Below are 144,179 nucleotides of genomic sequence, written 5' to 3'. Positions count from 1 at the left end.
CATCAGGTCAGAGACAGAGAACTCAGGGGGCTAATACCTTCAACATATTGTCTAGCTATTACCATTGTTAACAGCTAACCCGAGAATGCAACTTTTTAAAAAACGGCTTTTGTGATTTACACATAGAATACAGTGATAGTTTCACTTCTTTCAACAGCTGAAAGGCTTAACAGACAATCAATTCTTCAGTGTATAATTTCAGTTACATCACACTGCAAATTTTTGCTATAAATTCTGTGTTACGATCGAGCCCTCCACAAACACCTGATGAAGGAGCATCGCTCCGAAAGCTAGTGTGCTTCCAATTAAAACTGTTGGACGATAACCTGGTGTTGTGTGATTTTTGACTTGGTACACCCCAGTCCAACACCGGCATCTCCAAATCACAACTTATTCCCAACAACTTGCAAGTGTTCCCTTAGAAACTGCAGCTTTTTGGAAACGTATTACTGGGACAAAGTCATTGCTCAATGTGATGGGATACACTGTCAATCCCTAATTACTCGAGAGATTGAGATTTTGAGTTACTCCGCAGAACCCTGGATGTCCTCAGTAGCGGGGTACAGGCATGATGCCATGAGGCAAGGATTTAGAAGTAGTGACATTGAAGGAACAGCGATATATTTTCAACTGGGAAACGCGAGAACCTTGGAGGGGTAATTGCGGTGATAGCTTTCGCTTGTATTTGCTGCCATTGTTCTTCCAGACAGATGCTGATCGATCTCTGAATTGTTTTGGCAGGATCCGTGTGCGTGTTCTGTGTGCAACCAGGATTTAGTTTTCATTCGGATAATTCACAAGAAGAGAATTAAATCGTCATTTCCTGAATTGGGAATCGTCATTTCCTGTTCTGGGCAATGCAAGCTCAGACTTGTATGGAGGGATGTCCATTGATACTGCAGTTGCCTTTGGGACCTGTCCAAACTCTAGTGTCTGCTCTTCACGTCATAATCGTCTTCGTCAGCAGTGTTTCTCTCTCCAAGTTCCCAAGTCGGTTCATATTATCACCCTTGGTTTCAATGTGAAGAAGTCAATGCTGTGATAATCTGATGTTGTTCAGCAGATATACTGCAGCAAGTTAAGTAAAGACTGATGCGCTGATGCGCTGAGTTTTGAGCTGTGCTGATGTGTTGGCAGCAAGAAAGGCACCGTTCAACTCGCCTCATTCCGGATGACGGGCTCGAAATGACCAGTGGTTTCTCGCTGAATTACTTCAGGCTCTGGAATGTAAAAAACTTCAAGTATGAAAGTACAGTGAAAGGAAATGTTTCACAGAGTGGGGAATTCCAACTGAAACAGTGACGGTGATTATGTTTGCTGATTTTTCACCTTGTGAATACTGTTTCCCTGATGTGGACGTTTACATTACCTATAGACAAACTGTCACATCCAAACCTGGTCTTTGGGTCAGTGACGGAATTCGTAACACGCCTGATGTCGAATTAGAGGATTGTCGGTTCACTTTTAAAGTCACGAGGATTCAGCGTGCTAGTCCATTCCTGTTGTCTGTCAGGAACGGAAGGGTTTGGGTTTTCGAATTTACTGTTTCTTTCGTCCAATTCAAATTCTAGCTCAGATTAACATCTCTCATTGTCTGTAGAACTGGCTTTGGTTTAACCAAAAGCTGCCTTTTGGAGGTTGAACTGACATGTTGGAGTGGACATCTGAAGTGAAGCACAAGGTGCTGGTCAAATCCTGAGAACGCTGCCATTCTCGGGGAATGTGTCTGTGTGTCTCTTTCTGTGGGAGACACGACGTGGGTAATAACACAATGTGACTATGTCAAACTTCAATCCCATTGTTGTGTCATCTAAGATCATAGCGAGAACCTCACTGCTATTTGCACTGGAAACATCAGAACACATAAGGTTATGGACCAAAGCTGGAAACTGGGAATAGAATAGATGAATGTCTTTAAACCAGATTGCACCATGAGCCAAATGGGATTTTCCATTCTGCAAAACTTGAAGAATCCATTTCATTGAGAATAAGTGCAAGAGCGTCTGTCTTCATTCCATGTAATCTCTTAGTTAGGATTTGGAACTCTGACCGCAATAGTGTTGGTTCTATTCTCGGACAGGGAATGCATGTTTTATGGTGCAAATATATCGTGGCACCAGTATTTCTTACCACTGGTCCGAACCTGGTAATGCTTGGTTTTGTGCCAGGTTATCAAAAACTAAAAGATACAGGTTTTGGAAATATGAACTAAAAACGAGAATTGATAGAGAAACCTGCTACACCTGGCAACATCTGTGGAGAGAAACAGGTTGTTTTGCTTAAGGTGCACAGGAAACAGGTTAGTTATAGATTTCTAGATTATACTGTTGGGAAAATGATAATCTTACCTGTCGAACCAGGATATTTATCAAAATCACTCTTGAGCTTACAAACATCGAATCTACAATCTTAAAAGGACTTAATCAGCTGTCATGCTACTTTCATTTTCCTGAGCCGGTGGAAGGCTATGTTTTAATGGCTACATTTCCTTTCAGTTTCCGTTATTTAGCAGTCACACCGAATGGAGAATTGTTTCTTTCAGTGTCTGCCTCAATATGTGTCTCTGTATCCTCCTGGGCCTTTTTCACATTCTCCGACTCTCTGGCTGTCCATCTCCCTCAATTCCCATTTGTGCTCTGGAAAAAGCCTGACATTCAGAGACAGTTTGAGATTTGAACTGCTGTGAGGCTTTCTGACGCCTAGCTGGAGTCGGTCGAAGTAGTCTCACATTCTCTGTATAATGCGTCTGTCACTTCGATCTGAGGCAAGGAGACATTTCTTCCTCAAAATCTAAAGACCCTTTGGAAGTTAAAGTTGATTTCCTTATCCAACAGAAAAAGAAAGTAATTACATGATAGCTGAAGAAGAACAACCATGCATTTACTGTTGCTGTACAACGAATGAATGGTGACAGCAGAGAATGAGGGTGATCATGTCCTGGTGTCAGTGCCATTACCACAACATTCCCCGGGAATGCTGCAGTATCTCCTGCCTCACCACTTAATTTCCACAAAACTGGGAATGAAGGAATGAGAATAAGTGGATGAGGAGCAGAAGTGCTTGTGGAACTGCGGGAAGAATCTCCAGGTTAAAATAGTCGTTGAAAAGAGCAACCTACACTACTGGATTTAAACCAGAAAAATGAAGCCAGAACGCGAAATCAGAATGTACAGCAATTCAAACAGGAAACTTGAGAGAAATAATGATCTTTCAATACAATTAGCAGGCACCAGTGTGGTTGGGAGCTGCTTTCACCATGGCGCCACGTTCAAAGCCAGATTTCTCGTCCATATGTGCAATGCCTGAACCACTTGATCACAGGAATTCGAAAACGCGTTTTCTGTATTAATGTTGCTCAGTATGAATGGCAAGAAAACTCTGCTTGCGCAAAAACAGACATTTCAATGCTGAGCATGCCCCACTAAAAAGGCACAGAAAAAGACAGTATCCTCTTGCTTTGGCATCCAACAGATATTTTCGTCTGTTTAAACTGACAGAATAAAGAGGATGTGCTCATCTCCTCTCAGGTCCCATTAACCACGTTAATACACACGCAGGGATTTTCAAACCAAGATGAACAGGCTCATTGTTGTGAATTGACAGCATTGCGAACAGTGAGCAATAAATGCTCAACCAATAGCACTGACACTGAGCCTTGCACCATCAGCTCTACACTCACATCTTGTGTTATGTCTCCGAGGCATCAGTGCATTTTACTTTAATTATTCTACCCTGCACCTCTCCTCAAGTTATTCCCGACCGCTTGCAGTGTCGAATTAGAACATGCAATTATTAGAAATGCATTTCTGGGACACAGTTTTCTTTCAATGAGATAAGATTCACTGCCCATCCCTAATTATCCCAAAGATGTAGGGGACGAGTTTCTTTTGTTAACTCCTCAAATCCTTAGTATGGAGGTACTGACAAGAAACCGCTAGAGATGGAGTTCCTGGATTGCGGAGAGCAGATGGACCCCACTCTGTCAATGTAACTCAACCAGGGGACAGAAGTCTGACATCACACGATCAATGTAACTCATCGAGGAAATTATGGTCTGACCGCACTCTGTTAATGTAACTCACCCAGGGAAGAGTAGACTGATGCCACTCTGTCAATGTTAGTCAACCAGGGAAGAGCAGACTGACCCAACACTTTATATGTAACTCACCCAGCAAATGGCAGACTGATACCACTCAGTCAGAAAAATTTACCCAAGAAAGAGCAGACTGATTCCACTCTGTCAACGTAACTCACTCAGAGAAGAGCAGGCTGTACCCATTCTGTCTCTGTCACTCATCCAGTAAAGAGCCGGCCGATCTGATTCTGTCAATGAAACACAAGCAGGGAGACGAGCCTGACCCCACTCTGTCAAATAACTCACTCAGAGAAGAGAAGACTTATTTCATTCTGTCTATGTGAATCATCCAGCGAAGACAGTAATGAAACCATACTTGCTGTTAAACTCAGACAGAGAAGAGCAGACTGTCACGACTCTGAGAAAGTAACACGCCCTTGGAGGAGCAGACTGACACCACTCTCTTAATGTAGCTCACCCAGGGAAGAACAGACTGAGTGCAATCTGTGATATTCCTCACTCAGAAAGGAGCAGACTGACCACATTCTGTTAATATGACTCTCCCAGGGAAGAGCAGATGAAGCCCAATCTGTCAATGAGACTCAATCAGGGAAGAGCACTCTGACCTCATGCAATCATTTTAACACAATTAGGAAATTGCAGACTGACCCCATTCTGTCAATGCAACTACCCAAGAAAGAGCAGACTGACGCCACTCTTTTAATGCAACTCACCCAGGGAAGATCAGACTGATCCCACACTGTCCAAATAACTCACTCCGTGAAAAGCAGACTGACGCCACTCTGTCAATGTAACTCGCACAGGAAAGACTAGACTGATGCCACTCTGTCAATGTAACTCAGTGAGGGAAGAGAAAACTGACGCCACTCAGTCAGTGTTACTCATCGAGGGAAGGGCAGACTGACCCCACACTCTCAGTGTAACTCAGCAGACTGATCCCATACAGTGAATATAAGTCATTCACTGAAGATTAGTCTGACCCCACTCAATAAATGTAACTCACTCAGGGAAGAGCAGACTGATCCCATTCTGTCTATGGCACTCACCCAATGAATGAACGCTAACCCCACTCTACCAATGTAACTCGCCAGAGAAGAGCAGACGGAAGCCAGACTATCAACATAAATTATCGAGGGAAGAGAATACTGACCCCGCTCTTTCTGTTTCACTCAGGCAGGGAAGAGCAGACTGTCACCACTCTGTGAAAGAAATTCGCCCAGCGAAGGGCAGACTGACCCTACTGTATCTGCGTGACTGACACAGGTAAGAGCAACTAACCCAACTCTCTCAATGTATCTCCCTCAGGGAAGAATACCCTGACCCATCTCTGTCCATGTAGCTTACCCAGGAAACAGCAGACTAACCCCATTCTGTCTATTTAAGCTCACAAAAATCCTCTGAATTATGTCCTATCCAGACACTCTCCACATCACTGTCTCTGTAACCATGTGCGTTCAATGGCGAATCCAAATAACCTGCAAATGTTTAGAATGTGGCAGCAAACCAGAGCTACCACACTGAAATTGGGCGAATGTGCAAACTGCCATCAGGCAGTCACCTAAGCCTGGAATGGAAACCAATTCCGACAGCAGTCGTGATTATAAAATGGCAGAACAGAAACCCAGCAAAAAGAATTGCGTCCTTGTGTGTTGCAACGATTCTGAGTATCAAGCCCCCCCCTCACTGTAGTTAATTTCCATTTTCATCACTGCCAACCTTCTTCAAAGCAAAACACATACTTCCTTTTTTCAGATTTCTGATCATCCCGCTTTCATCCCGCTTGTTACCTAATCATATTTCTCACTTTACAAACTACGTCATCACAGGTTGACAACTGCAGAATGAGCTTTGTTCCGTTCTCCACTGATGTTGAGAGTCGTAATACGGCATATTCGAATGGGACTTGTTGCGCTTGCGGGTGGTGTATTCGCGGCATTATGGCTTTTCTTTTCGTTTTCGGTCTACGATTTCGAGTTCATTGCGCAGACTTCTGAAGAAGAGTTTTTGGAGTCGAAATGGTAACTGTGTTTTTTTCTCGGAAGACAGACGTAGCTTTATTTCTGTTCTCTTATAAATTGATCTTCTTCTGATCTTTGCAAGTGAAATAGGGAGCATTTCTATTGCTCGGTTTTAATTTCAAGATCAAGAGAAACATGAAGAAGACAATATCAAAGAACACAAAGTTCTGAGTTGTTAAGATTTTTTTTGCAGCAACGGTGGACATGAAGGTCAAATCAAGATAACGGTTCAAGAACATTTAGTCTGGAAATGGTATGTGACTTTTGTTCCAAATATATGTTTCCGTTCATCCAATACATCTTTTTGACTCCCAGAAAACATTGATTGTTTTCTGTATTCACTTTGTTTCACGATATCTGTCTTCTGGTCGACCAGGGACAACTTGAATTTGCGTCTGCATTGAATAAGATTTCGTTCTTTCTTTCGAGAAGCAAACCTATGCATTATGTAACATTTATCATGCTGATGGCTAAGAAATTCAAAATGAATTACGGTTTATGGATCGTGAGCAAGAATGAAGTGATCCACTTGTGAACCCATGTCACCACGCCCTATTCCTAGATCGGGCCTGAAGGTCCATTGGCAGAGTCTGCAGAAAGGAAATGTCTAAGTGAACTAGACCCTTGTTCAGTTTGATTTGATACCAATGGTAGTGCGGTTTTGGTGCAGAAATGTGTCAACATCTCTGACATGAGAGTCAAAATTTAAGTCACATCTACTCCATGGAGTGTCTTCTCATATCGGAACATGCTGGCATGAAAACATCTAGCTCTGATAGCAAAGGTTTTTTTCCTTAAACTGGGAGTTCGTGTAACGAAGCAATTCAGACAGCCAAGATGAATAATTGGCACTTGGTTCTTCGAGCTGAGCTCTCCACACCAACTGCTCCAACGGAGGTCGTGGATAAGATCCCCATCGATTATTTTGGTCAATTTTAGTCTCAGCAACAACCTATTGTTCTGAACAATGCTACCCCACAAGCAGAGGGCTAAGTCTGTTTTTCATCGTTAATTTTCAATTTCAGTTCTTAATGCACAGTTTCTTACGAATGTGGATAGCAGAAGACCGTTAACATTCCATTTCTAATATTTCCAGAAAATTCTACTCCGCTGATATCGCCTTGTCTTATCACACCTCAAGCCAGGAACCTGGACTAGGCGAGTTCCTTTCCACACATGGAGTTGCTTTTTCTAATTCATTGACTGCTGATATAATAGATTATTGGCCTTGAGAGTCAGCTGTAAATTAGGTTGAACTTTTTCAGCTTGACTTTCAACTGATCCTAAAAACAAATTCATCACCTGCAGGTAAATGTATTGCATTGCTTCTTGTTTTGCTTAATTCCACCAAACCCCCCCCCCACACCCCCCCCCCCCCCCCCCGTCACTCCCGAACATCCAAATTTCACGATAGTTCGATAAATGTTTGGAAACTGATTCGTGTTGGAAGTTGGTGGCTTTTTGTGTCTCGACATATAATTTATTCAATTAGACGTCTTGAAATTACTTCGGATTCTTCACAGATGAAAATTTACTTTCGATTGAATGCAAAGCTCAAGCTCCATGAAATCCAAATTCTGCAAATGAATTAATGACTTTTAAAAGAGTCAACGCTGTGAGTAGGATTCGAACCTGTGCAGCGAGAACCCATGGGATTTAATATCCAACGCCTTAACCTCTCAGCCATCACAGCGACACCCACAGTGCCCATTTCCATAGTAAAAGAACTGAATTCATAAAATACGTAATTTGTTTGAATAACAAATTATCAAGAACCAAAGACTTCGCCAAATCCTTTGCAGAGACCCAGACGAACGTTACCTTAGCAGATTGACAGGCTTTCACCGCAAACTCGATCCTGACACAGCTGAAGTTGAGGGAATAATTCTTCGTTGAATTATAGAGTCACGGTTGTACACCACACGAACGAGGATCATTGTCTCGCTGCGTCCGATCGATTTTGACTCAATTGCTCATCATCTGGTGCCAATGTAGATATGCTGTTGTGTTTTAATATTCATCAAAATATGGTATTAGAAATATTGATGCTAAGTCCATAAAAAGTAGCTACATTCGTAAAAATAAAATCGGAATTAGAAAGAATGCAGAACCAATTTACAGAAATGGATCCAGCAACTAATCCGTAAGTTCTGACATCAGGTAATGAACTGGTGAGCACAAGAGAGGAAGATTGACTGAAGATTTGGAACTTGAAATCGTCTTGACGGAATTATTTGCAAAGTTTTTGTGGTTGTTCTAGATTCATCCTTGAACAATACAACATGGAAAGTGGCCCTTCTTTCCAACTTGACCATGGTGGACAGTTATCCTAAATTAATAGGTCCCATTTGCCAACATTTGGCCCACATCCCTCTAAACCTTGTTACTCATATATCCATCCAGATGCCATTAAATGTTACAGTTGTACCAGTCTCCAACAATTTCTCTGGCAGCTCATTCTGGACACGACTGAAAAAGTTGCCCCTGACGTCCCTTTTAAATCCTTACCCACTAATTTTAAAACAATGTTTTCTAAATTTTGACTTCCTCACCAGCAGGAAAACACCTTGATGAGTCAACCTATCCATGTCACTCATGATTTAATAAATAGCAACGATTTGACTTTATCACACTTGTCAGGATGGAAATGTGTGGAGATTATTTATCGAAGGTTTGAAGTAGAAAGTCTGATGTACAGATTTTTAGAATTGCATCTTGGAGAAGTTTTTAATAAGTCATTGAAGTCTAGTAGCAGTTGTAGATGTCTGTTGTGAAAGCTGCAGAAGGATTTCAGGGCACGAGAACGAAGCATTATTTCCAATGTATTGTGGCTCATTTCCACCGCACTTGGACTACAGTATGAGGAATTATAATCCTCAATTTAGGAAAGATACTAATGCCATATGAGGAATACCACGAATGGTGATTAGTCTTGATATCATGGATGAACGTTAGTCCTGTGAATTGAAATTGGGCAAATCCGGTCTTTTTTTTAACAGTTTCAAAACAAGAGAGGTAATCTCATTTAGAGTTGCAAAATATTTGAAGAGATAAATAGGGTGGTGCAATTAAATTTTGTTCCCTCATTGGTGAACCTAGAAGCAGGAGAGGACAATTTTCAAATAAAGCATTGTGAATTATGACCAGGAAGAGAACAATTGATTTTTGTCTTAGCCTTGAGAAGTCTCGCTATTCAGCACTACAGTGAGCTTTGGATATTTGGTCTAAGAATGCATCGCTATCAGCCTGACCTGCCGACACTTCCTGCATCACTATAGACCTGACCCCTCACACTTACCGCCTTAATATCAGCGTGAACCCTCAAACTTACTGCATCACTATCCATCTGGCGTCCTCACATTTACTGCGCCACTTTCACTTCGAGACCCTCATTTTGACTGCGTCACTATCAGCCTGACTGCCAAACACTTACTTTGTCACTATCAGTCACGCCCTTACACTTCCTATGTTACTATTACCCTTATACCTTACACTTACTGTTTCACTATCAGCCTGACTCCATCACATTTATTATGTAAGTACCAGACTGACGCCTCACACTTATCACGTCACAACAACACTGCTTCCTCAAACTTACTATGTCACTATCACCTTGACCCTCTCACATTTACTGCGCCACAATCACACTGACCACCTCACACCACCTGCTTCACTATGAGCTTCAACACTCACACTGACAGCGTCACTCACAGCCTGACCCCCTCATGCTTACTGCGTTGGTATCTCTCTAATCCCCTCAGAATTACTGCATCACAATCACTCTGACCCCCTCATACTTAATGCGTCACTATCCCTCTGGCACCCTCATAATTCCTGCATCACTCACACCCTGGCACATGCGCACCTACTGCATCCCTATCAGCCAAACCCCACTCACTAACGGCGTCACTCTCTCTCCAACCTGCTCACACTTAATGTATCACCATCACCTTGACATTCTCTCACTTAGTGCATCAATATCAGCCTGACCCCTCACACGTACTGCATCACTACCAGCCTGATCCCTTCAAGTGTACTGTGTCACTATCAGACTGACCCACCCATACCTACAGCATCACTATCACCTTGACCCTCCAAACTTAGTGCGTCCAGATCACACTAAACCTTTCACTCTTCTTTCGTCACTTCAGCCAGACCTTGCACACTATCACTCTGACCTCCTCAAACTTGCTGCATCACTATAACTCTATCCCACTCACACCGTTTGTGTCACTATCACCTTGACAACTCATGCTCACTGCACCACTATTATCCTGACTCCGTCACAATTAGTATATCATTATCAGCCTGACATCTTACACTTACAGTGTCACTCTCAACCTGTCCCCTCACATTTCCTGTGTCACTCTCAATCTGACACCCTCAAAGTGTCTGCATCACTGTCACCCCGAACACGTAACACTTACTGCATGGGTGTCTACCTGAAACCTCACGCTTATTGCGTCATTATCATCCTGATGGCTCACACTTACTGCGTCACTAGCACACCAACACTCTTACCATTACTGCGTCACTATCGGCCTGACACCTCACACGTACTGCATCACTGTTAGCCTGACCCGCTCACACGTTTTGCGTTACCACTACCCTGACCCCCCTCAATATTGCTGTGTCGAGATTAGCCTGAGCTCCTCTCTATCACGCTGATCAAGCTCACAATTACAGCATCGCTATCAACCTGACCCCCTCCCAATTTGTCTGTCGTTATCATCCTGACCCTTACACATCATGCATCACTGTCACACTTTCTGCGTTCTTATCAGCCGGACCCGCCGGCACACAGCGTCACTATCAACCTGGCCCCTCACACTTACATGCCTCAATATCAGCGTGAACCCCTCACACTTACTGCATCCCTGTCCATCTGCCATCCTCACACTAACTGCACCAGTTTCACCTTGACATCCTCATTTTTACTGTGTCACTATCAGCCTGACAGCCACACCCATATTGCGTCACTATCAGTGACGTCCTCGCACCTCCTATGTTAATATCACCCTCACTTCTAAAACCTACTGCGTCACTATCAGCCTGGGTCCATCACACCTTTTGTGTCAGTACCAGACTGACGCCTCACACTTACCATATTACTAAAACGCTGCCCCATCACACTGACTGCGTCACTATCAGCCTGACCCCTCAGACGTATGGCGTCAATATCACCCTGACCTACTCACACTTTTTGTATCAGTTTCAGTCTGACGACTCGCACTTACTATATCACTAAAACTCTCCCCCTCACACTGACTGTGTCATTCTCAGACTGACCCCTTCATACTTACTGCGTCAATATCAGTCTGACCCCTCAGACTTACGGTGTCACTCTCACTCTGATCCTCTCTCATTTACTGCGTCACTCTCACCCTGACCGCCTCACATTTATTGCGTCACTATCACCCTGACCCACTCACACAGTCTTTGCCATTTTATTGCGGCCCCATCAGCCTAACTGCCACACACTTATTGCATCACTTTCAATCACGCCCTCACGCTTCACATGTTACTGTCACCCTGAATCCTTACACTTATTGTGTCATTATCAGGCTGACCACTCACACTTACTGTGTCACTATCAGCCTGACTCCATCACATTTATTGTGTCAGTATCAGACTGACGCCTCACACTTATCTTGTCACTAAAACACTGCCCCGTCACATTGACTGTGTTACTATCAGCCTGACCCCTCACACTTACCGCTTCACTATCGCAATGCCCCTCTCTCACTTACGACGTCATTTACACCCTGACAAATCCACACTTGCTGTGGCACTATCACACTGAGGGCAGTACACTTAGTGTCACTGTCATCCTGACCCCTTACACTTACTGCGTCACGATCAAACTGGTATCTCACACCCACTGTGTCACTATCATCCTGAGCCACTTATACCTATTGCGTCACTCTCACTTTGACTCCATCACACTAACAGCATCAATATCAGCCTGACCATTTCACACATACTGCGCCAGTACCAGGCTGACTCCCTCACATATACTGCATCACTCTCAGGCTGGCCCACTCATGCTTACTGTGTCACTATCACCCTGACTCCCCACTCTTACTGCGTCAAGAGCATTGTGCTCCCATACACTTACAGCGTAACTATCATCCTGACAACGTCACACTTACTGCGCCAAGATCAGCCTGATGCCCTCAAACTTAATGTGTTACTATCAGCTTCAACACTCACATTTACGGCGTCACTTCTAGCACTGCCCCTGCACACTTAATACATCCCTAACTGCCTTACCCCCTCGCATTTACTTCATCACTATCAGCCTGAGACACTCACACTTACAGCTTTACTACAACCTGGCCCTATGAGTGCATCTACATCACTGTCACCCTGACCCCTTGCCTATACTGCATCACTATAAGCCTGGCCACTCAAATGTTCTGCGTCACTATCACACTGACATCTCACACTCACTGCGTCAGTATCACCCTGACCCCTCACAATTACTGCATCACTACAACCTGACCCCCTGAAAGCATCTGCGTCACTGTCACCCTGACCCCATCACATTACCATGTCACCATCACAATGACAGTCTGCTTCACTCTCATCCTGACACCTCACACTGACTGGACCACTACCATCCTCCCCCTCATAGTGACCTGTCACTATCATCCAGAGCCGCTCACACTTATTGCGTTCCTATCACTCTGCTCCCAACACACTTACTGCGTCACTATCAGCCTGACACTCGCACACTTCCCGCATCACTATCAGCCTGACCCCTCACAATTTCACCGTGTCTATCAGTCTGACTCCTCACATTTCCTGCATCACTATCACCCAGTCACTGAACACTTACTGGCCAGTATTAGCCTGACGCCCTCAACATACTGCATCAATATCAGCCTGAACACTCACACTTATTCTGTCACCATCACGCTGACCCCCTCACACTCACTGCGTCACTATCACCCTGTCCCCTCTCACTTCCTGCATTAGGATCACTCTGACTCACTGACACTTACTGCATCACTATCAGCCTGACCCCTCACACATATGGTGACACGATCAGCCTGACCCCACCACACTTGCTGTGTCCCTATCAGCCTGACCCACTCACACTTACTGCTTCACTATCAGACTGACCCCTCACACTTACTGCATCACTAACAGCCTGACACCTCACACTTACTGCGTCACGAAACCCCAACACCTCACTTTTATTGGCCACTATCTGCCTGACGCTCTCAACTTACTGTGTCACTACCAGCCTGAACGCACACACTTACTCGCTCACTATCACCCTGACTGTCTCACACTCACTGCGTCAGTCTCTGCCTGACCCCATCACACTTACTACGTCACTTTCACCCTGTCCCCTCCCACTTTATGCGTCAGGATCAGCCTGACACAGTAACACTTCCTGCATCACGATCAGCCTGACCACTCACTCTTACTGCGTCACTGTCACACTGACCCCTCACACGAAGTGCTTCACTATCACCCTGACCACCTCACACTTACTGCGTCACTATTGGTCTGATCCCTCAGACTTACTGCATCACCATCACTCTGACCACCCTCACTGCGTAACTATCGGCCTGATCCACTCACACAGTCTGCGTCACTACCACGCTGACACCTCACCGTCATTGTGTCACTATCATCCTCACTCCATCAGTCACTGTCAGCCTGATCCCCTGTAATGGAAAATTATCATTTTTTGTGAAATATGTGAAAGCATGGTTGAAACAAAGAAGTATGGACCTAACTTGCAAAAAGACAGAAACAATGTAAAGTTCAATCTAATTTACAGCGGATTCTCAAGGCCAATAATCTATTATATCAGCAGTCAATGAATTAGAAAATGCAACTCCAAAATAAACATTTTCTTTGCTCTTGGTGGCATTTGCGTCGAGTCGATTGAAATTCCACGGCAGTAAACTCGGGGATCGTCTGGGACCCTGCGACTGGGTAAGATTTTGAAGATTCCCAGGAGGTGTACGCGCCACTGCCTTGAAGGTCTTTCACTTCATCTCGAGCGCTGAATTGGCCCCTTTGAGTGAGAGGACTGTGGATAAGTGGATCGCCCCAGAGTCGCGTTCCGAATCGAATCAGGTCAGGGTCAGAGTTGTGGCTAAAGTAATCCGACATAGAGACTTGTTCAAAGAGACTATATGAACGAAGAAGAGGGACCAGTGAACTCTCATGCGCTATTCGAGTAAAACTCAAGGGAAAGGATTGCCGTTTCGAGAGAGTTTAAGTGACAGCAAGATTAACTTTGGTTTGAGATTTCGAGCCACCATGGGCAGCATTGAAGTCGCCAAAGCTGTACCGGTTACGTGGGTTCTTGGTTTGTGACAACCAAGGCAATGAGGCGGTCGTGCCCAATGAGAAGGGACCACCGGAGGTAAAAGCAAGTTATATTGGCAAAGAGAAGATTATGGTATCCTGAGAGAGAGAGAGAGATAGACAGATAGACAGACAGAGAGACAGACAGAGAGAGATGAACACTTTTCCAATATCCATGAAAATCGGCTTCAGCAAGAGCGAACAAAAAGAGGGTTGACAGACAACTCGGAATGGTCAAAAAAATACAATATATGCTAATTAATTTTGGCCCAGTTTCTGTAAAGCAGTTAAATATGTAAATCAAGGAATGTCTTTTTCTGGAGGAAGGAAGTTTTAGTAATATTCAGTTGCAAATGCTGAGGTCACCGTTGGAGGAGAGAGAGGAGAAACGGAAGGGTCTAATAGAACCTGTGATTTGGAGAGCTTATCACATGTTGAAGGCTGAGCCTGATTTCAGGGAAAGAAGTTCTCGAAATAAAGATAGATCAAGTACACGTCCAAGCACCAGCGCCAATGCACACACACATGGAAAACAACTTAATGAAGCTGGACAGTGTCTTAAGACTGGATCAGATCCTAACCTTAATGGGGGCCCTCGAAGAGCTACAGCCCCACTACGAGATCCACTTCACGAAAATTCCAAGTCAACGGTCGCCGCCTCAGGGTCTGCTGATTCACCAGTAGCATATCGTACCCACAATCAATTGAAGCAAGAATCCCTGAAGAAGTCGAGACAATGTCCCAGTACCTTTAGCGCCTCACGAAAGTCGATAACGTCTATTGTGGACTGATACCACCCAAGACATAATGACGGCAGAGATTACACCATATGAGGCACACCTGAGGAGCAGCCTCATCAATGGAATGAAGTACGAAACAACAAAATAGGTAATAATACACGTGTATTACCTGAGACGCGGGAAAGTTGAATTTGATAGAACAATACGTGATGCATGTTGAAAAACTACTGGCTCAAGAGAACCATAACCGGAAATTAAAGATGGAACAGCAATCACATGAACCTCAGCTTATTATGATGCAAATTGTTGTTCAGCCATTGGAGGGAGGAACTGCGGGAAAAGAGAGAGGCACAGGTGGAGTTCGCAAAAGAGGAAGGGATTGTGGAAGTGCGCTTGCAGAGATAGATCTGGCTGGTGATTTGTTTGCGGAGCAATGGACCACTGGTCAAGACAGTACCCGCACGGACAGCCTCAATCGGTCCTGGAGGCTGAACAGCATGGTGACTGACAGGGGACGACTGAGGTTGAGGTGGGCAGGCCACAAGGCACAGGTTAACCTCTTTCCTTTATACTTGGCAACGAAGAATCCCTAATGCTAATCACTTCTACTAACCTAACGGGCACTGAGATGTATCCCAACTCCATATTGAACATTGAGATTGCGAAGTGTGGACAATATGTTCAATGTAACAATGATGCGTATATGTCGATGCCTACCTCTATGTTACATGTGGAAGGTACATCAGTTACCTTTTTGGTAGATACATGGCCAGCATATTCACTCCTCAAATCAAGACAATTCAGAGAGTTGATGCCAATAAAGATGAGTGGAATGGTCCTGCAATAAATGGAGACATCTGGCATCGTGATATGAGAGAGTTTTACCGCACCCATATTGTGTGAAATTAGTAATGTGTATCCATTCTAATTCTCACTTTCGTTAGCGAAATTTTGTCCTTTACATTTGATGGCTTAGAATATCATAGTGAGACTGGGGTTGTATTTGCTTAGTGCAGTTTGAGCTAAGGGGTATGGTGTGGCCCCAATGTTAAACCTTTTCTATCACGATCATTAATTCCATACTATGCCAAACTGACACACGGTAAGGAACATGTGTCAAAAGAGGGGAGATATGACAGCATTTCAGCACAGTGGTACACTGAGGGATTTACTCATTATTTCCAGAAATATTGTGAACGATGTGTTATCTGTAACAATAATGTGGGGAGGGGAATACAGATGAGTCATGTAGCACTACCGAAAAACCAAAAACAATTTGAACATTTACAACTGGATTTTACCGAACTAACACCCTGCGAAGGAAAAAGGTATTTTCTGGTATTAGTTGATATGTTTTCCAAATGGGTACAAGCGTTCCCCACGGCAAAAAAAAATGCCAGTGCCATAACCAAAGCTTTCCTAACTGAAATAATTCCGAGATGGAGCATCCCTGAGAGGCTTAGTAGTCCCACGGTTGGTGAAGGTGTATAGCTCCGGTTGAGGTTTAGGGTGTAGGTTTGCTCGCTGAGCTGTACGTTTGTAATCCAGATGTTTCATTACCTGGCTGGGTAACATCATCAGTGGTGCTCTCCAAGTGAAGTGAAGATGTTGTCTCCTGATTTCTATTTATATGTTTGTTATGGATGGGGTTCCTGGGGTTTGGGGTGATATCATTTTCTATTCGTTTTCTGAGGGGTTGACAGATGGTAAATCGATCTATGTGTTTGTTTATGGCGTTGTGATTGGACTGAGAGGCCTCTCGCAATTCTCTGGTGTGTCTGCATATACAGCAAACCGACAAACACTGAGCAAGTAATTAACTACACCAGCAACCATCCCAACACGCAAAAAGGAAGCTGTATCAGAACACTATTCCAACGAACCACCACACATTTCAACACAGACGAACTTTGGAAAACAGAGGAGAACCACCTATAAAACGTATTCAAGAAGAACGGATACTTAAAAAATACAGTCCACAAATTCCTCAGGAACAAACCACGACAAGTAGACCTAACACAGCCAGAAACCCTATCTACCTTTTCATACATCAATGAAGTCTCAGAAGTGGCAGCCAGACTATTAAGACCTCTCAGAATCCCACCAACAGTCTCAAACAAAACAAACAAATTTAAAAGACCCAGTACAACCCATGGACAAAACCAACGTCATATACAAAATTACATGCGAGGACTGCCACAAACAATACGTAGGACAAACAGGAAAAAGGTTAGCCACCAGGATACAAAACACCAGCTAGCCACAAAAAGACATGACCCTCTCACCCTCGTAGCCCTTCACCCGGATGATTTTTAAACACCATTTCGACTGGGACAACACATATATCCTGGGACAGGCTAAGCAAAGACATGCCAGAGAATTCCTTGAGGCCTAGCACTCCAACCACAACGCCATAAAAAAGACATATATCTAGATAGCATCTGTCAACCCCTCAGAAAACGAACAGGAAATGGCATCACCACAAACCCCAGCAACCCCATCCTGGACAAACATATAACTAGAAAGCAGGAGACAACAGCTTCTCTTCACTTGGCGTTCGTCACTGATGATGTGACCTAGAACATAGAACATAGAAAAATACAGGGCAGTACAGGCCCTTTGGCCCTCGATGTTGCGCCAATCCAAGCCCACTTAAACTACACTAGCCCACTCACCTCCATATGCCAGGTAATGAAACGTCTAGATATCAAACCTACAGTTCAGCGAGCAAACGTACACTCTAGGCTTAGTAGTGACAGTGGGACACCATTTGTCCATAATGCCCTACAGCAGATTATGAGTATTTGGGAATAAACATGGGATAACACTGTGCCTTCCACCAAACGAGCGGTAGGGCAGTGGAAAGAGAAAATTCTACCTTAAAAATATATTGAGAAAATGCTGTGAGGAACTAGGGATGACATGGACAAAGGCACTTCCAATTGTTCTAATGTGTATGAGATCTAGGAGGAGAGGGAGAGCTAACCTTAGCCCGTTTGAAATTTTGTTTGGTAGGCCGCCAAACACAGGAATTGTGCCGAGACGTAAGGGAAGCCAGATAACAGGCCACTGTGAGGATGAGATGTTGTGTTACTGCATGAAACTCTCTACACTTCTGTCCCAAATACAGAATCAACTGAAGACAGCACCATCCCAATCAGCAGAAGGCAAGATTTACGATCTATAATCTGGAGTCTGAATGGTGGCAAAAGACTTCAGGAGGGAAAGCAGGAAGACGAAGAGGTGGCTGGGACCGTTTCAAGTACGTCTTACAGCACAGATAGCTGTTAAGGTCGCCGGAACAGCCACGTGGATACAAGCCAGCCATTCCAAACGTGCAGCTGGGACTGAGGAGACATCGCACAACACCAAAACCAATTTAGAGCAAGTATTTAGTAGAAGACTTAAGCAAATGTGGGGCTTCCCCAGTTCATACTGTTGGCAAGCGCCCTGGTAGGACAATTCATAAGGGCAGGGGCGTCTGGGATGCAACAGCTGACGGTAATCTTAAATGATCGGACGAAGTGGATCTTTACATGCGACCCATAGCCGTTCAGTAACAAGGACGACTATCAATTGGATAATTAAGATTTATGCATTTAGTAGTAGCCATCACGGCAAAAGGGGTACCTGACATGGGAAATAGATATTCTATGATCAAAGTAAGACTCAGAAGAGCAATGAGGGAGTCTCGTGGTGTGGAATAGATAGATCCTTCTCCGACATCTGTCGACAGTTGAAAATAGTGGTGCAATCGCCCCACCCGCGCCCTCCGAGATGCAGTGCTAAATGTACTACAGATGATAGGAGCAGTGGGGCATGGCAACCAATCAAACCAGATCATGGACCTAACCCCAAGCTGGGAAAATGTCATTAATGACCCATCCGAACCCGAAGGGAGACGGCCATGGCGAGAGAGCGAATTTAAAGCAGGAGGGGAATTTGCCTGCTGGATGTAAAGGGCGTAAATGCGACGCCAGTAGGTTGGGAACTGCGAAGGGCCATTGTCAGATGTGAAGGGAACAGAGCATGTGCTTTGGTCCTAAGACAAAACGAGAGATTAGACGTTGGCTACACTTGTTGGATATGTTTGCACACAGCCCAAAGGTAGACTGCCCAGCAAATTACTGAGAGCCTGGCGAGAAATGCCAGCTGTCTGCTTCCATGGGAGGCGGCTAGCCTGACCATGATAGTGGGGGGGGGGGGCAATTTGGGCAAATCTCGTGTCACCACCCGAACTCCAGGCTAACTACAGCCCCAAGCCTGACACGCTCCCGACCACAGCCTTCCACATAGTGGATTGCAGGGGAGAAACGGGTATTTGCACCAATCGGGGGAGACTCCTTTTGGGTATCTCCCAGTGTACCTTGATGCTGTATTGCTTGTTCCTTTATCAATGATTAAACCATGAGCGGCATGGTGCCACGGTGGTTAGCATTGCTGCCTCACAGCGCCAGAGACCCCGGTTTAATTCCTGCCTCAGGTAACTGAAAGTGTGCAGTTTGCACATTCTCCCTGTGTCTGCGTGAGTTTCCTCCCACAGTCACCAGGATGTGCAGGTCGGGTGAATGGACCTTGCTAAATTGCCCGTAGTGTTAGATGTTAAGTAAATGTATGGGTGGGTTGTGCTTCGGCTGGTGTGTGTGGACTTGTTGGGCGGAAAAACCTGTTTCCACACTGTAAGTAATCTAATCTAATCAGGATGGCAGGAATAATATGGGCAAGTGGCGAGAAAGGGTACCACCACTCCCCCGGAGAGAAAGGGGTGCTGCTACACCGCGATACTGTCCACCAACACAGCAGTGTCCACCCTAAAAGGCAGCAATTACCGAACTCGAAGGGGCATCCCTCTGCATTGGAACGGGTACACACTCGCAGAACATCCTCGCATATGGTGTATTCGCAATTGAGACGGAGGAAGGCCGAGCACTCATTAACACTGAGTTAATGGCGGTTAGGAAGCAGTGACACAAAATCGATTGGTACGAGACATCCTGACGGCCGAGACGTCTGCAAAACGTTCGGTACCTCGTGCTGTATTAATGTTCCTGATGAGTCCCAAAATATTACTGGTTTAATAAATGGTATGAAGGCAGCTGAATGATCGAAACCACGAGCAGATGACTCCTCCTCCCGATGGCTCACGTCCCTTATGGAGGATGGGGTTAATGGACCCATATCGTTCTACTAGTTGTAGGACTGGTCTTACTCATCCTGCTTTGAATAAGACCCTAGTTGTGTACCTGCCTACACCACTTGCTTATGAATGCAGAAGGATACGAAATGTTAAACTATGAGTGACCCCAAAGAAGGAAGAACCGATTGCTTGTCCGCACCCAACAGTGACGTTGACGAATGGGACGTGTGAAGATGGGCTGTGTATCGGACAAACCAGGGAAATGGAAAACCACCACAAAGCTTTGTTAGAGTTAGGTGGTGTCTGAGGAAATGCCTGGTGTTCATAAATTACTTTTGATAGATAGCAATCTAGCTTTTTATTTGGTTGTTGTCCTTGTTGTAAAATGACAATAATTTGGAAAATGTAATGGAAAATTAACAAAATTAACATTTACTGTGAAATCTGTCAGAGAATGTTTTTCAAAATTTAATACTTCGCTGAAATATGGAAACACTTTGCTGAATTCTGCGTCGAGGAGTCAGCTTGTCTTTGTGGAACTTTGCAAACATTTTACCTGGCCTTGCGAGCAGCCGAGTTCAGACAAAAAAGCTTCGGAAAACATAAAGGCAATTATGTCCAAGGCATGGGAATGAGAAAATATGAGCTCGAATGTTTCCCAACACCTGTCCTTGAGCATGTGATAAGAATAGTATAACACGAATATGTGAATTTTGTTCACAGCCCTTCCTTAAGGCACTTTTGCCAAGTATATTGGCCGCTCTGCATGCACAGGTTGAAATATAAAGTATTTCCTTTGTTCTTGCTAGCAGTTGATTCGAGTCGATTAAATTTACACGACAGGTGTCAGGGTGTCAGGCAGTGGGAGAATTGTTGGGTATCAGTAAATGGGAGAATTGTTGCACAGTGCCATTACACTGGACAATTAGTACAAATTGCCTATTCATTAAAGAATTTTAGCGGAACACCTCTAAATGGAAGAATAAGGGCAGGGAATCATTGAGAAGGAACAATTTTGCAAGCTGCAGTAAAGTCGAGATTCGAGTCCTCCCACCAAGAAATGAAAAAAAAACTTTGGAGCAGGGAAGCCAATACGTGGAGGAAGTGTATCAGGAAACAACGCAATGGGACAATTGACGCAGGGCATCAATAATGGGAGAGTTGGTGCCGATGTCACGAAAGTTGAGAATTGGTAGAAGACGTGGGAGAATTGGTGCTGAATAATATTAAATGTGGTGGAGGTGCAGTTGCTGATGAAAAGAAGATTCGTGCAGGATTCGAAAATGGGAGAATGGTGCACGGAAGTGAAACTGTATTTGGGACAATTGTTGCACGAACCACAAAATGGAAAAATTGTGCAGTGGAGCTTTAACAGCGAATTGGGGTATGGCACCACTATCTCAGAGAGTCAGAGTCGCGTTCCCCACACTGGGAGAAGTTGGTTTGAGTATCAATGAACATGAGAATTGTTTCAGGGCAATATTGAATTCGAGAATTGGTGTGGGGTGCTTAAAGCATGCAGAGTTGGAACAGAGCATAGTTAAATGGGAGAACACAGGCAGGAATCGGTAAGTCAGAGAAATGTTGTAAAGTGCAGGAAAGTGGCCATTCGATGCAGGGCGCCAATAATGAAAAACCTTTGAGCAGCGCACCATTATGTGGAAGATGTTTGTCAGGAAACAGCAAAACAGGAGAGTTGGGGCAAGGCAATACACAGTTGGAGAGTTTCTTCAGTTCATGATGAATGGGTGGATTAGTGCAGAATTGACAATTTGAGAATTTGATGCAGCAAACGCCAAAATTGGAGAAATACAGCAGTGGATCACGACTTGGGAGAATCATTGCAGCTACATAGTTAATGGAAGAAGTGGGGCGGAGTGGACTTAAATTAGATATTTGATGCAAGTCACCATTAAAATGTAGAATTCGAGTAGGGCACTCCTAAATGCGAGATTTGAACTCGGGCATCGGAAAATGAGAGAATAAAACTGGGATATGAGGAAATGGCAGAATTAGTACCGTTATAGGAAAAAGCAGGAGAATTCAGTGTCGGTGTGTGAGGAAATGGGAGAATAAGTATAGGGGTATGCGTAAATGGAGCTGCAACAAGATCTCACGGCTCTTAAACACAATCCCTCTCTCAATGAAAGCCAAAAACACCATATGCCTTCTTAACAACCCTGTCCACCTGGGTGGACATTTTAAGGGATCTATGTACATGCACACCAAGATCCCACTGTTCCACCACACTGCCAAGAATGCTGCCTTTAGTCCTGTACTCAACTTTCAAGTTCGATCTTTCAAAATGCATCACCTCGCATTTATCCAGTTTGAATTCCATCTACCACCTCTCAGCCCATCTCTGCATCCTGGCAATGTCGTGCTGCAGCCTGCAACAGTCCTGTACACTGTCAATGATACCTGCAACCTTTGTGTCCTCTGCAAACTTGCTAACCCATCTTTCAATCTCCTCATCCAAGTCATTAATAAAAATTACAAAGAGTCGAGGCCCAAGAACAGAGCCCTGTGGAACACCATTCACCACTGACTTCCAGGCAGAATATTTTCCTTCCACAACCACTCGTTGTCTTCTATCGACCAGCCAATTCTATATCCAGACCGCTAAATTTCCCTGTATCCCATTCCTCCTGACATTCTGAACGAGCCTACCTTGGGGAATCTTATCAAATGCCTTGTTGATGTCAAGATACACAACATCCACCGCTCGACCTCATCAACTTTTCTAGTAACATCCTCAAAGAACTCAATAAGATTCGTGAGGCATGACCTGCCCCTCACAAAGCCATGCTGACTATATTTAATCAAGCCATGCTCTTCCAGATGGTCGTAAATCTTATTCCTCAGAATCCTTTCTAACACCTTGCAGACGACAGATGTGAGACTTACTGGTCTGTAATGGCCGGGGATTTCCCTATTTCCTTTCTTGAAGAGAGGAATTACATTTGCCTCCCTCCAGTCCTCAGGTACGAATCCAGTGGAGAGCGAGGATGCAAAGATCTTTGCAAGCGGCGAAGCAATCACATTTCTCGCTTCCCAAAGCAGCCGAGGCCAAATCTATTCTGGCACTGGCGACTTGTCAATCTTAATGTTTGTCAATATTTTCAGCACATCAGCTTCCTCAATCTTTATCCGTTCCAGCATGTTTACCTGCTCCTCAATGGTTTCATTCACTACAAGGTCCTTTTCTTTAGTTAACCAGAAGCAAACAACTCATTTATGGCTTCCCCTACCTCCTCAGACTCTATACACAAGTTCCCTATGCTATCCCTGATCGACCCTACTGTTTATTTGATCATTCTCTTATTCCTCACATATGTGCAAAATGCCTTTAGATTCTCCCTAATCATTCCTGCCGAGCCTTTTTCCTGCGAGCTCCTGGCTCTCCTCAGACCATTTTTGAGCTCCTTCCTCTCCTGCCTGTAATCCTCTCGGGCTGAGCAAGACCCTTGCTTCCTTCACCTTACATAAGTTGCCTTCTTTCTGTTGACAAGAAGCTCCACCGCTCTTGTCATCCAAGGTTCCTTTATCTTACCCCTTCTTGCCTGTCCCAGAGGAACATATTTTTGCATCACTCGCAACAACTGTTCCTTAAACAGTCTCCACATGTCGATAGTGCCCTTTCCATAGAACAATTGCTCCCAGTCCATGCTTCTCAACACAGTATGATAGTATCATAGTTTCCTTTTCCCTAACTAAATATCCTTCCATTGTGCCTGCTTCTCTCCTTCTCCATGGCTATGTAGAAGATGAGGCAGTTGTGGTCACTATCACCAAAATGCTCTCCCACCGCAAGATCAGACACCTGCCCCAGCTCATTACCGAGCACCAAATCCAAAATGGTCTCTCCTCTCGTCGGCCTGTCAACTTACTGAGTTAGGAAACCCTCTTGAACACACCTTCCAAAAACAGCTCCTTCCAAATCATCTGGTGGAAGGAGGTTCCAATCAATATTGGGAAAGATAGTCACCCATTACAACTACCCTATTCCATTCACACTTTTCCAAAATCTTCCGACCTATGCTTTCTTCAATCTCCCTGCTTCTATCGGGGGGCCTGTATTTAATCAGTAGTGAGGTGATTGCTGCCTTACTGTTCCTAATTTCCGCCCATACTGACTCAGTAGGCAGACCTTCCTCGACAATATTATCTTCTGTAGCTGTGATACCCTCTCTGATTAGCATTCCTACACCCCTTCCTCTTTTTACCTCCTCCCTATTCTTTTTAAATGTTCTAAACCCTGGAACATCCAGCAATCATTCCTGCCCCTGAGAAATCCATGTCTCTGTTATGGCCACAACATCATAGCTCTAAGCTCATCACTTTTATCTGCATTTTCCCAGTATTACCGAGCACAGTGAATCCGTTTTGGGGGACGGGGCGGGGATGGGGAATTGTGTCTCAGTGGTTAGCATGGTTGTTTCACAGTACCAGGGACCCGGATTGGGGGTGTGGGTGAATGGTGTCTCAGTGGTTAGCACGGCTGTCTCTAAGTACCAAGGACCCGGTTGGGGGGGAGGGAGAGTGGGGCATGGTGTTTCAGTGGTTGGCACGGCTGTCTCGCAGTCCTGGGGACCTGGTTTGAGGGGGATGGGGAGGGGACATTGTGTCTCAGTGGTTAGCACGGCTGTCTCACTGTACCGGCGACCCGGAGTGGGGGAGAGGGGGAGGGGGTCATGGTATCTCAGCGGTTAACACGGCTGTCTCACGGTACCAGGGACCTGGTTTGGGGTGAGGGGGAGGGGGCATAGTGTCTCAGTGATTAGCACGGCTGTATCACGGTACCAGGGACCCGGTTGGAGGGATGGGGGTGGGGAATTGGGACATGGTGTCTCAGTGGTTAACACAGCTGTCTTTAAGTACCAGGGAATCGGTTTGGGGGGAGGGGAGGGGGGCATGGTGTCTCAGTGGTGAGCACGTCTATCTCACAGTACCAGGAACCCGGTTTGAGGGGAGGGGAGGGGGGCATGGTGTTTCAGTGTTGAGCACGGCTGTATCACAGTACTAGGGACCCGTTTTGAGGGGAGGGGAGGGGGGCATGGTGTCTCAGTGGTGAGCACGGCTGTCTCACAGTACAGGAACCTGGTTTTGGAGGTGGTGGCGTGGTGTCTCAGTGGTTAGCACGGCTGTGCCACTGTACCAGTGACCCGGTTTGGGGGGAGGGTGAAGGCGGCTTGATGTCTTCGTGCTTAGCACGGCTGTCTCACAGTACTGGGGATCTGGTTTGGGGGAGGGGAGGGGGTGCATGGTGTCTCAGTGGTTAATACGGCTGTCTCACAGTCCCAGAGACCCGGTTTGGGGGGGAGGGGTGAGGAGCTTGGTGTCTCATTGGTTAGTACGGCTGTCTCACAGTACCAGGGACCCGATTTCGGGAGATGGGGAGAGGGGCATGTTGTCTCAGTGGTTATCATGACTGTCTCACAGCACCATGGATCAGGTTTGGGTGGATGGGGGCGCAAGGTGTCTCAGTGGCTAGCCCGGCTGTTTCACAGTGCCAGGGAAGCGGTTTGTGGGAGGGGGAGTGGGGTATGATGGCTCCGTGGTTAGCACGGCTGTGTCACAGTACCAGGGACCTGGTTTGTGGGAGGGGGAGTGGGGTATGATGTCTCAGTGGTTAGCACGGCTGTGTCACAGTACCAGGGACCTGGTTTTGGGGAAGGGGGAAGAGGACATGGTGTCTAAGTGGTTAGCACTGCTGTCTCACAGTACCAGGGACCCTGTTTTGGGGGGAGAGGAGAGGGACATGATATCTCAGTGGTTAGCACTGCTGTCTCACTGTACCTGGGACCCAGTTTGTGGGGAGAGGGATGGGTCTGGTGTCTCACTGCCTTTGACATCTTCCAAAACCTTTCTCCAAACACCTTAAAATTATGCTCACCTCGTGACAATAATTCGTGGAAGGAAGTCTCTGGCTATTTACTCTGTCTGTAACTCTCACTATCTTGTTCTGCTCTATCAAGTTACCTCTCATCCTTCTTTACTTCAATGAGAAAAGCCATAGCTCCCTGAACCTTTCTTCATAAGACAAGCCCTCTCGTACAGGCAGCATTCTGGTAAATCTCCTCTGCAGCCGCTCTAAAGCTTCCATATCCTTTCTTTACTGAGGCGACCAGACCATTTCAAATGTGGTCTCACCAGAGCTTTATAGAACTGTAGCATAATCTTGCGGTTCTTCAACTCAGTCCACCTGCTAATCAAAACCAACACACCATACGCCTTCTGAACAACCCTATCAACTTAGGTGGCAACTGAGACACCTACAGACATGGACCCCAAGATCCGTTTGTTCCTCCACACTGCTACAAATCCTACATTTGGCCCAGTGATCTGCATTCAAATTCAACTTCCAAAATGAACCCTTCACAAAATAGGAAATTGGAACAGAATTAGGCCATTTAACCCCTGGGATCTGCTGTGCCGTTTGGTCACAGCTAAAATGTTTCTCAGCCACATTCTGCTGCCTTCACCAACTGACCATTGATTCCCTTATTCATGAAAAACATACTTATCTCTATCTTAAAGAAAACACGGTGTCTGTGTGTGGGGGTGTGCATGTGTTTGTGTGTAAGTGTCCATATCGGTATGCATGTGTGTTTTGTGTTTAATGTGTCTATGTATGTTTGTGTGCATCTCTGTGAAATGATGGCTCTGTGATTTGGGGGATAAATCCACTGAAATTGAGATAAACCCTTACTCCCCTGTTCCACAACTACGTCTGTCCCTGTTAAGTTTACAGTCATACAATGCCACCCTCTGCTGGTCTCCCCATGGCACTGCACAAGTGTCAGTCCTTTTTCTGTCAGAGGACATCAAATACTGTGAATCTCTCACATTGCACGGCTGTTTTGTTTTGCAAACATCTTTAGATGCACAGAACAGTTTTGTCTGATACCTAGATATATTACAATCACCACTGGGTCAGTTTCAGGACTTTTCAAACATTTCTCACTTTCACCTTTTAGGGGTGAATTATAAAATATTTCAATTTAAAGAACATGTAATAAATTCATCGCATCACCTTACAGATGACTTGGTCAGAGTTGCTTGGATGCAGTTGCAGAAATATTCTTTAAGGTGTACACTCTGTGTAACGAATAATCTTCAAAGACAAATCACTTTCACATTGCAGAGAGAGCACAGATGTTCGTCAGGAGCATTCGCCACTCTGAGTGTCCTCAGTCCAATTATGATCCTCCCTCTACCCAACTATGTGTGTTGTAGTGCATGTGCAGATGGTGCTGTCAGTTTGGATGGTGCAATGATGTACCTCCCTCTCCCCACTTCCTAGATTGAATCCCTTATGGTTTTCTCCCTCCACTGCAATCAATGCAGTAGAGTGTGAAGGCCAGCAGAGGCGGACATTGCATAACTTTAAACACCACAGAGGCGAGCAGATCCGCTGTGCACATGGATACGCACAGAGACACGCAGATACACAAAGATATGCATATAGATACACAGGCACACATAGAGATTGGTGCAGTCACACAAATACTAAAGCACACAGAGAGAAATGCCAATACACTGATGCACGTGCACACGCAGATATACAGAAATCAGTACAGACACACCACAAACACTGACACATTGACGTTTATACAGACATGCAGAATCTGCCAGTATTTATTTTTCGCGTGGTGACTTCCTCAATATTTCACTCGATCATGTGGTGTGTGCCAATATTTCTGTTGATCCCTTGGGATTCCTCTGCATCCTCATTATAACTTCTATATCTTTCCTATAACAAGGGGACCAGAACTGAACACAATGTTCTAAGTGTGCTGTTACGACACAGCAATGAACCCGTTTGTGAACTAAACCAAACACCCAGAAAAGCTCCTTGAAAACCGCGTTAGGGAACTGGAGCTGGAGCTGGATGAACTTCGGATCATTCGGGCGGCAGAGGGGGTTATTGAGAGGAGTTACAGGCAGGTAGTCACTCCTAAGGTACAAGAAAAAGGCAAATGGGTTACAGTCAGGGGACGAAAAGGGAACCTGCAGGCAGTGCAAGGATCCCCTGTGGCTATTCACCTCAACAATAAATGTACCATTTTGGATACTATGGGGGGACTTACCAGGGGAAGCAGTAGGGTAGAGGGATCTGGCACAGCGTCTGTCCCTGCTGCTCGGAAGGGAAAGGGGAAGAGGAGCAGAGCAGTAGTCATTGGGGACTCCATAGTTAGGGGGACAGATAGGAGGGTATGGGGCAACGTGAGAGACTCACGGTTGGTGTGTTGCCTCCCAGGTGCCAGAGTTCATGATGTTACTGATCGTGATTTTGGGATCCTTAAGGGGGAGAGTGAGCAGCACCAAGTCGTGGTTCACATAGGCACCAATGACATAGGTAGGAAGAGAGATGGGGATTAAAGGCAGAATTTCAGGGAGCTAGCATGGAAGCTTAGAGCTAGGACGAACAGAGTTGTTGGCTCTGGTTTCTTGCCCGTGCCACGTGCTCGTGAGGCAAGGAACAGGGAGAGAGAGAAGGTGAACACGTGACTGCAGGAATGCTGCAGGAGTGAGGGTGTTGGATTTTTGGATAATTGCGGCTGTTTCTGGGCTAGGTGGGACCTCTACAAGCAGGATGGGCTTCATCTGAACTAGAGGGGTACCAATCTCCTGGGGGTGGGGAGTGGAATTCGCTAAGGCTATTGGGGTGGGTATAAACTAATCCAGGAGGGTGATGGGAACCAAAATTGTAGTTCAAGTATAGAAAGTGTTGACAGTAGGGAGGTGTAAAATAAAGTTTCAGGGACGCAAGATGGCACTGGCAAGCAAGAAGTTGGTTTGAGGTGTGTCTACTTCAACGCCAGGAGCATCCGGAATACGGTAGGTGAACTTGTAGCATGGGTTGGTATCTGGGACTTCAATGTTGTGGCCATTTTGAAGACATGGTGAGAGCAGTGACTAGAATAATTGTTGCAGGTTCCATGATTTAGATGTTACACTAAGAACAGAGAAGATGGTAAAAGAGGGGGAGGTGTTACATTTTTTGTCAAGGACAGTATTGCAGTTGCAGAAAGGATGTTTGAGGATTCGTAAACTGAGTTGGTATGGGCTGAAGTTAGAAACAGGAAAGGAGAGGTCACCCCTTTGGGAGTTTTCTATCGGCCTCCGAATAGTTGCAGATATGTAGAGGAAAGGATAGCAAAGATGATTCTCGATAGGAATGACAGAGACAGGGTGGATGTAATGGGGAACTTCAAATTTTCAAATATTGAACGGGAACACTATAGTACGAGTATTATAGAATGGTCAGTTTTTATCCAGTGAGTGGAGGAGGGCTTCCTGACACAGTATATAGACAGGCCAACAAGGGGCGAAGCCACTTTTGTTTTGAAACTGGGTAATGAGCCTCGTCAGGTGTTAGACTTGGAAGGAGGTGAGCACTTTGGTGATAGCAATCACAATTCTGTTACGTTTACTTTAGTGATAGAAAGGGATAGGTGTATACCACTGGGTAAGTTACAGATGGGGGAAAGGCAATTACGGTGCCATTAGGCAAGATTGAGGAAGCATATGATGGGGAAGGAAACTGTTGGGGTTGGGCACATTAGAAATGTGGAGCTTATTCAAGGAAAAGCTACTGTGTGTCCTTGATATGTATGTATATGTCAGGCAGGGAGGAAGCTGTGTTGTGCGGGAGCGGTGGTTTACAAATGAAGTAGAATCTATGGTCAAGAGGAAGACGGTGACTAATGTTAGGATGGGATGTGAAGGCTCAGTTAGGGCACTTGAGGGTTACAAGGTAGCCAGGAAAGACCTAAAGAGAGGGCTGTGGAATGCTTTGCCTGCAACAGTAGTAGATTCCCCCACTTTAAGAATATTTAAGTCGTCATTGGACAAGCATATGGACGTACATGGAATAGTGTAAGTTAGATAGGCTTCAGATTGGTACGACAGGTTGGCGCAACATCGAGGGCCGAAGGGCCTGTACTGCGCTGTAGTTTTCTATGTGCTATGTTCCCCTATCTCCTCCGACTCCTGATGCAAATTATGCGCACTATCCTGATTAACTTGTTCCTCACAAAAGTATAGAACATCTTAAGTTTTATTTTAATCCTACTCACCAAGTCTTTTTCATGCCCGATTCTCACTCTCCTAAGATTATTCTTCATTTCCTTCCTGACGACCTTGTAACCCTCTAGAGCCTTGTCTGATCCTTGCCTACTTAACCCTAAGTCATTTTCCACCTTCCTCTTGAGATATTCTACATCCATTGATACAATGGAGATATGGAGCTGCAAATGGATTGGAGCTGCACATCCTGTCGCTTCCTGCATGGGCTGCAGGTTTCCCCTCGATGGGCAGTGATCTAACACAGTGTTATTGAACAATGCACTGGGGCAGTGTACACATCTCTACATGCTGGGAGAGTAACTGCTCCTGATTTACTGGTCAATGCACTGGGGTGGTGTACACAGCTCTACATGCTGATATGTTAATTGCTCCTGGTTTACAGATTCATGCCCTGCGGTGGTGTACAAAACTCTACAAGCTGGGAAGGTAAATCTTCCTGGTTTACATAACAATTCACTGCTGTTCACTGCATAGCTCCCAATGCTGGAGAGGTAGTCATGGACTGGTGTGGTCTGCACAGATTGCTGAGTTGTATTGAGCAGTACACTCGTCTGGTCTGAACACTGCTACATGCTGCACAGATATATCATCTGGATTATGTTGTCTGATTCTGTGACGTGGATTTCAGCTGATTTGTCACCACATTTACTTTATATTCTTATTTTTGTTATTGGACCTGAGATAGTACTACTCATCTGGTTAATCCCATTTGTCTGAGAAGAGCCACATTTACTGAATTGTCGAACATTTAATCATCCAATTATGACATGAATATCCGTCCTGCTGTACGTTAACCTGGCCGTTGGGGCTCATATACCTGGAATACTGGGGAAATCATTATGAAGCTCAGAAATAATGTGCAAAACGTACGGCTCGTGGTCTCCTGTATGTCCCGGCTGTGCACTAGGGATCCAAATGGATCCCTAGTGCATCGAGAGCTGGCATTGCGAAGCTCAGAAACAATGAAATAGCATGTGTCAGACTGATGTTCACTTCCCAGTGTGTTCCATGTGGTGCTCCATAGACAGGGGTGTGTGTACTGGGCTGTTGTTCACTTCCAGGTGTGTTCCATGTGGTAGTCCATAGACAGGGAGGTGAGTGCTGGGCTGTTGTTCACTTCCTGGTGTGTCTCATGTGATACTCCATGGACAGGGATGTGTGTTTGACTGTTGCTCACTTCCCGATGTATCACATGTCATACTCCATAGACAGGGAGGTGTGTGCTGGGCTGTTGTTCATTGCATGGTGTGCCCTATGTGGTGATCCATGGACAGGATGCATGTGTTTGACTATTGCTCACTTCCCGGTGTATCTCATGTACTGCTCCATGGGCGGGGGTGGGTGGGGGGGGATATGTTTGGCTGCTGATCACTTCCCAGTGTGCCCCATTCTGTTACGTTTACTTTAGTGATAGAAAGGGATAGGTGTATACCACTGGGTAAGAGTTACAGCTGGAGGAAAGGCAATTACGGTCCCATTAGGCAAGATTGAGGAAGCATATGATGGGGAAGGAAACTGCTGGGGATGGGCACATTAGAAATGTGGAGCTTATTCAAGGAAAAGCTGCTGCGTGTCCTTGATATGTATGCATATGTCAGGCAGGGAGGAAGCTGTGGAGTGCGGGAGCGGTGGTTTACGAAGTAAGTGGAATCTCTGGTCAAGAGGAAGACGGTGACTTATATTAGGATGGGATGTGAAGGCTCAGTTAGGGCACTTGAGGGTTGCAAGGTTGCCAGGAAAGACCTAAAGAAAGGGCTGGGGAATGCTTTGCCTACAACAGTAGTAGATTCGCCAACTTTAAGAACATTTAAGTCCTCATTGGACAAGCATATGGACGTACATGGAATAGCGTAAGTTAGATAGACTTCAGATTGGTATGACAGGTTGGCGCAACATCGAGGGCCGAAAGGCCTGTACTGCGCCGTAGTGTTCGATGTTCTATGTTCCCCGATCTCCTCCGACTCCTGGCGTAAGTTCCCTCCACTATCGTGATGAGCCCTACCCTCACTAAAGCAATCATCTGTTTCCTCACAAAAGTATAGAACATCTTAAGTTTTACTTTAATCCTACTCACCAAGTCTTTTTCATGCCCGCTTCTCGCTCTCCTGAGATTATTCTTTTCTTCCTTCCTGACGACCTTGTAACCCTCTAGAGCCTTGTTTGATCCTTGCCTACTTAACCCTAAGTCATTTTCCTCCTTCCTCTTGAGATTTTCTACATCCATTGATACAATGGAGTTATGAAGCTGCAAATGGATTGGAGCTGCACATGCCGTCACTTCCAGCATGGGCTGCAGGTTTCCCCACGCTGGGCAGTGATCTAACACAGTGTTACTGAACAATGCACTGGGGCAGTGTACACAGCTCTGCATGCTGGGAGGGTAACTGCTCCTGGTTTACAGATCCATGCCCTGGGGTGGCGTACACTGCTCTACATGCTGGGAGGATAAATGCTCCTGATTCACATAACAATTTACGGCTGTTCACTGCATAGCTCCCAGTGCTGGAGAGGCAGTTCATGGACTGGTGTGGTCTGCACAGATTGCTGAGTTGTATTGAGCAGTACACTGGCCTGGTCTGAACACTGCTACATGCTGCACAGATATATCATCTGGAATATGGTGTCTGATTCTGTGATGTGGATTTCAGCTGATTTGTGAGCACATTTACTTTATATTCTTATTTTTGTTATTGGACCTAAGAAAGTACTACTCATCCAGTTTATCCCATTTGTCTGCGAACAGCCACGTTTACTGAACTTGTCGATCAAGTAATCATCCAATTATACCATGAATATCCGTCCTTCTATACCTTAACCTGGCCATTGGTGCTCATATCCCTGGAATCCCGGGGAAATCATTATGAAGCTCAGAAACAATGAAATGGTATGTGTCAGGCTTCTGTTCACTTCCCGGTGTGTTCCATGTGGTGGTCCATAGACAGGGGTGTGTGTGCTGGGCTGTTGTTCACGTCCAGGTCTGTTCCATTTGCTAGTCCATAGACAGGGAGGTGTGCGCTGGGCTGTTGTTCACTTCCTGGTGTGTTTCATGTGGTCCTCCATGGACAGGGGTGTGTGTTTGACTGTTGCGCACTTCCCGGTGTGACCCATGTCATACTCCATAGACAGGGAGGTGTGTGCTGGGCTGTTGTTCACTTCCTGGTGTGCCCCATGTGGTACTGCATAGACAGGGGTGTTTGTGTTTGACTGTTGCTCATTTCCCTGTGTCCCATGTACTGCTCCATGGGCAGGGGTGTGTGTGTTTGGCTGCTGTTCACTTCCCGGTGTGCCCCATGTAGTGATCGTTGGACAGGGGTGTGTGCGTGCTGGTCTATTGTTCACTTCCCGGTGTGCCCCATGTGGTGCTAATTGGACAGGGTGTGTGCGTGCTGGTCTGTTGTTCACTTCCCAGTGGGCCCCATGTGGTGATCATTGCACAGGAGTGTGTGCGTGCTGGTCTATTGTTCACTTCCCGATGTGCCCCATGTGGTGTTCCATGTTGGACAGGGGTGTGTCTGTGTTTGGCTGCTGTTCACTTCCCGGTGTGCACCTTGTGGTGCTCCATGTTGGACGGGGTGTGTGTGTGCTGGGCTGCTGCTCACTTCCCGGTGTGCCCCTTGTGGTGCTCCATGTTGGACGGGGTGTGTGTGTACTTGGCTGCTGCTCACTTGCCGGTGTGCCCCATGTGGTGCTCCATGTTGGACAGGGGTTCCAGCGGCTTTAGGCATGTCTTTGAACCTTGGTCTGTGCGTGTCCACTGAACACCTGTGCTTGTCCCTCTCAGATGATTGTGTAGTTAGTAACACGAGGAAACCTCTCGACTATTATTGTAAAAGAGCAGGTCTCTAACTTGTAGCTGAGGGGCTTCTGACTGACTCCTGTTATTGAAAAGTTAGTGGAGGTTAGTGGATGGTTTGCGAGAGGTTGTACTGTGATCCGCCTCAGACATTCAGGGAGACCTGAGGATTTGGTGACCCAACTCTGGATGGAGCATAGGGACTGTAGTTACAACACCTGCGTCTGTAAGATGAACAACAAATGGAGCAGAGCCTGCACAGAGAGGAAGATCTGAAACCACGGAGTGAGTGTCCTTGGGGAAAGGGATCTGCTGTATCCACACCGGGTTTTCCAGGAACAGCTTCCCAAGTTACATTTAACTCAGGAGCAGAGTGTGAGGGGAACCTGATTGAACAAGGAGCTGGTCACAGAGTGGTGTCACTTCCTTCAACACGACCTGCATCTTCACACCAGGGGGAGGACGTTGCTGCCAGGGTCACTGTTTCACTCAGCTTCTATGATCCCGAACTTTCCAGGTAGGAGTGGGTGACAGATCCATCATCTCCCAGTATGCCGACGTCAACATCAACATTTGGAGACGGAGGATATATATGGTGGTTGAGAGCAATGGGGTCACTGGGAACATCAGGAAGATGGAGCAACACTTCCCGTGTCTGATCGGGTCAGAATGAACCCTCCAGTACACACTGCATCACTAAGTCCTGTAGTATTTTTCCGTTTCAGTAACATACTACCTACCATTATTCCTAAAGAAAATGACAGACGATATATTATCTTAAATCCCATTTGCTAAACTTTTATCCATTGACTTCACCTGTCCATATCCAATTACAGAGTCTCCACCTTCCCTTGATAATTTAGTTTCCTGTTTATCTTAATTTAATCCGCATGCATAGTTACAGTACATTTGTTCCACTCCTCCTGATCATTGATACAGATTGTAAAGAGCTGTGGACCCAGCACTGGTCACTGTGTGACTCCACTGCTGACGTTCTGTCAAACTGACTGAGGCTGATTTATCCAGAGTACCTGCTTCCTGTCTGATAACCAGTCCTCCCCCATTTATGTGAAACACATTCAAAGCGCTGAATAAGAACAAGGAGCATCAGTTCAGCAATCCAGCCCCTCAGGCCTCTTCCGACATTGAATGCAATCTTAGCTGCTGTCATTGCGGCCTCAGTTCCACGTTCCTGCCCGCTCTCCATATTCCTTCACTTACTCAATATCCCAGCACCTACTGCACTCTCGGGCAGTGAATTACATAGATTCCCAACCCTGTGACAGAAGTATGTTCTCCTCACCCCTGTTTCATTTCTCCCCACCTCATCCTAAAACTATGGATTTAGGATCGTTCGAGATTGTCCCACATGAGGAAATATCCACTTCACATCTACATTGTCAATCACCTTTAACATCGTCCAGACCTCTGACATCTCCTCTCATTTTTCTATACTCCAGGCAGTGTTGGCCTGAACTGCTCAATCTCTCTTCAGAGGGCAATCTCCTCATCTCTGGAGTAAATCGAGTAAACCACTTCTGAACTGCCTCCATGGCAAATACATCCCTCCTACAGTCAGGACACCAAGACTGCACACAGTACTCAGTTGTGATCCCACACCTCCCTCCCTTTATAATCCACTTTTTTTTAGAAATAAATGCCAAAGTTGCACTTGCCTTTCTCATTATCTGCTGTACCTACATCGGAGTATTCTGTAGTATGGACGCGGACAGCCAGATCCCTCTGTACCTAATCATTCTGAAGTCTCTCTCCATTTGGATAATAATTTGCCTTTTTGCTGCACTGATCCAAACGGATAGACTCATACTTTTCGTTGTTCAGTTTCTTCTGTCTAATGTTGCCCCAACCTATCCATATATATTTACTAACTTCTTCCGTCTTCATTGCAATTTCTCACCTGAGTCAGAGTCATCTGTTAATTTGGCTGTAACATGTTCTATCCTCTCAAGTACGTAAGACTATAGATTGTAAATAGTTGGGGCCTGGAGACCAAGACATATGGTTTCCTAAAAGTTGAATTTTGCCAAACAGAAAATGACCCATATTTTTTCCATCTCACTGTATTTTGTTGCTTCACCAAGCCTGTATCCAAGATGACAAATTACTTTTAATCATAAACGATCTTATTCTGCAGATTAATCATTTGTGCAGAGCTATTCAATGCCTTCTGGAAGTCCAAATATTTCATCTCTAAGATCCCCAAGATCCAAATCATGTTGATTCTGATGGTTTGTGGTTTGACTTTGCAAATTTCTTGTCATTAATTCCTGAATGATCGACCTTAACAATATTCCTTAAATTTCAACAGTATTCTCACTACTATATATTCCATCACGAAGGTGATCATTCTAAATTCTTAACTCTCTATATCATCTCTTTGTTTGCTCCAATCCTGTAAAATTGGCACATGGCGTGAAATGACCTGCTCTGATTGCTCTGCTCGGAGTCGCTGAATGGACTCATTCCCTTCCTTGTGCACAAAATCGATGGGCTGATGTCTTCTAGTGTTCCACATCACCATCTCGATGGTCTGCCTGTCCTCCTCCTGTTGATGCGTAAGAGTCGTGAAGGCTTATGCAATGTTCCTGTTGCTGTGTAAAAGTTTGAGGGGCTGAAAAAAAAACTTCTCATATTCCTCCATCACAGACTGGAGATACTGAACGGTCTCTCCTGCATCACTGATATAGGACTGAGGGAATGATTGGCCTTCTTCTGTTCCCATACAAGAGACACGTGAGGTAAACTTCTTCCTCCTTTCCCATAAGAAATCTTACAGGTTGTATCCTTCTGCAATTCCCGTCAACAGGCTCGATGGGACTGAATATCCTCATGGTATCCCAGTGCACCAATCTCCAGTCCCTCTTCCAGTTCCTATGTTACAGACTGGAGGAGGCTGAATAGACTGATCCTTTTGCTGAATAACACGGCACTGGTGCTGCATGGCCTACTCTGGGCCCAGTGTTATCGACTCGAGGAGCTGACCGGCCTCCTCCCGTAAATGTATATAGGCTCCAGGGGGCTGAATAGTATCTTCCTGTTCTGGTGTAACAGGGTCAATGTCCTTCGAGACACTACCTCCTAATAAATGACAGAAGGCGCTGACCGAGAGAGTGCCCGTACTCTGAAGCACTCTCGTCTCCACACCTGACGTACAGAGACGAACTATTAATATAGACTTTTTCTGTATAAAGTCCTGAAGCTGAAAGTAACAAAAGAGTTCCCTCTCATATACCTCATATTCCTGGCTCAGCTGCTCAAAATTCATCATGACCTCCCCGTCAAAAAATTCTCCCAAACAGGAAACTCATCTGGACTCCCAGACCCTAAAGCCATAATCAATCAATCCCGGCTGGAATCCTACAAATCCTACAATGGGAGTGAAAGCCAATGTTTTTGTTTTGTAAAGTGCCCTCAACTTATCACATCATTCTTCATGCTTTCACTGTGTTAAGGACAATCGGTTTCTGCAATTCTCCATAACAGTCCTCACATTGTTCATGAACAACAGATTAATGAGGGGACGTTTTGCCTGTAAGGCCTGGATGTCGAGCCAAATTGACCAAGTGTCCTGACAAGCCCAATCAGCCACATCGGATAGCAAGGAACTTAGTTGGTATTTCTTAAAGTCTGGAAAATCAACACGCCTCCATTCATTGTGGAAGCTGCAATTTGCCCATCTTAATAAGAGGCCATCTGTGACACCAGATGAGAGATCAAAACCAACTGTTAAGCCTCCATAGCGCCTGTCTGGGCAACGTCAAAGTAAGCATTGGCATGGAGTATCATAAACAAGGAAGGACATTCATTGTAACCAGAGCTAACCCAAAGAAGATTTTGGAAGATTCTGTCTTATCTTGTCTAGCAACTGCACGAAGTTAGCTTTATGTAATTGATCGAAGGCTTGGATAATAACAATACCTAAACCTCCTTGTGACCATCTGGAAGGGAATCAGATTCCACCCCAAGGTCGGGTACTCTAATAAGACCCCCAACAGGGATGGCCTCCGATTTCATAAAATTCATTTTATACCCTAAGAAAGATCCAAATAAATTAATCATTCATATTAAATAGGACACAGATATCATTGGGTTTGTTCGAAAGAGAGGAACGCCATCTGCTTAAAGGGTGGTCCTCTTTCACAATGGAGAAAGTGAGGACTGCAGATGCTGGAGATCAGTGCTGAAACTGTGTTGCTGGAAAAGCGCAGCAGGTCAGGCAGCATCCAAGGAGCAGAAGAATCGACGTTTCATGCATGAGCCCTTCTCCTGCACCTTGGAGGCTGCCTGATCTGCTGCATTTTTCCAGCAACACATTTTCAGCTCTTTCACAATGGATCTTCAAAGCCAGCATTTTCGACAAAATGTTAAAGTCAACATTTAATAATGATATAGACATATACAAAGTGCAATCCTCTGGGACTTTCCCTCTCTTGAGAATAAGATAAATATTTCCTTCTCTCAGAGAGGATGGGAGGCAGTCCTGACTGTACGAATAATTGTACATAACCAACATTGGCCCAGCCAGTATGTCTTTGAACTCCTTCTAACTCTCACTCCGAAAATCCATCTGGGCTGGGGGCTTTACCACTCTGCAGCTGCCTCACTGTCTCCTGCATCTCTCGGATTGTCAGAGGGGAAATGTAAAGAGACGCCTGCTCTGAACTTACACGCGGGAGGTCCAAGGTCTTAATAAAGGACTCCATCGTCGCCAATCAGTCCTCCCAGCCCGCTAACTGGAACAACCCAGAGTGGAACTCTGCATTAATTTTTTTGGGATCGTGGGTGATAATAGCAGCAATCTTCTTTCTGGCCAAGTACGCCTAATATCTACCTGGTTATCACCATGCTCGAATAACTTCTGTTTCACAAAGGAAATCTCTCTCTTTGCTCTCTGGGCGAGTGCAGCATTCAGAGCAGTCCGGAGGGCTGTAATCTGCTGCAATTAAGTTACAGACGGTCTGACAAAATATGGTGTCTCATCTCTCTTCAGCCGAGCCTCAAGCATACGCTGCTACTCTCTCTTCTGCCGCTTCTGAGTCACCGAGTAAGAAATAATCAAACCCCTTGGCAGTCTCCCAGTGCACCGTTGGATTACTGGCCGTACACAAGTTAATATTCCAAAAACATTCAAGTTCCCCCGAAAAATACTCATTGAATTTGCTATTCTTCAGGAGAAAAGGATCCACGTGCCAGTGCCGTGAGCCTGTCCCATCGCCACCATCCTTGATCTCCATGTACACTGCTACCTGATCAGAAATGGCTACGTTCCCAATTCTACAGGACAGCACTGAATTTAAAAAGACCAATGGGGTATACAACATGTCAATCCTAGTATAGCATTTATGTGGGTTAGAAAAAAAAGGTGAAGTCCCTATCTTCAGGGTGAAGTCATCTTACACATCCACCAACTCAGCTACCTGTTCAGGTCCACCAGCTGCCTGGGTGGTGGGGAAATACCCGCGAGACCCCTCGACATCCTATCCACCTCGGGGTCTATATGTCAATGAAAGTCTACCCTTAATTGTATGAAAATGTGAGTGCATCTAAGTGAAATTTGAGGGGGTGTGCTGGGGGCAATATTATTCAAGCTTTATTCCTGATGAAGGGCTTTTTCCCGAAACGTCGATTTCGCTGCTCGTTGGATGCTGCCTGAACTGCTGTGCTCTTCCAGCACCACTAATCCAGCAATATTAGTCAAGGTCCAGTATTCCTCTCGATATATTAAAGCTTTAAGGATCGGAGACAACCCACATTCATTCTTAATTTGGTCAAACAACTGAAGTAGAAGGTTCTTATGAATGAGTATAGCTCCTCCTCTCGTTGTTGAATTAAAGGATAAAAATCACCCCTCTGAACCTCCCTGCTGTAACGTTAAATGCTCCTTATCGGTGAGATGTGTATCCTGCAGCAAGGCGACATCAGCCATTTCATTTTCTTCTCTATTTTTTCTTTTAATCGATTAATGGCTCCCTTTAACATTCCAGGTGCACCATTTAAACGAGCGGTTAGCCTTAACCATCCGAAGCAGCCCATGACCCACTGGGAGAAGAACCCCAGTTATAGCGCGCCGAGTGAAAGCTGTAAACAGTTCGTATAAACGTGAAAATATAACGACAAAAACAACCAAATCAAAACCTCTAACAACTACTTCTACAATGAACCAACATGGAACACAAATAAGCAGAGACTTTCCCCCTTGCCCACAGGGGACGCTCGTACAAACCACTAATCCCCCATGGCTCCTCCTAGCTGAAGCTATTACCAACCCAGACAAAACAAAGTTAAAAAACGTTACACGGGTGTTACAACAAGAAAATTCAAAGTGGGCATTCAACCCCGTCCCATCCATACCTTCACCCGAGGCAGTCCTGGTGAAACAAGCTGTTACCACCCCACCTCCCCAACCCCGTTTCCTATTCCATACTAATAGAGAGAAACGAAAAGCAAATGATCGAAAAGACAAAGGATAATGGGAGGGGAGGAAGAAAGGAGGAGACAGAAAAAGGAAAAATGGGACCTCCACATACTAAAAAAAAACCCAAAATGAGGTAAAACAGACAAAGCCCAGAGAAAACGAAGGGAACACATTTGTCCATATTATTTGAACCAGCAATCTATTTTAATGTGTACAGGAAGTCCGTTGCGTTTTCTAGTGAGTGAAAATTAAATACAGACCCTCCATGGCTGAAACGTAATGTTGCTGGATATCTTACCAAGTACAGAATATTCGAATCCCTCAGCCTCCTTTTTGCCTTACCAAAGGCTTGCCTCTTGCGGATCACAGCCGTAGAAAGATCTTAGATCCTTTGTGGATCAGAGCCTATGGATCCTTCCACAGAGCTCGAGAAGCTTCCAGCACCTGTTTTTCTATAATATGCTGGAGTTGCACAGATTGCATGCAGTGTGGATGAGATTATATTTACGTTCTGTACTGTTTCAAAGAATAAGAGGTGATGTGAGGGAAACTTAGAAAATTCACCCACAGCAGACTAACTATTACAACGGCATGGAGAAGTGCAGCAGGCAAAGTTAGAGGGAACCCAAGATGTTCTACAAAAACATCATACTGAACATAATAACCAGGGAAAAAATAGGACCCATTTCAAAACCAAGGGGGTAATCAGTATGTGAAATTGGGAAACATTGATAGACTGTAACATGAGAGCTTCACATCTGTTTTAGTTAGGATAAGGAAGATGCAGGTACAAAATTCAAGAAGATGGACTGGGAAGCTCTCGAACAGTTTGATATAAGATGCAAGTTGGGATTGATGGTTTTGAATGATGTAAAGTCCAGATGAGTTGTATCGCAGGATTCTGTTGGAGACAAGAGATGAAATGTCCTGACCTAAATGTATCAGTCGAATCTGACCATACAAGGGAGGTGCTAGAGGACTGGAGAACAGCTATGTAGTCCCAAGTTACTGAGCGAGCAGTACCACAGTGAGCAATGCAGTGTATCAAATTATTTGTGGTATTCATAAATGATGTAAATGTGACTGTGGAGGGGATGGTGGGGGGTGGGGGCTGAGCGTAATATGTAACTTCGTGTTTGACACAAAGATTGGCCAGGTGGTCGGCAGTGAGGAGGAAGGCCTTATGTTACAGGAAGATACTGGTAGAACGGTCAGATGGTCAGATCAATGACAGAAGGAATGGAACCCTGATAAATATGAGGTGATGCACTTTGGAAGAAGGAACCAGACAGGGGAGAATTCAATGAATAGCAGAACACTAGGGAGGTCAGAGCGTGTTTCTCCACACATCACTGAATGTGACTGGACAATGTAATAGCAGGTAAGAAATCACACGTGACTGTAGGCATCGTGTTCATTCTTCGAGGCGACATAATATGAGTTAAACATGTCATTGATTAGGCCATAGATAGAATACTGTGTGCAGTACTGGCAGCCACATTACAGGAAGTGTTTTGGTTTCTCAGTAATATCAGAAGCTATTGGGGTCTCCACAGAGTTAGAAGCTTCAGTGGAAATCTCCTGGCTGCAACTCTGTCTAAATTTTCTCTTGATTTGTTTTCCCTCCTCAATTGGAGATCTGCATCTGAGAATCTGTGTCTGATCTTTCCTTTTTGCCAAGTATATGTTTATGGGATATTACTGTATCAGAACACTTAATTATTAGAAGTGTCTAAGCCAACGCCTTCAAATATTTTTGAGGAGCTCTGCTGTCGTCCATAACACGTGACTCCTTCTCTTCTTGTGTAATTGGTTGGAGGCATTAAATGGGCTATCTCTACACTTCTCCAATAATATCATTGAGCTGAATGACTTCCTCAAATTCCTGTGAAGCTAGCATGAGGCGCTGAATAATCTCCTCGTTTTAACAGTGGAAATGTGCCGAGTCCAGCAGCACTGTTACATGAATATTGCCGATACTTTCAACAACACAAGACTGAATGTTGTCCAGGTCTTGCTGCATATGGACACAGACTAGTTCAGGAGCTGAAGGGACATTTTTTTCCTGAATATTGTGTGATCTTCAGTGAACACCCCCACTTCTAATCTGATGGTGTGAGCAAGACATTTATGAAGCAGCTGAAGAAGTTTGTGCTGAGGAAACTACCTTGAGGATCTTTTTTGTAGACATGTCCAGGACTGCATGGATTTTTGTACAGAAACCACAATCATTGTGCTTTATACTTTAAATAACTCTAACCAGGGAAGTTTACAACTCATTCCCATTAAGTGCGATACTGCTCAGGCTCCTTGAGACTCTCCTTAGTTAAATGATGCCTTGATGTCAGGGCCGGTCACTCTTCCCTGAGCCCTTGTGTTCACGTCTTTTGCACATATCATTAGGCCACAGTGTGAGGCAGGGAGTGCTTTTTGACCAGTCAGAGTTGAGGGCTCAGACACGAATTGGACATGAAAGAGGATATTAGACCTTATTAGCTTATTGTAGGAGAAGACCTGCTTGTGGGTGGTGTGGGGGGTGGTGGGTGGCGTGTGGATGAATGACATATCCCTGTTTGTGGCCTTCTCACGTTCTATTGTTGGGAAGTAGAGGCTGTTATTTTCCTGGAAACTCTGTTATTGAATATTACCAGATTGTCTGGACCATCTCTGGGTGAGGAATGGGGGCTGTATTCACAGTGAAATTGGTCTACAACTTGACCAACAAACGAAGCACAGGTTGCAGAAAGGGGAAGCTCAGTTAGAAGTGATGAGGACCCTGTCGGAGATTTCCAATTACACTTTCAAAACCATTCCAAACTGAGTTTGACAGTTTTGAGGGGCTGAATGGTCTCCTCTGTTTCTGTGAAAGGAGTAAATAGCCTCTAATTGCTCCTGTCTAGCAGGTTTGATGGGCTGAATGGAACACAGAAACATGGGACTGAGGAGCAGGAGTGGGTCATTGGACACTTCGAGCCCTCTCTACCAGGGACTAAGATTGTGGCTGATCAAGTTGTGGTCTCATCTCCACTTTCCTGTCTTTGTGCTTTTATCCAAGAATCACTTCTCTGTGCAATATTTAAATAACTCAGTGTTGAATAAGTATAAAAAAAGAGACATGTCAAACTTCTGGGGAAGAGAATTCCCACTTGAAATGCCTGTTTAGAATTTTTGCTCATCCCTCTTATCGAGTCATAAAGCATGCAACTATGTAAGTGCTGACCAGATATCCCATTATGATCGAGTCTGATTTGAGAGTATTTGGCTCATATTCCTCTAAACCTCCTTATTCAAATACCCATCAAGATGCCAGACTCCACCACTTCCTTTGGGAGGTAATTCCATATGGACACCTCCCTCTGTATGAAAACATTGCGTCCAAGCTCCCTCTAAAATATTTCCCCTTGTACCTTAAAACGGTACTCCAGTCTGAAAAGCAATCCTCCACCAACCTCTGTCTCCTCCCTTCAATTTAATTTTGTATTCAATTGGCTTGGGTGCGCTGGTTCCCATGTAACCTAACCTTACTAACTTGCCTAATATGCAGAAGCTTGTCGAACAACTTGTTCCAGTCTGTATGGAAAACATCTACAATGCTGCCTTCATCAATCTGCTTTGTCATCTCTTTAACAAACTCAGTCAAAGTCGAACAACACGATTTCTCATGCAAAGAGCCATGGTGACTATCCCCAATCAATTCTTGCCTTTGAAAATGCATGCAATTGGCTATCCCTCAGAATCCCCTCCAACAACTCACCCACCACTGATGTCAGGCTCACGAGTCAGAGTTCCTTGGGTTGTTGGGTAACGGTTTTATTTTCTACTGCCACTGTTCCATTGGTCAAAGCAAATTATCGGTGTAACCAGGTTGATGATATGGCCAATGTTATAGGTCTCACATTGGCTCAGGGTCATCCTTGGAAGAGGTCAGGTTGATTTCCTTCATTTGTTAAAATAACAAATTCATAATGAAAACAAAGTTCCTCAAATTATGATGGAAAGATGAATGTCAAACTGAATAGAAATTTTTTAAAAATGTACATTGATATTTCCGTTTCTGAAAATACTGAGGAGCACAAACATGCACAGACACACACACACAGATACATACACAGACAAGCACACTCAAACACACACACACACACAGACATGTACACACAGACGCACTCAATCACTCAAAAACACAGACAAAAAAACATGGACACACACAGAAGTATGCGCACAAACACAGACAAATGCATGCACCATAGACCGTATATAATTATGATGGACCGTAATTATTTATGACCGTTAATAATTAGAGCAGAATAAAAGGCCATTTGGCCCATCCAGTCTACTGAGCTACTGATCATGGCTGACATGCTTTTCAAGCCAATTCTCCGGCCTTCTCACAACAAGCCTTGATCCCATCATTAAGTATAACTTATCTAGTTATATCCTAAAGATGCTAATGTGTCTGTGTGTCCGTGTGGGTTTGTGTGCATGTATTGTCTCTGTATGTTACCCAGTGTCCTGTCCTGTGCTCCATGTTAGAGAGTGGGGTTTTCACAGTTTTGAGGCACATCTTTGTAACTTGGTCTGTGCCTATCCATTGAATGCCTGTGTTAATCATTCTCTGCTGCTCATGTGCTGAGTAACATGAGGAATCCACACAACTGTTAGTGATTCAGACCAGGCTTCTCACTTGCATTTCACTGACGTTTGACTTAACTCTAGTACGTTCGTGGAAGTGCTGGGGATGGTTTCCTGGGGACTATGTTTTAAACTGCTGTGGAAATTCAGGAAGACCAGAGGCTTTGGTGACCCAACTCTGGATGAAACATGGTGACTGTAGTTACAGTATCTGAATCTGCAACATGACCAGCAAATGGAGCAGAGGCTGCAGAGAGGGGAATCTCTGTAAAATGGAATGAGGGAATTGCAATCAGATCAGTTATGATTTTGAAGAATCTTGGAGCAGGATTCAATGGCTCGCTCATGCAACTTATTCAGATATTTCTTTTAGTAACAAGCCGATTTCCCTTTTCTCCCCAGACGTGTGGGTAGTGAGTCACCTCCTCCTCTTCCTGGGAAACTGAAATCTGGGGCCTCATTAGTCATCAGATTTCCCTGCATCCTAGTCTCGAGCAGTTGAATGACTACCTCCTGTTCCTGTGTCCCTCTATCGAGCAGTTGAGTGAATACGTCCTGTTCCTGTGTCCCAATCTCGAACAGTTGAAAGACTGTCTCCTGTCCCTGTGTCTCAGAATCGAGAAGTTGAGTGACTACCTCCTGTTTCTCCCTGTTCCTGAGCAGCAGTTTGAATGTTCTGAATGATGTCACAAGGTTAAGAAAGGACTTGATAACTGGGAATTTCAAACTTGGAGCAGCATTACACAAAGGTATCTAGAAACTTCTCCACCAAATATTTTATGCAGCCCGTCTGTTATTTTATTCCTGCCTCCTTTTATAAAGAGGGTGAAACATATACAACAGTGCAGTGTTCCGACAATACTCCCACATGTAGGGAAGACAGATGAAAAAGATTAAAAGATTTATAGTCTATCCCTCAGCAACCCTCATCCATTCCATCCAAACAGAGGCTGAATAAATCTTTAAACCGTATATTGCAATGAATTTGTAGAGTGAATATCACACTTTAACCCAACAGTCACTGACTACAGCCCTGCACCTCTCACCAAGATCTTCAGAAAGCGTACGATCTGACTGACCACGTGATGCCAATGCAGGATTCCAGTTCTCTCCAAGATATTCGCCTCCCGGTTTGAAATTAATTTCCTTCTAAATGTAGACTACAAATCCCACATTCAGGCACAGTTTCAAGGCTTGCAGAGCGGATTATATTCCTGCTTTAGCTGAACACAATGAGGGTGCATTTGGCAGACAGAGGGATCCTGAGGCTCGGATTTACTGTTCAGCTGGTGCCAGGGACGGACTCCCATAACGGTGAACGGGAGGTCGCTTTATAAAGAAAGGGGCACAATTCACTAATTGTGTTGCAGCGAAATTGCGTTTAATAAACACACCTTTACTGGATAACTGCCTGTATATTGAATGAAGGATCAAAATTGATGGACCAACGCGAATACAGTAGTTCCTATTTTATATATTCCGATGTTTAACCATACTAAAGGATACGATCACTGTGTGGGGAAAACTGAATTGAGGAGGTTTTGACCATGAACTAGAATGGAGGATGCTCAGTGTGTTGAATGACCTATTCCTTTCCCGATGTTTCTGTGCAGTCTGTGGGAAAGCTCTGTAAATCCTGCCACCTGCTCTCAGAATTTAGGAAAGAAATCTCTGCAGGGTCAACACATAGTATTTCCCGTTCCAATACTGACGCTGGTGCCAGGTGATCTGTACAGTTTTATCCTTTAAGACCCTGGAACAGTTTGATACAATAGAGTGTCTTGCTTGTCCGTTTCCGGGACCATTGAAGAGTTTATCACATGTCTGTGTGTCTGCAGTCACGTTTAGGCCAGAACAGGAAAGCATGGGAGATTCACTTCCTGAAAGGACATTGAGGAAGGAAATTGGTGTTTACAATCGACATTGGCTTCAAGGTCACTGTTAATGACTCCAGGTTTTACTTCTCGATATTTTATTAATTATAACATCCACCAGCTGCAAGAGCGTTAGCCTGGTCTGGATTAGTAATCCAGTGACTTTTCCACAACAACGCCATCTCCACATGGGGACCACACTGAGCTGGTTACTTCTGTGCTGCTTGACAGCTCTGTCAAAAATAACTCCCACCAATGTGACTATTGCGATGGGGCTCAGGGCATGGTAAATGGTCAGACTGTAGTTATTCCCTTGTTATGGAATTGGACAGAGTTGAGTAATTTTCCACATTACCAGGGAGATGTCAGAATTGGAGCTGGAATGAAACAGTTTCTCCAGGGACACGGCTTGTTGTGGAGCACAAGTCTTCAGTCCTATTGCAGGAATGGGGTCAGGGTCCATTGCCTTTCTCGTATTTTCTGTGTTCAGCTGTTTCTTCATGTCACAAACTGTGAATCAGATCGATGAAAGACTGGCATCTGTGATCCTGCGGGCAGCATGGCGAGGGTGAGGTGAATCATCAACTCAACACTTCTGGCTGTGTACGATGCAGGTAATACAACCATGTATTTTACACTAATGTACAGGGCTGTCCCGTGATATAGGATGGCGATATTTATGGAGTCCTCTCCTCCAGTGAGTTGTTTAAAAGTCCATCGACATTTATCAATTTCGATCTGATCTGTTAGTCTTGGGATCATTTCACCCTCTGTATCAGATGTTAGTCTTGCTGTTTTGAATGTAACCAGTCACGTGCGGTAGCTTTAATGGATTGTCATCATGTTTAGGTACACATGGTTCCGACCATATCATGTTAACCCACACTCATCACTGAACCATAGATCAGCTTAATGTTAATGGTAGGCTAAGGGATTATCCTGGGGAAAATGTTACGGGTTGTAGTTGATAAAACTTCTGCTTCTGCTGTGACTCTACCGCACCACATGATTGCCCACTTTGAGCTCCAATATGTTCAATTCAATTCAACTGACTATCCCCCAGTTCACACCAAGACCCATTAATCCATCAGCCATGTACTCAGTGTCTTAACCTGGTTTCTGATGTGGTAACACTTCCATTTTCCTATTCTCATTCTGCTCTCCCTGGTGTCACGCCTCCAATTTGTTACTTTACTCAAACCCCTTAACGTTTGCATCTGAATCTTTTCCATTCACCCAATGCCATCTTCTGTGTTTGATGTGAATGTATTCCCCTCTGTTTCTCTCCCTGACCATGATTAAGAGCTCTGCAGTGTCAGAAATGCCAGCCTTATGTAGGTTCAGACCAAGAAATTTGTACATCTTGCATTGTCAGTCACTTCCCGGTGCACAGCGCTCCGTGTTGGACAGGGCGTTTGAGCAGCTTTAACACACATCTGTGGAACTTGTTCAAAAACAGATATTGCTGACGAAACTCAGCAAGTCTGTCAGCATCTTGTGGAGTGAATGCAGAGTTAATCTTTCAGGGGCCAGTGAACCATCTACATTAGGTTAGATTACTTACAGTGTGGAAACAGGCCCTTTGGCCCAACAAGTCCACACTGACCCTCCGAAGAACAACCCACCCAGACCCCATTCTCCTACATTTACCCTACACCTAACACTACGAGCAATTTAGCTCGGCCAATTCACTTAACTTGCACATTTGTGGACTGTGGGAGGAACCCGGAGCACCCGGAGGAAACCCACGCAGACACAGGAAGAATGTGCAAATTCCACACAGTCAGTCGCCTGAGGCGGGAATTCAACACAGGTGTCTGGTGCTGTGAGGCAGCAGTGCTAACCACTGTGCCGCCGTGCCGCCCACAAAGCTCCCATTTTCTCCAGCCATTTTTGCATGTTCATTTCCAGTATCCATAGTTATTTGTTTAATTGAAAATTTGTTCTGAGCCTATTCATTTCTAGAGAAACTCAACAGGTCTGGTATCATCTGCAGAGACAGAGAAACAGAGTTAGCGTTTCAAGTCCAGTATGACACTTCTTCAAAACTGAAAAGGTTTGAAAAATGAGCTTTATAATCCATTGACAGATGTGGGGAGTGGGTTGAAAGGTAAAAGAGGGTGTGGCAAAAGACAAACATGCTTTTAGTCGTGAAGAACGAGAAGATCATGTGAAGTAGCCTAATAATTAAAATGTAAATGGGGAAAAGGGGTTCTCTGTGTTGAGTGAACGATAAAGAAGATTCAACCACACAAGGTCAAAGGGAGGCCAGGAGTGAGAATGTACGGAAACTGCAGAACAGTTATAATGGGGTCAGACTGTGAAGTTATGAAATTGTACATTAGCTCTACAGAATGTAACGTACGAAAATGTAAAGTGAGTTGTTAGTCAAGCTTTGGGTTGTGCTTCCTTGGAACATTGCAGCAGCCCAGGGCCGAAATGTTAGCATGAGAGCAAGGTAGGTTATTGAAATGGGAAGCAATGAGAAGGTCAAGATTATTTCCACAGACAGAGTGGGAGTGTTCCACAAAGCAATCTCTGTTTGGTCTCGCCAATATCGAGAGACTGCATTGTGAGCAGCAATGATAGGAGACCAGATTGAAAGTTTACAAGTGAAATATTGCTTCACGTGGAAGGTATGTTTGGTTCCTTGGACAGTGAGGAGGGAAGAGGTGAATGAGCAAGTGTTGCAGCTTCTGCAATTGCATGGGGAGGTAGAATGGGGGAGTGGGGAAGTGTTCTGGCTGATGGAGGGGACAGAGAGGGAATGGTTCCTGCGAAATGCTGACAGTGGGAGGGAGGGGAAGATGTGTTTGACGGTGCTGTCCTGCTGGAGATGGTGGAAATTGCGTAAGATAATTATGTGAATGTGCATTCTAGTGCAGGAAGAAGTGTAGACAAGGAGGAATCAATCATTGTTCTGGGACAGAGTAGGTGGATTGAGGGCAACACCGTGGGAGATGGGACAGTCATAGCTGAAGGCCCTGTCCACCAGAGTTCGTGGATTTCTGGTTTGATGGAAAAGGAGGTCACGTTAGACGCAATTCACAGGAATGTGACATCATCAAACAGAAATAACATAGATGTAGAAACTTGGAGAATGGAGTCAGCCTCCGCTGATCATGTGTTCAGCCACATGCAGAAGTTCCCCCTGAATGACTGAAAAGAACCAGGCATCTAATTTGAGGATTTCTGCCTCACATCTCGTCTGAAGCGGAATGTGAAAACAGACCCAGAGGAAGGTCAGTAAGTATACGTGAGCAGACATTCAAGCAGATATCCCAAACCGCTCAGTAATTATTGTTTCTGTTCAAAAGAAGAAGGTGAGCAGAGGAACCACACATGGTTGACAAAAGCTATCAAGGATACTCTTGATGGCCAGATTTAGGATGTTTATTTCAGGGACCATAAGTTGATGTGAGGCATGAATTTCAGCTATGCTTCATGATTTACCCCCCAGAAAACACTGCCATTTCTGCTCCATCCTCTTCCCTGCTCGTCTCCCCTTCCTGATTCCAGGTCCTTCCTCTCAAATTACAGAGCACATTTTCTCACATTATGGTCCCTCCCCACTTCACCTGAAACTCTTTGATCAGGTATACCTACTCTGCTGTAGCATCAAGCTGCGTTTTGTGCTACCACTTTGCTCTGGTCTCAGTGTGGCTCGGCTTCTTCATTCAAGCTGTTTTACACATCCCACTCACATCTCACTCCGGAAAGTTTCCTTCTTGGCGTAAACCTTATTGAAAACACCTCTCCCTCTTTGCACTGAATTCACACTGTGATCCAAATTTCAAAAAGTATACTCAGCCTTCATCTCACTCTGCTAAAGGTAGACGCTGACCGTGTGGTACAAGAATTCCCTTTCTTATATGGTTCAGGCCAGAGATGCGCTTTCACTGTAGAGATCATCACACGATTTGGACAAAGCAATTCAGGTGTTTGACCTCTTACTGGTACTCGTAACAGTTTCCTGATGCCTTAGTATTGTAACATGGAGAAAGGCAAATCTCAGTGTGAAGCTTGGGCAGAGTGTTATTTACCTGTCATTTGAATACTGTTTCAAATTTGCAGTGCTTATATTTAAGTGCTCGTTCGTGAAGTTAGTGTCAGATAATGTGCAGGAGGTTGAAGGATGACATTTCAGAAGATTATAAAATCATGAGAGGTATGAATAGAGTGACCAGTCAAAGTCTTTTCCACGGGATGGGGGAGTTGAACCAGAGAAAGCATAGCTTTAAGGTGAAAGAGGGAAGATTTTACATGGACGAAGGGTCAATGTTTTCACACAGAGGGTGATGTGTGTATATGGGATGAGCTGTCAGAGGAAGAGTGGGAGATGCAAGTCCAGCTACAACATTTAAAACTCATTAGGACAAACATATGAATGGAAAAAATTTAGAGGCATATGGAGGAAATGCAATCAGATGGGGCTAGTTTAGTTTGGAAAACCTGCTCAGCATGGACAAGTTGGACCAAAGGGCCTGTTTGTGCGCTATATGACTGTATCAATCTAGAGAGGGAGGAAAAGCGGAGAAAATACATGATGTAGTAAAATGTCAAGTAATACAAAAACAAGCAGCACGAGCTTTTCCGAGCATATAAAAAAGTTTAAGATGAGTGTGTGACCTTAGGGAGAAATTAAAGCAGGAAAGTATACTGAGGATAATTGGAGGGTGTGACTGAAGAGTTGGTGACAGGGAGGAGACAGATAATTTACATCTATATTTACATCTTTCCTCACAGGGGAAGGTACAGTAAGTATTTCAATGATGTAAACAAAATGGTAATAGGAGGGAAGTTATTGAACAGTCTCTAACAAAAGGAACAAGGATTTTTCTAACAGATAAGAGTAAGAGTGGACAGGCCACCAGTAATTCATAGCTGGTTTTAAAAGAAATGGTCACTGTCTTGGGGTCATGATGCCCTCTCTATCAGATGTTAGCTCTGCTATTTATTAATGTAAGCAGTGAGTGCGGTAACTTGAATGGGTTGTCATCAGGTTTAGGTACACATGGTTCTGACCGTGGCATGTTCACCCACACTCATCACTGAACCGGAGATCGACTTCATGGTCATGGTAGACGGAGAGATTATATTGTGGTTGAATATAATTCTACTGCTGCTGCTTCTGCTAGAGCTGCTATGATTTGCAGCATCACATGAAAGCCCAGTTTGAGCTGCAATATTTGCAATACAATTCTGCTGCCTGTCCTCAATTCGCACGGTGCCCGATCACACTTCTCCCCTGTACACAGTGCCTTATCCAAGTTTCTGATGTGGGAACGCTTCCATTTTTTAAAAATTCTCATCCTGTTAGGGTATCTTCATGATGCCAAGCCTCCAATTTGTCGCATTCCTCAAAGGCATTTAACATTTTCACCTGAATATTTTCCCCTCCAGTAATGCCATCTTCTGTTTAAAGCGAATGTGTTTCACTCTGTTTCTCTCATGACCATGATTAAGAGCTCTTTAGTGTCGGTGATGACAGCCTTATGTGGTTTCAGAACAAATGAATTTGTATACCTTGCGTTATAATTCACTTCCCGGTGTATGGCGCTCCATGTTGGACAGGGCATGTGAGCAGCTTTGACACACGTTTGAAACTTATTCAAAAACAGAAATTTCTCAAGACACTGACAAGTCTGACAGCATCTGTGCAGTGAAAGAAGAGTTAATCTTTCGGGTTCTGTGACTATTCCTCAAAGCACCCAGTAAGCTATATTGAAAATGTATTCTGTAACTTTTCATTTTTTAAGGAATTCAGTGGGTCTGGCAACATCTGCACAGATAGAAAAACAATGTTAATGTTTCAAGTCCAGTGCAAATCTTCTTCAGACGATGAAAGGATTGGAAAGTGTGTGTTTTCGTATCTTGGCAGAGGTGGGGAAGAATGTTTGGAAACCCAGTGTGAAAAACAAATGGGCATTAAATTGTGGTGAAAGAGACGCAGATATATAATGGGTGTAAATTAATGTGTAAATATTAGAAGTTGATTTTCTCTGTTGAATGCAACATAAACAAGACACGAACTTAGGGAGCCCAGGAGGGAGAGTGGACGGAAAATGGAGAACAGCCATAATCGGTTCAGGCTGTGAATTTATGGAATTGAATATGAACTCCTACAGACTGTAACGTAACAAAGTGTAAAGTGAGATGTTACTCGAGCTTGGGTTGTGCTTCATTGGAACATTGCAGCAGCCTGCATTTTCTTAGAATCGCTAAAGTGTGGAAACAGGCCCTTCAGCCTCCCAGGTTTATACTGACTCTCCAAAGAGTATGCGAACCAATCCCATTCTCTACCCTAATACAAAACATAGACCTTTGACTATTGCACCTAACATCAACATCCCTGAACACAATTGGCAATTCAGCATGGCCAGTTCACCTAACCTGCACAACTTTGAAGTGTGAAAGGAAACTAAAACACCCAGAGGAAATCGAACCCAGTTCCCTGATGCTGTGAGGCAGCAGTGCAAACCACTGAGAAACCGTGCCATCCAGGACCGAAATATTATAAGACCACAACTCTACACGAGCAGAAATGAAGCCATTCGGACCATCAAGTCTGCTCCGGCATTCAATCACGACTGACAGATTTTCAACCCCATTTCCTTGCTTCCTCTCAGTAACCTTTGATCCCCTTGTCAATCAAAACTTATCTGAGTCTGTTTTAAATATGCTAAATAGAACATAGAACAGTACAGCACAGAACAGGCCCTTTGGGCCACGATGTTGTCCCAAGATTTAATCCTAATGTAAATGTAATAATTTAACCTATGCCCCCTTCAACTCACTGCTATCCACGTGCATGTCCAACAGTCGCTTAAATGTCCCCAATGACTCTGCTTCCACCTACAGAGCTGACAATGCATTCCATGCATTCACGACTCTCTGTGTAAAGAACCTACCTCTGACGTCTCCCTTTTACCTTCCTCCTCATATCTTCAAACTATGACTTCTCGTACTAGTCAATCCTGCCTGGGAAAAAGTCTCTGGGTATTGACTGTATCTATGCCTCTCATTATTGTGTACTCCTCGATCAGCTCTCCTCTCTCCTCCTTGTCTACAGAAAGAAAGGTCCAAGCTCGTTCAACCTTTCTTCATAAAGCAAGCCCTCCAGTCCAGGCAGCATCCTGGTAAAACTTCTTTGCACCCTCTCCATAATCTCTGTATATTTCCTATCGTAGGGCGACCACAACTGGACACAATATTCCAAGTGTGGTCTAACCAGGGACTTGTCGAGCTGCAGCAAAACTTCGCGGCTCTTAAACTTGATCCCCCTGTTAATGAATGCCAAACCACCATATACTTTCTTGACACCCTATCCACTTGGGTGGCAACTTTGATGGATCTGTGCATTTGCGCACCTAGGTCCCTCTGTTCCTCCACACTGCCAAGAATCCTGTATTTAATGTTATATTCAGGATTCGAATTTAACCTTCCAAAATGCATCGCTTCGCATTTATCCAGGTTGAACTCAATCTGCCATTTTTCAGCCCAGCTCTGCATCCTATCTATGTTGCGCTGCAGCCTACAGAAGCCCTCTTTACTATCGACGGCACCTCCAACCATTGTGTCATCAGCAAAGTTACTAACCACCCATAAGCTCCTTATCCAAGTCATTTATAAAGACTACAAAGAGCAGAGGCCGAAGAACACAGCCCTGTGGGATCCCTCTCAACACTGTCCTCCAAGCAGAATACTTTCCATCTACAACCACTGTCTGCCTTCAGCCAGCCAGCCAATTCTGAATCCAGAAACTGAAATCTCCCTGTATCCAATACTTCCTGACTTTATGAATGAGCCATCAATGGGGAACCCTCTCAAATACCTTGCTGAAGTTCACATGCACCACATCCACTTCTCGACCGTCGTCGACCTGTCTTGACACCTCCTCAAAGATATCAATAAGATTTGTGAGGCATGACCTGCCCCTTACAAAGCCATGCTGACTGCCTTTAATCACACAATGCTTTGCCAAATCGTCATAAATCCGATTCCTCGGAACTTTTTCCAAACGTTGCTGGCAACAGACGTAAGACTGGCTGGTCTCTAATTGCCAGGGGTGTCCCAATTACCATTCTTGAAATAAGGAACAGCATTAGCCTCCTTCCAATCCTCTGGTACGACTCCTATGGAGAGTGAGGAGGCAAAAACCCTCGCCAGCGGCTTAGCAACCGCCTTTCTCGCTTCCCGTTGCAGCCTAGGATAAATCTGGTCTGGCCCTGGGGATTTATCAATCTTAATGTTTTCCAAAATTGCTAGCACTTCAACTTCATCAATCTTGATCTGGTCAAGACTGATCTGGCCCAGCTCCTCTAAGTTTTCATTTACAACAAGTTTCATTTGCTTGGTGAAAATCGAAGCAAAAAAACTCATTTAGGCCTTCCCCTATCTGCTCAGACTCCATGCATAAGTTCCCTACCCTATCCCTGACCGGCCCTACCTTCTCCCTGATTATTCTCTTATTCCTCACGTATGAGAAAAATGCATTTGGATTCTCCCTAATCCTTCTTGCCAAGCCTATTTTTGTGCCCGATCATGGCACTCCTCAGTCCATTTATGAGCTCCTTTCTCGCAAGCCTGTAATCCTCTAAAGCTGTGCTAGATCCTTGCTTCCTCCATTTTACGTAAGCTGCCTGCTTCCTTTTTACGAGAAGTTCCTCTGTTCTTGTCATCCAAGGTTCCTTAATCTTACCCTTTCTTACCCTCTCAGAGGAACAGATTTGTGTATCACTCGCAAAACTGCTCCTTAAACAATCTCCTGCTGTGCCCTTTCTGTGGAACAATTGCTCCCAGTCTGTACTTCCCAACTCCTGTCTGATAGCATCATAATTTCCTTTTCCACAATTAAACATCTTCCCTGAGAAACATCTCCTTTCACTCCCACAGACGATGCTACATGTGAGGCATTTGTGATCACTTTCACCAAAGTGCTCTCCCAACGTGAGTTCTGAAACCTATCCTGGCTCGTTGCCGAGCACCAAATCCAAAATAGCCTCTCCCCTCGTCGGTCTTTTTACATACTGAGCAAGGAAACCCTCTTGAAAACATCTGACAAAAACGGATTCATCCACACCATCTGCACTTAGGAGGTTCCAGTCGATATGTGAAAAGTTAAAATTATCCATAGCAGTAACCCTGCTACTTTTGCATTTTTCCAGAATCTGCCCGCCTGTGAGATCTTCAATCTCTCTACTGCTATGAGGTGGTCTGTAGAAAACCCCAAATGCGGTGACTGTTCTCTTGCTGTTCCTATCTTTCCCGTACTGACTCAGTGGACAAGCCTTCCTCAACAACCTTCATTTCTGTAGCTGTGACGCACTCTCTGATTCGCAATGCTACTACCCCCTCCTCGTTTTCCATCCACCCTGTTCTTTTTTAGATTAGTTATCGTGTGGAAACAGGCCCTTCGGCCAAACAAGTCCACACCAACACTCCATAGAGCAACTCACCCAGAACCATTCCCCTACATATACCCCTCCTTTTAACAATTTAGCATGGCCAATTCATCTAACCTGCATATTTTTGGATTATGGAGGGAAACCGGACCACCCGGAGGAAACCCACGGGGAAAATTTGCAATCTCCACACAGACAGTTCCCTGAGGTGGGAATTGAACGCGGATCTCTGGCGCTGTGAGGAAGCAGTGCTAAACAGTGCGCCACCCCTAAAGATTTTTAAATTTTCGAAACCCTGGAGCATCAAGCAACCATCCCTGCCCCTGTGAAACCCACGTCTCTGTTATGGCCACGACATCGTAGCCCCATGTACTGATGCATGCTCTAAGTTTGTCACTCTTATTTCGGACATTACTTTCATTAAAGCAGACACACTTTACCTGATCCCCTTGTTTCATCGCGTGAGCAACCTTCCTGATAGATTCAATATATCCCTGTCACTGTCCCGTCTGCAACAAACCCCCTCTCAGACATGTGGTCTGATTCCTACCTCGCTGACAAACTAGTTTAAACCCGCCCGAATCACACGAGCAAACCTCCCAATCAGGTCATTTGTGCCCCTTCAATTCAGATGCAACCCATCCTTCATGTACAAGTCCCACCTTACCCAGAATGTATCCCGATGATCTAGGTATCTGAAGTCCTCCCCCCTGCACCAGCCTCGCAGCCAAGTGTAAAGCTGGATTCGCTGACTGTTCCTCATCTCACGAGCTCATGCCACTGGTAGCAAACCTGAAATCACTACTCTACTCGTCCTACCCTTCAGCGTCCAAACTAACTCTCTGTAGTCAGTTTTCAGATCCGCAGTCCCTTTCCTGGCGATATCGTTGGTGTCAAATGATCTGGTTTCCACAGCCTTCTGTGGTAAGGAAATCCACAATTTCACCAGTTTCTGGCTAAAGACGTTTCATCTTATCCCCGTCCTAATGGATTTTCCCTTCGCTCTAAACCTGTGTCCTCCTGCTCGTGCAAACGGACTCCCAATTTTGTCTGTATCCAAGTCATTCAGTATTCTGTAAACTTCAATTGGATCACCCCTCATCCTTCTAATCTCCATCGAGTATAAACCCAGAGTTCTCCAGCGTTCCTCAAGTGTTAAACTTTACATTGGTGAACCTTCTCTTGACACACACGAAGGCTAATACATCCTTCCTGAGGTATGAGGCACAAAATACTGGAAATGTGGTCTGACCAGAGCCTGCGAAAGCCTCAGAATCGCCGGCATTATATCCTACTCCTCTCAAGATGAATGACAACATTGTATCTGCCTTCGTAACTGACTCAACCTGCAAGTTTATCTAAGTCGAATCCTGCACTTGGAATCCCAAATCCATTTGTTACTCAGATTTCTGATTTTTTTCCCCCATTTAGTAAATAGTCCATGCCTGTATTCTTCATAGCAAGGTGCATTACCTCATACCCTCCCACATTGTATTCCATCTCCTACTCCATTTCCCACTCTCTCAAACTGTCGAAATCTTTCTGCAGACTCCCTGCCTCCTCAATATTATATGCCTGTCCACCTGTCATTGCTTCATCTGCAAACGTAGCAAGAATGCCTTCTGTCCCGCCACTCAGATCATTAACCTATAAAGTGAAATGTAGTGGTCCCAACACTTACTCCTGTGGAACACTGCTAGTCACCGGCTACCATCCTGAGAGGGACAATTTTATCCTCACTCTGCATCCTGAAAGAGACCCAACCTTTTATGCATGCTAGTACCTCTCCTCTGACACCATGGGTCCTTATCTTACTCTGCAGCCTCCTGTGCGGTACCATATCAGAGGCCTTCTGGAAGTTCAGATAGGTAACACTCTCTGGTCCAACCCATCATTAACTCCTCAAAGCATTCTCATAATCATGAGAGCAATGTAGGTTATTGAAATGGGGAGCAATCAGAAGGTCAGGGTCATTCCAACAGACAGAGTGGAGATGTTCCTCAACGCAGTTTCTATTTGGCTCACTAATGTAAAGAAGACTACATTGTGTGCAGCAATGACAGGAGATTGGATTGAAAGCGGACAAGTGAAATGTTGCTTCACCTGGAAGTTGTGTTTAGAGCCTTGGACAGTGAAGAGGGAAGAGATGAATGAGCAAATGCTGCAGCTTCTGCATTTACATGGGAAGGTGTAATGGGGGTGTGGGGAAGTGTTCAGGGTAATGGAGCGTGCCACAGAAGGAGTGGTCTCTGTGAACTTCTGGCAGTTGGCGGAAGGGAAGATGTGTTTGATGGTGTGGTCCTGCTGGAGGTGGTGGAAGTGGGGGAGGATGATTCTCTGAATGCAGATTCTAGTGCAGTAGGAAGTGAGGACAAGGGGAGATCTATCATTGTTCTGGGAAGGAGGGGACGGAGTGAGGGCAAAAACGAGGGAGATGGGACAGTCACAGCTGAAGGCTCAGTACATCAGAGTGAGGGGATTTCTGGTTTGAGAGAAAAGGATGTCAAGTAGGAAGCTTCCCAAAGGAATGTGGCATTGTCGAACAGAAATGACAGAGCCAGGGAAACTGGGAGAGTGGAGTCATCCTCAGCTGATCATGTGTTCAACCACATATGTAGGTTCCCCCTGAATGATTGAAAAGGGCCAGGCATTTCAAATGCAGATTTATGTCATATATCTGGAGTGTGAAAATAGACACAGATGAAGGTCAGCAGATGTGTGTGTGTGTGTGTGTGTGTGTGTGTGTGTGTGTGTGTGTGTGTGTGTGTGTGTTGGGGGGAGGGGTCATTTAAGCAGGTACTGATTAATAACTCTCAGTAATGTTTGGCTCTGGTGAAAAAGAAGATGATATGAAGATGTGAAGATAAACCACCCATGGTGCACAAAGGCTGTAAAGTATGCTAATCAATCACAAACTAAAGAATTCAGATTGGTGAGCTGTAGCGTTGGCCACATTTGGGAAGTTTACTTTTGGAACAAGAAGCAGATTACATAAACCAAAATACAAAGAAAAACATTCCAAAACTGGCAAGAAATATGAAAAGAAACTAACCACAGGTGTTTTCCCATATTGAATAAAAATCGTTCATGATGTGTGTGTGACCCTTGGAAGGAAGGCAGGAAAGAATATTTGGGACAACTCACTGGAGGATGTGACTGAGGAATAGGTTTCAAGGAAGAGGCAGAAAATTTAAAACAGTATTTTACATCGTTCCTCGCAGGGGAATGCACGAAGAGTTTCAATATTACAAACAAAATTGGAGTCAGATGAAAGTTTTGCACTGTCTCGAACAAAGCAAACAGAAAAGACCAAAGGTAACAACTCATCAGCAATTCATAGCTTGCTTTAATAGAAATTGTTACAGAGTGACTGGTGACACTGTGTGAAATAGTTCATAACTCTCGGGATTACAGGAGTGTTCCAGTGAAACTGGCGAAACTCCAAAGTGGCGCCTGTCTTCAAGAAGAGAGTGAGTTCAAGTGTTTAGGTGCTCTCTTTGTCTGAATAGTGGAGCATATTTGAGAGGCTTAATGGCCTCATGATGCACTTTCATCCTGAGTGATTTTTAAAAAAGTAAAACTCTACTCCTTCCTCTGATTCGTTACATACTGGGGGATGAACATTTTGCTGAAGTTGAATTATTTTGAAAATTATCTGGAACATTGTACAAACGACACCATCCAGAGAATTCTAGAAACTGCACTCATCAGAACATTTTATAACCATGTGGGGGTATTGCAGAGGTGAGAGAGAGAGAGAAGGTGCTTCATTGCAGTGGTGAGAGCGTGAGTGTGAGAGAGTAGAGAGAATACGGTGACCCTTATCCTGACAAAGTGGAGAAGGATATTGATGTTTTTCCTGTATTGCTGGACTTTTCTTCGGACCGCAGATACTGCGCTGAGCTGGGTGGTGTGCTCAGACCATGCTCTGGGAAGAGAATGGTGCCCCTCTGTACTAGACTATTCTCCAGGACCTCCGTGCCCCTGTCGACAAACTGTGGTGCAATTTACCCTTATCTGCCATGCTCGGGTAAACTGCCATGCCGGAGCAAACATCACAGAAGCGCTTCACAGGAGGCTCCCAAGGTCTGAGAGTGTCACCTAGACAGGGGACGAAACGTCTGCAACACAAATTCCCATTTTGGCGAACAGAACCACAACATCGGGAAAACTATGCAGGGCAACTCCAAACTGAGAAACTCAATCTTGTGCCCATTGGCCTTTTAATAATGGCAGCAGTACCAGGGATCACTGAATATCCAGGGGCATCTGGGCGATGGTAAGCACCTCCAATCATGATGGGTGGGAAAATCGGGCTGGCGTTGAATGAGAGGGACACCATGGGGTGCGGTGGGTAGTTAATGAGGTGAGTTCGAGAAGACAACACCAGGAAACTAGCTCTGCCTCGTGCAGAGATTCTTTCAGTGACATTCAATAGAAATGGCACTGAGACAAATTATTGTTCGATTCAGCCCAATGAGTCGAAGATTCTGCTGATCCTACTCCCACTTACAACGCTGCAGGATAAATGCTTATACAAGACTCTCAATCATCTTAACTTACACCAATATCCTGCTCCCTCATCAATCCTAGAAACAGTGGCTTATATTGCAAGATGCTATCGAAATGGTTTCATTTCACAATTTTTAAACCTACTATCAGATCCTTCTATGAAATTCTCTTTCAATTTCTCCCTCTCATTTAACCAAAATCCTCCCGTTTGTTGGTATTTAAACTGATTCCACCGCCATCTCTCTCTGACAGTGAGTTTCACACGCATATCACTCCTGTGTCACGCTATAGTGGAGATATGGAGCTCTAACTGAAGAGGTGCTGCACATTCTGTCATTTCCAGCATGAGCTGCAAGTTTCCCCACGCTGGGCAGTGATCTAACACAATGTTACACAGCAATGCATCGATTGGTGTGCACAGCTGCGTATGCTGGGATGGTAACTGCTCCAAATTAATAGATAAATTCACTACTATTCACTGCACAGCTCCCCATGCTGCACAGATATCCAGTCCGTGTGTATCAAACAATGCCTTTGTGTGTTCTTCACAGCACCCTGTGCTGAACAGATCATCTAGTCCATGTTTATATGTCACTGCACTGTTGGACACATAATTAGTGATTTTATGAGCTCTAAACAGTGTTCGATCCTGGACGGATTGCTGAGCAGTGCAGTAGCCTGGTCTACGCAGTGCTTCATGCTGAGCAGGTACCTCATCTGGGCTTATGCGTGTCCGGGCTGGATCTGAGAGGTGGATTTAGTAGCTGATATAATTCCTGACAAGATTATCAGTCCGCCAGCTCAGCCCATTCCGCTGGAAAATGTGAGGTGCTGTGTTTGACATAGAATTTACTTTGTCAAAATATTTGACATTAAGTCAAACGCAATTTATTCGAAGACTGTCAATAAAAGACAACAAAAGGAAGAGGAACGTACAATAACTTAATTCTGTTGGAACACTTAGCAGAATAATAGTTTATTTAACTACTATACAGTACTTGCTCCAGTATGGTATCATCCAATAAACACACAAATGTCAAAAAACAAATGCAGGAAACAGATCAGCTGACATGCAGTTCTCCAATCCAGGAGGAAAGAACATCAAAAGACAGTTACGAGAGAAATCACAGAGACAATGTGTAGCACCCGGGAGAGATTTACTGCCTTCCAACTCTGCTGAGACCCAGCAATAACTGGCAAAAGGTAAAACTAAGAATCCTGGTTCTGTGAGAGTTTGACCATCACTCCACAGGACCAGGCCGTGGCTGCAAGAACACAAGAAATGGACTGTATCTACATCGTCTATGGCTCTGTAGGTGTCTCTCAAAAATGCCTAAACCCACCTAAGCCGTTAAATGCTGGACAGACAAAAGTCAAAGTTAAACATAAATAAATAAAACGAAAAGATGCAGCAGGCCTGGTGATCAGACACAGACGGCCTCGGGAGCCCAGCAATTACTACACTGCGAAAACACAGCAGAATCATCGAGCTTGTGAAGAGAAAGAATTATGTTTCTCCCTCACCTCTATGTTTACAACTGGAGATGTGCCATTAACCCAATAATCATCGATATCAAAATCCCACCCACACTAAGTATTATTATGATATATCAGAGTTGCCGTGAAATGGGGTTAACTGGAGCTGTTTGTTCAGTGACTGTGATTAATATCAGTCTTCCTGGACCTAACTGGGTCACTGGAGCATTTTCCTCTTCCATAATTAGGGACTTCTTTCAACTTGTTTTGTCATAGTATTCGGCGCAGCGTCAACCTCAACAAGATTGGGATCAGCAGCTACAGAGAAAGAGAGAGAAATCAGAATCTGAGAACATTAGAATGTTCCAACAATGGATCAGAATCTGAGAACATTAGACTTGAATGTCACAACAATGGACAGGGCTTTATCCTGGGGTCTTTCCTGGCTTTCTCAGGATTGGCCACGGTTAGAGTTGCGGATACGAGCCGTACTGATGATTATTCAAGCTGGGTACTATCCCATACTCGCTTTTATTGGTATTCCTGGTAAGTCTATCTCTGTCAATTCTATAAATGATGCTGAATGTTATTGCTATTCTGTTTGATTATATTTAACAACTACATAAAGTTTCAGTCACAAATGCCACTTCCTTCTCATGCATTTCCAAAATATATAATCATAAACATCTGAGAAGGGATAAGACTGTTCGGAACCTCGAGTCTCCTTTCTACCGTGAACTGTTTTATGTCTCCATCTTCTCTCTGTGATCAAACCTACCGACACCCACCTACATAATATCTCCAATCTCCAACTCCGCCTGAGTTCTGTTGCTGACTTCGTCATCACCTACCCCTTCGTTAACAACAGATTATATGGTTCCAGTTCTCTTCTGACCTCTCTTCCAATTACAAATAGTTTGACCCCAAACTTGTTCTTGTCTCTAGAGTAACTTCATAACAGGGACTCTTAAACAGAGTAATAATGTCACTGAGAGTGCAATTCAGAGGCACAGGTTATGAATCTAAAAGCATTGTCTGAAATCCTACCACAGCCGATGATTAAATTTAAACTCCAATATCAAAAATTGGAATGAAGCCTAATTTCACTCGTGGCAACCATAAACCATCAGGATTTCTTTTCTTATTTTATTGATAACCTTTGGTAAAGAAACCTAACATGAGTGCCCTGTCTGAACGAAATGTCACCTCAGATCCACAACAATGTGGTTGCCTCCATATTGCCTTGACAAATGGCCGCGTGGTCAAGGGCCGTTAGAATGGACAACAAATGCTGGTCTTGCCAATGATGCTGGCATCCCGCAAAACAACAACATTAAAGGTGAAATAACCAAGGAAATGGGGATGCAGGCGATCTGAAATAAAATTCTCCACCGACTGAAAGAATGTTGGAGAATCTCAGCAGGTATGGCAGTCTGTCGAAAAAAAACACAAATAAGGTTTCGAGTTCAGTGAACCTATCAAAACTGAATGCAACTGAGAAATAATATTATTATATTAGGGACGGTTGGAAGGGTGAGCGGGAGGTTTGTGTTGAGTGGATGATGTCCAGCAAGAGAGAGAGAAAGTGACAGAGAAAGAGAGAGAGAGGGGAGAGAGAGAGAGAGAGAGAGAGAGAGAGAGAGAGAGAGAGAGAGAGAGAGAGAGAGAGAGAGAGAGAGAGAGAGAGAGAGAGAGAGAGAGAGAGAGAGAAAGAGTCAGAGAAAGGAAAAGCAAGTAAAAAGATTGCTGATGATGGACTGAAAGGAAAACTGAATGGGAAGTTGTTCTACCATTTCCCCTTTTCACATATTCCTGAATAGCATATTTATTCCGGGATGTCCTTGCTTACCGTGAGTTATGTTCCCTCTATCTCTCGTCTCTGAGTGTGGTGATCAACTCAATCAGCAATTCTTATAGTCGCTGAGATGTAGACAAACGTAATGTTCCATTGTCAACGGATTCTTTGGAGAGAGGAACTGTTACTGTGCGACTGTGTAGATATGTAAGAGCTTTCTCAGCCAGGAAGATAAATTGAGGAGACCGCGGCATTTTCAACACAGAATGGATGCACTACGGGTGTGGGGAATTGACTTGCTGCTGTCACCTCGAAAGTCAGTGGAGGTTCTGTGGATGGTGTTCTCAGGATTGTGATGTCAGCTACTGGGTTCATTCAGGGAGCCCCGAGGGTCTGGGGACCCCACTCTAAATACTGCATTTACAGTGTGTCTTGGACCATGATAAACAAATGGAGCTGAGACTACAAAAAGGGAAGCTGTGTAAACTGGGAGGCGCGAGACACTGTATTTTTCTCTCTGGGATTTCCTGGAACATTTGACTAAGCTGCACCCATTCAGGTGTAAAGGGTAAAACCAGCTTGTCTCAAAATTCAGGTGGTCACTGAACTGTATCCCCTCCTTCAGTATAACCTGTAGCCTCACACCAGGGACAGCACTCTGCTGACACTCATGACGAATTAAACTGGGTTGATTGTGGAACTATGCAGGCAGCAGTGGGTAATATATCCACCATCTCTGAAGTGCAGTCCTCCAATGTATTCACAAGCTGACTGAAACCATCTGCCTACTGAGAGGAAAGGATTGGTTCCATCTCCACAGGGGAAGGTACAGAATCCAATTTCCAGATCAGAGTGACTGGTAAAAATTGGAAACTGCAGGAAATCAGAATTAACGAAGAGTATGTCATTGAAAATCTAACTGAATTGAAGATTCATAAGTTGCTGCATCTGATGAGCTCCATCTCAGAGTGAATGAGATGAGAAAAGAGCCTTTGAAAGAATTACTGATTATTCTTCAAAGCTAGTGAAATTCTGGAAAGGATGCCGCAGACTGGAAAGCAGCTATTCTCAACCTAAATATTTGAAAAAGGATGGAGAGGGAAAACAGAAAAATAAATAGTTTGATATCAGCTATGAGAAAAAAATGTTAAACCCTTTATAAGGAGCGTAACAACTTCATAGTTGGAGAATCATGATATGATTTGGTACATTCGGCCTAGATTCAGGAAAGGGAAATGATCTTTGATAAACCTGTTTGTGGAGATGGTCTGTTGTGACATCGACAGTTGAGAACCAATGGGAGTGGAGTATTTGTAATTTTGGAAGACGCTTGACATGTTTGAATACAGGAGAATGGGGAATGTTAGAGTTCATGGATAGGTAGGGGTGGAATATATACCACATGTATTGAAAATTGGGTAATGTAGATATGAGAAGAATAATGTTTTTCTCTGTACTGAATGATCGATGGGTGGCAGCAGGATCCGTGTTTGGGCAATAGCTGTTCATAAGGTATAAAAATGATTCAGTTGTGAACAACAAATATAATCATGCACATTGAAACTTATTAAATGGTAGAGAGGTTGGCGAGTGCTTTTGTTGAAAAGGACCTGGATGTCCTTGGTCATAAGTCACTGACAGAATTTTTTACCGAGACAGGAAGTAAATGATATGTGGCTCTTCATGCAAAATGATTGCAGTATAAAAGTTAGAATATCTTTCCCACTGACCGTGTTTTGTTGCGAGAGTATTTGGTGCATTGTGTAAAGGTTTGGTTTGCTTTATAATCTATGATATCTTTGTCACTGAGAGACTGCAATGTAGTTTGACCAGACTAACACTGGCGTGATGTTACCATGAGGAGAGATTACAGTAAACATGTGCTTCATCTGTAGCGCTGTGAGTGATGAAGAAGTTGAAACTTGATGGGTATGGACAGAAACTCATTATTTCCTAAACAGCTGAATAGGGTGAACATTTCATATTTTTCATGAAATGTTTGATTCACGACAGTTTACATGCATCTGCAGAGCCCCCATGTCGATTGACAGAGAGGTACAGGCTCTGAATGAACTCTGAACACTTGAATGCACAGTTACTGTATGACACTGAATGTCACTTTGTACATAATCCTGTCAGCAGCCATAATACCTACATTCTGAAACAGTTAGTTATTCCCCAACGGCTTCTGACCTCCACGGAGACCATGGGTCTGCCTTCTTGAAGATGGAAGATAACTTGGAGAATTGCTAAAAAATGTTGGCTTCATTCCGACTGCCAGAAAACCCATGTTAAAGTAACACATATGTACCATGAGTAATTGAGTCATGTGGATCAATTTGGAGCAGTGTGTCTGTGCAGCCCCTGCTCCATTTGTTTGTGATGTTGGAGCATCTCTGACACTTTCCTGTTCCTGAGTTAATGGCTTGACAAGCTGAATAACCTCTTCCTGTTCCTTTGTCAGTGACTCCGGGTGTGAAATGGTTCTTTCTGTTCCCATGTACGTGACATGTGGGAGAGAGCAGACTCCTACCTTCCTGTGCAACAGGCAGGAGGGGCTGAATGGTCTATCCTTCTTCTTGCCCAGTAGTTTTGATGGGATGAATGGCTTCACCACTTTCTTGTGCTGAATGAACTCCTCCTTTTACTTTGGAAATGTACAGTTCTGTTACATAAATGTTACCCAGACTTTAACAGCGCGATCTTGAATGTTGTCCAAGTCTTGCTGCACATGGTCACAGAATGTTTCAAGACCTGAAGAGGGACAACTTTTTCTGAAAATTTTGTAGACTTCAGTGAATGGCCCCCTCTCTGCTGGCACAGTGGCTCAGTAGCTAACACTGCTGCCTCACAGCACCAGGGTCCCAGGTTCGAATCCAGCCTTGGGTAATTGTCTGTCTGGAGTTTGCTCATTCCTCACTTGTCTGCATGAGTTTCTTCTGGGTGCTCCTGTTTCCTCCCATCATCCAAAGATGTGCACGCCAGGTGAATTAGCCATGCTAAATTGTCCATTATGTTAGGTGCATTAGTCAGAGGGAAATGTCTCTCTGTGGGTTACTCTTTGGAGGGTCGGTGTGGACTGGTTGGGTTGTGTTTCCACACTGTAGAGAATTGAAACTGCTCAGTTTGGACTCAATGGGCTGAATAGTCTCCTTCCACACACTGTAGGGATTCTATGATGACAAACTGGAGATACCTGGGTTGAGGAAGCTACGCTGAAGATCTCCTGCAGATGTGTCCCATGGCTGAGGTGATTGATGCCCGCCAGTGATAATCATCTTCCCTTGTGCCGTGAATGACTCCAAAAAGTGTAGAGGTAATAATTAATTCTCATTAAGTGTGATTTTGTTCAGGCTCTTTAATATCATTCTCAGTCAAATACTGCCTTGAGTTCAGGGCCGGTCTCTCTTACCTGACCCCCTGTGTTACCTCTTTTGCTCATCTCAATAGATCATGGTGCAGAAGCAGAGAACGTTTTCTTCAAACAGAGGATAGTGAATGTCAAGAATTCTCTTATACAGAGAGCTACATCACTGAGAGAGACCAGTGGTGTCCGGCAGGGATCAGTTCTGGGACTTCTGCTCTTTGTTACCTTTATAAATGACTTGGATACGGGTGTTGAAGAGTTGGCTAGTAAGTCTGCCGATGACACAAAGGTGGTTGGAGTTGTACAGAATGTGGAGGGCTATTGTAGGTTGCAACGGGACATCGATAGGATGCAGAGCTTGGCTTAAAAGCGGCAGATGGAGTTCAAACTGAAATGATTCACCTTGCAAGCTCGAATGTGATTGTAGAATACATGGTAAAAGGGAGGATTCTTGGCAGTGTGGAGGAACAGAAGGATCTTGTGGTCCGTGTCCACAGATCCCACAAAGTTGCTACCCAAGTTGATCGGGTTGTTAAGAAGGCATATGGTGTGTTGGCTATCAGTTGCAGGGGGACTGTGTTTGAGAGCCGCGAGGTTATGCTGCAGCTGGATAGAGCCCTGCTCAGACCGGACAGGGAATATTGTGTTCAGTTCTGGTCTCCTCATTACAAGAAAGATAAGGAAGCTTTAGAGAGGGTAAAGAGGAGATTTACCAGGATGCTGCCTGGACTGCAGAGCAGGTCTTATGTAAATACCATGAGGGAGTGAGGGCTTTTCACACTGGAGGTGTACAAGATGACGAGAGGCATAGACAGAGTGAATAGCCAGAAACATTTTCCCAGGGCAGAAATGTCTATCAGTTGGTGGCATAATTTTAAGTTAATTGGAGGAAGGTTCAGGGGAAATATCAGGGTAGATTCTTTACACAAAGAGTGGTGGGTGTATCGAATGCACCGCCAGCAGTGGTAATAGAGTCAAATACTTAGATTTAGATTACTTACAGTGTAGAAACAGGCCCTTTGGCCCAACAAGTCCACACCGACTCGCCGAAATGCAACCCACCCATACCCTTTAAGACACTCATGGATAGGCACAAGGAACAAGGTGAATGGAAGCATGTAGGTTAGTCTGATCTTAGAGTCGGATAAACGGCACAACGTCGAGGGCTGAAGGTTTTAACTGCATACATGTAGGATTCTGAGCTCAAAAACTGCATGAATTCATATAAAAATCCGTTATCTCACTTTTTAGATTAGAATCAAACTAAACAACATGGCATAGACAGAGAACACAGGGGGCCAACACCTTCAACATATTGTCTAGCTATCACCATTGTTTACAGCTAACCTGAGAATGCAACTTTTAAAAAAAGGTTTTGTGATTTACAGATGAAAGAAGTGAAACTATCACTGTATTCTAACAGATAAACGGCTTAACAATCAATTTTTCAATGTATAATTTCAGTTGCATCACACTGTAAATTTCTGCTATAAATTCTGTGTTAGGATCGAGCCCTCCACTATCACCTGATGAATGAGCGACTCTCAGAAAGCTAGTGTGTTTCCAATTAAACCTGTTGGACTATAACCTGGTGTTGTGTGATTTTTAACTTTGTTCACCCCTGTCCAACACCAGCATCTCCACATCAGTACTGTTCTTTGTTCTGTATTCTATGGAAGTTTTCAAGAAGACTTTGACATTAAGGAAGATTTGAGACTTGGAGCAGGTCAGCCTTGATCTTAGTGAAAGGCAAGGCAGGCTTGGGATGTGAATGACCTGCCCCTGTTTCTGATGTTCTCCCATTCTGTTATTGGAAAGTTAGTAGGTGTTATTTTTCTGGAAGGTCTTTTATGGAATGTTGCAATCAGGGAGACCAGCTGATTTTTGTGAGCCATCGCTGGATGAGATTTGGGTGCTGAATTCACACTGAATCTTGGTCGACAACATATACAACAAATGAAGCACAAGTTACAGAGAAGGGAAGCTCTGTAAAGAGAGACGACCGACCTCTTTCATATCTAGCCTGGGTCTTCCATTTTGCAAATCTCCCAAACCGAGTGGGACAGTCCTGAGGGATGAAATGCTCTCCTCTGTTTCTGTGCACCATGCTAAAACAGTAAATAGACTCCAGCTGCTCCTGTATAGCAGGTTTGATGGGTTGAATGGAGCACAGAAACATGGGACTGAGAAGCAGGAGTAGGTCATTAGAGAATTTGAGCCTTCTCCACCAGGCATTAAGATTGTGGCTGATCAGATTGTGGTCTCAGCCGCATTTTCCTGCCTGTGTCCCATTATCCGTGACTCACTTCTCTATCAAATCTTTAACTAACTCAGCTGTGAATACTTGTGATCAGAGAGGCACCACAAACTTCCGGGGAAGATAATTCCCATTCGAATGGCCCTTTTAGAATTTTTCCTCATCCCGCTGTGAGAATAAGAGAATCATACAGAGTCGAAACAGGTCGTTTTGTCCAAATTGTCGACGCCAATCTGGCATCTTAAACAAATCTCTTCCCACTTGCCAGCATTTGCCCACATCCCTCTTAACCATTCCTATTTATCTACCTATCGAGATACATTTTAAATGTGAATTGTACACGCTTCACCAGTTCCTCTGACAGTACACCCACCAGACTCTGTATGAAATAGTTTCCCCTCAGGTCCCTTCTAAGATTTTTCCCTGTCACCTTCACCCTATGCCGTCTAGTTCTGGACGCCCCTGCACTGGGAAAAAGGATCTTGTCCATTCAGACTATCCATGTCCCTCAGGACTTTTTTAAACCTGTGTCATGTCACCATTCAACCTCTGACAGTTCAGGGGGGAAAGCCTCAACTTGTTCATTATTTCCCTGTCGCTCAAACCCTCAGGGTCCAGAAAGTCCTTGTAAATCTTTTTTGCACCCTTTCAAGCTTAGCAACCTCCATCCTTTAGCAGAGTCAACTGACATGTATGCAGTATTCTTAACGTGGCCTCCCCTTTGTACAAGCACAACCCGCTACCCCTACTCCGAAACTCAATGTTCTGACCGATGAAGGCAAGCATGCCAACTACGTTCCTCACCACTCTACCGAACTAAACTCTACTTTCAAGTAACTATGAATCTTCACACGTAGATCTCTTTGTTCAGCAACATTCCCCAGGGCACTGCCCTGCATTAACTTACCAAAATGCCAAATGTCACAAATACCTAAATTGAACTCCATCTGCTATTCCTTGGCTCATTGTTGGTCAAGAATCCCGTTATATTCTGAGATAATATTCTTCACTGTCCACTGAACCACGTTGGTGATGTTATCTGTAAACTTGCTAGCCATGCCTCTGATAATCACATCAAATTTGTTCATATCGGTGAAGAAAAGCACTGAGCTCAGCACTGATTCTTTCAGCACACCGCTGACCATAGGTCTCCAGTCTGGAAAACAATAGATTACCTTCAATCTAATTTTGTATCCAATTGGTTAGTTTTTCATAGATTACATATAACTTAATTTTAGTAATCTATCTACGATGAGGTACCGTATTAAATGCCTTGCTGGAGTCTGTGTACACAATGTATGCCACAGTGTCTATTTCAATCTTCTTTGTAACCTCTTCATAATACTCAATCACATTAATTAGACATGATTTCCATCACACAAATCCATATTGACTGATCCTAATCAAACCTTGTCTTTCTAAATACATGTAAATCCTATCCCTCAGAATCCACTCCAACGAACTCCTCGACACTGACACTGGCTGATTGAGTCGATAACTCGCTGTGATTTTTTTGGCTTACTGCTCCCTTTTCTAGCCCCAATCTTCCACTGGCCACAAAAAATATTTATAACTAGGTTTGTGATATGGCTGATGAAATAGTTCTCAGAGTGTGCCAGGATCAGTGTTAGGAACAAGGTAGGCGGATTTCTTTAACCTACTAAACCAACACGTTTATGACCAAAACAAAATTGCTCAAACTATGATGGAACGAGGAATGACGAGAGGATATTGCAAATATGTACATAGATATTTCCCTTTGAAAAATACTGAGAATCGCACACACACACACACACACACACACACACACACACACACACACACACACACACACACACACATACACACACACACAAACACACAAACACACTCGTATTGTTGATAGCAAACTGAAAAGCAAAATATCTGCAAAGTTAACTTGAAAGAATATTTTCCAAATATGATTCGAACTCATGACCAAAGGAAAGATGAGAGTTTGACCCAAATGCTGTTCTATTTGTAGTGTCATGAAGTCCTACATCATGGAGAGAGGCAGAGAGGCCCTTTGGCCCAAACTCGTCCATGCTGATCCAAATATCCAACTACACTAAACTCATTTCCCAGCACTTCGCCCATAGAATTCTTGTCCTTTCCTATCCATGCACTTGCCCAAATGCCGGTTAAATATCGTTAATATAAATGCTTCAACCACTTCTGTTGGCAGCTCATTCCCTTTGTGTACCACTCTCTGTGTAAAACATTTTCCATCAGTTTCCCTTTTATTCATTCCCCTCTCACCTTAAACTGATGCCCTCTCCTCTTAGATTCCTCAATTCTATCCATGTAAACTTCTATGAGATCCCTCTCAGTCTCCTATGTTTTAAAGAAAAAAGTCCTCGCTTGTCCAATCTCTCCCTGTAATTCATACTGTTGAGTCCTGACAACATTTTTGTAAAATCCGTCTGCACACATTCCAAATTAATATCAGCCTTCTGATCGCAATGTGACTAAAACTGATCGCAGCACTACAAGTGCAGCCTCACCAACGTCCTGAATACCTGCAATGTAACTTCCCAACTGCTCTCCTCCATGTCCTGACCGATGAATGCTACTGTGGCAAAAACCTTCTTCACTACCATGTCTAACTATGACCCCACTTTTTGAGAACGGTGGACCTAAACCCCATGGTCCCTCTGCTCAACTACACTCCTTAAGGTCCTAACAATCAGCATGAAACTCCTACCTTGATCTAACTTAGTCAAAATATTCCTCGGCCCACTTCTCCAGTTTGATCAGGTTCCTGCTGCAAGTTCTGACATACATCCTCACTGTCCACGATACCACCTATTTTAGTGTCATTTTCCACTTTCCTAATCATGCCTTGTACATTCGCAAGAGTATCATTGTTATACATAACAAACAGCAATGGGCGCAGCAGCGACCCCGAGGCACTTAATGTGTCACAGGCCTCCAGTCCGAGAGGATCCCTCCACTATTATCCTCTGCGTACTCCCATGAAGACAATTGCGTGTCCAATTTGCAGCTCCTTCTGGATTCCATGCTATTCTAATCTTCCAGACCAACCTATCAAAGGCTTCACTGAAAACCATGCAGACTATGTCCACCACCCTGGCCTCATCAACATTCCTGCTCATTTCATCAATGAGGTCAAACAAATTTTAGAGGCATGATCTTCCACTCACAAAGCCATGCAATCTTTCCAGTCGAAAGACAACTATTAATAATTATTTAAATTAATAATAATAAACTAATAAATAATAAAAGATGACATTTTCAGTGGAGAATAAAATATCCATGGTATGTGATATTGGAACGTGCATCATGGATGAAGGGCAGAATAGATTTTGTCCCTGTGTCATTGAACTGTGTTGAAAAAAGTAATGTTGGCATGGTGGTTCAGTGGCTCGTACTGCTGCTTCATAGTGCCATGGATCCGGGTTTGGTTCCAGCTTCGGATGACACTCTGTGTGGTGCTTGCACATTCTCACTGTGTTTGTGTGTGCTTCCCTTGGGTGCTTCATTTCCCTCCAACAATCCAAAGATGTATAGGTCAGATGAATTGGTCATGCTACGTTACCCATAGTGTAGGGTGTAGGTTTGCTCGCTGAGCTGTAGGTTTGATATCCAGACGATTCATTACCTGGCTAGGTAACATCATCAGTGGCGACCTCCAAGTGAAGGGTAGGGAAATTGGACTGGGTGGGTGACTGTTTGGAGGGTCGATTGGTCTTGTTGAGGCAAATGGCAGGTTTACACACTGTAGGGAACCTAAAAAATAATCTATTTCTAAACAAAAACCTATTTTTCCAAATGCTTGTATATCTCATCTCTCAGAGTCTTCTCAAGTAACCTACCTACCACAGTTGTTAGGTTTCCTCGTCTATAGATCCCAGATTTTTCTTTGCTTCCCTTCTTGAATCATGGCACAACATTTGGTACTCTCTAATATTCTGGAAACTAACCTGTATCTAATGATGATGCATAAATATCAACTAGGGTCCCCGTAGTTTCTTCTGTAGCCTCTTGCAGTATTCTTGGATACAACTGTTTAGGGCCAGGGGATTTATCCACCTTCATACATTCTAATGCATCCAACACGTCTTCTCCTGTGATATTGACTGACCCCAAGATAACACCATGACCTTTGTTAACCTCCCAAGTTTAATGTATTTCTCCACGGTAAAGACAGAGGAGAAATATTCATTGAGAATTTCGCAATTCTCCTACGGTCTAGGCATGCATGTCCATTTTGGATTTTGAGGGGTCAAATTCTCATTTAGCTATTATTTTTACTTTAATATACTTAATGAACCTCTTTGGATTCACCATAATCTTCTCAGCCAAGGCTATCTTGTGCCCCCTTTTCGCCTTCCTGATTTCCTTCTTCAGTAAACTATTGTATCCCCTGTACACCTCCAGGTATTCCCTCGATACCAGCTGCTTGGCCTGAGCCACGCCTCCTTTTTGCTGGTCAAAGCCTCAATATCTCTTGACATCCGAGGTTCCCTCTTCCTACCAACCTTGCCTTTTACCCTCACAGTAACATATAGACCTTGACCTGTAGACATTTCACTTTTAACGTCCTCCCACTTGCAGGAGGTCGCTTCGCCTGCAAATAAACTCCTCCAACCACCCTCGACAAGCTCCTGTCTAATTCCATCAAAATTCGCCTTGCTCCAACTTTGAACTTGAACATGTGGAGCAGCTTTGTCCTTCTCGATAATTATTTAATAATTAATAGAACTATGGTCACTGGTCCCAGAGTGCTCTCCTGCAAGTCACCTCAGTCACTTGCCCTGCTCTAGATCTTAGAGTAGGTCACGCTTCGTCCCTTCCCAAGTTGCACCCTCTACTGACTGCTTGAGGAAACTATTCTGAACACACTTAATAAATACTCCCCATCTCAGTCCTTAATTCTCTGTCATTCCCCGTCTATGTTAAGAAAAGCAAAATCTCCGACTAATGCAATCCTATTGGCCCTGCAAGTCTCCCCAGTCTGTCTACATATTTTTGTTCCCCTAAATCCTCGTTTACTATTTGGGGGCCTATAGTACAATCCAAATACTATCACCATTCCATTCTTATTTATTAGCTCCCCAGAAAAATCCTCACAGGATGATCAATCAGTTATTTTATCTCTGATTACTGCTTTGTTACTCGCCTTAATCAAAAATGAAGCTCCCCGTCTCCTCCTTCCACAACCTCTGTACCGCATATAACACCTGTACCCTGGTACATTAAGCTGTCAGTGCTGTCCCTCCCTTAGCCATGTCTCAGTCATGGCTATAATATCCCAGTCCCACGCACCGATCCATGCCCTGAGTTCATCGGCCTTACCTGTCAACCATCTTGCATTGAAACAGTTGCAATTTAATCCAACAGGCATTCCTTGCTCCATGTCGTTGTCTAGCCTGACTTGTCTCTTCATTTTACTGTTTCTGATTACTGTATCTCCTTCCAGCCTCGCACTTGCCTCCCTGCTGTTGAGGATCCCACCCCTCCCCAACCCCACCCAATATAGTTGAAACCCTTCCTTGCAGCAGTTGCAAACCTGCCTGTCAGGATATTGGTCCCCTTCCAGTTCAGGTACAACCCGTCCTTCCTGAACACGTCACCTTGCCCCACAAAAGATCCCAGTAATCCAAAAATATCTGCCCCCTGCACCAATTCTTTAGCCACCCCTTCATCTGCCATATCTTCCTGTTCTTACCCTCACTAGCACGGAGCACAGGAAATAAACTGGATATTACCACTGTCGTTTATCCTTTCCCCTAGCTGTCGCCAATCACTCTGCAGGATATCATCACTATTTCTACCTGTGTCACTCTGTCCTTTGTACCAATGTGCACAATGACTTCTGGCTGCTTCCCCAACCCCCACCCCCACCACCGGTGAGAACGTTCTGCAGCCGCTCTGAGACATACTGGACCCTGGGCATATGGGAGGCTGCACACCATTCCAGATTCCCATTTGCAGCCACAGAATCTCCTGTCTGTTCTCCTCACCATCGTGTCATATAATTAGTTCTGTAGTTATTCTGCTTGCACAGCCTTCTGACAATGGGATTTCTTCATGAAACAGTTGAATTTGGCTGAATTGTTTTGCTTCAGGCAATGGGGAGATTCCAATGAAGCCTCATCAGGAATCCTCCATTAGTGGGAAAGATGACTTTTCACTCCCACACATTGCTGTGATGAGCGATAGGGAAACAGAAAGGAAACAAGAGAATGTTTCTCCACCGATAGGTTACATTTTCCATCTATAAGTTAAATCAGTAATGTTATCAGTCCCACACTGGACTCAATGAGCTCTTCTTGAATATTGTCTGAACTATATGACTGCATCACATTCTCGACTCCAGGTCAGTGTGTTATTGCAGAATATATTCATTAACGATTAGTGGTCCTACTTGTTTTGACGGTGTGTTCGTATGAGCTTGCATAATGTACACATAAGCGTTTCATGTCTTCACAATGTCTGTGTTAAAATGAATATTCTTAAACATATACAGTAATTGCTGGAAAAGCTCAGCTTGTCTGTCAGTATGTAGGAAGAGAATTTACAGTTCAATGTTTCTCTCCAATGATCTTTCCTTTAAACCTGACTTATTTTAAAGAATTTCCCCAGATTTATTCTTCCACACAAGAAGAAATATCCATCCGGTATTCACCAACTACACTCTTCTCAAGGTCTTATGTGGTCAAGAAAACAACCCTCACTCTCAGGCCGAACTGTTAATTCTTCATAACGTAATGCCTTCATCCCAAGAATGAGTAAAGAGAAAAATCTTTGAGACGTTTCGAAAGCAATTTTTTTTATTATTTTCAGTTTAGACAGTTATAACTACACATAATACAACAGATGTAATCTCAGCAATGCCCTGTACTGATGCAGAAAACATCGCTAAGATCATACCCAACACCCCTTCCACGAAACAGAATCACGACATTTACCTTCCAAATCATTTGCTACATCTTCAGGTTAATTTGATGTGATCCATGTACTAAGACACACAGATCCCTCTGTACCACTGAGTTCTGCATTCACCTTGCATTAAAATAAATTTCTGCTGTTTCGTCTTTTCCCCAAAACAGAAAATTTCCATCACATATGTATTGTACTGCTTTTTTTCTGATGAAGCTTTGCTCACAGCTATCCTCTGTCTGTATGCCATTGCTTGTTGCTGTGCCCTCCCCCAGTCTGTGTCCCATTGCAGACGTTATGCACTCCCAATGTCTGTATCCTATAGCGGACTCTCTGCCCTCCTCCATCTGTATCCCATGCAGACGCTCTGCACTTCCCCTGTCTGTATTCCATTGTAGATGCACTGCCCTCGCTCTGTCCTCCGCTGTCTGTATCCCATTGCGGATCCTCTGGCTCCCCCTGTCTGTATCCCATGCAGACCCTCTGCACTCCTCCTGTTTGTATCCCAAAGCAGACGATCTGACCTTCCCCGTCTGTATCCCATTACAGACGCACTGCCTTCAGCTGTCTGTATCGCATTGCAGAGGCTCTGCCCTTCCCCTGTCTGCATCCCATTGTAGATGCACTGCCATCGCTCTGCCCTCCGCTGTCTGCATCCCATTGCAGACACTCTGCCCTTCCCCTATCTGGATCCCATTGCAGATGCTCTGCTCTCCCCATCTGTATCCCATTGCAGACGCTCTGCCCTCCCCTGTTTGTATCCCACTGCAGACGCTCTCCCCTCATCCATCAGTATCCCATTGCAGACACTCTTCCCTCCACCTGCCTGTATCCCATTGCAGCCGTGCATCCCTTCCCCAGTCTGTCTCCCTTTCAGAGGCTCTGCCCTTCCCCTGTCTGTATCCCATTGCAGACGCTCTGCTCTCCCCCGTCTGTATCCCATTGCAGATGCTCTGCCCTCCCCCGTCCATATCCCATTGCAGACGTTCTGCTCTCCTTCGTCTGTATCCCATTGCAGATGATCTGTCCTCTCCCTGTCTGCATCCCATTGCAGACCTTCTGCCCGCCCCCTGTCTGTCTCCTATTGCAGACGCTCTGCCCTCCCCCCGTCTGTATCCCATTGCAGACGCTCTGCTCTCCCCCGTCTGTATCCCATTGCAGATGCTCTGCCCTCCCCCGTCCATATCCCATTGCAGACGTTCTGCTCTCCTTCGTCTGTATCCCATTGCAGATGATCTGTCCTCTCCCTGTCTGCATCCCATTGCAGACCTTCTGCCCGCCCCCTGTCTGTCTCCTATTGCAGACGCTCTGCCCTCCCCCCGTCTGTATCACATTGCAGACGCTCCGTCTTCTCCCTGTCTGTATCCACCGCAGATGCTCTGCCCTCCCCCTTCTGTATTCCATTGCAGGTGCTCTACCCTCCCCCTGTCTGTATTCCATTGCAGACGCTCTGACATCCTCCTGTCTGTATCACATTGTAGATGCTCTCCCCTCCCCTGTCTGTCTCCCATTGCAGACGCTCTGCCCTCCCCATGTCTGTATCCCATTGCAGACGCTCTGCCCTCTTCCTGTCCCTATCCCATTGCAGACGCTATGTCCTCCCTCTGTCTGTATCCCATTGCAGACGCCCTGCCATCCCCATCTGTATCATTGCAGATGCTCTGCTCGCCCCCGTCTGTATCCCACCACAGTCAGTCTTCCCTCCACTGTCTGTATCCCTTTTGAGTTGCTCTGCCCTCCCCTCGTATGTATTCCATTGCAGACGTTCTACCCTCCCCCTGTCTGTATCCCATTGCAGATGTTCTGTCTCCATTTGACATCTTATTGAATGACGATCCTGGTGTACGATCAAACTGAGCCCCATCTCCTTCATCCGGTTCATTAGAATAGATTGTAATTTGTTGATGACCTCATACAGATCCCTGAAGAATTTGACTCGTTGCAACTTTCCAAACACAAAATGAGTAAGGATCTCTACTCTGCATTTCCTGACCGCTACCCAGGCTGTCCCTGCTTCTGCATAACAGCCTGGGATGTTTATATGGCGTCCCCCTGTGCTGTGTAATTTACTGAATACTTCATTCTGTTTGGTGTGGCCTGTTTGGTGCAGCCCATTTTGCCACAGACCCATTTAGGCGCAGAATTTTTCAGCACAGCTCATATGTATTCATTTTCAGGCTTCGATAAAAGCATTAATCAAAGCAATAAAAATAAAAATAATATTTATTCCCTTCAGTAAAAATGTTAAGAAGACACTTGAGTAAGTATAACATTGACTCAGAGTTTTCTTTCAGAGCTAAAATGATAATTGGTCTTGCATTTATTCACATTGAAAACATTCATGAAGCTATTGAACATTTGACTGATGCGCTTCCAGATGAAGTGCAACCGCTGCTGGACTGGTTCGAGGATAACTATGGAGGTAGAAGATTACGCAGAAGAAATGGTCGGCGTCCACCGCTTTTTCCAGTTGGAATGTGGAATTTATATGAAAGAACTTTAAACAATGAGGACAAAACAGAAAATAATGCAGAAGCTGCCCACAGGAGATAACAATGCTAACTTGATGTGGAACATCCAGTTATTTGGAAATATATTGACAGTTTACGAAAAGTTCAGAGAGGAAGGGACATTTACTGTAAGCATCTGATAGCAGGGCACGATAGTCCGTTGAAATTAAAGAAACAGATGCAAGAATACAAACACTGTTAAGAAGATTTAATGAGAGTATTTACGAGGATTGCCCATAATTTTGAATCAACATCTTGTTTTAGATTTTTTGAAATGAACTTATATCGTTTATTTTTTCTTTTTAACATTTTTATTGAGGAGCATAAACATTATTTTTATTTTTAGTCTTTCATTAATGCTTTTAACTAAACCTGAAAAGTGAGAGAGATGAAATTGGAACTGCCAGCGAGTTTAAATTGAGAATTGCTTTTACTGAACATTGCTGCTTACTTGGTTGATGGGACGTCGATGTTTCAGAATCTCCACACAAGGTGTCCTGGTCCTCTCTGGCTCTTTCCAGGATCTTCCCCACATGTCGAGGTAGAGGGTGAGGGAACGGATATCGGGCACTCTAACACCATGCTTCACCCTTTATGTCATATTCCAGGATGTTTCTCCTGGAATGGGAGAAGAGAAGGGACGGAGTGAGGGTGGGAATGGGTGCCCCTGCTGTTATTGCTTTTATAGGGGAAGAGGGAAGGGTGAGATATCCGGAAGGAGTCTGACCACAGTGTTGTATCCATGCAGTGGTATTAGTGTGCGGTCTATTGCGTCAGGGACAGAAAATGTGGGGAAGGGAAGGTGCTGAATTCAATAGTGAGTGTGCTTGTGCTGGAGCCTTATTTGCAGATAGCGTGTGAGCCTTGTTCGGGGTTAGGTGCTATAACAGATATACAGTGAGTGCGATGGAGCAGAAGAATATGGGTGATGCTTATCCTGGCAAAGTGGGGGGAAAGAATATTGATGCTTGTCCTGTATCGCTGACTAATTCTTCAGATCATCTCAGCGTTGAGGTGAGTCTCCCTGAACGTCTTGTCCAAGTCTACCGCTAATAACGCCACAGACCCTTTACCACACTTCCCACAGAATCAGTTTGGGTGGATGTTACAAATAGCAAGGTGAAGCAAACATTAGTGTGTTATATATCAAAACCAAATCTGTCACGTAAATACTTTACAACATATGCTCTGGAAATTAGGTATGCAAGTATATGCAAGGGGGAGCAATGACACAGTGATATTATCGCTGGGGTCTTAAGCGAAAGTCCCCGGGAATATTCTGGGGACATGAATTCAAATCCTGCCATGGCAGATGGTGGAATTTGAATTCAATATGTATCTGGAATCAAGGGTTTATGATGACCAGGAATCCATTGGCGATTGTTGGAAAACTCATCTGGTTCACTGATGTCCTTGAGGGAAGGATACTGCTGTCCTTACCTGGTGTGGCCTGCATGTGACTGCAGACTGAAGACAACGCTGCTGACTCTTAACTGCCCTCTGGCATGGGCAATAAATACTGGATATCCAGCGACGCCCTCATCCTGCGAATGAGTAACAAATAATCGTGTGTGCTGCAGTAATAATGGATGGTCTCAAGTTGCACTGAAACTGCAGTGACGACTAATACTGTGAAGAAAAACTTCCGTAAATGTATATCAGGTAGATTGAACAGTATGTTGTGAACCAAATTAGAGAGCAGTTTATTTCAGATTTGGTGTTGTGTTGTCAGGAGGACTAATTAATAACCTTGCTCTGAAGCAGCTTTGGAGGAATAGTGACATCAATATGTTGCATTTTTACACGGCGTCTGAATACAGTATCGAATGTTTGATCATTCTGGTCAAACATCATGGAAGCCTGGAGGCTAGAGGGTCAAGTTCGCTCCAATGAATTGGGCAAGTATAATATAACATTCAATGGGAGAAGACAATTGTGAGAGTCATAGAGTCTGACAGCACGGAGAAAGGCCCTTCAGCCCAAATTGGTCCATTCCCAACAAAATGTCCATTCACATTAACCCCATTTCCCTGCCTCTGCCCCATATCCTTCTTATTCTTTTCTATCCGTGTATTTGTCCAAATGCATTTTAAAATTTGTGTATCTACCCGCCTCAACGACTTCTGCTGGCATCTCATTCCATGTGCACACCACCGTCTGTGTAAAAGAAATTGCCCCTCAGGTTCCCTTTTACTCTTTCCTCTCGGATCTTAAATTGATGCCACTAGTCTGTAGGTTGCTCAAACATTGGGGTAAAAGATTGAGTGCATTCACTCTATTCATGCTTCTCATGATCGTATACACTTCTATCAGATCCCCCTCTGTCTCATACACTCTAAAGTAAAAACTCCTTGCTTGCCCAACCTCTCCCTATAACTCAGACTATTGAGTCCAGGCAACATCCTCGTAAATTTCTTCTGTACTATTTCCAGTATAATAACATCCTTCCCGTAGTAAAGTGAACAATACTTCACATCACACTACCAGTATTGCCTCACCACCATCCTGTATAACTGCAACATAACTCCCTAATTTCGATACTCATTACTCTGACTGATGAAGGCCAGTTTGCCAAATGCCTTTTTCACTACCCTATCTACCTGTGACTCCACTTTCAGAGAACCTTGAACCTGAATTCCAAGGTCCCTTTGTCTCAATACACTCCTTAAGGCCCTGCCATTCACCATGAAACTCCTACGTTGATTTGATTTCCTAAAATGCAAGAACTTACACTTATCTGTATTAAACTCCATTTGCCATTTCTCGGCCCACTTTCTCACCTGATCAAACCACTGCTGTAATTTCTGAAATTTCTGATAATCTTCCTCACTGTCCACGATACCGCCTATTTTAGTGTCATTTTGAAACTTATAATTCATGCCTGTACATTCTCGTCTAAATCATAGATGTGTGTAATATGTAAATATATATTCAATATACATGCATAAAACAAGCAGTAATAATCCCAGAAACGACCCCTGAGGCATTCCACTCATCACAGGCCTTCAGCCCGACAAGCATACTTCCACTGTTACCCTCTGTTTTCCTACAATGAAACAAATCTATGATCTGATTTGCCAGCTCCCCTTCAATTCCATATGATCTAAACTTCCAGAGCAGCCTACTATGTGGAACCTTACTGAAGGCCTTACTGAAATCCATATACACTACATATACCACCATGCCCTTGTCAAAGTTACTGGTCATTTCACCAAAGCACTCTCACAAATTATTGCAGCATGATCCCCCACACACAAAGCCGTGCTCACTCCTCATAATCACACAATGCCTTTCCAAATGCATGTATATCGTCTCTCTCAGAATCTTCTCAAGAAACTTGTCTACTAGAGATATCAGGTTTGCTGGTCTATAGGTCCCAGGTTTTTCTTTGTCTCCCTGCTTGAATAAGGGAACAGCTTCGCTATGCTCCAGTTCTCCGCGGCCTCACCCTTTGGCTACCAATCAGGGCCACCACTATTACTTCTCTGTCCTCCTGCAGTGTTCCTGAATATATCTAGTCAGGACCAGGAGTTTTTAGAAATACTGCATAGTCTGAAAGATATGTCTACTTATTTCAGGTGAAAACATCAAAGAGTGAGTAAGTGATTCAATGATGATTAACATAACAAATTAAAGAATATATTAATTACAGGAAGTGACTTCAGAAGAATTCCAGACATTGTGTAATCCTAAGAATTCTCAGAAAATTGCAATCCAGAAAAGGAGGGCCATGAAACTGATCAGGAAATCAAAAAGTGAACATGCATGCAAACAAACAGGAACACAGAGACTGCAAAAATCTATTATCTATATTTCAAAAGAAAAAAAAAACATTGTTAAATGTGGAAATTTGCAATCGGGAGAGACGAGTTTATGGTGGATAACAGGGAAATAGCAAAGCAAATGACCAGTTACTATACATCTGTCTTAATAGAGGAAGACCAAGAAAATCACCCAGAAATACGAAGTGATTGTATAGGACTTGTGGAAGTACAGACATAAAGTCAATTCATATCAGTAACAAGGCAATATTAAACATGCAGCTGGATTGAGCATTGCTAAGCTTGACAGTCCAGATGTACTACATACCAAAATCTTCAGAAATAAATCACAAATAGAAGTATTGATTGCATCGTCGATTAATGCGTTCTATTTTCCTGTAAATTCTGCAGAGTCCAGAAGCTGATGTAGATAAATGTACATTCATAAACGTGATCCAAGCATTATAGATGAATGGAAGGGAATCCAAGCATCTACAAAGGGAAGAAGAGACAGTGTGGAGAACTGCTGACAAATTAACTTGACATTTGTCGGGAAACTGTTGGAATCTATTATATAGGATGTGATGTTGGATACTTAGACATTAACAGCAACATTGGAGAGACTCAGTATGCATTTCTGAAAGGGAAATCATACTTGACAAACTTTGGAGTTGTTTGAAGTTGATTCTTATAGCATAGATCATGGGGATCCAGTAGAATTGGCATATTTTAGATTATCAGGAGGCTTTCTATAAGAGCCCACACAGTGAGTTCGAAAATGCAATGATGTGAAGGGTATTTGGAGGAATATATGTAAGTGGAAACCTTATGTTTGGTTTGCCTTCTTTTAAGGGAGTCAGAATATAGATGGAAAGACACATTGCAGCAGTTTCACAGAGTGTTGGTGAGACTGTACCTGGAGTATTGTGCACAGTTTTGGTGACCGAATCTGAGAAAGAATATACTGACCACAGAAGAAGTACAATGGACATTATCCAGACAAATCCTTCAGGTGGCAAGCTTGCGTGATGAGGAAACTCGGCCTATGTTCTCTTGAAATTCAAAGAACCAGCGGTGGGTCACTGTGAACTTTATATAACTAACAAAACATACGACAAGTTGGAAATTAACAGGATGTGTATCTGGCTGTAAAATCCAAATTGAAGGCAAATAATGGCAGGATAAGGGAAAAACCATTTAGACTGCAATGAGCAGGAAATTCTGTGCGTGGAAGGGACTGATTCACACAGTGGCAAGGCAAGGCGAGATTACGGAGAATCCCCGGATAACCTACAAGTTTGTCAAGTGGAGCGGAATAACCAATGAACACGTAGGACTCATTAGTGACTTGCCAAGTTGCATCTAAATCAACTTTAGTCGTAGGAGAAAGAGGGGAGTGGTAGAAGGCTGTTTGTCTGACTGGAGGCCAGTGTCCAATGGTGTACCACAGGCATCAGTGCTGGGTCCCTTAGTGTTTGTGATTCGGAGGTGCGAGTGTTGGGCTGGGGTGGACAAATCAAAAAATAACATAACACCAGACCATAGTCTAACAGGTTTATTCGGCAGCACTAGCTTTCGAAACGTAGCTTCTTCATCAACGTGCACAACCACGTGATATAACTGATGTTGAGATATTTTTAACCTTATTATTAGCGGTATTCATAAATGATGCAGCTGTGAATATGGACGAGGGGTGGGGTGTGTAATAAATAAGTTTGGATTTGATACAAAGATTGGCCGGGTGGTTGGCAGTGAGGAGGAAGGCCTTATGTTACGGGTCGATGCTCATAGAATGGTCAGATGGGTGGATCAATGTCAGATGGAATGTAACCCTGATAAATGTGAGGTGATGCAACTTTGGAAGAAAGAACCAGACATGGGAGTACTCAATGAATGACAGCATACTGGAAAGCTCAGAGGGTGCTTCTCCACACATTGCTGAATGTGTCTGCACAGGTTAATACACAATCTGGGAAAGGCTAGGGGAATGTAAATATAGCCTTGATTCATCGAGGCATAGATTATAAGAACTATGCGGAACTGTGGTGAGGGCAAGATGGAATATTATGTGTGAGTCTGGGAACAACATTACAGGAAGGATGTGATTGTCGTGGAGGGTGTGCAGAGCAGATTCACCAGGATGTTCCCTGGGATGGAGCATATCAGCTATGGAGAGAGGCTGGATAACCTCAGGTTGTTTAGTTTGGAGGAGAGAAGGTTGAGAGGTCTGTGATTCAGAGGGATAGGATTACGAGGCACATGGACAGGGTGGAGAGACAGCAGCTGTTGCTTTGACTCAAAGGGCCACACTTTTAAAGTGAAGGATTTGCGGTTTAGTGAAGATTTGAGAATTGTTTTTCAACTAGAGGGTGTTGGGGTCTGGAATGCACTTCTTGAGAGTGGAGTTGTCATGGTAACCTCAAACTATTAGAAACCAAATGGTTGTGCACTTCAAATGCTTTAAGAGTCACGGCTACGGTCTTGTGTTGGAAAGTGGGCCTAAAGTAGACCGTGCTGTATTTCTGGTAGTACAGAGTCTGTGCTTCTGTGATTGTATGGCTGTGGAAGGTCAATCATTGAGTAGCTTAAGGTAGGAATTGATGGCTTTCTGAAGAATATCTTAACAAAGTTGTTAATAGAGAACTTGTAATATTTTCTGGAAATATCTCAATGGCAAAATTAAGAGAAAAAAATTGCAGATTTCTTACAGTCTGATGACAGATAATTTTGGACCGGGAAATAGCAGAACTATGGAGCAAATACCTTAGTTATGCCTTCACAGAAGAAAACAAAACAAAAAAGAAAACTTCCTAGCAATACTAGGGAATTTCAGTCTTGTGAGGAAAAGCGAATAGAATGAAAATAGCAACTGAACAGTTTAGAGAAAGTATTGGACTGAAATTAATGGGCATAGACAAAGTCAACAGAGATTTATGACATGGGAATCATATTTGAGAAAGTGGCTTTTCGGAAATTTATATTGAGGTATCAATGCCATGCGAGTGGAATCTCAGAAAGATTTTTGATAAAGCCCCAAGCCTATTGTGCAAATTCGAATCCTATGGGACTCGGAATAATATATGGTCATAGATTTAGAATGGGAGAGCTGACAGGAAACAGTGAGTCGGAATAAAACAATGTTTTATTTTTATATGGAAGGCTTGGAGGATATTGTAAGGATCGTGTCTTGGGCTCCAGCTATTCCCAATATCTTTGGGTAAGGGGCGCAAATGCAATATTCCCAAGTCTGCTGACAGTACTAAACGATGTCAGCTTGTGAGTGGATGAGGAGGATGTAAAAAAGTTCCAAGGTGATTGAGACAAATCGAGCGACTGGGCAAATACGTGGCAGATAGCGAGTAATGGGGAGATGAGATGTTGTGTACTTTGGTGGGAACAATAGAATGGCAGCCTCCCATTTCAAAAATGAGTGTTTGAAAAATGTTGCTGTATAAATGAACTTAAGCTGCATTTTTGTTTATTTCTGCGTGGCCCTCAGAGTGCATGTAGGGCAGTGAGTTCTGAAGCCAGAAGTCAATACTGGGAATGGCATTGGCACGCTGACAATTGTATATAGAGCCAGCAAGTGGGGAATTGTAACTTTGAAAGGAATCTGGATTTCCCTGTACACCAGTCACTGAAAGCAATATTGCAGGAGTGGAAAGCAGGAAGGAAGATAAATGCTGTATTCACCTTCATTTCAGGGGGATTTGAGTACAGGAGTAAAAGTATCTCACTGTAGCTGTACAGGCTCTTGGTGAGATCCCATCTCGAACATTGTGCAGTATTGTGAGCAGTTTCGGTCTCTTTTCCTAACAGACGACAAACCTGACATTCAGGGAGAGTAGCAAAGGATGACCAGACTGATCTCTATGATGACAGACTTCTTGTGGGAGCAGGGTTTGGGTCGACTGGACCTGCGTTCCATGGCCTTTAGGAAAATGAGTGAAAATCACAGTGAAATATACAACACTCTGACAGGGCGAGACAGATTAGAAGCAGATCAGTCAATCGCCTGGCTGGAACGTCTAAAACAAGGGGCTACAATATTAGGTACAGACAGGCCACTTTGCATTGAGATGATAATAAATGACAGCACTCAGAGAGTGGCGACCCAGGGGTACTCTCTCCCAGATCAGGCTGTGGAAATCAAGGGGATGAATATAAATAAGAATTTCTGGAAACTAAAGGGATAGGGAGGGAGCAGGAGTATGGTGTGAAGATAGAAGATCAGCTATTATTCCAGGTTGTTCTCCAATAACACAATAACCGTGTTCCTGTACAACACTGCGTGTAGAAAATCGTGCAATATTAATAATGGGGTCTGTGGAAAAAAAGAGGGTAAGTGGTGAACTCCCAAAAATATCAGTAAAAACCAAAATTTAAATTTGGTCTAACACACAACAGGACAGTCTAAATAAATCTTTAAATTACATGTTGTAATGGAACAGTGCTGTAAATGTAACACTTTCGCACTACAGTCACTCACTGGTGCACTGTGCCTTTCACAACAATCTTCACCAGAAAGCGCGCGGGGGCTGACTGACCATGTGATACCGATGCCGAATTCCAGCTTTTTCCCCAAGATTCTCCCCACAGTTTGAAATAAAGTTCTTTCTAAATATAGACTACAATTCCCAGTTTCAGGCTCAGTTTCAAGGCCTGAAGAGTCAATTGCACTCCTGTTTTAGCTGAACACATTGATTGTAACTTTTGTAGATAGAGGGTTTCTTAGGCTGGGTTTGCTGTTCAGCTGGTGCCAGCCAAGGAATCGCGTCACAGTAAACGCCAATTCACTTTATAGAAAAAGGTTCATGAATTGCATTGCAGCCGAATTGTATTTAATCAACACGTGTTATTGGTGAACTGCCTGTACATAGAATGGAGGGGCAAAACTGGTGGGCTGAATGGACTACAGCAGTTCTCATTTTATGGTTCACAATGTTTAGACATGTTAAGGAATATGTATATTGTATGGGGAAAACTGCGTTGAGGAGATGTGCGGCCATTAACTAGAATAGGGAACGCTCAATGAGTTGTATGACGTAGTCCTTTCCCGATACTCCTGTGCAGTGTGTGGGAAAGCTCTGTAAATGTTATCACAAGCTCTCAGTTGTTAGGAAGGAGGTCTGTGCAGGGTCGACAGGATTGTGTTTCCCATTCCCTTTTCTGATAACGAGGCTGTTGATGGCTGTTCTCTCCAGGTTTATCCTTTAAGATCTCGGAGCAGTTTGATACAATCGAGTGCCTTGCTTGCCTGTTTCAGAGACCATCGAAGAGTGTATCACATGTCTGTGTGTCTGGAGTCACTTTTAGGCCAGACCAGGAAAGGACGGGAGATTCACTTCCCGAAAGTACACTGGGTAAGGAGATCGACATCTATAATCGACATTGAACACAAGATCACTATTACTGACACCAGATAATAGATCTCGATATTTTACTAATTGTTTGTAACTTGCACCAGTTGCCAGAGAATTCTCCTGGTCTGGATTAGCAATCCAATGACAATTCCACAACTGCACCATCTCCACATGGGGGCCTATCTGAAACCACACTGAACCGATTATTTCTGTGCTGTTTGACAGCTCTATCAAAAATAACCCCAACCAATTTGACTATCGTGATGGGATTGAGGGCGTGGGAATTGGTCCGATTGTAATTATTCCCTTCTTAGGGATGGGACATAGTTGAGTAATTACCCACATTGCCAGTGAGTTGTCAGAGTTGGAGCTGGAATGAAACAGCTTCCTCAGGTACACGGCTTGTTGTGTAGCAAAAGTCCTCAGTCCTATTGCAGGAATGGTGTCAGGGCCAAATGCCTTTGTCATATCGACAGTGTCCAGCTGTTGCTTCATATCACGTGCAGTGAATTGAATTGGTTAAGACGGGCGTCTGTGCTTCTGAGGGTATCATATTGAGGGTGAGGTGGGTAATCGACTCAACACTTCTGGCTGAGGATGGTGCAGATCCTGCATCTTTTACATGGATGCACATGGCTGTTCAATTATTTGGGATGGGGATATTTGTGGAGTCCTCTCCTCCAGTAAGTTGTTTAATGGTCCATCGACTTTTATGCATGGATTTGACAGGACGACAGAGCTTATATCTGATTTGTTAGTCTTGGGATCATCTCTCTCTCAATATCAGATGTTAGTCTTCCTGTTCGTAGTGTAACCAGTCAAGTGCGATAGCTTTAATGGATTGTCATCAGGTTTAGTTGCACGTGATTCCGAGCCGACCATGTTCACCCACACTTGTCACTGACCCATGGATCGGCTTGATGGAAATGGTAGATGGATGGACTATCTTGGGGTAAAGGTTACAGATTGTCATTGAAATCTACAGCATCATATGATAACCACGTTTTAGCTGCAATATCTACAATTCAAATCAACTGACTGCCCCCCAGTTCACACCGAGACCAATTAACCCATCAGCCCTGTATTCAGTGTATTCAGTTTCTGATATGGAAATACTTCCATTTTCAAATTCTCTTTCTGCTGGAAGTCTTTCCTTGGTGTCACGCCTCCAAATTGTTACATAAACAATATCCATTTAAGGTAGCAATCTGAATCTTTTCCTTTCAGTAATGCCATCTTCTGTATTTGAAGTGAATGTGTTTCTTTCTGTTTTTCTCCCTGACCATGATTCAGATCTCTGCAGTATCAGTGACGCCAGCCTTATGCAGTTTCAGAGTCAAGGAACTTGTCACCATGCATTACTGTTCAGTTCCCAGTGTATGGCATTCCATGTTGGACAGGATGTTTGGGCATCTTTGACAATACGTCATTGGAAAGTGTTCAAAAACAGAAATTGCTGAAGAAATTGCGAAAGATGTTGAAGAATTTTCTGGAGTGAATGCAGAGTTAAACTTTCAGGTCCAGTAAACCTTCTATAAAGGCTTTTTACTTTTATTTCCAGTATCCATAATTATTTATTTAATTGAAAAATTGTTCTGCGCCTATTCCTTTCTGGAGAAACTCAGAAGATCTGTCAACATCTGCAGAGAAAGAGAAACAGAATTAGCGTTTCCAGTCCAGTGTGACAATTCTTCAAAACTGAATACAATTGCAAAATGGTCTTTTAGTCCCTTGCCAGATGTAGAGGATGGGTGGAAGGGAAAAGAGGGTGTGGCAAAAGAAAAACGAGCTTTTAGCAGACGTGAAAGGAAAGATTCTGTATAACAGGTCAAATTTAAGGTGTGAATGGGGGAAAGGGGTTCTCTCTATTGAATGCAAGATAAAAAAGACACAACCACACAAAGCTATACGGAGGCCAGGAGGGAGAATGTTAACCATGTGTTAGATACATCTGGCCACAGACATATTTTCACTTTCGTGATCATCACACCTTAAAGATAAAGGAATTCAGGTGCTTGACTTCTTATTGGCACGAGTAAGCGTTTCATGCTGCCTTATTATTGTAACATGGAGAAAAACAATCACAGTTTGACTGTTGAGCTGAGTGTTGGTTACTGTCATTTTTAATATTGTTTCATTTTGCAGTGCTTATCTTTAAACGCTTGTTCTTGAAGTTAGTATCAGATAGAGTGTAGGATGTTGAGGAGTGACATTATACAAACTTATCAAATCATGAGAGGTATGAATAGGGTGAATAGTCAAGGTCTTTTCCAAACGATAGGGGAATCCAAACATAGAGGGAATAGGTTTAAGGTGAAAGAGGGTAAATTTAAAAGGGACTAAAGGGTAGCTTATTTACACAGAGGGCGGTGTGGGTATGGAAGGAGCTTCCAGAGGAAGAGTGGGAGATGCAAGGACAGCTACAACATTAAAAACTCATTTGGACAAACATATGAATGCGAAACATTTAGAGGCACATGGACCTAATGAAAACAGATGGGACTAGTATAGTTTGGAAAACCTGGCAAGCATGGACATTTAGAAAAGCTTCACGCAGAGTTAGGGTGGTTTTGTGAAAGGAAAATGATATTTTGCCTTGTAAAATCATAGAACATAGAACATAGAACAATACAGCACAGAACAGGCCCTTCGGCCCACGATGTTGTGCCGAACTTCTATCCTAGATTAAGCACCCATCCATGTACCTATCCAAATGCCGCTTAAAGGTCGCCAATGAATCTGACTCTACCACTACCACGGGCAGCGCATTCCATGCCCCCACCACTCTCTGGGTGAAGAACCCACCCCTGACATCTCCCCTATACCTTCCACCCTTCACCTTAAATTTATGTCCCCTTGTAACACTCTGTTGTACCCGGGGAAAAAGTTTCTGACTGTCTACTCTATCTATTCCTCTGATCATCTTATAAACCTCTATCAAGTCACCCCTCATCCTTCGCCGTTCCAACGAGAAAAGGCCGAGAACTCTCAACCTATCCTCGTACAACCTACTCTCCATTCCAGGCAACATCCTGGTAAATCTTCTCTGCACCCTCTCCAAAGCTTCCACATCTTTCCTAAAGTGAGGTGACCAGAACTGCACACAGTACTCCAAATGTGGCCTAACCAAAGTCCTGTACAGCTGCAACATCACCTCACGACTCTTGAATTCAATCCCTCTGCTAATGAACGATAATACTCCATAGGCCTTCTTACAAACTCTATCCACCTGAGTGGCAACCTTCAAAGATCTATGTACATAGACCCCAAGATCCCTCTGTTCCTCCACCTGACCAAGAACCCTACCATTAACCCTGTATTCCGCATTCTTATTTGTTCTTCCAAAATGGACAACTTCACACTTGGCAGGGTTGAACTCCATCTGCCACTCCTCAGCCCAGCTCTGCATCATATCTAAGTCCCTCTGCAGCCGACAACAGCCCTCCTCACTGTCCACAACTCCACCTATCTTTGTATCATCTGCAAATTTACTGACCCACCCTTCGACTCCCCCATCTAAGTCATTAATAAAAATTACAAACAGCAGAGGACCCAGAACTGATCCCTGCGGAACTCCACTTGTAACTGGACTCCATGCTGAATATTTACCATCTACTACCACTCTCTGACTTCGACCGGTTAGCCAGTTTTCTATCCAATTGGCCAAATTTCCCTCTATCCCATGCCTCCTGACTTTCCGCATAAGCCTACCATGGGGAACCTTATCAAATGCCTTACTAAAATCCATGTACACTACATCCACTGCTCTACCCTCATCCACATGCTTGGTCACCTCCTCGAAGAATTCAATAAGACTTGTAAGGCAAGACCTACCCTTCACAAATCCGTGCTGGCTGTCCCTAATCAAGCAGTGCCGTTCCAGATACTCGTAAATCCTATCCCTCAGTACCCTTTCCATTACTTTGCCTACCACAGAAGTAAGACTAACTGGCCTGTAATTCCCGGGGTTATCCCTATTCCCTTTTTTGAACAGGGGCACAACATTCGCTACTCTCCAGTCCCCTGGTACCACCCCCGTTGCCAGTGAAGACGAGAAGATCATTGCCAACGGTACTGCAATTTCCTCTCTTGCTTCCCACATAATCCTAGGATATATCCCGTCAGGCCCGGGGGACTTGTCTATCCTCAAGTTGTTCAAAATGTCCAACACATCTTCCTTCCTAACAGATATCTCTTCTAGCTTATCAGTCCGTTTCACACTCTCCTCTTCAACAATACAGTCCCTCTCGTTCGTAAATACTGAAGAGAAGTACTTGTTCAAGACCTCTCCTATCTCTTCCGACTCAATACACAGTCTCCCACCACTGTCCTTGATCGGACCTACCCTCGTTCTCGTCATTCTCAGGTTTCTCACATACGCATAGAATGCCTTGGGGTTATCCTTGATCCTATCCGCCAGGGATTTTTCATGCCCTCTCTTAGCTCTCCTAATCCCTTTCTTCAGGTCCCTTCTGGCTATCCTGTATCCCTCCACTGCTCTGTCTGAACCTTGTTTCCTCAACCTTATGTAAGCCTCCTTCTTCCTCTTTACTAGACATTCAACCTCCCTCGTCAACCAAGGCTCCCTCACACGACCATTTCTTTCCTGCCTGATCGGTACATACATATCAAGGACACGTCGTATCTGCTCCTTGAAAAAGTCCCACATTTCCACCACATCCTTCCCTGACAGCCTATGCTCCCAACGTATGCTCCTCAAATCCTGTCTTACAGCATCGTAATTTCCCTTCCCCCAATTGTAGAAACTTCCTTGTTGTGTGCACCTATCTCTCTCCATAACCAAGGTGAAAGTCACAGAATTGTGGTCGCCATCACCAAAATGTTCACCCACTAACAAGCCCACCACTTGTCCCGGTTCGTTACCGAGTACCAAATCCAATATGGCCTCCCCTCTGGTTGGACAATCTACATACTGCGTTAGAAAAGCTTCCTGGACACACTGCACAAACACCGCCCCATCCAATCTACTTGATCTAAAGAGCTTCCAATCAATATTTGGGAAGTTGAAGTCGCCCATGACTACGACCCTGTGGCTTCTGCACCTTTCCAAAATCTGTTTCCCAATCTGTTTCTCCACATCTCTGCTGCTATTGGGGGGCCTATAATAAACACCCAACAAGGTGACTGCACCTTTCCTATTTCTGACTTCAGCCCATACTACCTCCAGAGGCAGATCCCCCTCAAACTTCCTTTCTGCAGCCGTTATACCATTTCTAATTAGCAATGCCACCCCCCCTCCTTTTTTACCACCCTCCCTAATCTTACTGAAACATCTGTACCCAGGAACCTCCAACAGCCATTCCTGTCCCTCATCTATCCATGTTTCCGTGATGGCTACAACATCGTAGTCCCAGGTACCGATCCATGCCTTAAGTTCACCCACCTTATTTCTGATACTCCTTGCATTGAAGTATACGCACTTGAGCCCATCTCTGTGTCCGTAAGTAGTCCCTGTCAGTGCTACCTTCTCCACAGCCTCCCTACAGTCTTGGACATCCTGACACACAGCTAGCTGACTTGCTGGACTACAAGTCCGGATCCCATCCCCCTGCCAAATTAGTTTAAACCCCCCCGAAGAGTGCTAGCAAACCTACCCCCCAGGATATTGGTGCCCTTCTGGTTCAGGTGCAACCCGTCCTGTTTATACAGGTCCCACCTTCCCCAGAATGCAGTCCAATTGTCCAAATATCTGAAGCCCTCCCTCCTACACCATCCTTGCAGCCACGTGTTCAACTGCACTCTCTCCCTATTCTTTGCCTCTCTGTCACGTGGCACCGGCAACAACCCAGAGATGACGACTCTGTCTGTCCTAGCTTTTAGCTTCCAGCCTAACTCCTTGAGCTCTTGAATGACCTCCCCGCCCCTCTTCCTACCTATGTCGTTGGTGCCAATGTGTACCACGACTTCTGGCTGCACACCCTCCCCCTTAAGGATTCTGAAGACACGGTCCGAGACGTCTCGGACCCTAGCACCCGGGAGGCAACAAACCATCCGAGAGTCTCGCCCATGTCCACAGAACCGCCTGTCCGTCCCTCTAACTAGAGAGTCCCCTATAACTAGCGCTCTCTTCTTCTCCCCCTTTCCCTTCTGAATCTCAGAGCCACAGACCCCTTCACTGCAGCTTACACCTGCAAGGCTGTCCCCCCCAACAGTTTCCAAAGCTGCATACTTATTTTTTTTTTTTAGGGGAACGACTACAGGGGAACCCTGCACTGCCTGTTTCTTCCCCTTCCCACCTCTAACTGTTACCCAGCTACCTCTGTTCTCTGGCGTAACTATGTCCCTGTAGCTTCTATCGATCACCCTCTCAGCCTCTCGAATAATCCTCAGCTCATCCAGCTCCAGTTCCAGTTCCCTAACTCGTTCGGTGAGGATCAGGATCTGACTGCATTTCCTGCACACGAAGTCGGCAGGAGTATCGGTGGTCACCCCTACCTCAAACATCCTGCAGGAGGAACATTCCACCGCCTGTGCTGCCATGACTGTACACTGTCTCCAAAAACAAGAACACTGAGTCAATAACCTGTGGACTTTAAAGTTAGGTTAGAGGAGGAGGGTGGGAGGGAGGCCCTACGAAAGTAGGACCTGGGGTCTAGAACACACCCACTCAAATACTAATCACTTGCCTTCCCGCCCAGCTATGCGCTCCAACCTCACTTCCGCTGCCCGCTACAGGTAAGTAATTTTGGAACAAACTGTCTTACCTTAGCTGTAGTCTCCCGGGTTCGTTTTTCCTCGGCCGCTGCTCCCACTCAAATGACCGTTGGTGAATTAAAGGGGGAGTATTTATACTCACCGTTCTCCTTCCCGGCTGCCCCTCATGCAAAGTATTTCTGTAGATGCCTGTAAATGTAACAAGCGGACTTGATTAAGGGGATCTGGTGGACACGAGGCTTTCCAGAGATTTTCCACAAGGTATTACAAAACAAAATTTCTCACACAAAACAGAAGCTCCAGGACGTCGGATACTGTATTATAGTGGGATGATGATAGTTTAACACAGAAATCGGAGCGTCAGGAATAATGGATCTTTATGATAAAGGTTTATCTGCTGGAGTACCACAATATCAGTCTGATGGCATCAGTCATTTGCAATCTAAGCTGACAGCCTGAAGGAGGGAGTTGTGTGCAACATACATCCGAGTTTATGGATGACACTGTGAATAAAAAGGCAGGCTGTTACTTAATGGAGAAGACTTCCAGAAAAGGAACAGTAAAGGCATTGGAGTGTTCCTGTGTCTGAAACATAAAGTCAGCATGTTGATGCAGCAAGGAACTTGGTTGGTACATTAGGCGGTTTCCTGGGATGAAAGGGTTGTGTTATTGAGAATCTCTAAGATGTTGAGGCGATAATTCATTGGGGTTTAAATGAATGAGGAGTGATACTGCTGAAACCTACAAGACACGGAAGGGGTTGGAGAAGGTAGATGTTGAGAAGTGTTTTTCCATTCTTGAGCAAAGTGTCGAACTCGAGGATATAGATACCGAATAAGGAACATCGATTTCAATCTGAGATGCAGAGTAATGTCTTCTCTCCGAAGGTAGTGAATGTCTGGAATTCCCGAACTCAGAGAGGTATGAAGGGTTACAAGGAGTCGCCAAGAGAGTGGTGTTGAGTCCTGGCGTAGATCAGCCATGTTCTTATTAAATGACAGGGTTAGCTTGATGGGCCGATTGACCTACTCCTGTTCCTATTTATTCATTTCACATGTTATGCTTTTGGAAAGTAACGGGTTATTTTGCTGGACATCGTGTTGTACAATGTTGCATTCAGGGAGAGCAGAGGATTTGTTATTTTAACCTGATTGGGGTATAGAACAATACAGCACAGAACAGGCCCTTCGGCTGTATTCCCAGCGTATCTGGGTCCGCAACATGACCCACATCTGGAGCAGAAGTTACAGAGAGGGGAAGCCTGGAAACAGGGACTGGGGGGTGGGGTGGTGGTCACTTCCTGATCCAGCCTGGATTTTCCAAGTACATTTCCAAAACTACACCTAACCATTGGAGTGGCCTCGATCTGTCCCCGTTTAGCATGTCCGAGGGCTGAATAGAACATCAGAACATAGGGCTGAGGGACACAAGTGGGTCGTTCGGCCCTTTGAAAGTACTCCAACAGTAAATAAGGTCATGGCTCATTTCATTGTGATCCGAGCTGCACGTTTCTTTCCATGCACCATTATCCCTGATTCACCTGTCCATGGAAAATCAGACAAAGCCAGCTTCGATGTAATATACAGGTCCAGCCACCCCAAACTTCTGAGAAAGAGCATTCCCACTTGACTGAAATCCCACTTTGTGGATTTATCCTAATTCCTGCTCTGAAGGATGTTGGAGGGTGTCACAGTTTCAATTTCTCGTCCCATTCCTCCACTGCTGACACCAAATTTTAAATGTAACCAGGTTGGTGATATGGCGGATGATAAAGTTCGCAGACTGAGTCAGGTTCAGTGACAGGAACAAGTCAGGCAGATTTCTTTAGTTAGCCACAAGTAACTAACAGAACGAACAGATGTGCATGGTGGATTTGTGGTTAGCACTGATACCTCTCGTCACCAAGTAGCTGCGTTCAGTTCCAACCTCGGGCAACCCTCTATGTGGACTTTGAACATTCTCTCCATGTCTGTGTGGATTTCCTCCCAGTGTTCTCGTTTCCTCCTATCGTCCATGGATATGCAGCTTAGAGCGGATTGGCCATGCTTAATTGCCTATAGTACCTGGGGATGTCTAGGTTAGATCTACCCGATTAAAAGCAATCAATTAAGTTTTTTTTCCATCTTATGTTAGTGCCTGGGCCGCTGATGTCTCGGCATCAATATGGCTACACATTGACCCATCTCAGACAAAGTGAACCCTTATTAGACTGTTGTTCTTAGATAAAATGACAACATTTTGGAATATTGTCATAAAATAATGATTATCAATTCTGTTAAAACTTCAAGGACAATGCGTCAGATCGAGGCAATACAGCCGAAACCATGTTTCTTACTCCTATAATGGGTATACTGGGGTTAATGGATTCCAGGATTAAACTGTGGGCAGCGAGGGGGGTACGTTGCTTGGGTGATTTAGAATTAGTAGTATCCCTACAGTATGGAAACATGTCGTTGGGCCCAGCAAGTCCACTTCGATCCTCTGAAGAGTAACCCACCCACACCCATTCCCCTACCATCCTATATTTACCCTGATTAATGCCCCAAATTACAGATCCTAGATGAGCGATTGAGCAATGGCCAAGTCATCTGACATGCACATGTTTTTGACTTTGGGAGGAAACCTACGCAGACACAGTTGAGAATATACTAACTCCACACAGCGAGTCACCCAAGTCTGGAACTAAACCCGTGACCCTGGTGCGGTGAGTCAGCAGTGCAAACCACCGAGCCACGACATGTTACTTGAAGGAGAAACAATGATACCGTTTGATCAAATAACTCGTAAGTATGGACTACCGAGTAGAGACTTCTTCTGTTTTTTTCCAGATTAGAGATTTGATTAAAAAACACAATTTTAAAAACCATTTATAGATCCGATACAGAGAAGCAGGTGATTATTGTAAAGGATACACTCTCTGTCAGTACCCTTCACCATTTGGTGGATAGTGTCCCCGCAGACAAGACTGTGCAGCTTCGTGACGTCTGTGCGAGAGTGTTGGGATTTTAGATCTCTTCGGAGACATGCGAGGATAGTTGTGAAAATGCTCGAAGGATTTTGATCTGTAATAGAACCCATTCCATGCAGTTGAAAAATCTTCATAGGTTCTTTCTGACACCAGATTTTCTCTCAAACTTCAAAGTGGGATTATCTTCAGCGTGTCCTAAATGAAGAATGACTACAGGCACTCTTACTCATTGCATGTGGCCCTGCTGCAGGCTTCGTATATATTGAAGCACTGCGTTAGGTGTGATAGAGTGGATCTTGGGGACCGAATTGGAGATGGCCCCCCTTTCTCTTTTCCTGGACCTGCCCAGAGTATCTTACGCAAATGCACATGGGAAAAAAAATCCTTACTTTCTATGCTAGTAAGGATATTATGTTGTGTTGTATGTCGAAAACTCCCCGGGTCTGTTGAGACTTTGTAACCTTATCATGGAGAATATCCCTTTGAACTTTCTCACCAGCATGGTGCACCAAAAGCAGAGATTAATATAAGTCATAGAATCATCGAGTCATGGAGATGTACAGCATGGAAACAGTCCCTTCGGTCCAACCCATCCATGCCGACCACATATCCCAAACCAATCTAGTCCCACCTGCCAGCACCTGGCCCATAACACTCCAAACCCTTCTTATTCATTTACCCATCCAAATGCCTCTTAAATGTTGCACTTGTATCAGCCTCCCTGACATCACCTGGTAATTCATTCCATACACGTACCACTCTCTGTGTGAAATAGTTGCCTCGTAGTTCTCTATTATATCTTTCCCCTTTCACCCTAAACTTAAACTTAAACTCTCGTTCTGACTCCCTGGCCCCAGGGAAAAGACTTTACCTATTTACCCTATACATGCCCCTCGTAATTTTGTAAACCTCGATAATGTCACCCCTCAGCCTCCGATGCTCCAACGAAAACAACCCCAGCCTGTTCAGCCTCTCTCTTTTGCCCAAAACCTCCAATGCTGGCAACATCCTTGAAATCTTTTCTGAACCCTTTCAAGTTTCACAACATATTTCCGATAGGAAGGAGACCAGAATTGCACGCAATATTTCAACACTGGCCTAACCAGTGTCCTGTACAGCCGCAACATGATCTTACAACTCCTGTACTCAATACTCTGACCAATAAAGGAAACGCCTTCTTCACTATTCTATCTGCCTGTGATTCCACTTTCAACCTGCACTCCAAGGTCTCTTTGTTCATCAACACTCCCTGCGACCTTACCATTAAGTTTATAAGTCTTGCTAAGATTTTCTTTCCAAAATGCAGCACCTCGCATTTATCTGAATTAAACTCCATCTGCCACTTCTCAGCCCATTGGCCATTTGGTCAATCTGAGGTGACCCTCTTCGCTCTCCACGCCAACTCCAATTTTGGAATCATCTGCAAACTTACTAATTGTACCTCTCATGCTCGCATCCTAATCATTTATGTCGGTAAAAACAATGATTGCAGATGCTGAAAATCAAATACTGGATTAGTGGTGCTGGAAGAGCACAGCAGTTCAGGCAGCATCCAACGAGCAGCGAAATCAACATTTCGGGCATAAGCCCTTCATCAGGAATAAAGGCAGTGAGCCTGAAGCATGGAGAGATAAGCTAGAGGAGGGTGGGCGTGGGGAGAGAGTAGCATAGAGTACAATGGGTGAGTGGGGGAGGAGATGAAGGTGATAGGTCAAAGAGAAGAGGGTGGAGTGGATAGGTGGAAAAGAAGATAGGCAGGTCGGACAAGTCAAGGAGACAGTAAGTGAGCTGGAAGTTTGAAACTAGGATAAGGTGGGGGAAGGGGAAATAAGGAAGCTGTTGAAGTCCACATTGATGCCCTGGGGTTGAAGTGTTACGAGGCGGAATATGAGGCGTTCTTCCTCCAGGCGTCTGGTGGTGAGGGAGCGGCGGTGAAGGAGGCCCAGGACCTCCATGTCCTCGGCAGAGTGGGAGGGGGAGTTGAAATGTTGGGCCACGGGGCGGTTTGGTTGATTGGTGCGGGTGTCTCGGAGATGTTCCCTAAAGCGCTCTGCTAGGAGGCGCCCAGTCTCCCCAATGTAGAGGAGACCACATCGGGAGCAACGGATACAATAAATGATATTGGTGGATGTACAGGTGAAACTTTGATGGATGTGGAAGGCTCCTTTAGGGCCTTGGATAGAGGTGAGGGAGGAGGTGTGGGCACAGGTTTTACAGTTCCTGCGGTGGCAGGGGAAAGTGCCAGAATGGGAGGGTGGGTCGTAGGGGGGTGTGGACCTGACCAGGTAGTCACGGAGGGAACGGTCTTTGCGGAAGGCGGAAAGGGGTGGGGAGGGAAATATATCCCTGGTGGTGGGGTCTTTTTGGAGGTGGCGGAAATGTCGGTGGATGATTTGGTTGATGCGAAGGTTTGTAGGGTGGAAGGTGAGCACCAGGGGCGTCCTGTCCTTGTTACTGTTGGAGGGGTGGGGTCTGAGGGCGGAGGTGCGGGATGTGGACGAGATGCGTTGGAGGGCATCTTTAACCACATGGGAAGGGAAATTGCGGTCTCTAAAGAAGGAGGCCATCTGGTGTGTCCTATGGTGGAACTGGTCCTCCTGGGAGCAGATACGGCGGAGGCGGAGAAATTGGGAATACGGGATGGCATTTTTGCAAGAGATAGGGTGGGAAGAGGTGTAATCCAGGTAGCTATGGGAGTCAGTGGGTTTGTAAAAAATGTCAGTGTCAAGTCGGTCCTCACTAATGGAGATGGAGAGGTCCAGGAAGGGGAGCGAGGTGTCAGAGATAGTCCAGGTAAATTTAAGGTCAGGGTGGAATGTGTTGGTGAAGTTGATGAATTGCTCAACCTCCTCGCGGGAGCACGAGGTGGCGCCAATGCAGTCATGAATGTAGCGGAGGAAGAGGTGGGGAGTGGTGCCGGTGTAATTACGGAAGATCAACTGTTCTACATAGCCAACAAAGAGACAGGCATAGCTGGGGCCCATACGTGTGCCCATGGCTACGCCTTTGGTCTGGAGGAAGTGGGAGGATTCAAAGGAGAAATTGTTAAGGGTGAGGACCAGTTCGGCCAAACGAATGAGAGTGTCAGTGGAAGGGTACTGTTGGGGACGTTTGGAGAGGAAAAAACGGAGGGCTTGGAGGCCCTGATCATGGCGAATGGAGGTGTAGAGGGATTGGATATCCATGGTGAAGATAAGGCGTTGGGGGCATGGGAAACGGAAGTCTTGGAGGAGATGGAGGGCGTGGGTGGTGTCTCGAATGTATGTGGGGAGTTCCTGGACTAGGGGGGTAGGACAGTGTCAAGGTAGGTAGAGATGAGTTCAGTGGGGCAGGAGCATGCTGAGACAATGGGTCGGCCAGGGTGGTCAGGCTTGTGGATCTTGGGAAGGAGGTAGAACTGGGCAGTGCGGGGTTCCCGGACTATGAGGTTGGAAGCTGTGGGTGGGAGATCTCCTGAGGTGATGAGGTTCTGTATTGTCTGGGAGATGATGGTTTGGTGATGGGGGGTGGGGTCATGGTCGAGGGAGCAGTAGGAAGAGGTGTCCTCGAGTTGGTGTTTGGCTTCAGCGGTGTAGAGGTCAGTGCGCCAGACTACCACTGCGCCCCCTTTATCCGCTGGCTTGATGGTGAGGTTGGGATTGGAGCAGAGAGATTGGAGGGCTGCGCGTTGTGAGGGTGAGAGGTTGGAGTTGGGGAGGGGGGACGACAGGTTGAGGCGGTTAATGTCCCGGCGGCAGTTGGAAATGAAGAGGTCGAGGGCAGGTAATAGGCCAGCGCGGGGTGTCCAGGTGGATGCAGTGTGTTGGAGGTGGGAGAAGGGGTCCTCGGAAGGTGGGCGGGAGTCCTGATTGTGAAAGTAAGCTCGGAGGCGGAGGCGACGGAAGAATTGTTCGATGTCACGTCGTGTATTAAATTCATTGATGTGTGGACGGAGGGGGATGAAGGTGAGTCCTTTGCTGAGGACTGATCGTTCGTCCTCAGTGAGTGGGAGGTCTGGGGGGATGGTGAAAACTCGGCAGGGCCGGGAGCTGGGATCTGGTGTGGGTGTGGAGCTGGGAGTGGGGTCGGAGCCAGTACCTGGAGTGGGTGTGATGGTGCGGGGAATGGGGGTGGAGGCATGAGCTGGGGTGATGTTGCCCTCGGGGTTCTGGGGTGTGGGGATAGTGACAGTGGGGTCTGTGGGGGGCGTGTCAGCAGAATGCAGGTGAGTGGTGCTGGTGGAGGCGGAAGTGGTGGTGATCATGGCAGTCGGGGTGGCGGAAGTCACTGAGCGTGTGGCATCAGCGATGATGTGAAGGCCGGAAGTGGCTGTGGGAGTGGCCATGATGTGGGCGGAAGTGACATCATCACGCAGCATGGGGGTGATAGCTGCGTCAGCCGCATGGCTAATGGCGTTTCCAAGGCCAGGGGAATCTTCTGGAATGTTTGAGGAGCGCTGGTTATGGAGGTGGGTGGATAAAAGTTTGTTGTACTTACAGTTTTTGATGTTTGAGATGGAATTGAAATACTGTTTGTTGAGAGTATGAATTCTCCTGAGGATGTAGTACAGAGTCGCATCAACCAAATCATCCACCGACACTTCCGCCACCTCCAAAAAGACCCCACCACCAGGGATATATTTCCCTCCCCACCCCTTTCCGCCTTCCGCAAAGACCGTTCCCTCCGTGACTACCTGGTCAGGTCCACACCCCCCTACGACCCACCCTCCCATTCTGGCACTTTCCCCTGCCACCGCAGGAACTGTAAAACCTGTGCCCACACCTCCTCCCTCACCTCTATCCAAGGCCCTAAAGGAGCCTTCCACATCCATCAAAGTTTCACCTGTACATCCACCAATATCATTTATTGTATCCGTTGCTCCCGATGTGGTCTCCTCTACATTGGGGAGACTGGGCGCCTCCTAGCAGAGCGCTTTAGGGAACATCTCCGAGACACCCGCACCAATCAACCAAACCGCCCCGTGGCCCAACATTTCAACTCCCCCTCCCACTCTGCCGAGGACATGGAGGTCCTGGGCCTCCTTCACCGCCGCTCCCTCACCACCAGACGCCTGGAGGAAGAACGCCTCATCTTCTGCCTCGGAACACTTCAACCCCAGGGCATCAATGTGGACTTCAACAGCTTCCTTATTTCCCCTTCCCCCACCTTATCCTAGTTTCAAACTTCCAGCTCACTTACTGTCTCCTTGACTTGTCCGACCTGCCTATCTTCTTTTCCACCTATCCACTCCACCCTCTTCTCTTTGACCTATCACCTTCATCTCCTCCCCCACTCACCCATTGTACTCTATGCTACTCTCTCCCCACCCCCACCCTCCTCGAGCTTATCTCTCCATGCTGCAGGCTCACAGCCTTTATTCCTGATGAAGGGCTTTTGCCCGAAATGTTGATTTCGCTGCTCGTTGGATGCTGCCTGACCTGCTGTGCTCTTCCAGCATCACTAATCCAGTATCCGAATCATTTATGTCAATGACAAAAAGTAGTGAATCCAACACCGATGCTTGTGGCGCTGCACTTGTCACAGGGCTCCAGTCTGAAAAACAACACTCCACCACCACACTCTGTCTTCTACCTTTGAGCCAGTTCTGTATCCAAATGGCTCCTTCTCCCTGTATTCCATGAGATCTAACCATGCCATTCAGTCTCCCATGGGGAACCTCATCAGAGCCCTTACTGAAATCCGTATAGATCACATCTACCCCTCTACCCTCTTCAATCCTCTTTGTTACTTTCTCAAAAAACTCAATCAAGTTTGTGAGACATGATTTCTCACGCATAAAGCCATATTGACTATCCTTAATCAGTCCTTGCCTTTCCAAATACAGCACATCCTGTCCCTCAGGATTCCCTCCAACAACTTGCACACCACTAACGTCAGGGTCACTTGTCTATAGTTCCCTGGCTTGTCATTAACACCCTTCTCATACAACGTTAGTCAACCTCCAGTCTTCCGGCACCTCACCTGTGACTATCCATACTACAAATATCTCAGCAAGAGGCCCAGCAATCACTTATCTAGCTTCCCACAGAGTTCTAGGGTACACCTGATCAGGTACTGGGGATTTATCCACCTTTACCCGTTTCAAGACATCCAGCACTTCTTCCTCTGCAATATCGACATTTTGCAAGGTGTCACCATCTATTTCCATCCATTTTATATCTTCCATGTAATTTTCCACAGTAAATACTGATGCACAATACTCCTTTAGTATCTGCCACATACTTCCTGTGCTAGGAAAAATATTCTGTTGTGTTGGATGTCTGAAAAACCTCCGGGTCTGTTGTGTCATTGTAAGCTCGTCAAGGAGAATATCGCTTTGGACATTCTCACAAGTATACTGCACCGAAAGGCAGAGATTTATCTAAGATATGGCAACCCTTCTTGGATTACCGCGATACAGGCTGATCTGACACTCTAAAAAGGGCTTTTGTACAGCCATGACGATATTGTCTAATGAATCACATATTAAGAATTGCGAATGTAAGAATGTGTATCAGTTCATGCTCTCGAAGAACGAGAGCTACCACTTTGTTATGATGAGCCGTGTTATTTATTATTATGTGTTGTGTATTTTTGTTTTTCTTCTGGGAAATGATGTGCTTAAATGGTCTACCTGGAACATTAAAGGGAGCCGTTGGCCAGAAAAGAGGAAAAAATTACTTTCTAGTCTTAAAAGGAGAGGGTGGATGTTGTCCTATTGCAGGAGATGCACCTTGATGACAATGAACATTTGACATTACAGCAGGTCGGCTTGATCGGGTTTATTTCTCCTCTTTTAATATTACGAGAAGGGGAGAAGCCATAATGGATAAAAAGTATCTTCCATTTAATCTACTAGATTGTATTTGACACTCACGGAAGGCACATAATCCCCAAAAACTTGAACTATGGTAAATAATGCAGTATTTTGAATGTTTATTGCCCCACCCTCCCCCCAGCTCACCCTCTTAAAGTCCTGGTCGATGCATTTTCCCAATTCAGTTAACTTGCATCGTGGCAATTAAAATTTCAACTGTCTTATGGACCCTACGGTGGACAGAATGTCCAATGTTGCCCCAATACCCTCGTTATAATGTAAGCAATTACTGGATTTGTGTGCAGAACTTGAGCATGGATGTCTGGAGGCAGATCCACATCACAAGTCGGGATTTTATTTTCCTCTTTAACCCGCAGAAATGCCACACGAGAGTTGATATCTTCCCCATGCCTGCCACAATCTTACATTCGGTGGCATCCTGCACAATTGGGAATATTACCATTTGTGACCATGAAGCAGTATTCTTATTGATTAAGATTAAAGGCAATGTAACAGATTCGAGACACTAGCAAAGGTATCCCTCTAATCTGAAGACGAGTTAGTTCATTGTTCATTTTAATTAGATTACTTACAGTGTAGAAGCAGGCCCAACAAGTCCACACTGACCCGCCGAAGTGCAACCCAGCCAGACCCATCCCCCAACATTTACCCCTTCACCAAACGGTACGGGCAATTTAGCATGACCAATGCACCTAACCTGCACCTCCTTGGACTGTAGGAGGAAACCGGAGCACACGGAGGAAACCCACGTAGACTCAGGGAGAATGTGTAAGCTCTACACAGTCAGTCACCTGAGGCGGGAATTGAACCCGCGTCTCTGGCACTGCGAGTGAGCAGTGCTAACCATTGTGCCACCGTGCCACCCACTGCGATGAACTCAAATCTTTCTTAGCCATTCATTCAGATTCAACCAGTAAACCATCCACTCTATGGGATATTGCTAAGGCTTATGCCAAAGGAATAAATATTCCTCAGGATGCAGCAGAAGGGGGAGCAGGAACGCTGGCTTGAGGCCAAGCTGAGGGCAGCTGAGAGTGTGTACTGTGATTGACCCTCAGTGGCTAAGCTGCAAAGGATTACAACGCTTCGGTCTACAGTCAATTCCACGCTCACACAGACAGCCAAGAAGGAACTTACTTTTGCAAACCAAAGGCAGTTTGAACATGGTGATAAGCCAGGCAGGTATTTATTCTATCTTGCCAGGAAAACGAGCATCCCCTCAAGCCATTACCTCAATTAGGGAAGGTTTTGGGATCCTTACCTTCAATTCCAAAAAGATTAATGTCTCCTGTCTGAGGTTTTTCACCGAATTATTTCATTTTGAGGATAGATGGATTAAGATGGAGTCATAATTCAAGAACCCGGGTCTTCCAGGAGTAACCCCTGAATACGTGTTGTGCCTTAATGCACCATTGTCAGCGCAGGAGGGTGTGAAGCAGATTCAGAATGTAAAGGTGCACGGTCCTGACGGATTTCCGAGAGAATTTTATAAAAAATTATAAACCTATTGTCAGGGCTGATATTTAACATCTTCTGTCACCCATACAGTCAGGAACCCTTCCTTCCATCCTTAAGAGAGGCTCATATCTCTTTGATGCTGAAGAAAGGAATACGCTGGAAGATTGTGCTTCTTCCCCTCCAATTTCACTATTAAATGTTGGTTTCAAAATCGTGTCTGAGACCCGTGCATTTAGGCTGGAAAATTTGCTGGCTTCCGTTGCCAAAGAGGACCAAACATGCTTTATAAAGGGCTGCAGATCTTCCTACAATGTGAAGAATTTACTCAATATGTTCCAAGAGTGTCAACAACAATCGGTCCTGGGATTATTGATTTCTTTAGATGAGAGAAGGCATTTGATTGAGTTGAGTGGTCGGATCTCTTCTGTACATTATAACGGTGTGGTCTACGCAAAGGTTTTATCAAGTGGGTGAGGGTCATTACCGAGATCCTCTGGCTGCGGTTCTCACTAATGGTGTGGCCAACCAGTAACATTAATATTTCTCCAGGCAGCCGACAAGGCTGACACCTTTCACCATTGTTGTTTACGTTGGGGATTGAACCACTGGAGGAGTCCAACCATAGGGATGCCAACACATCTGACCCAGAAGTGGGATAGAAGTCACGTAAGATTACATTGTATGCAGATAAGGGTCTTATGTTTTTGTCAAATCCTGCAATTTCGGTAGTTCATGTGATGCAATGCATTAATTCATCTGTTGCCTTCCCGGGCGATAAGATTAATTTTACAAAGTTGGAGGCCATGCCTATGGGAGGTCTTCGGAAAATACCTGATACTGAGGCCAAATCCTGGTTTCCTTTTAAATGGTCACGGGGGTGGTTTCCCTATTTCAGTATATTCATTACATTTGTCTTTGATCATTTATTTAACGTGAACTGTGTCCATTTGTTTGACAAAATTAAGCAAGACCTTCACAAATGGGAGGCATTTCCATATCCTGGCTAGGTCGGATAGCTGTTATTAAAATGAATATCCTTCCTCATTTGCTATACCCTGTGGAAATGCTTCTTTTGATGCTTCCGAGACAGATATTTCGGAAACATAATGGCTGGTTTAGCTCTTTTATTTGGCACCATAAGCGATTCTATATCAAGCTAACAAAATTGCTACTGCCCCACAGCTTATGGGGGGTATATCTCCATGATTAAAAGCAATCAATTAAGTTTTTTCATCGTATGTGAGTGCCTGGGCGGATGAGGACTCGGCATCAATACGGTTAGACATTGAGCCCTCTCAGACAAAGTGAAACCTTATTGCTCTGTTGTTCTTAGATGAAATGACAACATTTATGAATTATTGTCAGAAACTAATGATTATCAATACTGTTAAAACTTGAAGGACAATGCGTCAGATCGAGAGCAATGCAGCCCTCATGTTTCTTACCCTATAATTGGTATACCAGGTTGTTAACTGGGGATAATGGATTCCAGATTTAAACTGTGGGGAGCCAGGGGTGTACCTTGCTTGAGTGATTTAGAATTAGTTAAATCCCTACAGTGTGGATACAAGCCCTTGGGCACAGCAAGTCCACTTCGACTCTCTGAAGACGCACCCCTTCCTTCCTATATTTACCCTTACTAAAGCCCAAACCTACACATCCCTGAACACTATGAATGAGTTATCAATGGCCAATTCATCTAACCTGCACATCTTCGGACTGGGGCAGGAAGCCCACACAGACACAGTTAAGAATATATTAACTCCACACAGCCAGTCACCCAGGGCTGGAACCAAACCCGTCACCCTGGTGCAGTGAGTCAGCAGTGCAAACCACCAATCCACCACGTGTTACTTGAGGAAGAAACACTGATATCATTTGATCAAATAACTCGTAAGTATGTACTACCCAGTAGAGACTTCTTCTGTTTTTGTTCCAGATTAGAGATTTGATTAAAAAACACAATTTTAACAGACACCTATAGATCTGATACAGAGAAGCAGGTGATTATTGTAAAGAATACAATCTCTGTCAACTCCCTGTATCATTTGTTGATGAGTGTCATTTCAGACAAGACTGTGCAGCTTCGTGACGTCTGTGCGAGGAAGTTGGGGGTTAAGATCTTTTCGGAGACATAGGAGGATATTTGTGAAAATGCTCAAAGGATTTTGATCTGTAGTAGGACCCATTCCATGCAGTTGAAAATTCTTCACAGGTTCTATCTGACCCAAGATTTTTTCTCAAAATTCAAAGTGGGATTATCTTACAGCACGTCCTAAATGCAGAATGACTACAGGCATTCATACTCATTGTATGCGGTCCTGCTGCAGGCTTTGTATATATTGGAGCACTGTGTTAGGTGTAGTAGAGTGGGTCTTTTGACCGAATTGGAGATCGACTCGGTTTCTCTTTTCCTAGGCCTGCCCAGAGTTTCTTACGCAGATGCACATGGGGAAAAAAAATATGTCCTTACTTTCTGTGCTAGGAAAGATATTCTGTGGTTTGGATGTCTGAAAACCCTGTGGGACTGTTGGGTCTTTGTAAGCTCATCATGGAGAAAATCCCTTTGGACATTCTCACCAGCATGGTGTACCAAAAAACAGAGATTAATATAAGTCATAGAGTCATCGAGATGTACAGCTTGGAAACAGACCCTTCAGTCCAACACATCCATGCCGACCACATATCCCAAACTAATCTAGTCCCACCTGCCAGCACCTGGCCCATAACCCTCAAAACCCTTCTTATTCATCTACCCATCCAAATGCCTCTTAAATGTTGCACTTGTCCCAGCCTCCCCAACATCCTCTGGCAGCTCATTCCATACACGTACCACTCTCTGTGTGAAATAGTTGCTCCGGAGTTCTCTCTTATATCTTTCCCCTCTCACCCTAAGCCCATACCCTCTTGTTCTGGACTTTACCAAGTTACCCTATCCATGCCCCCTCATAATTTTGTAAACATCTATAATGTCAGCCCCAGCCTCTGACGCTCCAGAGAAAACAGCCCCAGTCTGTTCAGCCTCTCTCTATAGCTCAAATCCTCCAACCATGGCAACATCCTTGAAATATTTTCTGAACCCTTTCAAGTTTCACAATATCTTTATGATAGGAAGGAGACCAGAATTGCACGCAATATTCCAACAGTGGCCTAACCGGTGGCCTGTACAGCCGCAACATGACCTCCCAACACCTGTACTCGGTACTCTGACCAATAAAGGAAAGCATACAAAAAGCCTTCTTCACTATCCTATCTACCTGCGACATCACTTTCATGGAGCTATGAATCTGCACTCCAAGCTCTCTTTGTTTAGCAACATTCCCTGCGAACTTACCATTAAGTTTATAAGTCCTGCTAAGATTTTCTTTCCAAAAATGCAGCACATTGCATTTATCTGAATTAAACTCCATCTGCCACTTCTCAGCACATTGGCCATTTGGTCAATCTGAAGTGACACACTTCGCTTTTCCCTACACCTCCAATTTTAGTGTCATCTGAAAACTTACTAACTGCACCTCTTATGCTCGCATCCAAATCATTTATGTCAATGACAAAAAGTAGTGAATCCAGCACCGATCCTTGTGGCACTCCACTGGTCACAGGCCTCCAGTCTGAAAAACAACCCTCCACTACCACACCCTGTCTTCTACCTTTGAGCCAGTTCTGTATCCAAATGGCCTGTTCTCCCTGTATTACATGAGATCTAACCATGCCATTCAGTCTCCCATGGGGAACCTTATCAAAACCCTTACTGAATTCCATATAGATCTCATCTATCCCTCTGCTCTCATCAATCTTCTTTGTTACTTCTGCAAAAAACTCAATCAAGTTTGTGAGACATGATTTCTGATGCACAAAACCATGTTGACTATCCCTAATCAGTCCTTGCCTTTCCAAATATATGCACATCCTGTACCTCAAGATTCCCTCCACCAACTTGCGCACGACCAACGTCAGGCTCATTGGTCTATAGTTTCCTGGCTTGTCCTTAATACCCTTCTTAAACAATGGCACAACGTTAGCCAAACTCCAGTCTTCTGGCACTTCACCTGTGACGATCCATATTGCAAATACCTCAGCAAGAGTCCCAACAATCACTTATCTAGCTTCCCACGGAGTTCTAGGGTACACCTGATCAGGTACTGGGATTTAGGCACCTTTACCGTTTGAAGACATCCAGCACTTCCTCCTTTGTATTATGAACATTTTGCAAGGTGTCACCATCTATTTCCCTACATTTTATATCTTCCATATCCTCTTCCACAGTAAACACTTGTTTGCACAATACTCATGTAATATCTCCCCCATACTTCCTGTGCTAGGAAGAATATTCTGTTGTGTCGGATGCCTGAAACCCCCCCGGATCTGTTGGGTCGTTGTAAGCTCGTCATGATGAATATCCCTTTGGACTTTCTCACCAGCACGATGCACGGAAAAACAAAGATTTATATAAGATATGGCAACTCTTCTTGGATTATCGCGATACAGGCTTATCTGCCACTCTAAAAAGGGCTTTTATATAGCCATGACGATATTGTCTAATGAATCTAATATGAAGAATTATGAACGTACGAAGAACGAGAGCTATCACTTTGTTATGCTGAGCCGTATTATTTATTTTTTATTTATTGTTTATTTTTGTTTTTCTTCTGTCCGTTTAGAGACTTTAACTTATTTTTTATATACATGCCCATGGGTGTAATTTTGTTCAGTTATTAGAGTTGTTTTGTTATTGGTTTAATATAATAATAAAATATATTTTTCAATAAAAACAATTGTTAAAAAATTAAATTGCAAATATTGATAGATTAGAAACTCTCATTACAGAGACCACTCGTGGTGGTTTACGTTGAAGGTCCCCACACGGGTGAATAGGTGAGGTTGAGAGAGCATCTTCTTCATGGTAATCTCAGTCAGTGTGGGGAATTGAACCTGCGCTGGTGGCCTCCCTCTGCATCACAAACCAACCATCCAGCCAACTGAGTGGGAGACTGTGTAACTGTTACACACAGAATCAGTCGCAGAAAAAGGGCAACAGAAATTTTAATGACAAGGAAAAAGGTGTATTTGAGACAAAAGTGTTCTCTGCTAGAGATTATATTTTATAATGAGACAAATGTTTGGAAGTTGTCTTTGGCTGAATACAATAAGGTGAGACCAGTGAAATTACCAGAATGACGAATTGTGATTGGATATCGATAACCATAAAATAAGTGCATGTTTTTGATTGGTCTGTGGAAAGCATGCTGACTGTTGTATGAATTTATAAATCAGATGAAATATATTGTAAGCAGAGTCCGTCCCCATGTGAAATGCCTTCTGAACACATGCTAGAAGAAACCCGGAGTATGAAGTGTCTGAGAATCGTCTGCTCGATAACAGGAACCTGGGGGTCGAATGACTGAACGTTCTTGTAACATGGAGCTGAGAAAACCATCAGATCACCCCCAAACGTATTGAATGTTGGAGCATATTTGAAGTACTGAATGGCCTCATGATGGATTTTAATTGTGTGTGATTTGAAAGACGGACATCTCTACTCCATCCTCTTTCGTGTTACACACTGGGGCACAGCTGTTTTACTGAAACTGGAAATAAGTTGGAACAAGACCTGGAACATTCCATAATTCACATTCTCTAGAATATTCTATAACAATGTGGGGGGGCATTCGAAAGGCAAAACAGAAAGAGATGGAAGGTGCTGCATGCAGTAGTGTGAGTGGTGGAGCATGAGCCTTGTTCGTGATTGGTGCTATAACAGATATACAGTGAGTGTGAGGGAGTAGAGTAAATATGGTGACCCTTATCTTGACAGAATGGGGAAGCTTATTGATGCTTGTCCTGTTTTACTGGTCATTTCGTCAGACCCCAGAAACTGCACTGAGCTGGGTGATGAGCTCAGACCATGCTGGGTGGGTCTGGTAGTGTGGCCCCCTCTGAGAAGAGCATGGTCCCCTTTGTACGAGCCCATCCACAAGGACCTCTGTGCTACTGTTAACAAACCGTGGTGTAATTTCCCCTTCGCTGCCATGCTCGGGGAAAATGTGCAGGGCAGCTCCAAACTGAGAAAGCGCAACCGTGTGCCCATTGGCCTTTTAAAGATGGCACCAGTGTCAGGGATCACGGAATATCCAGGGGCATCCGGGCGACTGATAGTACCTCCAGTCACGATGGTTGGGAGAATCGGTCTGGCATTGAATGAAAGGGACACCTTGGGGTGGGGTGGGTATTTAAGGAGGTGAGATTGGTTGGATAGCACCAGGAAACTAGCTCGGCCTCGTGCAGACCACCCCTCTGTCACACTCAATGAAAATGTCACTGATACAGGTTTTTGTTAGATTCAGCCCAGTGAGGCGAAGACTCTTCTGTCCTCATTCCCAGTTACAAAGCTGCAGAACAAATGCTCATCCAAAACTCCCCATCGCCTGAACTCACAGCAATATCCCTTTCACTCATAATTCTTCAAAATACTGACCCGTGTTGCAAGATACTATCGGAATGAATTCATTTCAGCATTCTGAAACTGTGAACATATCCTTCCATGACATTTTATCTCGGTGTACACCCCCCACCCTGTCCCCTCCCCAAAACACACAGCTTTACAGTCATATTGCAAGAGACTGCCAGTATGACTGGCCATTTGGCCCAGCTGGTCTATAGCAAACAAAATGACCATCCAGACTCACCACATTCCCCTGTCCTTGTTCTGTATCCCTCTAATCCTTTCCTATCTGTGTATTTGTCCAAATGCCTTTTCAATGTTGTTATTGTACCCACCTCAATAACTTCCACTGACAGCTCAGTGCATATGCGTACTACACTCTATGTTAAAAAGTTGCCCCTCAGTTTCCTTTTTTCCATTTTTTATTCTTTCCAAACATTAATGGATGTCCTCTAGTACTCGATTCACCAAGCCTGGGAAAAAATTTTGAATTATTCGCCACATGCACACCTCTCATGATTTTATAAGAGCTACACTTCTATAAGAACCCAACGCTGTAAAGAAATAAGTTCTAACCTGTTCAATCTCTGCCTAAAACTTCGAGCCTTTAGCCCAGGAAACATCTTTGTAAATTTCTTCTACACTTTTTCTCATTCAATAATATCCTTTCCAGAGCAAGGTGAACAAGACTGTACAGAATACTCCAACTGCAGCCTTACCGACATCCTGTACAACTGCAACATAACGTCCCAACTTCTTTACTCAATGCGCTGATGAAGGCCAATGTGCCAACATCCTTCTTCACTGTCCTGTGTATCTGTGACTCAAATTTCAGATAACCGTGCACCTGATCTCCAACGTCCTTTTGTTCCACTACACACCTTAAGGCACTATCATTCGTCATTAAGCTCCTACCTGGATTTGACTTTCCAAAATGCAAGACATCACACTTATCTATTTTAAACTCCATTTGCTATTTTCAGCCCATTTCCGCAGCTGATCAAAGTACTGTTGCAATTTCTGATAACGTTCCTCACTGTAAATGATGTCTCCTAATTTAGTGTCATCTGCAAACTTACTAGCGTTGCGTTGTGCACTCTGGTGCAAATCATTGATATAGATAACAAACAGCAATGGGCCCAGCACCGATCACTGAGGCACTCCACTAGTCACAGGCCTCCAGTCCGACAAGCATACCTCCACCATAGCCATTTGCTTCATAACGTCAAGCCAACTGTGTCGCCAATTTGCCAGTTTACATTGGAGTCCATGTGATCTAACCTTTCAGATTGGCCAACCGTGTGGAACCTTATCAAAGGCCTTACTGAAATCCATATAGAATATGTCTACCACCCTGCCCTCGTCAACCTTCCTGGTCACTTCCTCAAAAAACTCTATCAAAATTTGTCAGGCATGATCTGCCACGCACAAAGCTCTGATGACTGCTCTAAGGCAAACTCTGTCTTTGCAAATGCATACATATCATATATCTCCGAACCTTCTCTCGTGGTTTCCGAAACAGATGTAAAGCTTACTGGTCTATATTTCCCAGACTTTTCTTTTCAGCACTTCTGAACAAGGGCACAACATTTGTTACTGCCCAGTCTTCTGGGACCTTGCCCCTGAACTATCTTCTCTCGCCTCGTGCAGTGCTCTTAGATATATCTGGTCAGGACCAAGAGATTTATCTGACTTTGTGCATTCTAATTTGTCCAACAGCACCTCTACTGTGATATGGACTGTGCCAAGATATCGCAACTAACCTCTCAAAGGTCGCAAGTCTTCATGTCTTTCTTCATGATAAACACAGAGGGGAAATTGAGGACATCACCCATCTCTTGAGGTTTTACACATGTATGCCCATTTTGGATTTTAAGGCATCCTATCTCTCTCTAGTTGTTCTTTTTCTTTACTATACTGAATTTGGATTCACCCTAATCTGCTCAGCCAAGGCTATCTCATACCCCACTTTAGTCCTGCTGATTTCCTTCTTCAGTAAACTCCTGTATCCCCTGTGCACCTCCAGAGATTCCCTTGGTCCCAGCTGCCTGTACCTGAGCGACGCCTCCTTTTTTCTAGTCAGAGCCTCAATATCTCTTGTCATCCAGGGTTCTCTCTTCCAGCCTCACTTTACCTTCACCCTCACAGGCACATGCGGACCTTGAACTCGAGCTATCTCACTTTTGAAGCCCTCCCACTTGCCCGGGATCCTTTTACCTGGAAATACACGACTCCAATCAAGCCCTGCAATCCCCTGTCTAATTCCAACAATATTCGCCTTGCCCCAATTTAGAACTTTAATCTGTGGACCAATTTTGTCCCTACCATACCTATTTTAACATTAATACAGCTCTGATCACTTTTCTCAAAATGCTCCCCCACTTTACGTCCGTCACCTATCCTACCCAATTTCCCAACAGTAGGTCTAGTTGTCCCTTCCCCTGTAGTACCCTATACATGCTGTTTGTGGAAGATTTCCTGAACACACTTAACAAACTACGTTCCATCTAAGTTTTTAACACTCTGGAAGTCCCCGTCTATGTTAGGATAATTAAAATCACCCATTATGACAACCCTATTGCTCCTGCAAGTCTTGCCAGTCTCCCTGCATATTTGTTCTGTTAATTCCCACTGATTATTTGAAGGCTTATAGCGCAACCACCATAAGAATACCACCCCCTCTTACTTGTTTGCATCATTTACAAAATCTCATTGGTTATTATCTCAGCTATTTCATCTTTAAATACTAGAGTGATATGCGCCTTAATTAGAACTATTGGTATTTAAATTGTTTCCATTTACATCTCTTCCTCGCAGTGATTTTCACATTCGCAGCACTCCTTGACAAAGCACAGTAGAGATATGGAGCTGTAAATGGATGGGAACTGCACATCCTGTCACTTTCAGCATTGGTTACATATTTCCCCACAATGGGCAGTGATCTAACACAGTGTTGTCGAACAATGCAACAGCCTGGGTTTATATATGAATGAACCAGTGCGGTCTGCACAGCTCCCCACGCTGGACATTTAGCCCAGGATTATAGATCCAGCATTGGTGTGGGCTGCACAGAGTTTCACTCTGCACATAGCTGGGTTGCATTCAGCAGACACTAGCCGGATCTACACAGTGCTCCATCCTGAATATGTAATGGATTGGCTGGTTATGTGATTTGGATTGCGAATATGAGAGAACTAAACATCTGGCAATGCCTTTATTTTGTGTTTTAATTCTTGTGATTGGACTCTTCAAATCCTGACTCATCCGGTTAGACCTATCCCTCTGGATGAGTCATGGTGACTGTTGTTACAGCATCTCTGTCTGCAACATGACCAACAAATGGAGCAGAGGCTGCAGAGAGGACAGTCTCCATAAAATGGAATGAGGGAATCACCATCAGATCAGCCGTGGTCTCAGTGAATGTTGTGGCAGGATTGAATGGACCACTAATGCAATTTATTCATATATTTCTGTTTGTTCTAAGCAAACTCTCCTTCTCTCCCAGTGTCCCATATTGGTGGGAAGTGAGTAACCTCCTCCTATTCCTGCGTAACAGGATCCTCGGGCCTCACTAGCCTCCAGATTTCCCTGTGCCCCAGTTTTGAGCAGTTTAATGACTGGCTTCTGTTCCGGTGTCCCAGTCTCCAACAGTTGAGTGACTGTTTCCTGTCCCTATGCCCCAGTTCCAAGCAGTTGAATGACTGCCTCCTGATCCCAAGTTTGTAAAAATATATGTCCTCCTCCTGCTCCTGAGTAACAGGTTCCAATCACTCTGTGCACACCTGGTGCTCCTGTGGAATGGAGGTGAGGGACTGAATGGCCTCTTCACATTCTTTACAGCTTTTCTTGATGAAAGGCCATTCTACTGTTTCTGTAAAACTTCATCAAAATCTGACTGATGTATTTTTGTATTTGACACTCAGTAATGGAGCAAACTAGCCGACTGGCAGAATTCAGATGCTGAATAGCTTCCTCCTGTTCCCGTGTTATACACTGAAGAGTCAATAGACTCTCAGAGATGTACAGCATGGAAAAAGATCGTTCCGTCTGGTCATCCATACCGCCAAATATCCGAAATTAATCTCTTCCCCCCCCCCTGCCAGCAATCGGCCCATCTCCCTCTACACACTTCCCATGCATGGACCCATCCAAATGCCTTTTTAATGGTGTACATCTACCTGCCTCCACCATCTATTTTGGCTGTTGAATCCACACGCTCAGCAGTCTCTGTGTGAAAATGTTGTCCCTCGTGTCCCTTTTTAAAATATTTCTCCTCTCACCTTAAACCTTTGTCTTCTAACATTGGACTCGTCTATCCTGGGAAAAGACATTGACTGTTTACGTTATCTATGCCGCTCATGATTTTATAAGCCTCTTTCATGTCCCCCCACAGCCTCAGCACTTGAAAATAGCCCCAGCCTAATCAAACTCTCACTGTCACTCTGACCCTCCAAAACCTGCAAACATGCTTTTACATCTCTTCTGCACCCTTTCAAGTTTGGAACACCTTCGCGAAAGCAGGGAGACCAGAATTAAAGGCAATATTACAAAAGTGGCCAAACCAATGTCCTGTACAGATTTAACATGTCATGCAAATGCTTCGACTCAAAGCACGCACCAATAAAGGGAAGATCACCAAATGCCTTCATCACTGCGCTATCTACCTATGACAGCACTTTCAAGGAACGGAGAACCTGCACCACGAGGCTAAATTTGCTGCCTCACAGGGCAGCGACCTGGGTTTAATTCCATCCTTGAATGACTGGCTGTGTGGAGTTTGTACATTCTCCCCATGTCTGCGTGAGTTTCCTCCGGGTGCTATGTTTCACTCCGACAGTGTAAGGATATACAGGTAAGGGTAGATTGGAAATGCTAAATTGCGCACCGTACCCAGGGATATGTAGGCGACGTGGATGACCCATGGGAATTGCAGGCTGAGAGGGATAGGGCAGGTGTTTCTCCAGTGGGATACTGTTTAGACGTTCGGTGTGGCCTCGATGGGCCGAAAAGCCTGTTTCCTAACTGTAGGGATTCGATCATTTCTATGGAGTTCTCCTTGATTTCAGCTTTCCACAGCAACCTACCTATATGTCTTGCCTTGATTTGTCTTGCCAAAATGCAACACCTCACATTTAAATAAAATAAACTCTATCTGCCACTCGGTTCACCGAAACAAGGCCCCATTAAAGTCTGAGAGATCATTCCTCACTGTCGACTACACCAACAAATTTGTAATTATCTACAATCTTACTTACTATACTTCATATACTCAAATGCAAATGATTTGTATTAGTGACAAAATGCAGTGGACTCACTACTGATCTTTGTGGCACGCCACTGGTCGCATGTCTCCAAATGTAATGAACAAATGTCCACTGTCACGCCCTGTCTCCTAATTCAAGAAAATTTTGGATCTAAATGGCGAGTTCTCCCTGGATCCCAGCCAGTCTAACCTTGCTAACCAGTCTACCATCCAGACCATTTTGGTTTTCTTACTGAATTCCATAAAGCCAACATCCACTCTCTTGCCTTCATCAATCATCTTCATCACTTCCTCAAAAGATTACACCGAGTCAGTGAGACGTGATCTCCAATGTACAAAGCCCTTTTCAGTCCTTGTCTTTTCAAATGTATACACATCCTTTCCCACAAAATTCCCTCCAACACTTTCGTCACCATTGACGTCAGGCTCACCGATCTATGGTTACCTGTTTTTTTTTCCTTACTTTCTTAAATAATGACAGTATTTTAGCAGCCCTCCAGTCTTTTGACACCTCACCTGTGGAAATCAATGATACAAATACATCAGCAAAATGCTGACCAATTTCTTTCCTAGCTTCCCACAATCATTTGGGATACAACTGAGCAGGTCCCAGGGATTTGTTCACCTTTATGTGATTTAAAGTGTCAAACACCTCCTTGTAATCTAGACACTTTTCAATGTATCACTATATATTTATTCATTCTCTCGCCCTTGTAATCTCCTCCACATTAAATACTGAGGAGAAGCTTTTGTTTCGTATTTCTCAAATCTCCTGTGGTTCCACACATAGGTAGCCTTACTGATCTTTAAGGGGCCCTGTTCTCTCCCTAGTTAATCATTTTCCATTAAAGGATTTGTAGAATTTCTTCAATGCCTCGTTAACCCTATTTCTAAAGCCACCTCATGTCCACATTTTTCTGGCCCGATTTCCCCATTGACTATGCACTTGTTGCCCTTATACACCTCTCGGGATTTCCTTGATCTTAGCTCTGTTTACCTGACATATGCCTCCTTCCTTACCTTGACCAGAGCATCAATATATCTAACCATCCAGCACTCCCTGCACCCGCCAGCATTGCCCCTCTCACTAAAAGGAAGTTGTCTCTGGACTCTCTGAAACCAGGTTTTGATGGCCTTGCATTTTCCAACCATCCCTTTACCTGTGAATATGGTATTCCAATTAGCCTTCTACAGGGCTCGCCCAACACTTTCAAAATTGGCCTTGTTCAAAGTTAGACCTTTAACGTTTAGATCAGGTCTTTCCTATTCCACAACTAATTTAAAACTAATATTTACGCATAAGAGAAAGTTAACGAAACACATCCTGCCCCTCTGTAACAGGCTCGAGAGGCTGAATGGGCTCCTCGTGGCCCTCTGTAATAGACTGGAAAGGCTTAATGGCCTCCTCTCCTGTCCTTGTGTAACAGACCCGAGACATTAAATGAGACACCAACCCGTGGATTACGAGCAGTTGTTAAACTGTATCTGATGGATGTCCATCCCTTCTCAGTTGCAGAAACACAACCAACACAATGTACTCCAGGTGCCCTCTCACTAACACCTCATACAGCTGCAGCAACACATCTCTTTGTTTTGAATGATTCTGTTGGCAAAATGTGCTGAAAAATGTGTTGCTGGAAAAGCATAAAACGTCGATTTTCCTGCTCCTTGGATGCTGCCTGACCTGTTGCGCTTTTCCAGCAACACATTTTTCAGCTCTGATCTCCAGCATCTGCAGTCCTCACTTTCTCCTTGTTGGCAAAATGCGTCAATATTCTTGATTACCACCTTTTCAAGTAGCAACAGGCTAATATGGGCTGAATGGCCTTCTATTCTCTCTCTGTAAGAGGCCCAGAGGGACAGAATTGCTTCGGCCTTTTGTTGAGCAGCAGTTTCAATGCTCTGTCTCAAGGTTATGAAAGGATTTGGTGGCAAGGCACTTAAAACCAGGAGTAGCCTCACACTGGTCAATAAGGAATCTAGAAACTTGCCCACCCGACTTTTCTTTATGCAGCCGATCTGTTATTTTATAACAGCCTCTATCATAAACAGTGTGGAACATATATAGTCCCCTGCAGTGTTCTGTTAATACTCTCATATCCAAGTTTAAAAAAAGATTTAAAAATTTATGATCCATCCCTCAGCAACCCTCATCCATTCTATCCAAACCCAGAAAATGTTCTCCTTTGTAGTTATATGAAAAGTGATGTGTGGAACTGGTTAATTGAACCTGATTGCTCAGTCATGATTTGGAGATGCCGGTGTTGGACTGGGATGTACAAAGTTAAAATCACACAACACCAGGTTATAGTCCAACAGGTTTAATTGGAAGCACACTAGCTTTCGGAGCGCCGCTCCTTCAGCAGGTGATAGTGGAGGACACACTTCTAAGGAACAGAATTTATAGCAAAAATGTACAGTTTGATGTAACTGAAATTATTCATTGAAAAATACCTTGATTGTCTCTTGAGTTTTTCACTTGTTTGAATACCATGATAGTTTCACTTCTTTCATTTGTGTAAATCACGAAAACTTTTTTTTAAAATAAAATGTTGCATTATCGGGTTAGCTGTAACAGTGAGTGTTAACTCGACAATATGTTGAAGGTGTTAGCCCCCTGTGTCTATGCCATGATGTGTAGATTGATTCTAATCTGAAAAGTGAGATAACAGAGTTTTACATGACTCCATGCAGTTTTTGAGCTCAGGGCTTTTTCATGATTTCACGAAGTTTTTGAACAAATTACAATGTAACTCTGCAGGTACAAATTCATCCCACAAAATATATGTGTGCATGTGGGTCTTTGTCGGTTTGTGTGTGTGTGTGTCTGTGTCTATCTGGATTGGGGGGTTTGTGAGTGTGAGAGAGAATGTAAATGTGTGTATAGTGATGTAGAGTGTCTTAAGTCTGTGAGGGGGTGCATGTGTGAGTGTGGGAGTGTGTGTGCGTGTCTGGGCTGGGGGATTGTAAGTGTCTGTGAGAGAGAGTGTATATGTGTGTGCATGAGTGTGGAATGGTCTAAGTCTCTGAGAGGATGACTGTGTGAGTGTGGGAGTGTGTGTGTCTGTAAAGGTGCGTGTGAGTGTCTGTGTATATGTGTGTCCGTATGTATGTGTGTGTATAGGAGTGCCTGTGTCTGTAAGGGTGCGTGTGAGTGTCTGTATGCATGTCTGAGTACATGTGTGTCCGTATGTATGTGTACGTATAGGAGTGCCTGTGTGTGTGTGTGTATAGTGCAATGGTGGTCACCTCTAATGTGACATCAACCCAAGGTCCCGGTTGAGGCCCTCCCTATGTGCATCAAAATTAGCTATCTGCCTCTGCTCGGCCACCTTTCGCTGCTGCCTGTGCTGAAGTCCGCCTTGGAGGATGGTCACTAGAAAGTGCGAGGTTGAAGGTCCTGGACCACTGAAATGTTCCCCAACTGGGAGGGGACACTCCTGTCTGTTGATTGTTGTGCGGTGCCCATTCATCCGTTGTCGTAGCCTTTGCTCGGTTTCCCAGAGTTTGTTCAAAACTGTGACGAATGCCAATCTCCATGGATTCTAATTATTCCAGCGGAAGGTTTCCATATTTAAATGATAAATCTGCGCCGTTCAAGGTGTTCTCCCATAACATGATCGGAGCATCACAGCACTGATAGGGATCAGCAGATTTGGACAGAGGGGAAGGAGAGATGAGAATCTGATTACATTAGACTGAAATGTTCCAAAAATGTATCAGAATCTGGGAACATTACACTAGCATGTTCAAACCATAGACAGGAGTTTATCACATTATGTTTGGTATCTTTCTACATTTTATTGCTTGTCATTATCATTGAGGATCTATTAGGCTCTTCTCATTATTCGATAATTTATTATCATTTCCTGGATATCGTTGGTGTTCCTGGTAATTGTCACTGACCAGATTTTTTTTCTATACACCGGTTATAACTGTATTACTCTTCTTTCATATAGTCTACACTTCTTGTCACTATTATTTTCCTGTTGAAACTTTCAATCCATATATTCACTCTACATACCACGAATAACTACATCAATGAATGTGTTCACTTACTGTCTCCCTCTCTGCTCTGGCAATGTTACTCATGGGTCACTATGTTGACCTACTCAGTTCCAGCTGCGAACTACAATTTATTGTATCATTTTTGTTATTTACATATTAAGAGCATGGAGGTCACTCTCTACTGTTCTGGTTACAAACTTCACTTCCGTCCACTGTTCCCATCCCATCCCTGGCCAATATCTGCTGCTGAAGCAGACAAGTCACAACTGTAGGAGATCACTTTGACCATGAGCTGAGTCCTGACACCATTCCCTGAACATTTCGAACTTGAAATGCACACCAGCCCAAAATATATCTCACTGGTTTATTCCATCTGCTGTTTGAACCTTGAGCTATGAAATACCGTCTTAATAAAGTTAATAATCTGCTGCTGACACTCCCGGCTTCAAACCTGCCGAAGCATATCTGATTCGACCTCGCACCAAACTCACCATCCATCTGTCATTCATGTGCACGCCGTTGTATGTTGCTACTGTGTCTGGCAATGACTTTATTTTAACATTCTCAAACACTTTACCTCATCTGTCCGTGAAACTTCTCTCGTTCTCTCTCTGTCGATTAACAGAACGCCTGCCAGTTGTTCTTATTTAAAATAATTTCCTCCATGTGCGTTCCTTCTCAAACAATGAGTTTTGCATTCAACCACGCCAATCGCGCATATGCGCGCACTCTCCCTCAGTTTCTGATGAACACACACACACAGCAAATCTTCCTTGTGTCGGCAGTAACCTGATGCGAGTATGGTTCGCATATGATAGTAAAGTTTGCAATACTCTCTACGCTGGGCATTTAGTGCAGTTCACTGAGCAACACACTAGCATGCTCTGCACAGCTCTCCATGCTGGGCTGTCATCTTGTCCCAGTTTATGTTGTTTGTGGTGTTCTGTGATGTAGATTCAGAATTTGATGTAACAAACCATTTCAGATGATCTGACAATGCCTTTATTAAATGTTGTCATTCTTCTAAGTTTTCTCTCCAAGATCTCACTTCTCCAGTTAATCCCACTGTCCTGTATTTTTCTCCATATTTCCACAACATTTTTCAGTTAATTAACTGGCTGTTTCTGTCTTTAATGTGAATCTTTCTGTCCCTCTGTATCTTTCTCTGGCCTTTGCTTTTGGCTCCCTAGTGTATGGAGTGCTGACATTGTGAGGCTGAGAAACAGTGAAATGGTGTGTGTCAGGCTGTTATTCACTTCCCTGTATGTCCCACGTGATGGTCCACGGACAGGGGTGTTTCAGAAGTTATGAGATACAACCTTGTAACTTGGTCTGTACCTGAATTTGTCCCTCTCAGGTGACTTTGTGATCAGTAGCACGAGGAAGCCCCTAGAGTAAAAGACCAGGCATCTAAATTGTGTGACAATGCTGTTACTTTTTAAAAAGAGTTATTTTCTCCTTTTTTAAATAAGAGAACTTAAAGGACAAACTGCCTGCAGAAAACGACTCAAGTAAATAACTTACGACGCTTTTTGAGTTTTTAATAAATAGTAGTAACAACGGCCTAGTAACTTATCCCAAGCTGCTACTCTGTCTGAAACCTGACTTGATGCTGATTCCTCCTGGATTGGAGAACTGTATGCAAGAATGAATGTCTGAATGTTCCTTTATGCAAAGGGGTGTGTTTAAGGGATGCTGGTATATTGGAACAGTTCATTTGTAGAAGATACGGTATCCATTATTCGTTTAACGTTTCCAATAATTAAATTATTCTAAATTCCTCTCATTTTGAATGGATTTTCATTAGAGTGTTTAAATATGTTGTGTTTTGCTTAATGGTGAGTGGTTTGACTAATAGCATCACATTTGGAACACCCATTTCACATCGACCTTTAAAATAAGAAAGGTTTGGCATACAAGCAACACTCTTAAAATAGTTTGAGGCAGTCTGGTTGGTCTATAGCAAACTGGGGTCTCTTTGCTGGTTCTAAATCGATAATACCATATTGGGTTTAGAATTACAATCCCTTCAGTGGCAAATAGGCTATTCGACCCAACAAGTCCACACCGAACCTCCGAGGAGTAACCTAGCCAGACCCACTCCTTTACCCTATTATTACACATTTACCCCGACAAAGGCTCGTAACCCACACATCCCTGAAAATTATGAGCAATTTAGCATGGCCAACTTACCTGACATGCACATCTTTGTATTGTCGGAGGAAACCAGAGAATCCAGAATAAGCTCATGCAGACACTGGAGAGTATGCACCGGGAGATTATTGAGTTCAAAGGTCGTGTATGGTAGTTGTTAGTGTCTTCTGTTGCGGATGTTGAATTCGGTTAAGCAGTGTTTTGTGTATAAAGATTCTTTCAGTCATTAAGAGTTCTCTGGGTGTGGAAGAAGTAAAGTTGGGGGTTTTACAGAAGGTAATGAAGACAAAGCTGTACGAATTGACAGACAAACTGGAGTTGGGTTTGCTTTTGTCTATGAGAAAATGAGAGATAATTACAGCTATAGCTTGGCAATTGCATTTGGTAGAACCGCCATCAGACTCTTTGGAAACGGCTGGAATTCAATTTCAAAAGAGGCACTTTGAACATGAGAAGGAATTGAAACAGTTTCAATTATGATGAAAAGTAGAAATAAAAGAAAAGGAAATGAAGAATAAAGAGAGGAAAGGACAGAAGAAAAGCAGAGAGTTTTAACTTAAAATGTTAGCAATTGGAGTGGAAAGTTGACATAGAGGGCGGTGATGAAGGTAGAAGGTCTGCAGGATGAGGAGGACAGTGAGGTTGAGCAATCTTATTGTAACCAATGGCCTCATAGGTTTCTTTTTAAGGCATTATCTAAATTCGATGAGAAGGATGGGGAAGCCTTTTGAATTTCATTTGAGAAAGTGGCTAAACAAATGCAGTGCCCAGTGACCATGTGGATTTAGTTGATCCAAACAAAGCTGACAGCTATTTGCATCCCTATCGGAGGAAGTATCTGGCCAGTATGGGGTAGTGAAGAAAGCCATCTGAAATCCAAATGAGCTTGGACCAGAAGCCAATAGACAGCATTTAAAAAATGGTCCCTGGTTAAACGGACATTGAGTTTGAAAGGATCAAACAAAGTCATTTTGAAAGGTGGGTAAGGGTATTAAAAACAGAACAAACCTATGGCACTCTTAGAGAGATTCTTATTTTGGAGAAGTTCAACAATTGATTTCCCGCAGTCGTGAGAACTCGTGTGGAATAGCAGAGATTAACAATGGCAAGATTAGAAGCTGAAATGGCTGATGATGATAATTAAGTTCAGAAATCAAAGTTTGGTTTCTGTGAGAGATTAAGAAGAATGTGCGAGATCTTTTTAAAACATATACCTGTGAGAGTAAGGTTTACTGGCATAGGCCAGGAGTCGCAGGTAAAGAGGTTAGAGCATTAAGATGTACAGAAGGATGTAATCCTTTTATGCTGAGACATGAGGAGCTATGTCATTCAGAAGGACTATTGGAGAGATGAGAAGTGCTCCATTATGTAACGTGTGGTTGCAGTGTCCAGTGGAAACATCAACTGATTTATTCCACAATAAGGAAGGAGGCCTTGAGCTTGGTGTTGGCGTTACAACATTTCAGCATTTAAATTGCGAATAACATACATGAGAGAATCTTTATCATTGATTGTGACCCCTTAAAGTTTTTGGAGAAGTTTAGGGAGAAAAATACCAGTCTGTTTCGATTGAGCTTATTATTGCTGCCATTCAGTTTGAAATTATACAGGTGACAGGGCGAGAAAACCTAAGTTTTGACACGTTGTGGAGACTTGGATGAAGAAAGACAAAGGCATTCTGTGGCAGGAGTAAAATGACTGAAATCGAAACTAGTTGTCAACATTTGTAAGCTCAGAGTCAATGTGAAGCATATTCATTCCAGTCTGCTAATAGAGTGAGATTAGGTGGTCTAAAATGAATCCACCTTTGTATATTGATGGATGATTCTATTAAAGATGGAGTTGTGAGAATACTATCACTGTAAAAAGGTTATTTTCTCTTGGGTCTTTTTGTTGTGGAGAGAGGTTTTAAAGGCAGAGGTGCAGAACTGTTTATGTAAATAATTGAGATTTTAGGTTTCATTAAAACGGTGGTAGCAATGGAAGGGCAGTGGCCAGCTCTCCCAGACCAGGGTTTCTCATTTTGTTTTTAGCTGAAGCATTCCGAAGCTGCTGGGGATCCCAAAAGGGTTGGAAGTTTCAATACATGATCCCCAGCAGCTTTTCTCTGAGATCTCTGTTGATGTTGTTTCCTCCTGGATTGAAAAACTGTTGGAAGGATCTGTATTTGAACATATCTTTGTGCCAAGCAGTGTAAACCAAGAAGGTACAGTATCTATTGTTTGTGCAAGAGTTCTAACATATAACCTATCCCAAAACGTTCTTTTCTTTGATTGTATTTTAACTGAAGCATTTGAATAGATTATATTTGGCTTAATGTCGAGTGGTTTGACGAGTCGCAACGTATCCGGAATGCACATTTCACATCTATATTCAAAATAAGGAAAGGTTTGGGTCTAAACGGCCTTCTTAAAATATTTTGCGGGGATCGATCTGGTCCACAACATTTGTACCAAGGGGTTTCTGACTGGCTCCTGTAATTGAAAATTTTGTGGAGGTGCTGGGGATAGTTTGCTGGAGGTTGTGCTGTGAGCTGCTTCAGAATTTCAGGGAGACCTGAGGATTTGGTGCCCCAAATCTGGAAGGAGCATGGAGACTGTATTTACAGCATCTGGGTCTGCAACATGAACAACAAATGGAGCGGAGGCTGCAGAGAGGGGAAGCTCTGAAACCACAAAGTGAATGTGTGTGGGGAAGGGGATCTGCTGTATCCAAACGGGGTTTTCCAGGAACAGCTTCCCAAGTTCCACTTAACCCAGGAGCAGAGTGTAAGGGGACACTGATTGTACATAGAGCGGTGTCACCTCCTTCAACACGACCTGCAGCTTCACACCAGGGGGAGGATGGTGCTGCCAGTGGCTGTTAGGGTCACACTTTCATTCAGCTTCGATGATCCATAACATTCCAGGCAGTACTACGTGACATAGCAATCATTTCCCAGTATCTCAACATCAATGTCACCATTGGGTGATGGAGGATATATAAAGTGGATGAGGTAAATACATTGTTTCTCCAACAGCAGGGAACTGCCGGGTTTTCCAGTATAGTTGGATTCCCGATGGTGTACATGGCATCTGCAGAGTACTCATGTCAATAGAGAGAGGTAGAAGAACCGAAGGAGCTCTCTCTCTCTATTAATTTTACAGTGTGCCCATCACAGTATATAGTATTGGTCAGACATCCCCTGGCCCTGGCAGCAGTCATGGCCTCTTCATTCAGAAGCAGTCAGTCATTCCCAGTGTCATCATGTCTCCATGTAGAAAGAAATGAATATATCTTGCATAAAGGCTGTCCCCTTGATGCACGTTTCAAAACATTATCCCCACCACAAATCAAACAAATCAAAGTATTCCATGTGTACAGAGAGCAATGGGGTCACTTGGAGTGTCTGGGAGCAGACAATCAGGGATGGAGCAAAACGTCCCATGTCTGAACGGGTCTGTGGGAAACCCCCAGTACCCAATATCATTATGTCCTCTAATCCCTCTCCACTTCAGTATCATATTTCCTTCCATTATTCATGTCCATGGAATGACAGGTTATATCATGTTAAACTCCACCTGCCAAAATATTATCTATTGCCTTTACCTCTCTGAATCTATTTGCAGACTCTCCACCCTCTCTTGATAATTTAATCTTTTGCTTGCCACAGCGACATAACCAAACTCAGCATCTGTATATCTGTTCCATCCTCCTGATCATTAATATAGATTGTAAATAGATGAGAACCCAGCGCTGGTCACTTTGTGACTCCACTGGTTACATTCCCTCTAACTGATTGAGACTGATTGGTCCTGAGTGCCTGCTTCTGTATGATGCCCAGTCCTCCCCCATTCCTGTGCAACACAGAAAGGGTTGAAGAAGAACAAGGAGCATCTGTGAGGAATCCAACCCCTCGATGAGGCTGATGTCAATGCGGCCTCTGTTCCACTTTCGTGCCATCTCTCCATCCTAAAACTCTAGTCTCTTGTTGTAGATTGCACCACATGAAAAACATCCACTCCACAGCTACACTTTCAATTACTTTTAGCATTTTTCAGACCTCAATGAGATCGTCTTTTATTCTTATAAACTCGAGAGTATAGGCCTAAACTGCTCAATTTCTCTTCATAAGGCAAACATTTCAAATATGGAATCAATCTAATGAAGCTTTTCTGAATTGCCTCCAATGCAAATACCTCATTCTGCAGGACACCCAAACTGTACTCCAGTTGCAGCCTCACTAATGCCTTTCATAGCTGCAACAACACTCCCTACCTTTCTACTCTACACTTTTATAAGTAAACACTGAAATTATTCTTGCAATTCTCATTACTTGCAGTACCCGCAGGCAGGTTTTCTGTGATATAAAAGCAGATACCCAGATCCCTCTGCACCTAAACACTTTGAACTTTCTCTCCATTTAGATAATAATTTGTCATTCTATTATACTGGCCAACTGGAATAGCCCCATATTTATTCACTTAAAGTGTACTTGCCAAATGTTGGCCCATTCACCCTACCTATCCATGTAGTTTTAAAATCTCTTGCATCATAATTCCGATGGAAGGAAAACCAGAAGTGTCAAACATTATTTGGAGTGGTTTCAAGATGATTCTTGTGGACACAGGCAATGATGAACCATTGGATAACGTATAGTTGGATATTCATGAGCTTTTTTTAAAGAACTCACACAGCAAGTTCATAAGAAAAATTTAAGGGAGAGGTATTGGGAAGAACATATGCAAATGGGAAAGTAAAAATTAGGTTTATATTCATGTGAATGTAATTGGAAGATAGAGGATGTCGTGCACCAGTTGCATCGAGCGTTGGTGAGACTAAACGTAGAATATTGTGTATCGTTCGGAGTCCCAATATAAGAAAGAATATACTGACTACAGAGGAACTGCAAAAGGCATTAGCCAGATTAATCCGTAAAATGGCAAGATTGTCTAAAGGGGAACCTCAGCCTGTAATCTCGAGTTTCAAAACATGAGAGTTGATTGTGGTGAATCATAGAAACATCGAAAGGACTGAATAACAGAGGGACATGAAGAAGAACAAGTAGGTGAGATAAGGGAGAATCCCACGATATTCCACACGGACAAGTAGAACAGAATAATCAGCAAACAGTTAGTGTCCATTAGAAACCAAGTGGCAATCTGTGTGTCAAGTTGGAGAACATTGATGGATTGTTACATGAGACATTCACATCTATTTTACTTAGAAGACGGAGGTGGCAGGTACAAAATTCAAGAAGATGGACTGGGAAGCTCTTGAACAGATTGATGTAAAACATGAGAAAGGATTTGAGGCTTTGTTCTCTACAAATTTGGACCAATCTCCATGTCTGAATGAGTTGTATCACAGGGTCGAAGGAGGACAGACCCTGACTGAATATTTTAATTAGAATCTGACGATTGGGGAGGTGCCAGAGAACTGGAGAACTGCTAATATGATTTCACTTCACAGTAAGGGTGGGAGAGATAGACCAAGGAACTATAGACGAGTGAGTATTAGATCACTGTTAAGGAAACTACTGGATAAAATAGGGAAGGATAAAATCGACCTCCAATCAGAGTTACAAGGTTTGATCAGGGATAATTATCATGACTTTGTGAGAAGGAAGTCAAATCCAATGGATTTGATTGAATTCGTTTGAGCAGGTCGATTATATAGTTTTGTAGGAAAGCCTTTGACAAATTTCCACCTGGGAAACTGAAAAATAAAATAAAATCTCACAATATGATGGATAATTTGACAAGTTACAACGAAAATTGACTTAGTGGCAGGGGACAGAGGTGGTGGGAGAAGGCTGTTTGTGTGACTGGAGACCAGTATCACCTGTTGTACCACAGAGATCAGTGCTGTGTCCCTTATTGTTTGTGTTATTCATAACAAAATATAGATGTGAATGTGGAGGGGGCTAGGTGGAGAGTGGGGAAGGTGTGATAAGTAAGTGTATGTTTGACATAAAGATTGACCGGTTGTTTCGCAGTGAGGAGAAAGGCTTTAAGTTACAGGAAGATGCAGATGGAATGGTCAGATGGGCAGACCAATGGCAAATGGAATGTAACCCTGATAAATATGAGGTGATGCACTTTGGGAGAAGGAACCAGGCAGGGGAGGACAGAATGAATGGCAGCACACTGGGAAGCTCAGATTGTGCTTCTCCACACATCCCTGAATGTGACTGGACAGGTTAATGCTTAAAAATGTGTTGTGAAAAGCGCAGCAGATCAGGCAACATCAAAGGAGCGGGAGAATCGATGTTTCGGGCAGATTCCTGAAAAGGCTTATGCCCAAAACTTTGATTCTGCTGCTCCTTTGATGCTGCCTGACCTGCTGCACTTTTCCAGCAACACATTTTTTAAGCTCTGACCTCCAGCATCTGTCGTCCTCACTTTCTCGTTGTAGATTATAAGAGCAATACAGGGCTTTGTTTCGGACAAAATGGAATACTGTATGTAGCTCCGGGAACCACATTCCAGGAAGGATGTGATTGTACTGGAGAGGGTGCAGAGGTGATTCACCAGGATGTTCCCTGGGATGGAGCATATCAGCTATGGAGAGAGGCTGGATAAGCTCGAGTTGTTTACTTTGGAGGAGAGAAAGCTGAGGAGTCAGTGATTCAAAAGGATAAGATTATAAGCGACACGGACAGAGTGGATCGACAGCAGCTGTTCCTTTTAGTGAGAGGGTCAAGAACAAAGGAGCACACTTTTAAAGTGAAGAGTTTGAGGTTCAGAGATGATTTAAACATTTTTTCACCTCGACGTGTGGGGTTCTGGGATTACTTCCTGAGAGGGGAATGATCACCTCACAATCGTTAAAAAGCACTTGGACGAGCAATTGGAAGTGTCATAACATTCCACGCTATGGTCTGGTGTCGGAAAGTGGGACTAGTATAGATCGTACTGTATTTCTGTCGGCACAGAGTGTATGCCCCTGTGAGTGCATGGTGTGGAAGGTCAATTATTGAGCAGTTTATGGCAGGAATTGATGATTTTCTGAAGAGTTATATTCATAAGGGTTAAAACAGTGAACTGTATTTGCTTGTTAAATTACGTCAATGTTAGAAATATGAGAAAACAAGTGCAGTTTCCTGACTGTTTGAAACCAGAGAATGGAAAATGGGGAACAGGGAAATGGCAGAACTATGAAGCCTCTACTTCCGTTCTGCCTTCACAAAACTTTCTAACAATACAAGAAAAACCGAGTCTGGTGTGGGAAAATGATAGAGTACATGGAACATACAACATAGTAAGTAAATGGTTTATCAGAAATTATTGTGGCTGAAAATAACGGTCATAGACAACACTAACATAGATTTATGAAATGGGAATTATGTTTGAGAAACAAACTGGGACGCAAATGAAAGAGAAGCAATGATGTAAAACATTATAATTTTGAGAAAAATGTTGGTAAATCTCCAAGCTCAATATGCAAAGTCAAATCTGAGTGGATTGGGGCGAATATATGGATATGTTTCTAGAAAGGGACAGCTGGCAGGAAACAGTGAATAGAAATAAACAGACTCATCAAGCAACAGCCTGACATTTTCTGAAAGGTATGATTCTGTGAGTATGACTATGTCCCAGACTCCCCATTACCTTCACCAGATATCTCCTGTCTCATCAGCAGGACGCACACAGCAGAAGTGGCGGTACAGTGGGATACAGTTGGAAGGGAATTGCTCTTGGAGCCCTCAACAGTGACTCTGTATCCCACGAAGTCTCATGGCATTAGTTTGCACATGGGAAAGGAAACTTCCTGCTGATTACCATGTACCAGCCTCTCTCAACTGATGACTCAGTACTCCTCCATGCTGACCAACACTTGGAGGAAGCACTGAGGGTAGCACGTACGCAAGATGTACTCTGGGTGGGGAATTTCAATGTTCACCAACAACAGTATCTCAGCTACAGCACGACTGATCGAGCTGGGCAGGTCCTAAAGAATATAACTAGCGGCAGGTGATGAAGGAACCAACAAGAGGAAAATACATACTTGACTACAGCCTTCCTAATCTGCCAGTTGCAGAAGTATCTGTCCATGACAGTATCAGTAAGAGTGACCACCGCATAGTCATTGTGGAGACAAAGTCACACCTGCATATTGAGAATAACCTCCACCATGTTGGGTGGCACTATCACGGTGCTTAATAGAGCAGACATCGAACAGATCGAGCAGCTCAAATCTGGATGCTCATAAGGTGTTGTGGGTCATCGATAGCAGTGGAATTGTACTCCTGCATAACCTCATGGCCTGGCATATCCCCCTCGCATCCTGACTTCCAAAAGTCTGTCCATCGTCTACAATGCATAAGTCAGAAGTGTAATAGGATACTCCCAATTTGCCTGGATGAGTGCAGCCCCAACAACACTCAAGAAGATTTATGCCATCCAGGACAAAGCAGCCAGTTTGACTGTCCATTCATCCACAATGCTCCACCATCAACGCTCAGCAGCAGAAGCAGTGTTTTACTATCTACATGCTGCCATGAAATGATTCACAGAAAATCCTCAGATGCCAACTTCCCAACTCACGACCATGTCGATCTAGAAGGACAAGGGCTACAGATGTATGGGAATACCATCATCTTCAGGTTCCCTCCAAGCCATTCACCATCCTGACTTGGAAATATATCAGCGCTCCTTTACAGGCACTGGGTCAGAATCCTGGGAATTCCTCCCTCATGACACTGGAGGTCATCAAAAGCAGGTTGACTGCAGCGTTCAACAAGGCAGCTCACCACCACCTTCTCAAGGGCAACTAGGGACGGGCAATAAATGCTGGTCGAGCCAGTCACACCCAGATTCATGAAATAAATAAATAGAAATTAACAGAGGAAGTTAGCTGAGGTGTCGCAGGGATCGGTGCTTGGGGCCCAGCTGTTCACAATGCCCTTTAAACATTTGGTTGCTGGAATCAGATACAATATATCCCAGCCTGCTGACAGCACTAACGGGTGTGGGATTGTGAGTGGGTGAGGAGGTTATAAAAAAAGCACCGAGAAGACTAAGACAAATGGAGTGAATGGGTAAATACGTGATAGATGGAGAACAATGTGGATAGAGGTGATGGTGTGCTCTTTGGTGGAAACGATAAATTGGCAGCCTACCATTTGTAAAGGATTGGTTGAAACATGTTGAGCTACAAAGGGACGTATGCTTCTTTTTGTTCTTTCCTTCCGCACAAACCTCTGTGGTCCCTGCAGCGCAGTTAGTTCTGCAACCAGAAGTCAATACTGGGCATGGCATTGGCACGCTGACCAGTGTATACAGACCCTTCAAGTGGGGAGCTGTAACACTGAAAAGGATCTGCATCTCCTTGTTCACCAGTCGCTGAAAGGAATATGGCAGAATCAGAAAGCAGTGAGAAAGATAAGTGGTGTGTGGACCTTCATTTCAGGGGGATGTGAGTCCAGGAGAAAAGGTGTCTTACTGCAGCGGTACAGGGCCTTGGTGAGATATCATCTTGAACATTGTGCAGTACTGTGTGCAGTTTTGGTCTCAATACCTAATAAAGGGCAAACCTGACATTGATAGAGAGCAGTGAAGGATGACCAGACTGATCTCTCGGGTGACAGGCTTGTGGTGGGAGCAGAGTTTGGGGTGACTGGGCCAGTATTTCATGGGGTTTAGGAAAATGAGTGGAGATCTCAGTGAAATATACAAAGCTCTGACAGGGTGAGACATATTGGAAGCAGGGAAGATAATTCCCCTGGCTGGGACTTGTAAAACAAGGGGCCACAGTATTAGGTACAGGCAGTCAGTGTGCATTGAAATGATAATAAATGTCTGCTCCCGCTAACTGGGGAACTTGAGGAATTCGCTTGCACCTGGAAACCGAGACACTGCTTATAAATTAGGATTTAGAGACAATAAAGGGATGGTGGGAGAGCAGGAGTATGGTGTGGAAATGAAGGGCCCACCATCATAATATTGAATTGGGTAGCAAATTCGATGGACCAAACGTACGACTGCACCGCCTATTTTATAGCTTCCCAAGGGTACTCACATTAACGGATATGTATATCGTGTGGGGTAAGTGCATTGAGGAGATATTTTCCATGAACTAGAATGAGGAGGCTAAATGTGTTTTCCATTCCCGATGTTTCTGTGCGGTCTGTGGGAAAGCTCGGCAAATGTTGTCACAAGCTCTCAGATGTTAGGAAGGAGGTTTCTGCAGGGTAGACAGGACTGTGTTCCCATTCCCTTTTCTGACATTGATGCTGAGGCCGGGTGTTCTGTCCGGTTTCATCCTTTCAGACCTCGGAGTAGTTTGATACAAATGAGTGCCCTTGCTTGGCCGTTTCAGAGACCATTGAAATGTTTATCACTTGTCAGGGTCTTTGGAGTCGCTTTTAGGCCAGCCCAGGAAATCATGGGAGATTCACTTCCTAAAAGTACATTGGAGAAGGAAATTCTGTTTACAATCGATATTGGCTTCAAGGTCATTGTTACTGACCCCAGATTTGAGATCTCGATATTTTATTAATTGTTTTTAACTTCCACCCACTGCCAGAGCATTAGCCTGGTCTGGATTAGTAATCCACAGCAGCACCATCTCCACATGGGGACCTATCGGAAACCACACGAAGCATGTTATTTCTGTGCTGCTTGAAACCTCTGTCAAAAAGAACTCCCACCAATTTTACCGTCACGATGGGACTGAGGAGGTGGTAATTGGTCAGATTGTAATTATTCCCGTTTTAGGGGACAGGACTTAGCTGAGTAATTTTCCACATTGCCAGGGAGATGTCAGAGTTGGAGCTGGAATGCAACAGCTTCCCCAGGGACACGGCTTGTTGTGCAGCACAAGTCTTCAGTCCTATTGCAGGAATGGAGTCAGGACCCACTGCCTTTGTCGTATCTACTGTGTTCACCTGTTTCTTCATGTCTCGTGCAGCGAATCAAATTGGTTGAAGACTGGCATCTGTGATTTTGTGGGCATCATGATATGGGTGAGGTGTATCATCGACTCAACAGAAGATGGTGCAGATAAAATATCATTCTCTTTTACACTGATGTGCAGGTCTGTTGCATTATTTAGGATGGGAATGTTTGTGGAGCCCTCTCCTACAGTCATTTGTTTAATCGTCCATCATCATTTATGACTGAATGTGACAGGACTGCAGTGCTTCGATCAGATCTGTTGGTCAGATCCGGTAGCTTTAATGAGTTAGCATCAGGTTAAAGTTCATGTGATTCTGACTCTGACATGTTCACCCACACTCGTCACTGAGCCATAGATGGTGTTGATGGTAATGACAGACTGAAGTGTTACCCTGGCAAAAAGTTACAGGTTGTGGTTTAATGCATGTCTGCCTCTCCTGCTGCTGTGGTCGACAACACTATGTGAATACGCAGTTTCGAGCTGCAATATCTGCAATGTAATTCTGCTGTCTGTTCCCCAATTTTCACTGACATCCATTCACCCATGAGCCCTGCACTCAGTGACTGAACCTGGTTTCTGATGTGGCAATACTTCCATTTTCATACTCTCACCCTGCTGAGGGTCTGTCTACCCGGGTATTGCTTCCAATCTGACACATTCCGCAAAAGCATTTAACTGATCTTAATTCAAATGTTTAATTCACATGAAACTTTTTCCTTGAGAAATACCATCTTTTTTGTTTAAAGTCAATGTGTTTCCTCTGTTTCTTTCCCTGATCATGATTAAGAGCTCTGTCGTGTCAGGGATGCCAGCGTTATGTAATTTGAGAGCCAATGAATTCTCTCGATTCACAATCATCTTCACCACATTGTATATTTTCTCTTTTGGTTTGATGCATTGTCACTCATGGCTGCCTTGTTCTCTCATGAGTATGTTTCAAGTACTTGGGGTTGCATTTCTGGTATTATCTTTCGAATTATCCCCAGAACCTCCTCCCATTGCTGCTCCATGGTCTTTCCTGTTCAGCTCCCCTTCCAATTAACTCTGGCTAGCAACGCCCGCATGTCTTTGTAGTTACATTGCTTAATTATAACCACATTACATCTTGAAGAGAGCACCATATATAAACTGAAAGAAGGAGTTTTGGGAGATGGGACACGAAGAATAATTGGTGGCTTTCTTAACTAGATACAAAGGGAGAACGAGAGAGAGGAGATAGATATGGAGATGTGGAAAATGAGGCAACCACATTATCAAAAGAAGTAGATGACCTGCCAGTAGCAGTGGTGGACTCTCCCTCTTTATGGTCATTTAAGCGGGCATTGGACAAGCATATGGAGGTTATTGGGCTAGTGTAGGTTAGGTAGGCTTCGGTCGGCGCAACATCGAGGGCCGAAGGGCCTGTACTGCGCTGTATTTTTCTAAAAAAAGATGAACATCCTCCAATGTTTTGGCAATGCCTGTGTGCTGTGGTCCTTTGTACAGTGCATGTACAACAGAGTAATATGTTCAAATGCTGAGTCTGATGCCAAAATATTTATCTCCAATAATATGACAGACACCAGTTTTGGAAAGAACCCAGCAGGCCAACATATTGAAGTCGAGGTCGAAAGGGGATTAACTGAAATAAGTTGGAACACCAGAATCTAGAATTTGGAGCACACATCCTGGTGAGAATGAGAGATTAGAGTTGGGAATCCCAGAAAAGGAGGGAACGTTGAGAGGATCAAAACATGTTTTAATGGTTTATTAACTTTATACATCATATGCATCATTTTTCGTTAACTGTATCTCTGTTGTTCATTTACAATGTGTTGCGCACTTTTGAAAAATGCGACTTCTCTGCACACACACATTGATTGAACAGTGTATATAAAATCATTTTTCCACCATTTAAACTGTCCTGTTGTTGTGTTATGCGGATACATGAACACCAAGTAGCCACCAAAAGACATGACGCACTATCACTATGTTCCATACATACAGACCAAGAAGGGCACCACTTTGACTGGTACAAAGCACACACACATACGAAGACACGCAAGGACCTTCTTAGAGGAATGGTATTCTAACCAGAAGTCCATCAATAAACCCATCAATTTAGATCCTGTCTACATTCTCTTGTTAAAATTACCGCAAATGCCATCACTCACTTTAAGAAACCAAGACCTATAAATAGAGAGGCGGGACATACCACCAGCGCTTCAGCAGATACTCCCACGGATGATGTCACCTAGTCATGGTGACGAAATTTCTGAAAACATACCTTGAAGCTCAGCGAGCTAACTTGCATACATATAAATTGTTATTTTTTGTTTATTAGTGGAATTTAGGAGTTCTCTGTCGCTCCTGTTTTGACAGATTATGATATGAGGTGAGCTTTTCTACGTGTGTGATTTTAATTAACAAAGGGGTTCGACATTGATGTCATAACAGTTTGGGGCCTTGCCGTGTGGCACTTGAACTGACTTTAACAGATTTGGGATACAACAGGTCCCAGCAAATTCCATCTCATTGCAATTAGTGACTTTGATCTTCAAATAAAACCAGTGGGAAAATTCGTTTACTTTTGTTACTTGTGGTTCGTTAAATGAAAAGTGAGAAATGAAATGTACCCCCCTCAACCATATCTGCTGGCAACTCATCCACGTACCAGCCCTCTGTATAAAGAAGTGGCCCCTCAGGTTCCCTTTTATTCCTTCCCCTTTAGCCTTAAACTGATACCCTCTAATCAGCATGGATCCGTGCTGGGACCGCAGCTTTTTACAATATATGTTAATGATATAGAAGATGGTATCAGCAATAACATTAGCAAATTTGCTGATGATACAAAGCTGGGTGGTAGGGTGAAATGTGATAAGGATGTTAGGAGATTACAGGGTGACCTGGACAAGATAGGTGAGTGGGCAGATGCATGGCAGATGCAGTTTAATGTGGATAAATGTCTGGTTATCCACTTTGGTGGCAAGAACAGGAAGGCAGATTACTACCTCAATGGTATCAAATTAGGTAAAGGGGCTGTTCAGAGAGATCTGGGTGTTCTTGTCCACCAGTCAATGAAGGCAAGCATGCAGATACAGCAGGTCGTGAAGAAGGCTAATAGCATGCTGGCCTTCATAACAATAGGAATTGAGCATAGAAGCAAAGAGGTGCTTCTGCAGCTGTACAGGGCCCTGGTGAGACCACACCTGGAGTACTGTGTACAGTTCTGGTCTCCAAATTTGAGGAAAGGCTATTGAGGGAGTGCAGCGTAGGTTCACGAGGTCAATTCCTGGAATGGCAGGATTGCCTTACACGGAAAGACTGAAGCGACTGGGCTTGTATACCCTTGAGTTTAGAAGACTGAGAGGGGATCTGATTGAAACGTATAGGATTATGAAAGGATTGGACACTCTGGCAGGAGGAAATATATTTCCGCTGATGGGGGAGTGCCGAACCAGAGGACACAACTTAAAAATACGGGGTAGGCCATTTAGGACAGAGATGAGGAGAAACTACTTCACCCAGAGAGTGGTGGCTGTGTGGAATGCTCTGCCACAGAGGGCAGTGGAGGCCCATTATCTGGATTCATTTAAGAAAGAATTGGATAGAGCTCTTAAAGATAGTGGAGTCAAGGGTTATGGAGATAAGGCTGGAACAGGATACTGATTGGGAATGATCAGCCATGATCATATTGAATGGCGGTGCAGGCTCGAAGGGCTGAATGGCCTACTCCTGCATCTATTGTCTATTGTCTATTGTCTATTGTCTAATCCTCGATTCTCTACCCCTTGGAAAAAGACTGAGAGCATTAACCCTATCCATACCCCTCGTGATTTTATACAGCTCTATGAGGACTCCCTCAGTCTCTTACACGCTAAAGAAAAGGTCCTCGCTTGTCCAAGCTCTCCCTGTAACTCAGACCATTGGGTGCTGGCAATGTCCTTGTAAATTTCTTCTGCACTCTTTCTACTTTAATAACATCCTCCCCATAACAAGGTGACAAAGCTGAACACAATACTCCAAGTGTGGCCTTAGCAGTGTCCTGTGTAACTGCCAAATAAGTTCCCAACTTCGATACTCAATATCCGGCCTGATGATGGCCAATGTGCCAAAAGCCTTCTTCACTGCCCTGTCTACCTGTGACTCCAGTCTCAGGGAACCGTGCACCTGAACACCAAGGTCTCTGTGCCAACTGCACCCCTTAAGACCCTTCCATTCACCATGAAACTCCTACCTTGATTTGAATTTCCAAAATGCAAGATCTCACACATCTATACGAAATTCCATATGCCATTTCTCGGCCCATTTGCCATCTGATAAAGGTCCTACTGCAATTTTTAATGAACATTCTCACTGATCATGCTCCCAATTATGTTAGTTTCATCTGAAAACTTACTAATCATTCCTTGTACATTCTCAACCAAATCATAGAAAACAAACAGCAATGGACCCAGCCTCCGGTTTGACAAACATCCTTCCAGGAACCCCTTTGCTTCCTACCATCAAGCCAATTGTGTATCCAATTGGCCAGTTCCCACGGCATTCTACGAGATGTAACCTTCCTGAGCAGCCTCCCATGTGGAACCTCATCAAGGCCTTACTGAAATCCATAGAGTCTACGTCTATCACTCTGCCCTCATCAAACGTCCTGGTAACTTCATCAAAGGACTCTAAGAAATTTGGGAAGCATGATCTCCCACTCACAAGCATATGCTGACTGCTCTGAGTCAAACCCTGTGTAAGCAATGGGTGCAGTCAATGGTATGCTGTGCTTCATTGTAAGATGATTCGTTTACATATGTAAAGCCATCTTCCGGCTGTTGTAGAGCCTTGCTGAGAGAGCATTTGGGGCACACTGTACAGATTTGACCTCCTTTATAAGGAATAATCTCCTTATCACAGACACGGGTGATGGTAACATGAGGATAGAGTGAATAAGCTGAGTGTTTAATCTGTAGAGCTGTGAGAGACGAAGAAATGGTGATGCTGAAACACAAGGAGTGGCAGCGATCACTTATTTCCAAAGCAGACATTGACAGTGAGAGAAATTCCATATTTTACCCAGGATTGATTGGTTTGATTTATTGTCACGTGTATCTCAGTACAGTGAAACACTTTGTTTATGAGCAGTGGAGGAAGATCATCGTAAGCATGGCCAGGCAGATCATAGGGTGGAAATAAAATTGGACAGAGTAAGGCATACAGGTTACACTGCACAGGACAAGCACTTGACAAGATCAACATGAACAAGATCACCATTATTTGAACTTAGAGAGTCCATTCATCAGTCTAACGTGACTTTCCTAATCGTTTATTTGCCTAAATAAACTCTCCCCATGTTATTGTGCAGTCGGTGTGTGTACCCTGTACTGAACGTCAGGTTGCTCACAATCCCCAACAGCAGCCACAATACCTTCCGTCTGAAACAGGTCGCCATTCCCAGCAACTTCCGCCCTACATAGAGAACACCAGGCTGTCTTCGTGAAGATGGAAGATGCCTTCATGAGACTTCACACAATACATATGGCTTCCCTTCCCACCTCTAGAAAACCATGTTAAACTCCCACATGTGTATCATAAACAACGGAGCCAAGAGAAACAACGTGGAACAGTCTGTCTGTGCATCCTCTGCCCCACTTGTTCAGCATGTTAGAGCATCAATTAGGAGACAATTAAGACTGCCGATGCTCGAGAACAGAGTAGAGCATCAATGGCTGGAAATGCACAGCGGGTCAGGCAGCATCCGAGGACCAGGAGAATCGACGTTTTGGACATAAGACATTCATCAGGAATCAGCAAAAATTACCTCATTCTGCCCCCGTGTAAGTGCATTGAGGTGGGAATGGCCTTCTGCTGTTCCTGTGTAAGTGACTCAAGGGAGTGATTGACTTCAACCTCGTCCGATTGGACAGGGCGAAGGGCCTGACTGGTTTACCCCTGGTTCCTGTTTGACAGCTCATTGTACTGACTAGTGTGACAATGTTGCAGCTTTAAGAGGTTATTTTGTCCTGGTTTCTTTTATGAGAGAGATTGAACGATTGTTACCAAGCTGGTTAGTTAAGACCACTTGAGTAAACAGCTAACGAGGCCTTAGGTTAATATTAATGCAGCCTGAATGGGTGTGGCCAACTCTCACAGATTAGAATGACTGGGTTTTGGATTCTCAGTAACATCAAAAATTATTGGGGTCTCCACAGAGTTGGAAGCTTCATTGAATGTCTCCTGGCTGCTACTCTCTCTGAAATTTCTCTTGATACTGTTTTTAATTCTTGGTTTGGAGAAATGTTTGTGACAATCTGTGTCTGAATATTTCTTTTTGCCAAGGGCTGTGTTTATGTGATTTCCCTATATTGGAACAGTTCATCAGTAATGGTTCCTAGATCTATTATTCTGTTTAGCTGTCCAATAGAATTACGTTATTCTAAATTCCTCTTTCTTTGGTTTCATTTTCTCATTCGTGTTTAAGTAGATGGTGTTTTGCATCACACCAAGTAGTTTGACCAGTCACATTGCATCTGGAACAGACACTTTACATTTCCTTTAAAATAAGAAATCATTAGAATCTAGGCTACCGCCTTAAAATATTTTCGACAGGCTCTGGTGAGATCCATCACACTAGACTCCTTCTCTTCCGAGTAATAGGCTGGAGGCACTGAATGGGCTGTCCCTGTTCTTCACCAACAGTGTCAAGGCGCTGAACATCTTTCTCATATTCCTGTGAAAACAGCGTGAGGTGATGAATGAACTCTTGCTTTACTGTGGCAATGTGCAGTGCCCGCCAGTGCTGTTACATGAATGTTATGGACACTTTAACAGCACAAGTCTCAATCGAGTCTGTATCCTGCTAGTTACGGACAAAGACCAGTTCAGGAGCTGACGGGGGACAAAATGTTCTGAACATTGTGGAATCTTCAGCGACCATCCCCACTTCTGATCTTATGTTGGGGAGAGTTGGGCGGGGGAGACATTGATGAAGCAACTGAAGATGTTTGTGAAGAGGAAGCTACCCTGAGGATCTCGCACAGATATGACCCAGGACTGAGATGATGAACATCTTCCTTTGTGCCAGGTTTGACCCCAAACACTGGAGAGGTTACTCTGATTCCCATTATGTTCAGTTTTGTTAAGCTCCTTGATGTCAACAGAAGTCAACCACTGCCTTGATATCGGGGCCAGTCATTTTTACCTGAACCCTTGTCTCAACTCCTTTTCTTCACATCAATAGGCCATGATATAGGAGCAGCAAGTGTTTTCTTCAAACAGGTAGTATTGAATGTCAGGATTTCTCTCCTCAAGGGTGTTCGGGAAGCTAGATGACTGAACGTATTTGAAGAGGAGGTAGATGGAAATTGACCTGTCAGAGAGTTGAGGGCTATGAAGAATTGGATATGAAAGAGGATTTGAGGCGAAGAGCAGATCAGTCATGATCTTAAAGAAGGGCAAGGCAGGCTTGGGGCGTGAACAACATGCCCCTGTTTCTGATGTTCTCACATTCTGTTATTGGAAAGTTGGTGGGTGTTATTTTCATGAATGTTCTGTTATTGAATGTTGCAGACAGGGAGACCAGAGGATTTTATGAGCCATCCCTGAGTGAGATATGGTTGGGGGGGAGGGGTGCTGTATTCACACTGAATCTGGGTGTACAACATGACCATCAAATGAAGTACAAGTTGCAGAGAAGGGAAGCTCTGTGAAGAGAGATGAGGGGCCTCTTGTATACCCAGCCTGCGTTTTTCAATTACATTTCCCAATTCACTTCAAACCGTGTGGGACAGTACTGAGGGGCTGAATGGTCTCCTGTGTTTGTGAGCACAGGAACATGGGACTGAGGAGCAAGAGAGGGTCATTAGATATTTTGAGCCTTCTCCACCAGGCACGAAAAGTTTAGCTGATCAGGTTGTGGTCTCAGCCCCATTTTCCTGTCTACGTCCCATTGTGCATGACTCACTTCTCTGTCAAATATTTAACTAACGCAGCTTTCAATCAATGTCAACATAGAGACAAGATAACCTTCCACTGAAAAGAATTCCGACTTGAAAAGTCCTTTCAGAATTATTCGTTATCCCTCTTATAGAATCAGAGATTCATGCAGAATGGAAACAGACCCATTAGTCCAATCTGTTCACTCCGATCAGATATCAAATCTGATTTAGTCCCATTTGCCAGCATTTGGCCAATATTCCTCCTGTGATTGTACCCGCCTTGACCACGCCCTGTGACTGCACTTTCTGTGCATACACCACTCTCTGTGTGAAATATTTACCTTCAGGTTCCTTCCAAAGCATTCGCCCTCTCCCCTTCAACCTATGCTGTGTTGTTCTGGACTCCACTATCCTTGGGAGCATAACATGGCTCTTCAGAATATCCATGCCTCTGATGATTTTATAGTCCTCAATAATGTTGCCTCTCAACCTCTGACACTCCAGGGGGGAGCACCTCAACGTAATCAGCCTCTCCCTATAGCTCAAGCATCCAGTCCTGGAACATACATGCAAGTCATTTCTGCAGAAAACCGAGTTGTACGCAGTATTCTTAAAGTGGCCTCACCAGCATCCTGTACAGATGCAACATACCACCACAACTCCTATACTCAATATTCTGACTGATTTAAGCAAATGTGCCAAATGTGTTAAGCACCACTCTGTCTACCTGCGACTCACTGCTACAGGTAATCATGTACGTAAACATCAGAAAGTTAACAGAAAGTAGTGCCAGCAGATAGGAGGACCAGTAATACATTGATCATCATTGAGAATAGATTGTGTTGGGAACATGAGCTTAACATGTCAGGAAGTGAAATCAAATCAATGGGTTCAGGGTAGTTAATATGCAAAATAACAGATAGCCCGGAGTGATTTACAGACTGGAATCTAATCGAGGGGTTCGTGTGATTAATATACAGAATACCAGATACCCTGGAGTGAGTTCCAATCTGGAATCTAATAAAGGGGTTCAGGGGAGTTTATATACGAATAACAGATACCCCGGAGTGAGTTACAGCCTAGAATCT

Source organism: Chiloscyllium punctatum, chromosome 27 (genome assembly GCF_047496795.1).
Source record: "Chiloscyllium punctatum isolate Juve2018m chromosome 27, sChiPun1.3, whole genome shotgun sequence".
Lineage (NCBI taxonomy): Eukaryota > Metazoa > Chordata > Chondrichthyes > Orectolobiformes > Hemiscylliidae > Chiloscyllium > Chiloscyllium punctatum.
This window is presented reverse-complemented; position numbering follows the sequence as displayed.